General features: G+C 42.8%; 1 protein-coding gene across 2 annotated transcripts; it reads right to left on the reverse strand.

The window, feature by feature from the left end:
- Positions 1-11515: 11515 nt before the first annotated feature.
- Positions 11516-109091, reverse strand: MC5R (melanocortin 5 receptor). 2 transcript variants are annotated; one of them, XM_073631283.1, is made up of 2 exons: positions 108757-109091; positions 11516-14984 (listed from the first exon to the last, which is right to left on the reverse strand). In XM_073631283.1, the coding sequence occupies exon 2, from the start codon at positions 14896-14898 to the stop codon at positions 13921-13923; it is 978 nt and encodes a 325-aa protein (XP_073487384.1). In that variant the 5' UTR covers positions 14899-14984; positions 108757-109091; the 3' UTR covers positions 11516-13920. The 2 variants fall into 2 exon arrangements, with proteins under 2 accessions (XP_073487384.1, XP_073487383.1); XM_073631282.1 differs by lacking the exon at positions 108757-109091 and adding an exon at positions 23104-23591.
- Between the last annotated feature and the right edge of the window lie 35088 nt (positions 109092-144179).

Consider the following 144179-nt stretch of genomic DNA (forward strand, 5'->3'; position numbering starts at 1 on the left):
TACCCCCTTACTATTTCACACAGGGGGGAGGGCCAGGATCTGGGGGTCCCCTTGTTTAAGGGGGCTTCCAGATTCTGATAAGCCCCCTGCCCTCAGACCCCCACAACCACCGGGCCAGGGTTGTGGGGATGAGGCCCTTGTCCTCATCAACATGGGGACAAGGTGCTTTGGGGGGCTCGGATAAGGGACTGGTATGGATTTTTGGGGGTACCCCACGCCATTTTTTAAAAAAACATTTTGGCGCGGGGTTCCCCTTAAAATCCATACCAGACCTGAATGGTCTGGTATAGATTTTTTTAGGGGGACCCACGCCAATTTTTTGTTTTAATTTTGGCCGGGGTTCCCCTTAATATCCAAACCAGACCTGAAGGGTCCCCACGTCATTTTTTTTTTTTTTATTTTGGTTCGGGGTTCCCCTGTGGGGAATTCCCATGCCGTTTTTATCAATGAACTTTTATGTGTATTGTCGGGCCGGCAATTCAGTATAGCCGCGAGTAGTTTTAAATGACTTTTTTCCTTTGAAATGTCATTTTGCTATCAGACTGTTCTAAACACGGGAAACATGCGCCCCTTTACAGGCATACTATAGACACCCCCCAGGTATGAAATTTAAAGGAATATTACACTTTTATTATTTGACTTTAAGCATTATTAAAATCACTGCTCCCGAAAAAAAACGGCAGTTTTTAAAACCTTTTTTTTGCATTGATACATGTCCCCTGGTGCAGGACCCGGGTCCCCAAACACTTTTTAGGACAATACCATGCAAATTAACCTTTAAAATGAGCACTTTTGATTTAGAACATTCAAGTCCCATAGACTTCAATGGGGTTCTAACGTTCCTGCGAAGTTTTGGTCTGTTCGCAAGTTCTGGTGCGAACCGAACCGGGGGGGTGTTCGGCTCATCCTTACTCTTCAGGGACAATGGTTGGGAGAGCAGGCCAACTGTGTGCAGTCATTTGAGGAGAAACTAGGTGCTATCTCGGCTATGTTATCCTCTTTGTCTACAGCACATACGTCCAGTCCTGCTGCATCTAGTAACCTAGGGACTGGGGCTAGGGAACCTGTTGTTGTGTCTAACCCCCGGGTTCTCCCGCTCCTAAAATACCTCTCCCTGAGAGGTATGATGGTAACCCCTCTGATTGCAGGGGATTTCTCAACCACTGCCGGTTGCATTTTAGAAATTAACCTTCTGTGTTTGTCTCTGCTGAAGCCAAGGTGACTTTTTATAATTTCCTTGCTGAAGGGCAGAGCTTTGTCCTAGGTGTCACCTCTTCTTGAGAAAGTCTCCTGTACTTACTGATTACCCCACTTTCATGAAGACTTTTGAGACAATATTTGACGTTCCAGACAGAGTGTCTGCAGCCGAGTCCAGTATTCTCGATTTACATCAGGATAAACGCACAGTAGCATCCTATGCCATAGAATTTCGCACACTAGCGGCAGAGACCACGTGGGATAATTGTACCCTTAAGGCTTCATTCCGCAGAGGACTAACGGAAGGATGAATTGAGTCACCGTGAGGTCCCAGTGGGTCTGTATTATATTAACTTGTGTATCCTGGTGGACTCTCGCTTCTCTGAACGTCAATTAGAGAGAGAGAGTGCCAAGGGCATTATAATCCTCTCAGACTTGGTTGTAAATCTCCTCTTTGGGGATCACTAACCCCTACTGCCTCTTCCGGTTGGGCCTGAGAAAGTACCCATGGATGTAGGGGCTGTGCGTTTGTCTAATAGTGAACGTACCAAACGCAGGACCCTAGGCCTCTGTCTATACTGTGGGTCATGTCCTGCGTTTTCGTCTTGTTTAGCCGGAAAAACTTCCGGGCTTAATGGGTGATTTAGGAGCCCATTTAGGTCATGCAGCCTGGAATCCTCCGCAGGAGAGACTCTTAGTTCCAATTTCCTTGTCCTGGAATGATCAGTGCTATTCCACAGTAGTGTTTTTAGATTCTGGTGCTGGTGATGTGTTTCTATTTGCAGCGCTGGTTAAAAGACTTCAGATACCTACTGTTTCTAAAAACCTTCGGTTCTGTGTAACTACTCTCTTGGTGATAGACTTATTACTCATGAATCTAAGTCTCTCTCTGTCTGGGTGCTCTGCATCTAGAAGTTTTATCATTTGACATCATCCCGTCTCCTAAACACCCAGTAATTCTTGGGTTCCCTTGGTTATGTAATCATAAACCATCTATTGACTGGTTCTCTGATCAAATTTCTGCCTGGAGCACCTCCTGTCATGTCCACTGTCTCCAAAAGATAGTACGTAATGAAGTATCCATTCATAAGGTGTCTATGGACCCTGAATTACCTGATGCCTTTGCTGAGTTTGCTGATGTATTTTCTGAAAGAAGCAGAGGGGCTCCCTCCACACCACCCTTACGACTGTGCTATTAAATTGCTTCCCGGTTCCCCCCTTCCTAAGGGGAGAACCTATCCTCTTAACCTTGCGGAGATAAAGGCAATAGAGGAATACATTGAAGACAGTCTAAAGAAGGGTTTCATCCAGCCTTCCTCCTCTCCTGTGGGAGCAGGGTTCTTTTTTCTGGAGAAAAAAGATGGAGGACTTAGACCCTGCATTGACTAAAAATCTCTCAACCGTAATACTGTTAAAAATCACTATCCGCTCCCTTTAATTACTGAGCTGTTTGACCGTGTCCAGGGATCAAAGATCTTTACCAAATTGGACCTTCATTCTGCATATAATCTCATTGGAATCAAAGCAGGAGATGAATGGAAGACAGCTTTTAATACTAGAAAGGGCATTATGAGTGTTGTGTGATGCCATTTGCAATGCCCCCACCGTATTCCAGGAATTTGTGAATGATATTTTCAGGAATCTACTTTTACTTTTGTTTACTTAGATGATATACTTATTCACTCTAAAGATTTAAAGCATCATCATTGCCACGTTTGCACTGTTCTCCAGTGTTTAAGAGATCATAGGTTGCATGCCAAACTTTCCAAGTGCTCCTTTGAACAATTGGAAATACCTTTCTTAGGTTATATAATTTTGTCAGAAGGATTCCAGATGGATTCCAAGAAACTCAATGCCATCTTACAATTGCATAGACCTTCCACTTTAAGGGAAATGCAGTGTTTCATTGGATTTTGTAACTACTATCGAAAATTTATCAAGAATTTTTCCACGATTCTGGCTCCCATCACTGCCCTCACTAAAAAAGAGACCAAATGCTCTCAGTGGTCTCCTGAAGCTTTGGAAGCTTTTGATCACCTAAAGTCTGCCTTTTGCGTTGCTCCTATTCTCCACCATCCTAAGCCATCAGCTTAAAATTTCTTGAAGGTTGATGCCTCCGAAGTAGGTGCTGGAGCAGCGTTATTCCAACGAGCACCTACTTCAAACAAGTTACATCCGGTCGCCTTTTTCTCCAAGAAATTCTCTGTTGCAAAACAAAACTATGACATAGGGAATAGAGAACCTTTATCTATAAAACTAGCATTCTCCGAATGGAGACATCTATTAGAAGGTACGGAACTTCCTGTTGTGGTTCAAACTGACCATGAGAATTTGATCTACTTGAAGAAAGCCCAAAGACTGAATTCCAGACAAGCCCGCTGGCCATTATTCTTCACTCGGTTTAACTTTGTTGTAACGTACATTCCGGGTACTAATAACACCAAGGCCCTGTCTCGGCAATTCCCTTGCGAGAATCTTCAAGCTCCTCTGGATCATATTGTTCCTCGAACTAATTATTGCTCAACTGGATACTACAGTATCTTACAAAGGAACTTGTTGGCTGCTCAATCTCTGGCACCTTCTAATCTTTCGATTCCATCTAATACGTTGTATGTTCCTCCAGAATTACGTAAAGAAGTTTTTTGCAATGGGCCCATGGACAGATGATATCCGGACATCCTGGTACCAAACAGACCTCCTTATGCCTGAAATACCTGGTTTGGTGCCCTACCCTAAGGAAGGACGTATTAGCCTTTGCTAAAGCTTGTACTGTTTGAGGCCATCAAAATGCCTCGATCTGTTCCCCAAGGTCTTCTGCAACCGTTACCTGTTCCTAGTGCTCCCTGGACCCATATTAGTATGGATTTTATTGTGGACTTGCCTGCCTCCAGAGGGAATACTGTCATCTGGGTTGTAGTAGACAGATTTTCAAAGTTAGCACACTTCATTCCTTTGCCTGCCCTAGCTCCTGCCCCAAGCTTGGCTCTATGCTTTATTGAACATGTCATCCGGTATTCCTGTCGATATTGTTAGTGACAGAGGTCCTGGAAGGCTATTTGCAAAGATCTGGGTATAAATCTAGGTATCCCTGTCATCTGGATACCACCCCCAGTCTAATGGCCAAACAGAAAGGGTGAATCAAGATTTAGAGACCTATCTAAGGGCTTATGTTAATGCAGAACATGACTACTGGAATGTGATGCTACCTCTAGCTAAATTAGAGCACAATTCACAATGACACTCCTTTCTCTACCTCAGGTAGAGGTACCTGCGGCAGCCAACATGGTGACCAGGTTAACTAAACACTGGAGAGACATAAGAAAAGTTCTGCTTCAGTCTGTTCACAGATACAAAGTGTATGCGGACCGTCGCAGAAGACCTGCACCCCGTTATCGTCTCAATCAACTTGTTTGGTTATCCACTAAGAACATCAAACTGTGACAACCCTCTCCCAACATAGGTCCTAGATATATTGGACCCTTTCGCATTCTTTGTCAAGTTAACCCAGTGGCCTATAAACTTAGTTTGCACCCAACACCTTCGGATTCCCAATACGTTTCATATATCCTTGCTAAAGCCCTTTTACAAAAACAGGTTTTCTCTACCCTCTAGACATCCTTCCCCCATCTCGGTTGAGAATACGAAATTAGTAAAATTCTGAATTCTCGACGTAAGGGTAGACAATTACAGTATCTGGTGGACTGTAAAGGCTGCTCTATTGCTGAAAGGACTTGGGAATAGGCTTGTGATGTTCATGCCCCACAGCTAGTTCCACGTTAAGCATCCATCCAAACCCAAATAGGTCAGGGGGCATCTTTGTGTGGGGGGTACTATCACACCATGTCCGGAACTCGATCTTGGGACCTGTGGTTCTTTAGACGGTTTCCTATTGCCTGTGCCACCAGGGAACTTCCTTTAAGGTAGAATCCTTGTTATGTTCTGCTCCTTGAGTTTAGATGCTGGCTCCACCTTGTGACCAGCTGTAGGCAGTCACCTGATCTAGTGACCCTGAAAATCTTCACTTCCCCTTCCTGCCTTCGCCCTAGTATAGGTTCCTGTTACTGCTTGTTGGTGTATGATATTTTTTTGCTGGTTTCTGACTTCCGCTTGTTCCTGACTCTGCTTCTTGGATTACCCCTTTGGACTTCACTGATCACTATTGCCGACTCTGTCTGTTCCTGACCTTGCCTCTTGCACTACCCCTTTGGGTTCGCTGACTTCACTCTCTTCCATCTGTGAGTTGTTTGTTTAGTGTTCCTTAAATTTGTCTGTTTGTACTTCCCTTTGTGGTCCTGTATTTCTGGCTGCAGGATCTCAACCGCCCTTCCACCTGATACTGGGATAACAAGACTACCGGTCAGGAAATTGGTGGGATGGTTAGAGTCTCCTGGCAAACCTGACAGGAATAGTACAGACCAATCTCCCTGCAATGAATATAGAAGTATCATTACCAAAACCTAAGAGTTTTATACCCATAGTATTCTAAAGAAGGCTTTTAATAGAGCTAAAGCTCATGTACGTGACACTTTGATCTATAAGAAGAAAATTAAACCAGCGTCTCAGTGAGAATAATTACCTCTTAAACAAAACAACATAAACAAGTGAGACAAGTCATAAACAAATATTGGCCACTATTACTGGCTGATCCCATAGTAAGTAAATATGTGAAAAAAAAAACACAAATCACATATAGACGAGCAAAATCCTTAAAGGACCGCTTGGTCCAAAGCCACTATAAAGTCCCTGTACCATCTATTATGACCCCTGATTCATTGTCATGTGGAAGATGTCACCGTTGTCAATATATGTTGAATAGTGATGAGATAGTACTGCTTAACAATCTAATTCATAGAATTAGACAGAGTAACTTGCCAGACCCTTGGAATTGTATATTTAATGAAATGTACACTTAATTGTATTAATGTTGGAAAAACAAAATGCCCCTTTCTGAAGCGAATCAAGGATCATGTTTCCCTTATTAAAAAACGTAAAATGGAAACCCCAATTGGTCGCCATGTTGGTTTATTTCATGGTTTTAGTTTGCACACCATAAAATTTATGGCATTGGAACATATTCCCACTGATGTTAGAGGAGGAAGCTATGATCAAAAACTTTTACAGTTAGAATCTCGTTGGATTCATTGTTTAAAAGCCACAACCTTTCCTGGACTAAATTAAATGTTAAGCTATAAATCCTTTCTGTAAAGAGATATCTTTGTCTGAAGAGTATTTTTTTTCCCCCTTGTCTTAATTCCTTTCCCCTATCCTTTCTATTACTTTCCCACCCCCCCACTCCCCCCACTCCCCCTTTTCTCTCTCCTCTCTCTCCCCTCTCTTTTTCCTCCTCCCTTTGGTCAATATTCCCTCTACATCTAGGTACACCTTGTGTACCCCCTCTCTCTCCCTCCCCTGAACTTTAGTCTTTGAATCCGCTTAATGAATTTGCTTATAAAATTAAAACTTCAGACAGTATATTATTTTGTGTTGAAAATGCTGTTGTTATACAGTGAGTACTGTGTATATATGATTTCTAATGTTACTATATAAATTACTGTCTGTTTATGATGATTTTTTAGTGGATTATTTTGTAAATACATTTGCGCCTTTTCCCTGACGATATCCTTTTGGATGCCTTTTTTGTGTCCCCCCCCCTCCCCCCCAATTGCTTTTTTTTCCCCCTTTTGATCTATGTAGTTGGTTTGTATGGGATGGTCTGCATATTGTCCAGCTTCTCTTTGAGGACCTGGGGTGTCCATACGGACGCCCGGGGCATCTGACCAAAGAAACTCCCCTGGACAGCACCCGTTTCACCGTGCCGTTCGAGCGCTTCTTGTCTCTCCCCCCTCCTTGTTTGCCCCTTGCTTCCTGCATCTGATCATGGCCCTTGGAGTGATTGCCCCCCCCTCCGTCCACCAGAGGGAGTCCATGTCCTTCTGCGGGCTAAAGTTAGGACCCAGCAGTAACTGGAAGAGCGGCAAATATGACGCAAATCGCGCATGTGCGGTGCGGTCATATCGTCAGCATCCGGCCTGGCTGGCCAGATAGGGGGTATTTAAGGCCGCTTGTTCTGCCCATTGGATGCTGCTGGAACCACAGGGACACACATGCCACTGCAGGATATCAGGTACTTGTGTTATGATAGCTTCTATACCCTTGCATATTTTGCATTGAATAGAGCATCTTAATGTTTCTTGTTGCTGTCTGGAAGTGTTTTTTTTAATTTCGATTGAATGTTTCATGTCCGTGATTATGCTTTTTCTCTCACTGCATATATCTGAAGCCTCCCTTTTTCTGTTTGTCTCTTTAAGTTCTAGACACAAGTATCCTGTCTTGGAGAGTCTATGTCCCTGTTTGTTGAGCTTTCTTTCAAACTTTGTTTGTAAGTTGACCCCTTTCTCATTTATTTTTTGTTTTTTTGGAGATTAATTCCCATTTTTGATATATAATCTGATTATATTACCATCTATGTAATTTTTATCTGGTCCTTGAATGTCCCCTATGGTCACCTGTAGTTCTTGGTTTTCTGTGACGGCTGCAGACCCCCTGAATTTTTATTGATTGTAGTATACATTGCCTTAAAAGACCAGGATGAGTAAGGATTGTCATGGCTATGCAATAGAATTTTCTCTGTCAGCTTACCTGTCTCCATGTGTTCATCTCTAAAGACCAGCTGCCTCTCACCTGACTGGTTTTATAACCTCTCCTCTAAGCATGGCCCCACCCTAGGCCCTATCAGGGAACCCTATATTAACCTGTGCACTGCAATCCAGCAGTGCTGATCAACCATTGGGTGTTAGCCTCCGTGTGTACTTGCTGTGTTTCCTACGTCTGATTCCTGTTACTGACTTTGGCCTGTTCTCGACTCTCCCTGTCTGCTTGTTACCCTGACCTTTGGCGTGTTATGTTTATCCTTGTCTGCTAGTCGCCCTGACCTTTGGCTTATCCCTTACTTCCCTGTCATTCCAGCCTGCTGCCTCCTTCCTCTTCTCCTGCGTGAGCTGTGAGACCCTGGGGGCCGCGACCTGGAGCCAGACTGCAGTGCAGTCCATCCTCCCCACTAGAGGCTCTGGTGAACACCCACTGGCTCTTAGACTCCGCACCCTGGGGAATCTATGCTCTAGCTCCCACTGGGATCCATGTTAGTTATTCTGTAGACCTGCTTCCTGAACCTTCCAGGGTTCAATCCGCAGCAGTCAGTCCTAGGGTCCACTACCTTAGCGGTGCACTTCTGACTCCTACAGAGTGCATCTGTCACCTGGTCCCAGGTGACCTGACAAGGATGTTCTCAGGTTGAATGTGCACATGTATGTTAATATTTATCTTTTTGAAAATTAACTTTCAATGTCTAAATAAATGTGTTTTTTTTTTTTTTTTTTTTTTTTTTTTCTTATATAATTATGAGTTCTGACACTGTTTTATTTATATATATATATATATATATATATATATATATATATATATATTTCTCTTTATTAGAAGGCTTGTACCCCAAATGGACAGCATTCCCTGAGGAAGCCCAGGATGTGGGCAAAATGTTGGGAACTCCATCTAAAGTGCTGTATTCATAAAAAAAAACTATGCTCTATGTATTTGCCATAATTGTTTTTAGACATTTTTTTTATCTCTGTTTAAATTAAATATTTGTTTAATATTTTTTTAGATCACTGTATCTTACTTGCACCTTAAAAATCCCACAAACTCCTCTGTGGTTATGGTACAAGATTTTTTTCTTTTATCATGAATATAGTAAATGTAAAAGTAAATATTAAAAAATTAAATACAGAGAAATGAATTGTAAGGAATGTACAATTTAATATATACCTTATATAGTATAAGAAATATATAAAAACAAGTGAAAAATTTAAATAGATTGATGTCATATGAATATAGTTTAGTCATGTTGCAATAAGAAAGTTTTTGGTATAATAAACTCTATATATTGAGCAAAAGTATATAATTTGATGCGTTGTAAGTTTATTTGTAAATATAGCAAAAAAATAAACAAGATAAACAAAATGAAAGGGCAAAAAGAAAAAAACTTAATAAAATAAATTTATAAAGGGGGGAAAAAAAGGAGAGAGTAAGGGAAATTAATGGCTAGGTAAAGTGGAATTTTGTTTTCCTGAGAGTAATGTGTAATCAAGGTTGAGGGTACTATTGTATACCTCCCCTGATGAAGTCACGTGTGGTGTGACGTCACGCGTAGGGACGGGACAGGCTTTACATGCTGTTAGAGGTATACGAGCTCGCCGCTCGTTGGAGATAGGCAATCTTTTATTGTTGTTTATGTGAGTACCCTTTATTTCACTTAATAAAAGCTGCTATTTAAACGTTATTATGCTACTGGGATCCTCCCTGTTTTTGTCATCTTCTACACTCCCCCCCCTAAACATCTGAGGGAATCATCCCCTGGGACTAGGACCATGAGGCTAGCACTTGCATCTATAGGAGGATACCCCTAAAGTTTCTGGTCACATGCGTTTACCCTATTACCCTAAGGTAAGGGGCCACTACCCACCTGTGTGTCTAAACACGAAGATGTGCATTTATTTTGAGCACTACACTGCAACTGATGCATGTCAGGACATTGCTGTCACATTATAAAAGATGTTTCCGAGATAGCTCGCTATCGATGGAAGAGATAGCAGCACTCCTTTATCAAGCATGATAAAGGAGTGCCGCTATCTCTTCCATCGATAGCGAGCTATCTCGGAAACGCGTCGCACAGGAGTGACGTCACAGCTCGGCGCCACTGTGTTCTGCGATCCAAGCCTCGTTCTGGCTCCGATCACAGGGCCGTGCTTCACTTCCACCACAGATGCCGGACGAGAGCCTGGGATGCACCGCTACACATGTGAGGACCAGCTTGGACGCCCTCACCTTCCTTCCTCTGGAACCCACACCACCCTTGACGGCTCCTCTGCTTTCCTGTACTTGGTGTGCTATTGGACTACAACATTGGCTTACTGCAGCTCATCTTCAGCTCATGAGAGGTGATGTTAGTGCATCTGGACTTGTTGCCACCAGTAGTCCTCCGCTCCTTCTCATGCATGAGATGTACCTGAAATCTACACTTCAGTCCTACATATGAGTGGTTATTGTTCTTATTAATAAATATATTTTGATACATACTCAGTGGCGCCCCTTTTCCTTGTTTTTCTGTAAGTGGGATATGGAGTGACATTAATGGTGGAGCATTTAGTAGAGTCCCACAATGTGAGGGATAATTGTAATATTGGATCAATTAGAGGGCAAAGTTTTGGGGGAAGCCAGATTAGATTATATATCAGTACTGGAGAACGGTTCAAAATGTCAAGATGAGTCCAAATTGACAAGGGTGTTATTTGAGCTACTAGGTAGTATTTAAAAAAATTAGGTACATTAAAACCACCTAATGATTTTTTCCGATACAATAAATGAGATGTGATACGTGGTTTTTGGCTCCCCAAATTAATGTCAACATTTTACGTTGCTCAATGTGGAGGATAAATACAGGTATAGAAACAGACAAGACCCTAAAAAAAAAAATGTAGGAAGCGCAAATCTTATCAAATCAAGACAAGGTGTGTATATGCTAGGAAGATAAAAAAATATTTAAGTTCTTTAAATAAAGCAGGATAATTAGCTTTATACATGTTGTCAAGAGATAGTGAGATATGGATTACCAAGTAAGGTACAGTGGAGGGCCAAGAAAAATAATTGTTTTTAATCTGAGAACAAGTATGAGATTGCTAATTATCCTGCTTTATTTAAAGAATGTAACTATTTTTTTTTTTTTATTATTATCTTCCTAGCATATATACATGCATTGGATCTGATGACAATTGCTAAAGGTTCCATGGCCAGTATAAAGAGAATTGGATATAAGGGGCAGCATTTTTGGGTGCCCTGAAGAACGTTAAAAGAAGGAGATGACAAGCCTGCATATTTAATGGAGGCAGTAGGTTTATCATATAAAGCATGTATCCATGCTGGAAACGAATTTCCAAACCCCCATCTGTGTAGTACATAGAATAATTAAGGCCAAGAGAACAAATCAAATGCCTTCCTAACATCCAGTGATAAGAGCATTGTTTAAAGAGACCTAGATTCATCTAAATTAATTAATTGAAAGTTGGAAGGTATGGAAGGTAAATGTTAACAAAATAATTGACAGAGAGATCTGCTAATGCAACGACCATACACATGAGCCACCTGAGCTTTAACTAAACCTGAAATCAATGTAAACTACAAACATTTCAAAGGGAGAAAAACCTTTATTGAAAGTTCAACTACTGTAGACACAGTAATCAAAAAATTATTATAATCACCTTTCACCACCATTTAAAAAGAAATTGTTGCCTACATAAAGCTACTCTTGAGCACGCTCCATGCTTCCATTATTCTTGCTAAAACTTATTTGAGTTATATCACTTTGGAGAAGATAAGGATTTTTAATCTGGATGGATGGTATATCCCATGCCAGGCTGCCGTATTACGCTGTTTATGCTGATTGATTTGCACACTGCTATTAGTTGCAATCAAGTGTATGGAGAAATGTGGTTTTCACATCCATTGTGACATTAATGGTCATTACAGTATAGCACTGTGATTTTACCCATGGGGTTATTGTCTGGGAGTTTTTATATACAGTCCCTTAGTGTTAACAAAATATGCTAATCAGCATTCATTCTTGTCAGGAGCATGTAAACACCTTGGTTCTTTGACAGCTGCCGGTCTCATTGCAGCATCCTGGTTTTGGTTGTGATACATTCCCTCTGCCTTTCCACCTGCAAGGTGATTGTTGTGGTCAGTCTCAAGGTGGAGACGAAACCTAATTTAAGCCAGCCAAGCCTGCAGTCTCATGCCTGTCTGTCTGACTATTCTCTGAACTCTGCCTGCCTTTTGACTATGAACCTTGCCTGCCTTGCACCTGGACTGTCATTGAACCACTTTACCTGTCTGCCAAATGCAAGTACCCATTTGCTTTGTTTAGTTCGCACCTGTCCCGGCATGGTGGCCAGGCACTATAGTATTGTGTATGACCTGGGGGCAACTGAGTCCCTGTAGACCTGCTTGCCTTATAGGAAAGGGAGCTGCTATAGGTGAAGAACACAGAAGCTAGCTAAAGTGTCTGACCACCTTTGTTAGGGGTAAGTGGGACATTTCTATAATATGGGATGTGCACGTGACATCTAGACGTACCTTTTTGTACTAAGACAACATTATCTTTTTAATGGTGGTGGAAGGTGGTGGTTATTTTTTTGATTACTGTGTCTACACAGACATTTTTAAACAAACAAACCATTGGTTGAACTTTTGTACACAGATACTCTAGTAGATATTGAATTCTAATACAATACAAAAACAAACAATAATAAGCTACAGTATATTCTTACAAAATGTTTTGCCCTGGCTGGTAAGTATAACTGTTCTCAGAAGCTCAGAAGTACAATGTCTTAGAGAAAGCAGTCCTTAAGAGACCAATAGCATTTTATGTTTAACCAGGGCTTTTTTTCTCAGCGAATAGTTGCAGGAACTTATCCATACCCCCTCCTTTCCACTGAACCACAGCTTAATAACTTAATGGGGCATTAAATACCAGGAGTGCCTTTTGTGTAGAGTTCAGGAGTGCGCTACATGCAGAGTGCAGGGTTCAGGGGTGCGCTAAATACAGAGTACAGGATTTAGTTGTGCACCATGTACAGAGTACAAGATTCAGTGGTGTACTGTGTACAGAGCAAAGGATTCAGGGGTGCACTACATACAGGGAGCAGAGTTCAGGAGTGTGCTACGTACAAAGTGCAGCGTTCAGGAGTGGACTATACACAGAGTGCAGGATTCAGGAGTGCACTATATACAGAGTATGGGGTTCAGGGGTGAGCTTTGTGCTGAGCTCAGCTCTTTTTCACAGGCCCTTACATCTGCACCCTCCTCTCAGCTCTGACCTCTGCACCACTATACCCATTCCACACCTCTGCACATACCCCCCTCCACTGCCCTCATCATATCCCCATCCCCTCCAGTGCCCTCATCCCTTCCTCATCCCCTGCCTCTGCATATAACTGCCCTCAACTCCTCCACCTAATCCAAACCTCTGTACACATACTTCCTTTCTTTCCTTCAAAGCTTCAACACATCTTACCTTGTCAATAAACACCTGCCTAGCTCTAGTGCCTCACTGTACTGTAGGTGGCTCTTCACCTGTGGTCATCTGCATCCATGCACCTGGGAACAGATGACAAATGGTGATCACAGAGGGTGTAGCTTTCCTTGTGAAGCAACCACCTGCCCATGACCATACTGGACTAACACCTATGTCTCCCTTGTCCAAGCCCTGAGTGCAGAGCAGGGAGGGATCTGTAAAACCACTGGGAGAAGCAAGATGTCCTTGTAAGCACAGAAACCAGGCGAGAGTCAGAGGTGGTGGGATGGAGTTCTGCCAAGTTACAGCTGAAAAAAAGCCCTGTGTTCATCTCATCACCATCAGTAAAATAATTAAGGTGTTTCATGTGTACTGTAAGCACCTAAAGTGACTATGGAACAGACTGGACATTTGAAAAATTTGATTTGTTGCTGGTAGCTGAGGACTGGAGTTAGTCTGACTTTTCAATAACTTCCAAAAGTAGATTTTTTGTATGGGTCTTTTTAACATTCATACAAGTGATAAAAACTTGCAACAATTCATGAAAATAGAAGACTAATGCAAAATACCTGAACTGCGTGAATTTACAATGGATTTTATTAATATTTTCTAGGTAATTCACAAGTAATTCTCATATTGCAGCAACAAATGATTTCCTTGAAGGTCTTTCGCATTTCCTGACTGCGAAAGGCATATATCAACGGATCAATGACAGAGTTGCACATGATAAGAATGAGATACATATTAAAATGGGACATAAAACAGACACAATACAGGTTCTGTGGACATGAAATCATCAGAATAAGATGGAGAAAGAACGGAGCCCAGCAAACAATAAAAATTCCTATCAATATGGTTAGAGTGATGGCTCCTTTCATACTTGTTCTCTGGTGGACTGAGTTATAGCCTGGCAGAGCAGCTATCCTCTTGACATGCGTACGCGCCAGCAAGAACATATGGATGTATAAAGATACCATGAGGAAAAGCATGGTGAAAAACATACTAATGAGACATATTATTACATACGTTGATTCGTAGTAAAGAATAAATATAATCCCACACCCAGTGCAGAATGTCCATATACAAGCAATAATGGCTCCAGCTCTTTTTACAGTCATGATGTTGTGGTACCGAAGAGCATAGAAAATGGTGATATAGCGGTCTATCGCTATAGCAAGTAAACTGCACATAGAAGCCACCACTGATATGCAGATCATGGAATCAAAAACATTATCTATATGACGTACAAATGCATCTTCCATAACAAGATGTTTATTATTTATGAGGTTTATTGCGATTGTTTCCCATGCATTAGACACACTAACCAACATATCAGCTACTGCTAAGCTACATACAAAGAAATACATAGGGGAATGCAAATTCTTGTTCTTGATAATGGCAAAAATCACAAGAATGTTTTCAAGGAGGCTTAGAATACCAAGTGTTAAAAACACTTCCGCAGCTATTACCACTTGATCACATGAAGACAGCTTAGTCTTGCTTGTTGGCATTGTATTATTGCCATCTATGTTGCTTATATTAAGTTCCAGGATACGGTGCTGTACGGATATGTTCATAATTACAAGAATGTGATTGTTCTTTCCCAAGGCCGTTATTCTCCAATTTTGTACTTTGGTCCCATTGTCCGGAAAGATAAGATATACTGTCAAAAATAAATAAAAACAGATTTTAACATAATTCACTTATGGCATCCTATTACAAAAGAATGTGTAACATTATGATTTTTTTTTTTTTTTTGTTTTGTTTTGTTTTTTTGTTATAGTGATCAGAGGTTGCATTTCAATACAAAAGTTGGGAGGTACATTTCAACATGCAAAATCATATGAATCACATGGCTAATGAGCCTAATTATACCTGGCCATACACAAAGGTATCTGATCATTCAAGTCAGACATGTAGGCAACTGTTTCATGCAGCATGCATTCCCACTATATATTGCATCTTGGGCGATCTCCCAATAACTGTAACTAGCAATAAAGGTCTGCACACCACTATTATCTGCACTGTTTTGCAACAAACAATAAAAGATTTTTGGGGTGTCTAAACCCTAACAAAATGTATCAACCTGTTAGTGCAATCATTTTAAATATACTGAGTAAGCACACCGTAATAACAAGAATGCTTTTGCAATGAAGTTGTTTTGAGCATATAAACACAATTATTCAATAGGTACAATATCCAGGTATGTCATATCACATCAAGCATAATGCAGTATTTACTGCACTGTTAATTCATCTCTAGATCCAAAAAGAATACATGCATGTACATGGGTAGAGTGAGCACCACTTAGTCAAATAACAGCTGATGTTCAGAAATACTTACAGGAATTCAGTGAAGAATGAAGAGGAAAGTCCTGGTAAAAAGAGAAAGGGGGAGGAAAAACCCAACCAGATAGCTGCCTGTGACGTCTTAAAACCAGGAAATAATGCTCTTCAAGTCTTCAATATTACTGCTCCCTCTCAGTATGTATAAAGAATAATATCAAGTGTTCCAAAATTGATTATACAACATTCTTGGTCAACGTATGACTGCCCTATGTTAGATTAGAAATGGGCCGAACACCACCCTGTTCGATTTGCAGAAGAACTCCCAAACAAGGGAAAAATTCTAACCCAAATGGCAAACCCCCTTGAAGTCTTTGGGAGCCGAAAAGGAAAAATTCAAAGTACCCATATTGAAGTCTTATATGCAAGTATTTGCCCATTAAAGGGGTATGGGGATCCGGGTACTGCCCTGGGGGGCATGTATCAATACAAATCTTTTTTAAAAAGACGATTGTTTTTTCAGGAGCGACAATAAAAATGAAAAATTCCTTTAAATGTAGTGCCTGCCCCCTCCCCCAGTCTGCCTGTAAAGTGGCACATTTGTAGCATATACAGAACATGCTGCATCAAAAATGACATTTCTAAAGGAAAAAAACTTGTCAAATAACATTTAAAATGACTCGCGGTTATAATTGCCAAAACCCGGCTATTGAATAAAAAAAGAAAAAAAACAGTATGGGGTCCCCCCAAAATCCATACAAATCCCCTCCCTCCTAAACTATACCAGGCCACATGCCCTCAACATGGAGGGGGTTGGAGGGGGTGGGTGGGCTCAGCTTCCCCACCCCAAAGCACCTTGTCCCCATGTTGATGGGGACAAGGGTCTCATCCCCACAACCGTGGCTGGTGGTTGTGGGAGTCTGCAGGCGGGGGGGTTATCAGAATCTGGAAGCCCCCTTCAGCTAAAAAGTGTACAAGAAAGATAAAAACAGGAGACAAGTTTTTAACAAATCCTTTATTAAAAAATAGGGTCCCTCAATGTAAATCCATCTTCAATCAAGCCGCCCGCCTTGAGGTTTTGTCAAAAACTTGTCCCCTGTTTTTATTTTTTTTTTGTACAATTTTTTGGTAAATGGGTAGGGGTTCTATGTACCCAATACTCTTTCACATGGGGGGGTGGGATCTAGAGGCCCCCTTGTTAAAGATGGCTTCCAGATTCCGAAATACCCCCTGCCTGCAGTCCCTCACAACCACTGGCCATGGTTGTAGGGACGAGGCCCTTGTCCCCATCAACATGTTGAGGGCACGTGGCCTGGTATGGTTCAGGAGGAGGGGCGCTCGTTTGCCCCACCTCCTTTCCTGACCTGCCAGGCTTAATGCCCGGATAAGGGTTTGGTATGGATTTTTTTAACCGCCACTTTTTTCAAATTCAGCTGTTAGCAGGGAAACCCATTGACAGCTGATGACTCATCAGTTGTTAAGGACGCCGCGAACGGCTTTCCGGCCCCACTCCTTAACAACCAGCTTACACTGCACCCTGATTGGGCAAAGCTTTGCCCAATCAGGGTGCAGAATGCACTGTGCAGCGCTCAGTGCATTGCAGGGTGTTCAGTGGGGCGAACACCCGACAAAAACCCTGCAAATTCAGTTGGTTGGGGAATGGCTCGACAGGCAAATGTTCGGCCCGAACTCATGCTCGGGCCAAACCATTCACACAACACTAGGTTAGATCACTGTTTCTCAATCCAGGTCTCAGGGTCTGCTACCAGATTTTGTTTTGCAGATCTCTTCACACAGTCACAGGTGAAATAATTTGTTAAATACACAAATAAGGCTGTTTTACCTGCCAAAGGTTTTTTTTCTATCTATCCAATCCTGAGATGTACAGAAGCCAACACACAGCATAGCCAGGTAGATGACACAACTTATAATTAGGTGATGAAGTGGTGTTGCCTCTGCACACTAATGCCCTGTACACACGATAGGATTTTACGATGGAAAATGTGTGATAGGACCTTGTTGTTGGAAATTCTGATCGTGTGTAGGCTCCATCACACATTTTCCATAGGAATTTCCGACACACAAAGTTTGAGAGCTTGCTATAAAATTTTCCGACAACAAAATCCGTTGTCAGAATTTCCGATCGTGTGTACACAAATCCGACACACAAAGTGCCATGCATGCTCAGAATAAATTAAGAGACTAAAGCTATTGGCTACTGACCCGTTTATAGTCCCGACGTACGTGTTTTACGTCATCACGTTCAGAACGATCGGATTTTCCGACAACTTTGTCCGACCGTGTGTATGCAAGACAAATGTGTGAGCCAACATCCGTCGGAAAAAATCCATGGATTTTGTTGTCGGAATGTCCGATCAATGTTCGACCGTGTGTACAGGGCATAAGCCTGCTGACTGTACAGTGACATAACAGCAGCAGACTAATGAGATCATCCTTCTGCTCACTCCCATCTTTCCTATCAGCATATTCCTGGTCAGCACATTTTCATGCAGAACACTTGGCTGGCTCACAGTCCTGCCTCCTCTCTTCCACTTTAAGTGCTTCTTTATAGGGGCAATATTTATTCGAAGGCTAGTTTCACACGGGTTGTCCAATCTAGCCCGCCTGTCAGTTTTTCAGGCAGACCTGATCGGACCATTGTTCTCTATGGGCCGGCAGATGTCAGCAGACCGCTGACACCCTAAGTCAAATACTTTTACTAGTTTCATGAAAAAAAATAAAATGATTAATGAATACAAAGTTGCATTAACGTCTATATTTTTTTTATCTAATTATGCAATAAATGAGAAAAGAATTTCAAAATGTGTAACATCAAAATTAACTTTTCCTTTACTGTACACTGATTTTTCTTTAAAGCGCAATGTATAAATAAATACATTGATACTAGAAACTAGGGATGAGCTTCGTGTTTGAGTCGAACCCATGTTCGACTCGAACATCGTCTGTTCACCCGTTCGCCGAATTGTGAACGATATGGGCCGTTTGCGCCAAATTCGTGGCGTGTCACGGCCCATAATTCACTGCGGCATCGCAGTGCATTGCTGGCTGATGATTGGCCAAGCATGCACTATGACCCGCATGCTTGGTCAATCACAGCACCGTCAGTAGAGAGAGCTGTAATTGGCCAAAGCCAGGGTGGCTTTGGCCAATTATGGCTCAGGGGGTTTAGAACACGCCCCACAGTATATAAGGCCACCTACACGGCGGCCCTGTGTAGTGTGTTCCGGCGTGCTTAGAGAGAGAGAGACAGTGTCATTTCATTTGAGTTAGCTAGATTAGGCAGGACAGTCAGTGAGTTAGCTGCCCTTACAGTTAATTGTGTATATATATGCATCCCAGGTGTTGTGTGTGTGTGTGTGTATATATATATATATATATATATATATATATATATATATATATACACACTGTATTCAGTTTAGCTAGATCCGTTCCTGTTATCTTCCTACTGACAGGCAGGCTTGTCTTGTTACAGTATTTACAACTACCTGAAGAAAATTGCTGGTGTTCTTTTGATCCTATTAGTACCACAGTCAGGCAGCTAGACTATTTACAGTTAGTGTAGTGCGTCCTCCTCACAGTGTTCAGTTAAAGCTACAAGTTAGTTTAGTGTGACCTCTGCACAGTGTTCAGCTGAAACTACAAGTTAGTGTAGTGCGTCCTCCTCACAGTGTTCAGCTAAATCTACAAGTTAGTTTAGTGTGACCTCTGCACAGTGTTCAGCTAAAGCTACAAGTTAGGGTAGTGCGTCCTCCTCACAGTGTTCAGCTAAAGCTACAAGTTAGTGTAGTGCGTCCTCTGAACAGTGTTCAGCTAAAACTACAAGTTAGTGTAGTGCGACCTCTGCACAGTGTTCAGCTAAAGCTACAAGTTAGTGTAGTGCGTCTTCTGAACAGTGTTCAGCTAAAACTACAAGTTAGTGTAGTGCGACCTCTGCACAGTGTTCAGCTAAAGCTGAAAGTTAGTGTAGTGCGTCCTCTGAACAGTGTTCAGCTAAAACTACAAGTTAGTGTAGTGCGACCTCTGCACAGTGTTCAGCTAAAGCTACAAGTTAGTGTAGTGCGTCCTCCTCACAGTGTTCAGCTAAAACTACAAGTTAGTGTAGTGCGACCTCTGCACAGTGTTCAGCTAAAGCTACAAGTTAGTGTAGTGCGTCCTCCTCACAGTGTTCAGCTAAAACTACAAGTTAGTGTAGTGCGACCTCTGCACAGTGTTCAGCTAAAGCTACAAGTTCGTGTAGCGTGTCCTCTGAACAGTGTTCAGCTAAAACTACAAGTTAGTGTAGTGCGACCTCTGCACAGTGTTTAGCTAAAGCTACAAGTTAGTGTAGTACGTCCTCCTCACAGTGTTCAGCTAAAACTACAAGTTAGTGTAGTGCGACCTCTGCACAGTGTTCAGCTAAAGCTACAAGTTCGTGTAGCGCGTCCTCTGAACAGTGTTCAGCTAAAACTACAAGTTAGTGTAGTGCGACCTCTGCACAGTGTTCAGCTAAAGCTACAAGTTAGTGTAGTGCGTCCTCCTCACAGTGTTCAGCTAAAGCTACAAGTTAGTGTAGTGCGTCCTCCTCACAATGTTCAGCTAAAACTACAAGTTAGTTTTTTGCGAGCTCTGCACAGTGTTCAGCTAACGCTACCTGTAGAAGGTTGGTGGTGTTTTCCTGATCCTATCACTACCGCAGGCAGCTAAATAAGCTACAAGTTATTTGTTTGCAAGCTCTGCACAGTGTTCACCTAAAGCTACCTGTAGAAGGTTGGTGGTGTTTTCCTGATTCTATCACTACCGCAGGCAGATAAATAAGCTACAAGTTAGTCTTTTGCGAGCTCTGCACAGTGTTCAGCTAAAGCTACCTGTAGAAGGTTGGTGGTGTTCTCATACTACAGGCAGGCAGTTGATTTTGCTAGCTGCAGTATCAGTGTATATATATATATATCTATATATATATATATCTATATATATAGATATATAGATATATATATATATCTATATATCTATATATATAGATATATATATATATCCCAGCTTAGTGCAGCTACAGGCCATTCGTATGTCTGGAAAGCCAACAAGGAGAGGCAGACAGTCACAAGCCAATAAAAGAGGGCAAGCAGGCTCTGTGTCTAGAGGCAACAGTGCTGGTCGTGGAGACGGTGCATCCTCATCAGCACGTGGCCGCGGGACACGCTTGGCCTTTTTTTCGGCAGCTGGCCGTGTTGAGCCGCAACATGCGGAAGACTTGGTCGAGTGGATGACCAAGCCGTCCTCATCCTCCTCATCCTCTCTCACCCATGCTCAGGGTACTTTGTCTGGCAAAGCAGCTGCCAACGCGGCCTCTTCCCTCGGCTCAATGGCATCAGTGACTCCTTCCCTAGCCCCACCATGTCCTCCTGAGGAGTCCCTCGAACTGTTTGTCCACAGTGTTGGGTACATGCTCCAGGAGGATGCCCAGCGTTTAGAAGGCTCTGATGATGATACTGAGCTAGATGAAGGCAGTAACGTGAGCACGGACAGAGGGGGGTGCCCAAGAAGGACAGCAATCTGGCAGTCATGCTCCCCTGCTGCAGCATACTGCCAGGTTTGCTCCAGTGATGAGGAGGGAGGGGATGATGAGGTCACTGACTCAACGTGGGTGCCTGATAGGAGTGAGGAGGAGGAGGAGGAGGCACATCACCAACGAGGCAAGATGCCCTCCAGGGGCCAGCCTATGGGCAGCACACTGACTGCATCACACCCCAAAGCCCTGCATGTGCAGGGCGCTGCTGTCTCTGCGCATTATTCCAAAAGTTCTTTGGTGTGGGCCTTTTTTGAGACAAGTTTCACCGCTGCTATTTGCAACATATGTCTCAAGCGTATCTCGCGTGGCCAAAACATCTCCCGCTTGGGCACCACATGCTTGACCAGACATATGTTCACCTGCCATGCAGTTCGTTGGCAAGCGTATCTAAAAGACCCACACCAAAGAACAAAGAGGACCTCTCCTTGCTCCTCATCAGCTGAGATCTCTAACCCTACTATACCTTCAGTCCTCTCTGAGACCTGCACTGAGAGGAATGAAGGTGTAGAATTAGGTGTGTCACAGCCAAGTACTTGTGGGCAATCTGCTTTCAGTACACCGACGTCAGATTGTAACAGGCAAATTTCCCTGCCCCAGCTGCTGCACCGCCGAAAGAAGTTTGCTCCCAGCCATCCAGATGCCCAGCGGTTGAATGCTAGCTTGGCAAAATTGCTAGCACTTCAACTGCTGCCTTTTCAGTTGGTAGACTCTGCCCCCTTCCGTGAGTTTGTGGAATGTGCGGTTCCTCAGTGGCAGGTACTCAAACGCCACTTTTTCTCATGGAAGGCGATTCCGGCTCTCTATCGGCATGTGGAAGGCAATGTCAATGCCTCACTGGACAAGGTGGTCAGCGGTAAGGTGCATATTACCACTGACTCATGGTCCAGCAGGCATGGACAGGGACATTACCTAAGTTTCACCGTGCATTGGGTGACTCTGCTGGCAGCTGGGAAGGATGCAGGACAAGGTGCAGTAGTGTTGGAGGTTGTTCCGCCACCACGCCTCCAAAATGCCACTACTAATGATTGTGACACACCTCTCTCCTCCACCCCCTCCTCTTCTTCTTCCTCCATGGCCTCTTCCTGTGCTTTGTCCTCGGAACCAGCGGTGCTCCGTAGCCATTCAAGGGGCTACGCTACAGGGACTGCGTCATTGGATTGACAGCAGTGGGAGACCATGGCTGCGCTGCTATCAATCTATCCAATCAGGACAAGAGACACCAGGTAGAACTGGTGTGTTCGTTCTCGGCTGGAGAAAGATGGGGGTCAGATAAGTAAAAAGGGGGCTGGGGGGGCTGCAGTACCACAGAAGGTTTTTCACCTTAATCCTCTTTAAGAACTGGGGTGTGTAAACTTTTGATCAGGGTCATTTGGATAGTTTCTGTTGCCATTATGATTTAAAAAGAGTAAACACAGTTGATTGATAATAAATGGCTTCAGCCAAACACTAACCATAAGTGAAAGAAAAGTTTTTGTGTTATCATTCATATTCTCTGAAAATGGTCAAGAAATCATAAATTCTGCCAGGTTATGTAAACTTAGACAGGAAGTGAAGGGGTAATTCCCAGATGGGGACACTGCCAGCAAAGTAAAAACAGAAGTTCTTACACTTTGCCCTTCTATGCAAAACAAAAAAAAATCTTGGCTGGAGTTGAGCTTTAAAACAGTGGTCCCCAACCTTTTTGGCACCGGGGTTCGGCTGCGTGGAAGAGAATTGTGCCAAGGCCCGACAAGGGGGGGCGGGGGGGAAATGTACGCGCACGCGGGGGGGGGTAAGCAAATTTCGTGGGCAATTTATCGGGGCGATAGCTGGTGTTCTGCTGTTGGTACTTCAATCATCACGGCACCATGGTTGGTATGGTGTCAGAATGAATGAAGCGCATTATTTCTTATATTACATTGTAATATAAATGAAATAGTTCAACTCACCATAATGCAGAATCAGTTGGAGCCCTGAATGTGTCACTTTCCACATCGCCTGCCACCAGATGAGGAATGCCACTTGCCACGCTTGCCTGCCACCAGTTGAGGAATGCCACTTTCCACATCACCTGCCTGTACCACCAGATGAGGAATGCCACTTGCCACCAAATGAGGAATGCCACTTGCCACGCTTGCCTGCCACCAGTTGAGGAATGCCACTTGCCACGTCACCTGCCTGTGCCACCAGATGAGGAATGCCACTTGCCACATCAACTGCCAGTGCCACCAGATGAGGAATTCCACTTGCCACATCACCTGCCAGTGCCACCAGATGAGGAATGCCACTTGCCACATCACCTGCCAGTGCCACCAGATGAGGATTTTCACTGCATTGGTGACACTGGTTTAGTGATCATTCTTGAGTGAGGGCAGGAGAGCAGAGATGCGGGGCGGGCAGTGAGAGATGATGTCATCTCTCTGCTCCCCGCCGCACCTCCAACATTCTGTATGCTGTGAGGGCAGAAGAGCGGTAATGTTAGGCGGCAGGGAGAGATGATGTCATCTCTCTGCTCCCTGCCGCACTGCCGACATTCCTCACGCTGTGAGGGCGGAAGAGTGGTGATGCTAGGTGGGTAGAGAGAGATGTCATCTCTGCTCGCCAGCCAGCTTTCCTCACGGCGACTCAAAATTTCATGCCGCCTGCATAGACGCCACGGCCTGGTAGAGGGCCGCGGCCCGGGGGTTGACGACCCCTGCTTTAAAATATATTGCAATAATGTTGGTGCCCTAGTAGCCATCATAAAGAGCAACAGTATCTGTAGACTATGGTAATTACAAAACATGACTGATTCTTAATATGTATGAATACCTAATACATTTTTACATGGTAACAAATGCGTATTATTATAAATACACATCTCTTTTTTTTATATGTCCTGTTCAGTTTCACAAGTAAATAGCATATCTTTCTTTAACATTTATAGCCATATTAAAAGTTAGCTTCTACATATTAATGAATACTTTCTTCCCGGAGGTTATTTTATTTGCCTTCTAATAAATGCATATTTTCTTAGCTGCATATGGAAATCAGGCTTCACGCTTGAATTAAAATAATGAAGCATAGCATATTCCAATGATAAAAACCTGCATGAACTCATATTTTAATTTGCCATAATACTCAAGAAATTGCAGTTGCTGCACGTATATTGTATCCACATCTTTTTCAAAATGACATCTAGGCTGTTTGTACTAACTGAGGCATATCAGTTAGTTATGTCATGCCATTTTATGGTGATTATCTTCTTATCTCTTTACATGTAACCATTATTTAGCAGTAGAGATAATTAATTCCTTCTTGGATCGGTGGATTTTAGTGCCCAGCAATAGGAATAATCAAGTTAAAGCTGGTAAACTTCAAAAGTAAGGTGACAGCATCAAGCAAGCTGTTATGTAGATCACAGCCCTTATACTCATCAAGGTCCATTTATCCTGGAATCGCATTCCATTTGCAAAGCAAAGATGAATATTGTTAAATGGATAATATATAGGGTATAGGTGGAAAGTGAAACGGAAATTTAAAAATTCTCTTTGTTGTCTTTTGGGCTTGGATGCTAAAGAGACCCTGCCTCAACATCAATCCATAAAACAAGATATTTCCTATTGTAAACTACGTATATCCACTTATCATTTAACCACTTGCCTACCAGGCACTTCATCCCCTTCCTGCCCAAGCCATTTTTCAGCTTTCTGTGCTGTCACACTTTGAATGACAATTGCGCGGTCATGCTACACTGTACCCTAACAATTTTTTTTCCATTTTCTTCACACAAATAAAGCTTTCTTTTGGTGGTATTTAATCACTGCTGGGTTTTTTATTTTTTTACACAAAAAAAGGACCAAAAATTTTGAAAACAAAATATTTTTTACTTTTTTTCTGTCAGTACATTTTGTAACTAAGTAATTTTTCGCCTTCACTGATGTGCGCTGATGAGGCGGCACTGATAGGCTGAACTGGCATTGATGAGGTGGCACTTATGGACACTGATGAGGCGGCACTTATGGGCACTGATAAGGTGGCACTGATGAGGAGGCACTAATATGCCACACTTTTGGGCACTGATAGGTGGCACTGATATGTGGTACTGATGGGCACTGTTGGGTGGCACTGATGGGCACTAATAGGTGGCACTGGTGGGCACTAAGTGGCACTGGTGGGCACTGATAGGCGGCACTGATAGGCGGTACAGATGGGCATTGATGGGTGGCACTGATGGGTGACACTGATGGGCATTGATCGACAACAGTGATGGGCATTGATGGGCAGCATTGATAGGCGGCACTGATTGCTAGCACTGACTGGCATCGCTAATAGGCACTGATTGGTGGCAGTGGTGGGCACTGATTGCTGCCACTGGTGGGCACTGTATGCTGGCATTGGTGGGCAATGGTGCGCACTGTTTTGTGACATTGTATTTATTGGAAAAGAGAGATTAAATTGCGCAAACCTATACAATAAAGTTCTAATAAAAACAACCTGTATGCGATAAAATGCTAATACACTCAAAATGTGCTGACATTCAAGTCGATATAGTTTGTGAAAAGTAGTGTTTTCAAACAAAACTGGTGATATCATCAGACTGTATTGACATTCAAGTCCATATAGTGTTTCAAAAATAAAATAAAACAAAACTGATGATGTCAGGCATTCACGTTGAAATTTAAGACTTGCTATTCAATGTTGACTGATAAGGGGGGGGGGGGCGCTTACCGGATAAGGTGGATCTACATTAATAGAGATCAAATGGGCTCAGTGATATAGATATTCCTTCCAAGGCACCTCCGGAACCGATGTTACACTCGCTCAGGGATGGGTAGGTCCGACCGTGGATATTCCTCCTAATACACCTCCTGAACCCATATTCCTCCCGATGCAGCGGACTGCTATTACATGCAATGTTTCCACACGGTATTAACCGATCCTCCTATATGTCTTCCAAACTCAGATTCATTTACCAGGTAAAGAGAAGAAGAAGAGACTTCATGGTGCAGTATTTCCGTTAAAAGAATTTATTGCAAAGACTTCCATAGAACACTGACATCCAAAGGCAATGAAACAGTTTTCAAACAACCGCGGCTCAAGCCAGCCAGCTGATGCGTGGTGATGTCAGAGACTAGTGGAGGCCTCCGTTCCCAGTAGGGTGGAGCACTAGTCAACATGAATGCCAGACATCACCAGTTTTATTTTATTTTTGAGACACTATATGGACTTGAATGTCAACACAGTCTGATGATATCACCAGTTTTGCTTGAAAACACTACTTTGACACACTATATGGACTTGAATGTCAACACATTTTGAGTGTATTAGAATTTTATTGCATACAGGTTGATTGTATTAGAACTTTATTGTATAGGTTTGCACAATTTAATCTTTCTTTTCCATTACTTATGAGCTGTATATTCAGGCTAATTAACCTGCAGCACCTATACCTAATCACATTATCTTCACGGTTAAGGAATTAACCCTATCTTCTCTCCCCCTTGTTTCAGCACCTTAATTGTTGTTGTTTTCTTCACTTAATATTAAATAATAGGAGGCAACACCCGTGGGTGCCTGAATAAACAATGACTGCATACGATAGGACGTGCCAGCAGACAATCTTCCACCTGTCCAGCTTAAAAGGGGATTTCCTCTCACTTGGAGAGATTTCATATTACTTTCTGTTGTACATTTAGTAAGGAAGGGAAGTGTTTGCAATGGGACACCAACATCAGACACATGGGACATCAACATCAAACACATGGTACACCGACATCAAACAAGCAAAAGAAACTGCCAGGGATTAAACCCTTCTCTACTCTAACAAAATCTACAAAAAGGTTTGCCTTTACATGTATTCATACTTTAATTTATTGAAGCAGTTCATACCTTTGGAGGTATACCACTATTTTTGTGTGATAGCAAGCATAAGACCCCTTTCACACTGACGCGGTTTTCAGGTACTTTAGGGCTAGAAATACCCTTTGAAAACCACCTGAAAAGCGTCTCCCATTCATTGTAGTGTGACTTTTCACACTGGGGTGGTGCACTTGCGGGACGTTACGAAAAGTCATGCAAGCAGCATCTTTGGGGCGGTTTGGGAGCACTGTAAATATCGCTCCCAAAACACCCTGCCCATTGAAATGAATGGGCAAAGCGTCTTAAAAGCGGTTTGAAATGCCGCAAAACTGGACTTTCTACCCGCTGGTGGCCGAAAAGCGCTGCAAAAACAATCGGCGCTTTAGCGCTAATGGCACAGGCACTCAGCTTGAAAGGAGTCTAATTTTTAGCTTCAGTTTCCTCATTGACTGTAAGCACATCTAAACAAGAGGCTTTGCACTGTCCTTATTAAAACAGCTAGGAGCAGCCTGGCACAGGTTGAACTTCTATGATCTCTTATCAGCTGCTCACATGGGATCTTAAAGAGGAACTGCAGTCTGCTCACATAATTTGTAATAAAAACATCTTTGTCATTATGAAGCTTCCCTCCAACCACTTTGCATATTTTATATATACTATGATTCTGTACTTGCCAAATAGGGATGAGCTTCGTGTTCGAGTCGAACCCATGCTCGACTCGAACATCGGCTGTTCGATCGTTCGCCGAATTGCGAACGTTATGGGCCGTTCGCGCTAAATTCGTGTGGCGCGTCACGGCCCATAATTCACTGCGGCATCGCAGTGCATTGCTGGCTGATGATTGGCCAAGCATGCACTATGACCCGCATGCTTGGCCAATCACAGCGCCGTCAGTAGAGAGAGCTGTAATTGGCCAAAGCCAGGGTGGCTTTGGCCAATTATGGCTCAGGGGATTTAGTACACACCCCACACTATATAAGGCCGCCTGCACGGCGGCCCTGTGTAGTGTGTGTTCCGGTGTGCTGAGAGATAGAGAGAGAGAGAGACAGTGTCATTTGATTTGAGTTAGATAGATTAGGCAGAACAGTCAGTCAGTTAGCTGCACTTACAGTGTATTGTGTATATATATGCATCCCAGGTGTTGCATATATATATATACACTGTATTCAGTTTAGCTAGATCCGTTCCTGTTATCTTCTATCTAGACTATTTACATTTAATGCAGTGCGTCCTGCTCACAGTGTTCAGCTAGATCCGTTCCTGCTATTTACATTTAGTGCAGTGCGTCCTGCTCACAGTGTTCAGCTAGATCCGTTCCTGTTATCTTCTAGACTATTTACATTTAGTGCAGTGCGTCCTGCTCACAGTGTTCAGCTAGATCCGTTCCTGTTATCTTCTAGACTATTTACATTTAGTGCAGTGCGTCCTGCTCACAGTGTTCAGCTAGATCCGTTCCTGTTAAATTCCTACTGACAGGCAGGCTTGTCTGGTTACAGTATATAAAGCTACCTGAAGAAAATTACAGGTGTTCTATTTGATCCTATTAGTACCACGGTCAGGCAGCTAGACTATTTACATTTAGTACAGTGCGTCCTGCTCACAGTGTTCAGCTAGATCCGTTCCTGTTATCTTCCTACTGACAGGCAGGCTTGTCTGGTTACAGTATATAAAGCTACCTGAAGAAAATTACAGGTGTTCTATTTGATCCTATTAGTACCACGGTCAGGCAGCTAGACTATTTACCTTTAGTACAGTGCGTCCTGCTCACAGTGTTCAGCTAGATCCGTTCCTGTTATCTTCCTACTGACAGGCAGGCTTGTCTGGTTACAGTATATAAAGCTACCTGAAGAAAATTACAGGTGTTCTATGTGATTCTATTAGTACCACGGTCAGGCAGCTAGACTATTTACATTTAGTACAGTGCGTCCTGCTCACAGTGTACAGCTAGATCCGTTCCTGTTATCTTCCTACTGACAGGCAGGCTTGTCTGGTTACAGTATATAAAGCTACCTGAAGAAAATTACAGGTGTTCTATTTGATCCTATTAGTACCACGGTCAGGCAGCTAGACTATTTACATTTAGTACAGTGCGTCCTGCTCACAGTGTTCAGCTAGATCCGTTCCTGTTATCTTCCTACTGACAGGCAGGCTTGTCTGGTTACAGTATATAAAGCTACCTGAAGAAAATTACAGGTGTTCTATTTGATCCTATTAGTACCACGGTCAGGCAGCTAGACTATTTACATTTAGTACAGTGCGTCCTGCTCACAGTGTTCAGCTAGATCCGTTCCTGTTATCTTCCTACTGACAGGCAGGCTTGTCTGGTTACAGTATATAAAGCTACCTGAAGAAAATTACAGGTGTTCTATTTGATCCTATTAGTACCACGGTCAGGCAGCTAGACTATTTACATTTAGTACAGTGCGTCCTGCTCACAGTGTACAGCTAGATCCGTTCCTGTTATCTTCCTACTGACAGGCAGGCTTGTCTGGTTACAGTATATAAAGCTACCTGAAGAAAATTACAGGTGTTCTATTTGATCCTATTAGTACCACGGTCAGGCAGCTAGACTATTTACATTTAGTACAGTGCGTCCTGCTCACAGTGTTCAGCTAGATCCATTCCTGTTATCTTCCTACTGACAGGCAGGCTTGTCTGGTTACAGTATATAAAGCTACTTGAAGAAAATTACAGGTGTTCTATCCCAGCTTAGTGCAGCTACAGGCCATTAGTATGTCTGGAAGGCCAAGAAGGAGAGGCAGACAGTCACAAGCCAATAAGAGAGGGCAAGCAGGCTCTGTGTCTAGTGCTGGTCGTGGAGACGGTGCATCCTCATCAGCACGTGGCCATGGGACATGCTTGGCCTTTTTTTCGGCAGCTGGCCGTGTTGAGCCGCAACATGCGGAAGACTTGGTCGAGTGGATGACCAAGCCGTCCTCATCCTCCTCATCCTCTCTCACCCATGCCCAGGGTGCTTTGTCTGGCAAAGCAGCGGCCTCTTCCCTCAGCTCAATGTCATCAGTGACTCCTTCCCTAGCTCCACCATGTCCTCATGAGGATTCCCTCGAACTGTTTGACCACAGTGTTGGGTACATGCTCCAGGAGGATGCCCAGCGTTTGGAAGGCTCTGATGACGATACTGAGCTCGATGAAGGCAGTAACATGAGCACGGACAGAGGGGGTGCCCAAGAAGGACAGCAATCTGGCAGTCATGCTCCCCCTGCTGCAGCATACTGCCAGGTTTGCTCCAGTGATGAGGAGGGAGGGGATGATGAGGTCACTGACTCAACGTGGGTGCCTGATAGGAGAGAGGAGGAGGAGGAGGAGGAGGCGGCGGCACATCACCAACGAGGCAGGATGCCCTCCAGGGGCCAGCCTAAGGGCAGCACATTGACTGCATCACACCCCAAAGCTCCACATGTGCAGGGCGCTGCAGTCTCTGCGCGTTATTCAAAAAGTTCTTTGGTGTGGGCCTTTTTTGAGACGAGTGCATCAGATCGCACCGCTGCTATTTGCAACATATGTCTCAAGCGTATCTCGCGTGGCCAAAACATCTCCCGCTTGGGTACCACATGCTTGACCAGACATATGTTGACCTGCCATGCAGTTCGTTGGCAAGCGTATCTAAAAGACCCACACCAAAGAACAAAGAGGATCTCTCCTTGCTCCTCATCAGCTGAGATTTCCAACCCCACTAGACCTTCAGTCCTCTCTGAGACCTGCAGTGAGAGGAATGAAGGTGTAGAATTAGGTGTGTCACAGCCAAGTACTTGTGGGCAATCTGCTTTTGGTACACCGACGTCAGATTGTACCAGGCAAATTTCCCTGCCCCAGCTGCTGCACCGCCGAAAGAAGTTTGCTCCCAGCCATCCACATGCCCAGCGGTTGAATGCTAGCTTGGCAAAATTGCTAGCACTTCAACTGCTGCCTTTTCAGTTGGTAGACTCTGCCCCCTTCCGTGAGTTTGTGGAATGTGCGGTTCCTCAGTGGCAGGTACCCAAACGCCACTTTTTCTCACGGAAGGCGATTCCGGCTCTCTACCGGCATGTGGAAGGCAATGTCCATGCCTCGCTGGACAGGGCGGTCAGCGGTAAGGTGCATATTACCGCTGACTCATGGTCCAGCAGGCATGGACAGGGACGTTACCTAAGTTTCACGGCGCATTGGGTGACTCTGCTGGCAGCTGGGAAGGATGCAGGACAAGGTGCAGTAGTGTTGGAGGTTGTTCCGCCACCACGCCTCCAAAATGCTGATTGTGACACACCTCTCTCCTCCACCCCCTCCTCTTCTTCTTCCTCCATGGCCTCTTCCTCGGAACCAGCGGTGCTCCGTAGGTGTTCAAGGGGCTACGCAAGTACGCAGGCCAAAAGATGCCATGCGGTGCTTGAGCTGGTGTGCTTGGGGGACAGGAGCCACACTGGGGCAGAGGTTTTGTCAGCTCTGCAGGGGCAGGTTCAGAGGTGGTTGACGCCACGCCAACTTAAGGCAGGAATGGTGGTTTGCGACAATGGCACCAACCTCCTCTCTGCCCTCCGACAGGGACAAATGACCCATGTGCCCTGTTTGGCTCACGTCCTTAACTTGGTGGTGCAGCGGTTCTTGGGCAGGTACCCGGGCTTACAGGATGTCCTGAGGCAGGCCAGGAAAGTCTGTGTGCATTTCCGCCGGTCATATAATGCCAGTGCTCGGCTGACGGACCTCCAAAAGGAGTTTAACCTGCCCAAGAACCGCCTAATCTGTGACATGCCCACCAGGTGGAACTCAACGTTGGCCATGCTGCAGCAGCTGCACACGCAGCAGAGGGCCATCAATGAGTACCTGTGCGACTATGGCACCAGGACAGGGTCAGGGGAGCTTGGTTTTTTTTCCCCACGCCAGTGGGCCATGATCAGGGATGCATGCACTGTCCTGTCACCATTCGAGGAGGCCACGAGGATGGTGAGCAGTGACAGTGCATGCATCAGTGACACTGTCCCCCTTGTCCACCTGTTGGAGCACACGCTCTGCGTGGAATAATGGACAGGGCACTTGAGGCAGAACAGAGGCAGGAAGAGGAGGACTTCCTTAGCTCTCAAGGCCCCCTTTATCCAGACAGTGTTCCTGCGTGCCCGCCGATCACACAGGAAGAGGACGAGGAGGAAGAGGAGGAGGAGGAAGATTGTGTCAGTATGGAGGTGGAGCCTGGCACTCAGCATCAGCAGCAGTCTTTAAGGGATCAGTCCCAAGAAACACATGGACTTGTACGTGGCTGGGAGGAGGTGGCTGCGGACCATGTCGTTCTTAGTGACCCAGAGGACTCCGGACCGAATGCCTCAGCAAACCTACGCTGCATGGCCTCCCTGATCCTGCAAAGCCTGCGTAAGGATCCTCGTATTCGTGGTATCAAGGAGAAGGACCAATACTGGCTGGCAACCCTCCTTGATCCACGTTACAAGGGTAAGGTTGCGGACCTTATCTTGCCATCGCAGAGGGAGCAGAGGATGAAACATCTTCGGGAGGCCTTGCAGAAAGGTCTGTGCAACGCGTTCCCAGAGACTGGGAGGTTACAAACTCCTGTTTCTGGACAACGTGTTGCTGAGGCTTCGGTCAGTCAAAGAAGGAGCGGTGGAGAAGGTGGCCATCTGACCGATGCGTTCAGACAATTTTTTGGTCCGCAGCCCCAAGGTATGATCGGTTCCAGCAACCATCGCCAGCGTCTGTTTTACATGGTGCAGGAATACCTAGGGGCAAGATCAGACTTGGACACCTTTCCCACCGAAAATCTTCTGGGTTACTGGGTCTTGAGGATGGATCACTGGCCAGAGCTTGCACAGTATGCAATTGAGCTACTGGCCTGTCCTGCATCCAGCGTTCTTTCGGAACGCACATTCAGTGCTGCTGGAGGCGTGGTAACCGATCACAGGGTGCGTCTGTCCACCGACTCGGTCGATCGGCTGACCTTCATAAAAATGAATGAGTCTTGGATCACCACCAGCTACCAAGCACCTGATGCTGATGTAACCGAATAATTTTTTTTGAAATCTCAGATCCCTTCAAAGACTGCCTATGCTGATGCTGAGTGACTATCCCTAAGTAATTATCCTCTTCCTCCTCAATCATCACGCTGATAGCTTGTAAGAACATTTTTGGTTCTGGGCGCCACCACCAGTGCCTAAGGCACAATTTTTCAGCCCCTGTTTAACAGGGGCGTGTAATTACAATTTTTGATGTAATACTTTGCAGCAGGGCTCGTTCCCGCATTCCAACTAGAGTGTCTGTGAGGGGTTGCAGTGTTGTGGCACCAGCACCAGTGCCTAAGGCCCAATTTTTCTGCCCCTATCTAACAGGGGCGTGTAATTACAATTTTTGATGCAATACTTTGCAGCAGGGCTCGTTCCTGCGTTCCAACTAGAGTGTCTGTGAGGGGTTGCAGTGTTGTGGCACCAGCACCAGTGCCTAAGGCCCAATTTTTCTGCCCCTGTCTAACAGGGGCGTGTAATTACAATTTTTGATGCAATACTTTGCAGCAGGGCTCGTTCCTGCGTTCCAACTAGAGTGTCTGTGAGGGGTTGCAGTGTTGTGGCACCAGCACCAGTGCCTAAGGCCTAATTTTTCAGCTCCTGTTCAACAGGGGCATGTAATTACAATTCTTGATCTAATATTTCACAGCAGGGCCCTGTGAGGGCTTACAGTGTTGTGGCCACAGCAACACCTAAGGCCCAAATTTCTGCTGAGTATATAGGGCAGGACCCTACTTTCAAACATCTAACTTACAAACGACTCCTACTTGCAAACGGAAGGAGACAACAGGAAGTGAGATGAAATCTACCCCTAGGAAGGGAAATTCTTTCCTGTAAGAGTTAATATGGGAAAACAATTTCTCCTTTCCACTGATGCTTTCCAATCCTTGTTCCACAAAAAAACCCAAATTTTCAAAAAACATTTTTCATTGGGACAAAAAAGTGAGGTGAAATCTTCTGAAGAGGAGGAAAGACAGCAAAACAAATGTCACAGGGGTGATAACCCTTCCCTATGTTTTCCAAAAAGCTTAGAAAAGATTTTTTGGCTGGAGCTAAACACGTTAAAAATGTTCAAAATTACAAACAGATTCTACTTAACAACAAACCTACAGTCCCTGTCTTGTTTGCACCGCCTGTATACTGCTGTTCAGAGTATATAGGGCCTGGTGGCCCCACACCTTTCCTTATTTTAATTTGGGTGCGGGGTTCCCCTTAATATCCATACAAGACCCAAAGGGCCTGGTAATGGACTGGGGGGTACCCATGCCGTTTGTCTCACTGATTTTCATCCATATTGCCATGACCCGACATGACATTAAACCCGCAAGCAGTTTTAAATGAGATTTTTTTCCTTTAAAAATGACATTTGGTGCAGGGACTGTTCTAAACATGGGAAACACGCGTCAGATTACAGGCATACTATAGACACCCCCCAGGTACGATATTTAAAGGAATATTTCACTTTTTTTTTTTTACTTTAAGCATCATTAAAATCACTGCTCCCGAAAAAACGGCCGTTTTTAAAAGTTTTTTTTGCATTGATACATGTCCCCTGGGGTAGGACCCGGGTCCCCAAACCCTTTTTAGGACAATACCATGCAAATTAGCCTTTAAAATGAGCACTTTTGATTTCGAACGTTCGAGTCCCATAGACGTCAATGGGGTTCTAACGTTCGTGCGAACTTTCGGTCCGTTCGCGGGTTCTGGTGCGAACCGAACCGGGGGGTGTTCGGCTCATCCCTATTGCCAAATATGCTGCAGAAAATCTCCCTCCACTGAGTCTGGCTGCAGCCATTTTAACTGTGGGCAGCTGAAGCTGCTGCCTGTTCACTTCCTAGATTTACACAGACACACAGAGGCACACCTCCAGCTCTGCAGCCCTGCAGCTCTCATTGGCCCGCTTATGACTCATCCCCCCTCCCTTCCTGGCAAACTCTTACAAGAGTGACAAAGAGAGCTGTGCATGATGTCATAAGCGTAGGCTTATTACAGTGCCTTGCAAAAGTATTCACCCCTTCGCATTTTTCGTGTTTTGTTGCCTCACAACCTGGAATTAACATGGATTGTTTGAGGATTTGCATCATTTAATTTAAAGAACATGTCCACAACTTTGAAGATTTTTTTTATTATTATTGTGAAGCAAACAACAAATAGGACAAAATAACAGAAAAAGTAAATGTGCATAACTATTCGTACTCTATATAAATAGAGTAGAATAGAAAAGAATATAACCAAAAATAAAAGAACAGAACATAATAGAGTAAAACAGAACAACAAAAAATAAATAAATAAATTAAAAGAATAGAATGGAATAGAATAGCAAGGAATACAATAGAATAAAAAAAATAATAGAATTAAATAGATTATAACCATCTTCTGAAATTCGAATAGAATAGAAAAGAAAAGAATTAAAAAACAATATAATAGAAATAATATAACAATTTTCCAAAATCAAATAGAATACAAAATAACACAATAGTATAGAAAAGAACCAACAGAATAGAATATAATGAATATAACCATCTTCCTATTCTAATCTATTCTTTTCTATTATATTAAGATTCAAATTGATTCTATTTGAATTTTGGAAAATGGTTATATTCTTTCTATTTTATTCTATTCTATTTTTTTTATTCTTTTTCTATTTGTTTGTTCTATTCTATTATTTTCTATTCTATTTTATTTTATTTTCTATTCAAATTCAATTCTATTCGAATTTCAGAAGATGGTTATATTCTTTCTATTCTATTGTTTTTTTTTTTCTATACTATTCTGTTATTTTCTATTCTATTCAAATTCAAATTGATTCTACTTGAATTTTGGGAAATGGTTATTTTCTTTGTATTCTATTCCATTGTTTTTTTTTTTTTTTAATCTATTATATTATAGCCTATTCCATTCTTTTTTTTTCTATAATTTTTTTTTCTATTCTATTTTTTTCTTATGTATTCAAATTTATTCTATTTGAAATTCGAATTTCAGAAGATGGTTATATTCTATGTTATTCTATTCTATTTGTTTCTATTATATTCTAGTCTATTCTGTTCACTTATTTTCTATTCTAGTCTATTTTGTTTTGTTTTACTCTATTATATTCTATTCTTTTATTTTGTTATATTCTTTTCTATTCTATTATTTTTTCTATTCTATTCCTTTATTTTCTATTCTATTTTATTATCTTTGGAAACTGGAAAACTATTCAAAAACTTTTCAAATTCGAATTTGAAAATTATTCTAATTAGAAAAGTATTCGAAAAGTATTAGAAAACGATTTGAGTTTGAATTTCGTCCGAATTTTTTTTTTTCGTTATTTCGGATTTGTTTAAATTCGGTACTATCATAATTCAGAAATTCATATACATCCGAATTTTCAAAAAACAAAAATCCATCCGAATTTCAATTCGGAACGAAACAAATCGCACATGTCTACTCATAACGGAGCTCTGCCTACGTAAACAAGGCAGCGTTCTGTTCTGACAGAAAGCAAAAGCAGGAACTAAAATCCATCTCTTCCCTTAGTAAAAGCAGCACACATAGAAAACACAAACACTGGCCAGGCATACAGTTAACACTTTGATCGCCCTAGATATTTAACCCCTTCCCAGACAGTGTCATTCGTACAGTGACGTGCATATTTTTAGCATTAATGTCACTGATTCCTGCAAAGTGTCAAACATGTCAGTTAGTGTCTGACTTTCCACCACAATATCGCAGACCTGCTATAAGTTGATGATAGCTGTCATTACTAGTATAAAAAAATCCCAACCCTGCGCTGCCCTCTTACTTCTGGATAGGCCCTCACACAGCCTGGCAGCCATATGCCCCCGGGGTAGCCTAGCAGCCCGGGGAAGACGATACACGTCTACCCAGACGGCAGTCCGGGTGACACAGAACCTAGATCACCTGACTCCACCTGAATATATAGGTTCTCCCAGCAGGCTAAGGGATTCAAGAAAACCCCTGCCTATTGGCTGAGATATCCCATATACCCATAACTTGACCTTGAAATGTCCTTCTCACATCTAATGCCACCAAGTGCCCAGCCACCTATTAGTAGAAGAGAAAAGTACAACAAGGCCAAACTTAGGGAGAAATCAATGGATCTCTAACAACTATCTACAGTAGCTACACCTGACAAGGAATTTGGTGAGGAGCTCCCTGACTAAACCCCAGGGCACTACATCTATTTACCCTACAATTTATTATCTTGATGCAGCGGTCATATGTTTATTATACAATGTATCATTTATTGTTTCTATATACTATGTTTGTTACATGTTGTCATTGTGGAATGAATTTTCTTACATGTTATGCAATTATTATTTAGCAATAAACATTGTGTTTTATATTGACTGTGTTTCTTTGCCGCACATACCTCATACCTCATATACCTCAAGCCCCACCCCAGTTCTCTTTTGTGGGTACGGTATTACCTTAGGCAAGAAGAACATACTAGACTTCACACCATTTTGTAAAAACAAAACCAGCTTCTTTGCACCCCACATCGTGATGTCTACAAATATACCACCTTGTTGGACATTCCACTAAAATGGTTCCTTGTAACCTTCCGTGAAGATGGAAAGTCCACTCTATTAACCTCTTCCGGACTGCCCAGCGCATATATACTGCATCAGGGTGGCCTCGGCTGCGCAAAATCACATACCTGTACGTGACTTTGTGCACACAGTGTAGGGGGCGCGCGCACCGCCAGAGTGCCACTCCCACTGTGATTGGACACATCGTTCTATGTAGAGACGGAGCAGCGGTGTGCCTACATAAACAAGGCAAAATGCTGATCTGTCAGAGAGGAAAAGAGAAATCTTGTGTTTCCGCTAAGCTGAAACACTATCTCTATTTTCCTCCAGTGTATCCGTCCCCCACACAGTTATGCCCTGTACACACGATAGGATTTTCAGATAACAAAACCGTGGATTTTTTTCAGACAGATGTTGGTTGGCTCAAACTTGTCTTGCATACACACAGTCACACAAATGTTGTCAGAAATTCCGAACGTCAAGAACGCGGTGACGTACAACTTGTACGACAAGCCGAGAAAAATGAAGTTCAATAGCCAGTGCTGCTCTTCTGCTTGATTCCGAGCATGTGTGGAATTTTGTGCGTCGGAATTGTGTACACACGATCGGAATTTCCGTCAACGGATTTTGTTGTCGGAAAATTTGAGATCCAGATCACAAATTTTGTTTGTCGGAAATTCCGACGGAAAATGTCCAATGGAGCCTACACACGGTTGGAATTTCCGACAATAAGCTCCCATCGAACATTTGTTGTCAGAAAATCCTATCGTGTATACAGGGCACAAGAAAGCACCTCCCAGGCACACACTTAACCCTTTGATTTCCCCTGGTGTTAACCCCTTCCCTGCCAGTGTCATTTATACTATGACAGTGCATTTATTTTAGCACTGATCACAGTATTAATGTCACTGGTCCCCAAAAAGTGTCACTTAGTGTCCAATTTGTCCACTGCAATGTCACATTCCCACTAAAAATCACTGATCATCACCATTACTAGTAAAAACAATAAAAACAAAAAGAAAAAGTCCCTAAATATATCCCATAGTTTTTGGAAGCTATATCTTTTGCGCAAACCAATCAATATACGCTTATTGGGATTTTTTTTACCAAAAATATGTAACAGAAAAGAAAGCTCTATTTATGGGAAAAAAAGACATCAATTTTATTTGGGTACAGCATCGTACTACTGCACAATTGTCAGTTAAAGCAACGCAGTACCGTATCGCAAAAAAATGGCCTGGTCAGGAAGTGGGTAACACCTTCAAGAGCTGAAGTGGCTAAAAAGCCCCCCTCCTTAAAGTCAGATTGACTACAAGCGCTACACTAACCACTCCCAATGCATCTTATCAGCAGCACTCCCTATGTTTTCCCTATCACAGCTGAATCACTTTGCCACGTATGGCTCCTTTTGACCACACTCTTTTATAGTGAGGGTGCTGACTTATCCAAAAGCCCCATTTATTCACAGTGCATCAAGTTACAACTAATTTTAGTCTGGTGAATGCTCACATTAGTTTTCTGGGTTTGCAATTCTCACATACACAGGATTAGCTGTGAATCCATGGAAAATGTGAACCCAAACCTTAGCTCAAATCTTTAATTATAAATGTCTTGTTCAGTATTTTGTATTTGTATGAATCAAGAACCATGCCTTGCTGTGTAGGCTGGCTGGATTATTTTCTTTATGGATACTGTGCATTGCCCCTTTTATTTTATGTATGATGTCTAAAGATGTCTATAGACAGATTGATATCTGTCCGGTCCAACAGGGATAGGATGAATTTTGATCTGTGCGTGACCATCTCCGTTCCGCAAAAGCTGATCGTTGGATTGACTTATGCCGAACAAACAAGCTGGAAAACGTTCATGGATCATCATTGTATTCTGACAGCAGAGAGCAGTGGCTTAGCTAGGGGGTGGCTTTTGGTGCTATAGCCCCGAATCTGGGGCCCATAGCCCCGAGTCTCTGCAGGGGTCCCCAAGGGGAGGGGAGGCTCTCTGGGGACCCTGATGTAAGTGGGGGGGGCTCTCTGGGGACCCTAATGCAAGGGGGAGGCTCTCTGGGGACCCTAATTTTAAGGGGGAGGCTCTCTGGGGACCCTAATGTAAGGGGGGCTCTCTGGGGACCCTGATGCAAGGGGGAGGCTCTCTGGGGACCCTGATTTTTAGGGGGAGGCTCTCTGGGGACCCTGATTTTAAGGGGGAGGCTCTCTGGGGACCCTAATGTAAGGGGGGCTCTCTGGGAACCCTGATGCAAGGGGGAGGCTCTCTGGGGACTCTGATGTAAGGAGGAGGCTCTCTGGGGACCCTGATGTAAGGGGGGATCTCTGGGGACCATGATGTAAGAGGGGGCTCTCTGGGGACCCTGATGTCAGTGGGGGGCTCTCTGGGGATATGTACACACACACGTATATTACTGTATATACATGTGTATGCCCGCCCAAGCGTATGACTTTATTTACTACGCTGCTATGGGCTCTAGCCCCAGATCTCTTGTAGACCTAGCAATGCCCTTGGCGGAGAATACTGCTGTCAGAATACAGTGCCTTGGTGGGGAAAAATTCTCCACCTACCTATTATGTGTGGATGGAGGAATTTTTTCTTTTTTCCATTCAGCCTGCTAGCTGAACAAAAAAAAGAACCATGTATGGCCAGTTTAAGGGTGCATTCACACTGTGCACAACTGAAACAAACCATGCCTGGGTTTAATTGCCCCTTACACCTCAGCTAGTCTGCACTCACACTGGACACACTTACATCATCACTTCTGCCAACCAGATCACAGTAACCCCTGCTTCTGTGCTCAGTGATCTATGGAGAGTTATCTGCTCAGGCACCATTTGCATTCACACTGAATCAAACTGTACGGGACCACAAGTGAACCATGCCTGGCACCACTGTTTCAAAGTGCTACAGAACATGGTATTCTTAATCATTCCTGGACATTGGGCTGAACCATGTTTAGGTATGATTAAAGTGTGCACCCTAAAATTGTCAGTATCTGTTCTGGTTCCACATGTGTTAATGCTGCCCAGTACCACTTACTTTGCCCTGTATGATGGATGCATAGTTGCCAACCGTCACAAAAAATTGATAGGGACACTTTTTTTGTCTGTAGGCGGAGTCTTATTATAATTAAGGAGCAGGGCATTTATTTATAGGTGTGTTATAGCGGGGGTGAAAAAATGCAGCGTGCCGCAATGAAAGGGAGCATGGTCTAAACCAAGTATTGGGCATGGCTTAAAGGGGGTGTGGTTAGAGTCTGAGATGAAAGAGGGATGGAGAGAGAAGGACGAGAGGGATGGATGAAGAAAGAGAAAGAGATAGGGAGAGAAGGAGAGAGAAGGAAAGAAAGAGGGATGGAGGGACAGCAGGCCCAGATCCTAAACCACAATAGCAATATGTGAATTCCAGAAAGTTTAACAATCAGCAGATAAAAATACTCCAAACACCTGGTGTTGGCACTTCAATCATCACAGCACCATAGTTGTTATGGTGTCAGGATAATTGAAGTGCATTATTTCTTATATTTAAATTAAATTAAACTGTCCTCTGTTGCATCTGTGGCTCTCCGGCTCCCTGGGCACGCACCGCAGTCTGTCCCATGACCTAAGTGCTCCTCTTTTCCCTTTCTTTTCTCCTCCTCGGTCCCAAGTGGCACCAGGCAGGCGACTTTCTTGTCCCACTGATACACACTGCTATCAGAAGAAGGAGCAGCAGCAGCACTTACCTCTAACCCTCAAGTGCTCCAACAACTGCGCTCTGAGTCTAGCCACGCCCCGCTTGCTATACTTGCCAAATTGCAGAGGCAGATCTCAGAGCATGTGTCTTCCCTGGCCAATAGAAGATAAGTTGTCTTCTATTGGCCAGGAGGACAAACTGAGACAGTGGGAGGATACTCTGAATGCTGTTTATCCAGAAATGGTGGCCGGTGCCGCTTTTAAAGTCCAGATGCCTGGGACAAAAGCAAGATATCGGGATTTTTAACAGGACGTGTTCAGACCAGGACCAGGGTCTAATTTCCAGGATTATAAGATGAAACAATCAGCGCCACAAGTAAAAAATATTGTGATGTTTAAATAAGTTAACCTAATAATAAATATGCACAGCTGCTAAACATTGGTACACCACACTAATTTCAAAATGGATTGTAAATAAATAAATGTAGCGCTATGTGTAAAATTATAAATGTAAAGTGCAAATCTCTAAAATAAATAAATCCTACATATAAATGAATAGTCCATAAAATGAAAAAATTAAGAAATAAAACATGAAAAACTCTTCTTGTGATCAGTGTATCCACACAATTCCACCACAGCGATTATTCATCCTCAAAAGGAGTGCACACCACCACCAGTAAAAATGCGTGCTCAATTCCCAGATGAGTCATAACTCATATGCGGATCTCCCCACAAGCTCTTTGCTCTCACTTCCTCTTCCCGATCAATGGTGGGTAATCCAGATGTCTCTTTTCTTAATGGTAACAGTTCATTAATATCCAAAGAAATGGATCATCTCCCAGCTTGGCTCAAGATTCCATGAGTTCAGGACATGTAAATAATAGGTATAGAGACCATAGTGTTCTCCATATACAAATTTAATCAAAGCCCCCAAACAGACAAGTTGCACTAACAAAACTTTTAAAATCACATAAAAACCTCCAGAGTACACAGTGCCTGGCTGAACGTGACTATCAGCTCCTCCCTTCTAGATGCGTATCGGCCAATCACAGGCCTTCCTCAGGCCATGGTTGTCCCGGGAAAATCTGCACTGTCGGCAAGTATGTGGATGTAACTCTCTGTATTTCTTCTATATTTATAGACACTACACAGGAGAGCTTTGCCTGCCCCCTCCTGTGTGTGATTCTAAGTATCTCTTTTTATCCTAGATGTATCGAAGCTTTAGAGCAGTATCATTTATGGAGCCTGTTCCTAATCTTTAAGTATAGACACTGTATAGAACTGTCCTAATTCTCATTTTCACCAATGATTTTCTATGTATGAATGTTGCACAGTTCTCATCCTTTTGTTGTGTGCTGGACAGAAATTAGCCAAATTTCCATGGATTCTGTTTCAGCAGGGTTCAGCAATCTTCAAACAAGTTCAGATGCCGCAACTGAACCCCATTAAAATCAAATTTGATTTGACACACAAATGTGTCAAATCAAAAATGCCCATTTACTGACCAATAGGCAAAGGGTTTCTAAAAATAGCATGGGGGTGGGTATTGTCCTGGGGAATAATACAATATTTGAGGGAAATTGTGAGAAGTCTATGTGCTGTTTTGTTTTTTAAGAATTCAGCAGTGAAATGTTATTTGCCAGCAATTTAAACTATATATTGGATTCACTTTGTAAATGTCACTTTGCTGTAGCACATGCTATAGCAAGAACTAGTAGAGCCCCTAGGATGCATCATTCAGGCTTTACATGGGAACCTTGACTTTTTTTTCCCATGTCCCATGTCCCATGTGGCATGTTAAAGACAAAGAGGTTTGAATTGAAAACTAACAGAGATACTTAAAAACACCACTGAACTTCAGCAATGTATGTTTTTTAGCCTGGGTTCACACTGATGTGATGCAGACACTGCACTGTGCGGTGCAATTTCAGCCATATAATGTATTTTGTATGGTTGAAATTGCATCATATCCGCACCAAAATGGTGCAGGACCCTTTTTTTCCCCTACACCTGAATCGCATCGTATTGGTGGTCACACTCATGTGATGCAATTCTGGCAATCGCACTGCATTTTGCAATCTGGTTTGGCGTGTCATTCAGATAACATTGACACAAGCAGCAGATCACATGGATGCTGTGCGATTGCTTAGAGTGCGATGCAGGGAAATGCATGGAGTCTTGTGCGTTTCCCGCATCGCATAAGTGTGAACCAGGAGTCAAAGTTCATTTTAAAACAATACTATACAATGTGCTTTTATTTTTCTGCATAAAGATATTTCACATGCAGGGTGGGATAAAACCATGTAGATCGCAGATACAGTAAGAGATAGTGTGAGACAGAACAACAGAAACCAAGATGATTCCACAGCATAAGACCTGGTTTATATAGAGAAAAGTGATGATCAGTAGTTTCATAAAAATGCTATTATAGTTCTTTAAAAGAAAGTAGAAGGAAATGATTTCTGCAGTATTATCCACTCCATATCTGTAAGATAAAAACCTTAAATGTTCTGCAGCAACAATTTACACAATGTGCATCATTTATTACCAGACTTGTGCTGAGTGAGGATTTCCTGCCAATGTAAAAGGAATTGTGGTAAAGATGACATGGGTTGCAGGAAAGAAATTTGCTCAATTCCCCCATTAATACGGATAGTATTGATGCAGGAATCCCTCCTGCCTGGCCATTGTCTTCTACCTGCAGGTGGAGGAAACAGTGATTATTGCTAGAGGCTATAGCATGCGCTAGCGATAATTTCAGGTAAAACCCAGCATGCTGGTTGTACCCAAGTTGATCGATTAATCAACTTGGTACATTCAGCCTGAACCGGCAGAGATCAGAGCCGTGTATGGCCTGCCTTACTTTGTGATCAGTCTACTGTTCTCTCCAACTGCATAACTCATTATTTGGCTTTTCCAAAAGACAGCAGTCCTTTTTATTTCCTTTTTTATATAAGAGCCCTTTCTATCGGGAAGCTCTCTCTAACCTGATTCTCTTCTCCAGCTTTTGGTGGGGAGGTTCTTGGACCACAGATTAAGGGTACTTTCACCAGTGGCGGCCAGTGATAAAATTTTATTTTTTGGGGGTGGGGTGGCAAACAGTACCACCCCCTGGTCGGTTGGGTGGATCTGGTACACTTACCCCATCTATGGTGGGCAGTGCTTCTCCCGGGCTTCACCGGTGGCTTCCCTTGCTCACCTGAGCACCAACTGTGAACCCCCCACTGTTTTTTGCATACCTGTGAACTGTGGTCAAGTGGTGGAGTATGGTCAATAATGGGGCTTGGAAAATGTGTCTGCCCCCTCCCTATAAAAGTCAACTTTCCAATCAGCCTTTTGCATACCTCCCAACTTTTTGAGATGGGAACGAGGGACACCTGCTGGCAAAGTTATGTAGGTATAGGACACCCCCCTACCATGCCACCTTAAAGAAGAATCATACAAAAAATAATTAGTTAAACCCACAAGTGCTTTTTTTACCACTATTATTCCTTTATACTGCCTTTTTAAATGTACAAATGCAGCAATTAAGAAACTGTATGAAAGGTTTAGCACTGTAAAACACTTTTTGAAAGATAAATAGCGTATTTTATATACAACTTTATAGATCAGACCAAAATGAGGGACAAATGAGGAGGAAAGGGGGCCAGAGGGACTTTGTTCCAAATCAAGGACAGTCCCTCGAAATCAGGGACAGTTGGGAGCTGTGCTTTTGTCAGTGTGTGTTGGAGTCGGAATAGTGAGGGACAGCTGACAGTTATTTCAGGGAGAGATATTTATGTTAGTCTTACTATACAGTGCTAGTGTACTACTTACAGAGCTATACAGTGTTGTATATTGCCACTGCATCATTAAGGTGAACTGCAGTGTTGGGGGGCTACAGAGAGTGAAGTGTACCTCCCCCCCTCACGCTGTTCAGTGCTCCTTTATTGTGAATTGGATTGCTGTGTGTGCCCACCATTGAATTCACAGCAAATACTGTTGACCCAACAGCACTTTGTTGGACTACCTTTTCTTTGTTTTCTGGGGGGTTTTCTTGAATGGGGGTTGTTATAATCTTTTTTCTTTCTTTCTTCTAAATTACATTTTTTATTTTCTACAAACTGGGGTTTCACTTGAATTTTTTTGGAGGGAGGAAAAATGTATAGATATATATTTTTTTTTATAGGGTCTTTTTTTTTATTCTTTTGGGGGGCAGCAGCATGACCTTGTTGGTGACACTGGCAACGTATTGTGACAGCTGCAGTGTTCCTAGTGTAGGTACTCAGAAAAACACTTCTGAAATATAGTCAAACAATAATAACAGTGGAGAACAGCGCTTGCCAAAAAAAAAAAAAAAAAGTAAAATGAAGGTGTGCATAGAGACCAGAAGTATAATCAACAGTGGGAAATATGCTAAAACAGACCTGGAAAATAAGACTGAATTTTACCTGACTAAAGCCACTACATACAGTTATCACATCTATACAACACAACTACAGGATACAACGCTATCACAAGTTAGTCAGCAGGCTGTCAGAACCACTGACACAGAGGGGTTGATTTACTAAAGACAAAAAGACTGTGCACTCTGCAAGCTTAAAGAGAAGTATGGGAATTCAATTTTTTTAGAATCATACTTACCTAGGTGGATGAAGCATCGGTCCCCCGCTGGCTCTAAGACAACTGAGTGGTCAAATACCGCTGATTGCTCAGTTCTCGGGGCTCACTGGAGCGCTGGGCTGTGGAGGGGGCAGGAGTGGCCGGCTTAAGCTCTCAGCAGCTCACTGAGAGGCTGAGTAGGGTGCAAGTGTTCTATCAAATCGCTACTCATCAGATTCAATGGAAAAACGAGTCCAACGAACGGTCCAACGAGAAAAACTTACTGCGCATGCGTGATGTGTGCCACCATGCATCCCACACACTTTATTATCTGACGAGTAGCGGTATTCTGATAGAACACCCATGTGGACATCTTACTACACCCAGGTACATCTTGAATTTCAGAGTAATTTTAGCAATAAAGTGAGCGTATATAAATAAATTTAGTATATTGACATCTGTGATGCTATTAGGATATTTAATTTTGAAAGGCTAAAGATTAAAGTTTTAGCGTTGAGCAGTGCAGGGTGTACCAACATGGCCTCCACCACCTTCCTGCTGCTGATGTCCAGCTTCTGTAAGGATATTTTAGATTGCTGTCCACCATTTTAAAAGACTGTATCCATTTTAGAATAATATGTATATGTGACGTTTATGAGAAGTTAAGTTTCAATTTCTTATAAATTGCCTCACTTCTTTTAAATGATGTGCTAGCCCCTTTCCTGTTAGCCTTTTCCGGTTATTAGTTTCTATATGAGTTATTAATATTCTATTTTTGCTTGTTTTAAAACATCCTGTATGTCCGTATCTTTACCATATATTAATGAAAGGGTTGGACTTTTGTTGTGATGTCATTTTGGTTATATAAGTGGAAACACGGAAATAAATTGGCAGACCATTCTGAGAGCTGCATGTCTTATATGCGTGTCATAACTTTCATCAGAATGGTCTCCAGATCTGAATGGGTTTGAAGGAACACTCCAGGCAGGATATCATACGAGGGTTCACTTGCTTTTAGAACATCCCTACACCCCATCAGCTTCTTTCAAACTTTCAAAACAGCATCACCTTGAATGTGAGGATTAGGAAATCAATTAATTTTCTTTTGTTCCAACCATTAGTTGAGCAAAAGAAAATTAATCTTGTATGGCTTGCCTTAGATGTGGATTTGTAGATGACAAGCTGCATGTATCGTGTCCTTTTCTATTGCATCCTAATTCAACTGATTCAAAGCTGACTGTGCAATATCTCTGCTTTTGTATCTCTGACATAAACCATTTTTATTTCTGGATAAAAAATGCATCGTCCATCACTCCAAAAATGTGGCCCACAAAAAAGGCTTGCATGCATCTGTGTAACATTTCTGCTTTGTGTCTCTGACATAATACACCGTGTGATGGGAGGGCCCGTGGAACTCAGAATCCCTTGGAAAGTAAGGGATGCCCTTGTTTCAGCTCCCCATACACCTCTTATGTCTAAGTCACCCTGTGCTATCCTGGCACAGAGTGAGTGAGAAAATATATCTTGGACTACTTAAAATGGGACAGTAATATTTGTCCACAATATCTCCCAGGATGTATGTAGAGACTATTATTGGTTTGTTTGATTCTGAACTCAACCTGTTAATTGAGTGAGCTGATCACATTAGCCTCCAGGACTGGCTAGGAGACGAACAGTCTAGTCTGGCTTACCACAGGTTCTAAGGGTATTCCACACATTGTTGTTTGTTCTAATTAACCCTGTGTTGATGTTTATGGTAATGTGTATTGAATAGTCACCTAGTCTGGGTAAATGATTTAGTAAACTAGCTCATGTTAATTAGGTTACAGTTCTATTGTTAGAGGAGGCTCCAACGGCATATAAAGTAGTGAATAAAATAGTCCATGTTAGCATCTAAGCAACTCTCGTCTTATTTTATGCTTGGGAGCGGTTGGAATATCTGATATCTGTATTCAGACTGGGAGGAAGTGGTATACTGACAGAAGCACTCAAGCGGAGTGAGGGACGTTCCGTGACATTAAAACTGCCACAGGTGTGGGGCACACCGTAATTGTTATTTATAGATTAAAGAAATGCATTGTTTCTCCTTTTTTAAATGCAGTATACTAAAAAGGCTCACATGATGTGCTGCATAGCTCTGTAATATTTCTGCTTTTACTCTCTGACATAATCCACAGAAATTTTGTATTTCTGGATAAACCATGCACAAATGCAGCCTAATAAATAAGCTTCCATGTGTTGGTGCAATATTCCTGCTTCATGTCTCTGACACAATCCAATGTCGTTTTTATTTTTGGATTAAAAATACCTTGTTTTTCCCTCTTAGAATGCAGCCTACTAAACGAGCTTAAATTATGTGTAGCATATCTCTGCATACTCCCCAGCCACTGCGGTATATGACAGACCATTTTTGCTGAAATATGGCTCTGTAATTTTTATTTCTTTCTAAAAAGTGCTTTTTATCTTGAATGTGAGGTTGTGGTTTCTTTAGGTATTTTTGTGCACTCTGTGTTGACATGTTATTAAACTATGTAGGGAATACAGTTTGGTACTGCACTAAAAGGGGATCACATTTTAAGCTAGAAGTACTATATGTTTCACCACCGCATAACAATTTTTAGGAAGATGGTTGATTTAGCTTTATTTTAATTCAAAGGGTAAAGCTTTGGATAGATTTTAGATCTCTTCTGTTGACTACTTCAGCAGCTCAGTTCTGGTCTATTACAGCTAGATTTAAAAAAAAGCGTCATATCAAAAACTACCCAAAATTTAGATTTTTTTTTTAAATTAGCTTACAGTTAACCATATTGGGGTGCTGCTGCTTTACATAAGCCAAGGAATAATTTACAATTAAGAAAATTTATTTTGCATTCAAGTTATGTGATGCCTGAATATGGTGCTGTTGATTATCGTATTGTTCTGTAAACCCACGTATAGCTTAAAGTGGTATTAAACCCAAAAAACAAAAATGGAATATATTGCAGCTTACCAATTCCTAGATGTCGTGGTTGCATTCCCTAAAGGGAAACAATTGTTTGCTGTGATTGCTTATAAAGTGTTAGCTGGAATTTAGTTTCCATTTGTTAATCAAATCTGCTAGTCTATCATTACCCTCCCCCTAGACTGACAATGCTGCTGTCCAGGTAAAATAAAGAGAAAAAATAAAAAAATAAAAATAAGAAAACAAATGCAGCCACCACGTCCAAGAATTGGTAAACTGCAACATGTTACATTTTTGTTTTTGGGTTTAATACCATTTTGAAGCAGGTCATTTGAAGAACTTATGTTTTTTCTACGTTGACTTAGTTGTATAAAAATGTATATGCACAAGTCATATAAAATGGAAGGCCCTCTGCCTGCCACTTGGTATTATTATTATGTTTTTTTTTTGCATTGATACATGCTCCACTTGTCAGTGCAGAGATCCCCATGCCCTTTGTTTATCAATTCCTTGACTATTAGCCTTATTATTGACTATTAGGCTATGTTTCCACTAGTGCGTCCCCAAAGTCGCGCGATTTTGCCGCGATTTTTTACCGCGATTTTACCGCGACTTTTTACCGCGATTTGAAGCAATGCCTGTATCTATGGACCTCAAGTCGCATCAAAGTGGGACCAAAGTAGTGCAGGGACTACTTTGAAGTCGCTGCGACTTGAAGTCGCACAGATATGAACGGTACTCATTGGAAATCATGGGAAACAATTTGTCATGCGACTTTTCAGTCCCAAGTCGCATGAAAAGTCGCACTAGTGGAAACAGAGCCTTAGCCTTAAAAAGTACCTGATTTTTAAGATGTGTCTCCCATTGACTTCTGTAGGTTTTTCGGTGGTTCTTCGCCCTGTTTGAAAAAAAATTAAAAGTCAGCAGCTACAAATACTGTAGCTAATGACTTTTAATAAAAAGTTACCTGTCCAGGGATCCAGTGCCGTTCTCACCCGAACCGATTCTTCGCCGGGCTTTAGGTCCCTGATGCCAGCATGTTTACTGTGGACAGCTGCCTGTGATTCCTTGTGGATTCCCAGTCAGCTGGCCATTGCGTGTGCAAGCTGCGCTGTGCTTTTGTGAATGGTCCCACAGCCTTCTGGGACCTGTGACATGTCTTGGGCTACACTAGCCTTACACATGGTGCCTTTACGCTGGACAGACAATTAAACTCGATTAGACTCTCATAATGTACTAAACATCCCCACAGTTACTTGAGCATTTAGGAAGCTACAAGAAGAGCCTTTCCCCTCTCCATCTGCCCAGACCAGCATATCACTACTACCTCATTCCCAGTAACTGTATGGAGCCGTGCACCCAGCACTGACTCAATGTGTGCACTTAACTTAACTCTTTCTCTTTTGCACCTGTGTATAAGATGAGAGCCTCGGCAGTGCAGATCGTCTCCCTTTCCTATTGGAGACAGATTTCAGCCGAAGCAGTGCCAACAACACACAAGGAGAATTAGCGCAAAACACAAGCGCTGTTGTGAGCTCGTAAGCCCCGATGGGACAATAGTAAACACGGTGTATCAAAATCAACACAATGGTGAAAATTCAATAACCTAGTCCATAATGTCCTTACTTTAATTATAATTGGAAGGCAGCTCTTTGGAAAGCAAGAAGCAGCTCTGGAAACAACTGGAGAGGAAACACAAGCGCCAATCTGAGTGTAGCATGTATGGTAATTTAATACAGATAAAAAGACTTGTACTCACAATGATAAAACATCAAAAGCATAAAGCACTAAGGTACAGCAGCATCAAAGGAACGGGTCATCGGGATGACTTCTACAGTGTGGACATTCGGAAGGATGGTCCTGGTGGATTCTGACGATTCCTGGAACCGTGGAACGCACAGGGAGCCGATGATGACATCGCTTTCAGGACGTGATGCAAGGTAAAAGCGACGTGTTTGCGGAGCATGCGCTCCTTCTTCATGCCTTGCTAGTGCCATTTGGGTGAGGGCTTTTAAGAGTGCAGTCAGGGCCGCAGGATCTTAAAGTCCTGTGGCTATCAAAACAATAAGATCACTATAGAAATTGGACTGGTTCGTATATGAATAAAGGATTACAGCTTATACCTGCACAAGGTCTCCACCGTTACAACAAAAGTAAGTACCCTTATTTATATATAAAAGGACAGTTATCGCATAATACAAATAATACAAATAATACAAATACAATACATAATTTTTATTAATTTTTTACTTCTTATTTTATTTTTTATTTTAGTATTATTTTTTATAACATGTTTTAATTCTTTCCTTTTAATAATTGTATGATTGTATAGAACATTTTATAGCTGTGAATTTACACTGTGCAGGTATAATCCTTTATCCATATACAAACCAGTACAATTTCTATAGTGATCTTATTGTTTTGATAGCCACATGGCTTTAAGGCCCTGCAGTCGTAGCTGCCCTCATCCAAAATGGCACTGGCAAAGCAAACGCGTCGCCTTTACCTTGCAACACGTTCTGGAAGTGACGTCATCATTGGCTCCCTGTGCGTTCCACGCCTCCAGGAAGCATCGGGATCCACTGGCGCCATCCTTCCAAGTGTCCACACCGCAGAGGCCATCCTGATGACCTGTTCCTTTGATGCTGCTGCACCTTTTTATCCTTGTAAATACAAGTCTTTTTATCTGTATTAAATTACCATATGTAGCAATAACTCTCGTGGAGCTGCTGGTTTAAGCGGGTCTGTTACCTTCACTCTGCTTCCCTCTGTTTCACCGGCACCGGGTCTAAGGTTCTGTTGAGTTTACCTCTGGACGATACACGCACCAACACTGGAGTACGTTTTCAATGCTTTATTAAACACTTGACTTAGGAAATAGCAGGAAAGAGACAAAAGGGAAACTGCAGAAGAAACTCAAACATCTTCCTTTAGGGTTCTTTTAACAAATATTCGGGTAGAATTTAGATATTGTATGGAATGCGCTCCCCTCATGGGTCACACTCCTTGCTTGTCTGGATAGGCATCTCTCACCAGCCTAGCAGCCAGTACGCAGCATGAATCAAAGTCTCTGCCACAGACTTGCTTGGGAACAAAATCCATACGATCCTCTGCCACAGGATGTATCAGATTTTCTGTAATGAATGTCAGTCCGTGGACTGTTTTTGACTGTTCTCACCATCCTTCGCCTTTCCCTCTCCAATATTTTATGTGGCCTGTCACTTCTGGCCTTAACAAGAACTGTACCTGTGGTCTTCCATTTCCTCACTATGTTCCTCACAGTGGACACTGACAGCTTATATCTCTGCGTTAACTTTTTTTTGCCTTCCCCTAAACCATAATATAGAACAATCTTTGTTTACAGGTCACTTGAGAGTTGTTTTGAGGTCCCCATGTTGCCACTCTTCAGAGAAGAGTCAAAGAGAACAACTTGCAATTGGCCACCTTAAATATCTTCTCTCATGATTGGATGCACCTGAAGTTCAAGGCTTAATGAGCTCACCAAAGCAATTGTGTGTTCCAATTAATCAGTGCTAAGTAGTTACAGGTATTCAAATCAACAAAATGACAAGGGTGTCCAAATTTATGCACCTGTCTAATTTTGTTTTGATGCATACTGCGCATTTTCTGTTAATCCAATAAACCTCATTTCACTACTGAAATATTACTGTGTCCTTCAGTTATTTGATAGATCAAAATGAAATTGCTGATCCAAACACCCAAATATTTATAAATGACAATCATGAAAATTGTCAGGGGTTCCTAAACTTTTGCATACAACTGTATTTGAGTGCGTTACTGCATGTTTAACGCAGTACATATCAGTGCGTTATTGCACGTGTAGCGCAGTATCTTTCAGTGCATTACTGCACATTTAACGCAGCATATATCAGTCCGTTACTGCACGTTTAATGTAGTATATTTGAGTGCATTACTGCATGTTCAAGGCAGTATATTTCAGTGCATTAGTGCACATTTACCAAAGTATATTGCGGTGCATCAGTGTAGTTTTACTGCAGTATATTGTAGTGTGTCAGTGGGGTTTGTCTGTGTAGTGAGTACTCGAGTTAAAGTTCACCAGACACCACGTTCCACTGATTAAAGTGCATCCAGGTACACATTTCCACATCTTTATTGCATTTTGTTAATAAGCACCACTCCCCCCCGTCATGTCTGGGAGAAGCAGACATTCCCATGGCACTGTGAGGGGGCCAGCAGCGTATTTGTCCACAGGCAAAGGTGGACATGGTCCTCAGGCAGGGCATCTTTTCCTTTGCTTAGTGATGTTTTCCATGCCATCCAGCCACAGCAAGCAGAGGAGGTGGTGGACTGGCTTACTAAACCATCATCATCCTCCTCATCCTCCATCACCTAAGCAGAGACTATTGCGCCGTCCACTGCAGCTGCCAGAGTGGGTTATTCTGCCTCCTTGCCTGCAGCTACTCTTGCCAAAGCCCCAGCATCAGGTATGGAGGAATCAGCTGAGATATTTGAACACAGCGTCAGCCACTTGCTCCTTGACGATGCACAGCCATTACTTGATTCCAATCTTCGTTCTGAGGTTGAGGAAGGTAGGAACATGAGCCTATAGAGAGGGGATAACACTGGTAAACAACAAATTGGCAGTCATGTTCCCCCAGCCACAGCGTATTGCCAAGTTTTTTTTTTTTTTTTTTTAAAGCCAGTGGTGTGCAAAACACACCCACAAACTTCCACCCAGTGCCAAAAAAAATGTGCACACACATAAAGAGTAAAACACAAAAAAGAGCAAACGGGTGCCATTCCCTGAATCCCCGGGGCGTTAGGCTCCAGACGGGGACAAGGATACTTACAATTGGTCCATCTGGCTGAAACCAGACGGACCCCGTTCTCTGGAGGTCCTGCCGAAACAGACCCACCCAAGTACTAGGTGAGGCTCCCCCGAAGCAGCATCTTCATCATATGGTGGGAGATTATCTAGGGACGAAAACAGATATGGATAGCTTTCCAATTGATCCACTGGGTTACTGGGTCATGAGAATAGACCACTGGCCAGAACTTGCTCAGTATGCAATAGAACTGCTGGGCTGCCCTGCAACAAGCATGCTTTCTGAAGGGCATTCAGTGCTGCCGGAGGTTTTGTGAGAGATAAGAGAGCGTGTCCATCCACAGACTCCGTAGACTGGCTGACATTTATCAAAATTAATCAGTCCTGCATTAGCAGCAGCTATCAAGCCCCTGATGCTGATGTCGCTGATTGAGTGCTTTCTGTATCTCAAATCTCTGAAAGACTGTCTAGGCCGCTCTAGCTTTGTGGGTGTTGATTTCCTCTGGAAGAAAGTTTTGGTATAGGTTTCATGGGCACAATTGACGCCCAAGGACCAGTTTTTCTACACCTGTTTGACAGGTGCATATCATTGCAATTTTTGACAGCAAGGCTAATTCTTGCTTTTATCAAGAGTACCTCTATAGGGTTACAGTGTGAAGGCACCACCGACACCCAAAGACCAATTTTTTCGCACCTGTTTGACAGGTGCATATTATTTAAATTTTTGACAGCAAGGCCAATTCTTGCTTTCATCAAGAGTACCTTTATAGGGTTACGGTGTGACACCCAAGAACAACTTTTCTGCAACTGTTACTTCTATCCAAAGTCTGCGAAAGAGACACCAGAATTTATCCAAAAAATCTCGAATCTTGTTCCGAGTGCACTAAATTGTGGCCTTATCATACAGACTGGCTCCCCATGCAGTTGTTTATAAAATAAAGAAAACTTGAATGGAAAATGTCATTTTTTGGCTTTATAAATGTCATTATTGCTGCAGCAGGCTCTATACATGGTTCAGATGTGCCACATTACAGGCAGACTAAGGGGACCCCCCAGGCACTATATTTAAAGGAATTTTTCATTTACATTGTTATTTCTCATTTTGATGGTTTCACTTTAAGCATCAGTAAATCACTGCTCATTTAAAAATTATGTTTTTTACAAACTTTTTTTTCAATGATACAGTACATGTCCCCCAGGGCAGTACCCAGACCTGTATAACCATTGTAACGCAAATTACTTGCATATAAGCCTTCACATAGACTTTAATGGGGTTCGTTATTCGGTTCCGAACGTTTGTGATGTTCCAAAGTTCTGCCGCAAACCGAACAGAGAGTTGTTCAACCCGTATCTAATGGTCAGCCATAATATCTGGTTCCTATGTCCAGACTGGAGGAAGCTGCATACTGACTGAAGAACCCAAGCTGGGTACTGGATGGTTCCGTCACAGTGTTGGATGCCATATCCAACGGCAGAAAGAGAAAATTAGAGCTGCCACCCATCTTATTTTAGGGGTTGATTCACTTTTAAAGTTTTTTTTTTTTTTTTTTTTAAGCAACAGGGTTATGGTAAACAAACACCTTTTGCTTCTGGCATAATTTCATTAAATACCCTGTTTCCCCGAAAATAAGACCTAGCATGATTGTCGGTGATGGCTGCAATATAAGCCCTACCCCCCAAATAAGCCCCAGTTAAAGTCCTTGTAGGTCTTATTTTCAGGGTAGGGCTTATTTTCGGGGAAACAGGGTAGGACTTATTCGGGGGGTAGGGCTTATATTGCAGCCATCACCGACAATCACGCTAGGTCTTATTTTCGGGGAAACAGGGTAAGACTCACATCAGATGAGTAATTGTAAGATTGCAGTTATCTTTTATCTGATCCTTACCTTTCAGAGCCTAAAAAGACACTGACGCCTGCATATTAAGGGCAAAGTAACAATCTTTGTTGATAAAACAACAATGTTTGTCACGCTAGGCACTCCCAGGTATGAGCAGGGACACTAATATAAAAAAGTCAACATTTAGCCATACACAATAGTGAAATTGTTGGAAATGTTAAGCAGCATTAAACCGATATATGGTATGAATAAGGAATGGGGGATGATGTTGTTGGTTTAATAAATTAAATTAAAATTAACATTGAGATTAGTTAACGTAGGTAGTCCAAAGGTGAAAGTCCATGTATCCTGGGTAGTAACCTCAGGAATATGATGATCTGGAGATTAACACTGGAAAGGCAGCACGTGGAAGAGCAGAAGTGACTCTGGTAATGAAACATAAGAACAAAAGAGCAGTGCCAATCTAAGTGTAGTCATTTAAAAAGACAAGGTTTAATCACAAAATGTTGCACTCACTAGACGGTAGTGGTTTATAGACACATCGATATCAGCAACCATAGTGTTTCAGGAGTTCAGGGCAGCTTCAGTACAGCGCGGTCTCATCAAACTCGGAAGCGCCGGTGGCTTCTGGTGTCCAGGGCTGGATGTGGAGGGCGCATGATGAAATCGTCAGCAGGACGTCACTGGTGTCAGATGGTTACTGGTGAGCGGCTACAGGATAATGCACGCTTTCGGAGCATGCATGCTCCTTCCACAACCCCCAGCAAGTTACAGGCACACATTCAGGCTCCCTAACAACCTCACCACCTCCCCAGTTCTCCAGAGTGACATGATAAGTATTCTAAGTATGGGGGAGCATGTAACTTTATTCTTAAGTGATCTCGCAGCGCTTAATATTATTGAACAATTCCACCCTTGTGCATCAGATAATTAAACCTCAAAGTGCATTTACAAAGGGTTAGTTCATTTGTTAAGTCACTGTTGTGAAGGATTCTACTAAGTCCCCTGCATAGAATCTGTAATATATGCCCAAGGAAAGTGACGCAACAAATACCTGGATCTCTTTTCCTCACCCTTGTCAATCATAGAACTGGGACTGCAAGCTATCTGGCTTTGGCTTCCTGTGAAGAGGGTTGAGATGTTACCATAGAAATAGGGGATAGCCCGGAAACTGAGTTGTCAATGCAGCAGTATACAGATATACAGATAAGCCCCAGAGCCTAGGAACTAAGTGGAGGGGCCGCATGACTGGGGGGGCGCTGTTGTTAGTGCAACAGGAAGCTGGGTAGGAAGGGAAGTTGTGGGCTGAGGGACGAAAGGGCGGTATTAAAATTTATTTAACACGAGGAGGGGGCGGGGCTTGTGCAGTCAGAGCAGCAGGACGAGAGGTAACACATAAGACAGTTTTTCTGTGTTGCCTCTCCAGCTTGTATTTCAGCCATATGGGATTTATTCCCTGACTATCCCTTAATATACAAATCTATCCTTGAAATACAGTTTAGTAATACCCAAGGCTTGACGTTTTGCCTACTGACGTGTACTGTTAAATCAAAACACAGATATAAATGGAACAGCACACCTGTTTTTAACCCCTGAAGAAGGAAATATACATGTCCTAGAAAAAATCCCTCTTTTGCTTTCTGAAACATGTTGGGTATCTTGGCACACACACCTTACCAGTCTGACCCTTTGTCTTGATCTGCGGTGTGGTCCAAATTCAGCGGCTGTTTTCATCTCAAATGTCAGGTGTTTCATTTTATTGTTTTTAGGTGATTTTTTGTATATTTCTATTGTATTGTATATAATTATTTGTACCAATAAAGTTGATATATATTTTTTACATCATTTTGGGTGTACCCGCATTGTACTTTTCTCTGTGTCCGCAATATCCTTGGGGCCAAACCTTTCTTTCCATATGTTCGTTTCTAGGATGTGACACAGAGTGCAGTGTTCCCCATACACCCCTGGTTGGTTTCTACTTCTTTTTCTTTTGCTCCATGGAGAACTTGGACAAGATTTTAGCGCAGTTTCGCTCTGCTGCCATGATCCACGGGCCCTAGTGGTTTGCTGCTCAACTGGCTCAACTACTGCCGGAGTCTGGGGGAGGTAGGTCGGATCCACCATCCCCTCGCCCCCCTCCCCCTTCCACACCACGCGCACGGAGGTCAAGGCCTCCGGCACGTTTTAGTCCAGATACAGCGCCTAGACTGAACCGGCAAACAAGGAGCCCAATCCCGGACCCTCCACCACCCTGGGCCAAGTGCCATGCCCCGGCCCCAGCCACAGGGGATGGGAGGAATCCCCAACACAGACGGAGAGAGGAGTCTCCATCCCCATCAAGGCACGCAGGGACAGGGGAGCAAGAACAGGCGGCGGCACGTGCGGGGCAGCCCGGAGGGGGAGAAATGCCCATCTAAGTCGGTGGCTGGGGGTTAGGCATCTCGGACGTGGTTATGGGGGTTGATTCGGTGATGTTGCTCATCCTTCTGGTGCGCTACTATCATCAAAAACTAAAACAAATAAATTCAATAAACAAATAACTGTGAATGTGTATTGCACAACCCTAGTGATTAAATAATGTCCTGAGAAGAATCAATCAGTCCTAGAAAGACAAAAAATCAGTGCAAATTTCTATGTGTAGTCCTTCCTTCTGTAGATAAAAGACATCTCCTTGGCCGAAGCAAGAACGGCAGAGCGGAGGAAGAGAGGGGGGGGGGGGCGCTTACCGGATATGATGGACCCCTATTACGGGGGTCTTACGAGCCCACAGGTACCAGATCAGGCAAGCCGGAACAGCTGATGTTATCAGAGGTTTGCGGTCCGTCCTCGGTCCCACCCAGGCAATAGAAGTGGAGCGGAAAGATCAGTGATTCCGTGGGATCCTCGTTGCATAGGAGAGATCAAACAAACAGGAGATCCTCCATAGTGTAGTATTAAAACTTCTTTATTTCAAGGTATATTGCGTTGCTGACATCATAGGTTGAGCAGAAAGTTAGACAGATGAACAGCCCAGCCGTGCTGAAGCCGGCCAGATAATTGTGTGGTGACGTCAGATCTCGTGACTCCTGTCCAACGCGACATTTCTCCATAAGAAGCTTCTGCTGGGAAAGGAGCCTCCTTTCATAAGAGATATAAAATGGGATTTCCTTCGTCTCTGGGTGCTCTTCCCGGACACAATAATTGCCTGGTCAGATATGGTTGGACGGGTGGCTTGGCGGGGGGGCACGGTCAGTTGAACGTGTAAATAAAGCCAGGATGAGAGCTAATAAGGCGGTGGCAAAGTTTGTAGTTCGCAATGGGGGGCTGGTGGTGCACCATTGTGAGTTGGAAAAAGACGTTGGCCTTTATCTAAGGGGGGATGGGGGTACATCTTTCCACAGTAGGAATAGATATGTTGGTTCTGGGGCTCCAGGACTACAATGGGCCTCACGGCTTTGGCGTTGGTGGGTCACCCACGCGTAAGGAGTCACTGGTGGGTGGCTGTGGCAGGGGTCTTATATATATATAGCTATATATATGTAATATATGGAATGGTAAGGGTTGGGATCTATCTTGGTATAGGGACCTTCCCTATATGGTAAGATGAACTATCAGTCATTGAGCTGAAGGTGCATGAAGGTAGTAAACATTTGTTGCTGAGCTGTATCCTTTGGGGCTAGTGGCCAGGATGCTGTAGTGGTGGTGGTGGTAAGCCGATGAGATAGTGGTACCTTCTTTCAGGAACCACAGACGTAGCTGTAACATGTTTACTGGTTTTATATATATATATATTTATTATATATATATGTAGGAAGGCCAGTATGGTGGCCTGAATTTATGGGAGGAGCCCGGGGGGTATTTAAGCAGCCCGCTCACCTGTGGTGCTTGTCGGTTTCCTGTGCGCGATATACCTCAATAGGCCGACGCTTCGAATACCAGCGTCCGCAAGTTCTTGTCTCGCAAATTCCCGAATTCGCAATTTCGTGCTCGAGAGTTTCGAAGTCGTGCTACCGGTTCGTAGTTTCCTACCACACGTCTGGCACGGCTGTCGCAGGTAGGTTCTCGGCTAACTTTGTTTTTCACGCATTGTTAGATATCATGTCACTAAACCGTGATATCAAACCTACGAAACACTCGCACATTTCACAACGCAACCACTTGCACCATCATTATGTTACCGTTTCTCGTTATTAATAAACCACAGCGACATAGACGTTGCTTCATTCAGGCATGTCTAACAAATGGTTGCCATGCGTCAGTAGACAATCATTGTGATTCGCAAAATTCGCTATTTTCTTATCGACTCATGTCAGTTCGATACCAAGTCATTTCTCATTTCAGAAACATTTCTAAACATTTCAAACATTTCAAACCATTTCAAATCATTTCATTCATTTCAGTCACGTACCGCGCTCCGATCCGAATCCAGTCGCATCTATAGATGCACCGTTTCGCCCCGGTGTGCCCCAGTTGTTTTCGGCCTCATTTCAGTGCATGGTCCAGAGTCACATTCATTGTCAGTCGCTCGTCACGACTCACTGATTCGTACCTCTGTCATGACCATCATTTCACTGTCACGTATCATGCCCCGATACGAATTCATTCGCATTAGATGCACCGATTCGTCTCGGCATGCCCCAGGAATTTACCATATTTCGGTACATGCTCCAGAGTCCGATTCGTAGTCAGCCGCAACAGCGCCATGATCGATTCGCGCCTCTGTCATGGTAAACAAACTGTTACACTTACCGCGCTCCGGTTCGAATCCAGTCGCATCTACGATGCACCGATTCGTTACGGCGTGCCCCAGGGCTCGGCCTCATTTCAGGACATGCTCCAGAGTCCGGATCGTAGTTAGTCGCAGACAGCGGGCGACCGATCCGCATCTCTGTCATGGGAATTATTACCATTCATTTCACTCCCACATATCACATCACCGTTTCGAAACCAGTCGCATCCGAGATGCACCGATTCGTCATGGAATGCCCCAGTTGTTTCGGCCATATCCATACCTATACCAGAGCTTGGTTCGTTGCCGGTCGCAAATGTGGCACAACCAATTCGAGCCTCGGTCAATGTAAAAACTTTCTGTCATTTCGTTGTTTCATACTGCGCTCCGATTCGAATCCACATGCATCCAAAGATGCACCGATACGTTCCGGTGTGCACCAATGTTTCTGTTGCCTCATTTCAGTACATGCTCCAGAGCCCAGTTCGTGGTCAGTCGCAGCCGCGGCATGACCGAGCCGGAGCTCCGTCATGGTAAGAGATTTCATCCATTTCATGATCAAGGCAAACATTTCAAATCATTTCGTTTTCACTATATCACAACCGGCAGGCCCCAGTTGGCTTGGCCTCATTGGCGCAGTCACGGCACACCAATTCGTGCCTCTGTCATGGCATAGACATTTCACCCATTCTATTTAATGTCATGCATCTGTCACTTAAACACATTTCAAGTCACTTTTCAAGTCAGGTAGTCAAACCCTTCATTGGTTGTCATCTGTCATTTCCTCCAGGTCAGTCAAAGTTCAAAAAAAGCCACACCCCGTCTTCCTTCGAAGTTCAGTCATGGTCCCAATTCATTGGTTCAAACCTGCGCCTCACTTCTATCCCCCCTTATAGTCACACAATCTGATTTATGTTGGTATCATTTCATACACCTTACAAACTGATTTGTATCAGGATTCATTGTATACAACATACAAAGATTTGTATTGGTTTAATTTCATACACGCTACAGCTTCAATTCAAATCTAGTCGCGTCGGTGGCACAGCGATTCACATCGGATCCAGATTCATACTCTTTACGATCCAATTTTACATTGGATTAATTTTCATACGCTCTACAATCGGTTCTTATCAGAATGATTTCATATGACCGATTCGTATCAGATTCATTCATACACCTTACAACCAGTTCATATCGGACTAAATTTCATACACAAAAAAAAAAAAAAAAAAAAGCACAACGTCTTGCAATCATTGCAAGCACGCATCCAAGCACAACTCCCCGGAATCCTTGCAAGCACGCATCTAAGCATAAACTTGTTTCATTTGTTGCAAGCACACGTCGAAACATAACTTCTTGCAATCATGGCAAGCGCGCATCCAAGCACAACTTCTTGCAATCGTTGCAAGTATGCACCCAAACATAACTTCTTGCAATCATTGCAAGCACACCCAAGCACAATTTCTTGCAATCATTTCAAACACGCAACCAATCATAAACTTTTCGCAAACATTGCGAGCAGGCATTCAAGCATAACTTCTTGCAATCATTGCAAGTACGCATCCAATTACAGCTTGCCACACATGCCAGTGTTGCCAACCTATTATATTGAAATTTACTGACACAACACCCAACATTTCCTGGCACAACCAAGTTTTTACTGGCATTGCCAAAAGTTACAAAATTACAGTTTTAAGTGCAAATTTTAGTATTTAGGCTACAAACAAGTACACTATACAATTATCAATGTCATTTAAGGTAGATATTAGGGCAAAAAATATATTTCTTATTTTATTTTCGATATAGTAAGTAAGTAGCTCAGGGAAAGGACTCAGGAGGGCAAGAAATTAGAATAGGAAGGCACACACACATGAAGTTGGTCCCTTTATCCCACTCCAGTCTAAACAGCACTGACAGTCCAGTCCCACTCCCGACCTGCCCTGCTCCTGTCCTGCAGACTCACACACGAGGCTCTGGCCACTCTGCTTGGCTCCCTTGCACCATGACATTACACGACACGCTCGGACACCGCCTCCACCAGAGCTGCCGAACACACTGTAGCAGGGACTCGGATGGTCTCGGCCAGCTCTGGACCAAGCCGAATATCACAACCATATTTTTTACTGGCAACTTTTTTCTTTTTACTGGCATTTACTGGCAGCAGAAAATTGCCTGTTTTTTACTGGCTGCCAGTAAAAATACTGACGGTTCACAACACTGACACATGCAATCATAACTCTTGCAGTCTTTGCAAGCACGTGCAGTAACACGTACTATTCACAGTCACCACAAACACATCTTCAGCGACATAAACTCCCTTGCAACTGTTGCAAGCACACATTTAAACACAACTCTTACAATCATTACAAGACACGCATCTTAGCATAACTAAGCAAAGCATACATCCAAGCATAACTTCTTGCAAACATTGCAAGCATACACCCAAGCATAACTTTCTGCAATCATTGCAAGCATGCATCTAGTCACAACCTCTTGCAGTTGTTGAAAGCACACATCTAAGCATAACTTCTTGCAATCATTGCAAGCACGTATCCAAACATAACTTCTCGCAATCATTGCGAACACGTATCCAAGCATAACTCCTGGCAGTCCGTGCAAGCACATGCAGTAATACAGACTTCTCACAGTCACTGCGAATACTTCTCTATTGACACAAACTCCCTTGCAATCGTTGCAAGCACGTATCTAAGCACAACTCTTGCAATCATTGCAGGCCTCGCATCTTAGCATGACTTCTTGCAATCAGTACAAACACATTCCTTAATTGGCCAGTTGTCTCCAGTGGCATCTTCATACGATCCATCCGTCATTTCTGTATCATTTCTCGCTTAGGTCAGTTGAGTTCAGGTTCCGTCCCGCACCAGGTATCGTATTGCCACACACAGCTGGCTCCTTCTCATAACACTATCAGGCTATACCTAGCCAGCATCCAGCATTTCCTGTCCTTACAGGACCCCAGAGACCTGTCTGTGTCTACGGCCCATACAGTAAGATCTCTTCTACGTGGCATCCAGAAGCATCAGCCCATAACTAACGGCAACACTTGCCCATCACAACTGCCATCTTTACGGACATGTCTAGTCATCCAAGCAGCCATCTACCTGGCCTTCTGTGGTTTTCTACGGCCTAACAAATTCACTTTTACTGGCACTAGCAGCCAGGTACTACGTAGACACCACTTGACTCGCTGATAAAACCATTACGTCCTTTCAGCTTGCGGTCTCCAAAACTCAACAACCGGAACCGAGGTCTACAAAAACCTCTTTTGAACTAACAACTCCACGCAGGCCAGCCTCCCCCTTGACAAGCTGACCCGCATCAGGCCAGTTCCCCGAGACTTTACCCATACACGGGTGTGTACTAAGAAGCAGCTTCAGTCTTTCCCGGGAATGCTCAATTTTGCAATACAGGTCATTTCCCCAGGATCGATCTTCTGTGTCTTCCTCTCCCACACACAGGACCCCTTGCAGATCCTTAACTTAGACGCCGCGGACCTATCAATGCCGGAAAGTCCCGTACTACGTGGATCGGTATATTAATGTTTATACCATCTATGTCGCCCTTATCACCCCAGGTAGTGACAGATGCCACAGCCTCCACAGGCTTCACTGCAAATTTTGGCCACCATTGGTTTACAAGAACATGGCCTCCAGAGACACTCCTAAACCCCGTGTTTACACGGACTTCCTCCCTCTTCAAGCTATACCCAGTCATGGCAGCCGCTCAACTCTAGGGTCATATCTGGACAGGACAGGCCGTGGCTAGGGGTGAGCTTCGAGTTCGAGTCGAACTCATGTTCGACTCGAACATTGGCTGTTCGCAAGTTCGCCGAACAGCGAACAATTTGGGGTGTTCGCGGCAAATTCGAATGCCGCGGAACACCCTTTAAAAGTCTATGGGAGAAATCAAAAGTGCTAATTTTAAAGGCTAATATGCAAGTTATTGTCATAAAAAGTGTTTGGGGACCCAGGTCCTGCCCCAGGGGACATGGATCAATGCAAAAAAAAGTTTTAAAAACGGACGTTTTTTCAGGAGCAGTGATTTTAATAATGCTTAAAGTCAAACAATAAAAGTGTAATATCCCTTTAAATTTCGTATCTGGGGGGTGTCTATAGTATGCCTGTAAAGGGGCGCATGTTTCCTGTGTTTAGAACAGTCTGACAGCAAAATGACATTTTGAAGGAAAAAACTCCTTTAAAACTACCCGCGGCTATTGCATTGCCGACAATACACATAGAAGTTCATTGATAAAAACGGCATGGGAATTCCCCAAAGGGGAACCCCGAACCAAAATTAAAAAAAAAAAACGACGTGGGAGTCCCCCTAAATTCCATACCAGGCCCTTCAGGTCTGATATGGATATTAAGGGGAACCCCGGCCAAAATTTAAAAAAAAAAATTACGTGGGGTTCCCCCTAAATTCCATACCAGACCCTTCAGGTCTGGTATGGATTTTAAGGGGAACCCCGCGCAAAAAAAAAAAAAAAAAACGGCGTGGGGTCCCCCCAAAAATCCATACCAGACCCTTATCTGAGCACGCAACCTGGCAGGCCGCAGGAAAAGAGGGGGGGACGAGAGTGCGGCCCCCCCTGAACCGTACCAGGCCACATGCCCTCAACATTGGGAGGGTGCTTTGGGGTAGCCCCCCAAAACACCTTGTCCCCATGTTGATGAGGACAAGGGCCTCATCCCCACAACCCTGGCCGGTGGTTGTGGGGGTCTGCGGGCGGGGGGCTTATCGGAATCTGGAAGCCCCCTTTAACAAGGGGACCCCCAGATCCCGGCCCCCCCCTGTGTGAAATGGTAAGGGGGTACAAAAGTACCCCTACCATTTCACTAAAAAACTGTCAAAGATGTTAAAAATGACAAGAGACAGTTTTTGACAATTCTTTTATTTAAATACTTCTTCTTTCTTCTATCTTCCTTCATCTTCTGGTTCTTCTGGTTCTTCTGGCTCTTCTAGTTCTTCCTCCGGCGTTCTCGTCCAGCATCTCCTCCGCGGTGTCTTCTATCTTCTTCTCCTCGGGCCGCTCCGCACCCATGGCATGGGGGGAGGCTCCCGCTCTTCTCTTCTTCTTCATCTTCTTCTCTTCTTCTCTTCTTCTTTTCTTCTCTTCTTCATTTGTTTCTCCGGGCCGCTCCGCACCCATGCTGGCATGGAGGGAGGCTCCCGCTGTGTGACGGCGCTCCTCGTCTGACAGTTCTTAAATAACGGGGGGCAGGGCCACCCGGTGACCCCGCCCCCCTCTGATGCACGGTGACTTGACGGGACTTCCCTGTGACGTCACGGGGAATGCCACAGGGAAGTCCCATCATGTCCCGTGCATCAGAGGGACATGATGGGACTTATGAACTGTCAGACGAGGAGCGCCGTCACACAGCGGGAGCCTCCCTCATGCCAGCATGGGTGCGGAGCGGCCCAGAGAAGAAAATGAAGAAGAGAAGAAGAGAAGAAAAGAAGAAGAGAAGAAGATGAAGAAGATGAAGAGAAGAGCGGGAGCCTCCCCCCCATGCCATGGGTGCGGAGCGGCCCGAGGAGAAGAAGATAGAAGATGCCGCGGACGAGAACGCCGGAGGAAGAACCAGAAGAGCCAGAAGAACCAGAAGATGAAGGAAGATAGAAGAAAGAAGAAGTATTTAAATAAAGGAATTGTCAAAAACTGTCTCTTGTCATTTTTAACATTTTTGACAGTTTTTTAGTGAAATGGTAGGGGTACCCCCTTGCCATTTCACACAGGGGGGGGGCCGGGATCTGGGGGTCCCCTTGTTAAAGGGGGCTTCCAGATTCCGATAAGCCCCCCGCCCGCAGACCCCCACAACCACCGGCCAGGGTTGTGGGGATGAGGCCCTTGTCCTCATCAACATGGGGACAAGGTGTTTTGGGGGGCTACCCCAAAGCACCCTACCAATGTTGAGGGCATGTGGCCTGGTACGGTTCAGGAGGGGGGGGCCGCACTCTCGTCCCCCCCTCTTTTCCTGCGGCCTGCCAGGTTGCGTGCTCGGATAAGGGTCTGGTATGGATTTTTGGGGGGACCCCACGCCGTTTTTTTTTTTTTTTTTTTTGGCGCGGGGTTCCCCTTAAAATCCATACCAGACCCTTCAGGTCTGGTATGGAATTTAGGGGGAACCCCACGTCATTTTTTTTTTAATTTTGGCCGGGGTTCCCCTTAATATCCATACCAGACCTGAAGGGCCTGGTATGGAATTTAGGGGGACTCCCATGTCATTTTTTTTTTTAATTTTGGTTCGGAGTTCCCCTTTGGGGAATTCCCATGCCGTTTTTATCAATGAACTTCTATGTTTATTGTCGGCAATGCAATAGCCGCGGGTAGTTTTAAATGAGTTTTTTCCTTCAAAATGTCATTTTGCTGTCAGACTGTTCTAAACACAGGAAACATGCGCCCCTTTACAGGCATACTATAGACACCCCCCAGGTACGAAATTTAAAGGGATATTACACTTTTATTGTTTGACTTAGCATTAATAAAATCACTGCTCCTGAAAAAACGTCCGTTTTTAAAACTTTTTTTTGCATTGATCCATGTCCCCTGGGGCAGGACCCAGGTCCCCAAACACTTTTTATGACAATAACTTGCATATTAGCCTTTAAAATTAGCACTTTTGATTATTCATGTTCGTGTCCCATAGACTTTAACGGTGTTCGCGAGTACGAACGAACTTTTTTCCTGTTCGCATGTTCTGGTGCGAACCGAACAGGGGGGTGTTAGGCTCATCCCTAGCCGTGGCTTTCGCCACCGACAACTGGTTCGAGGCGATCTTGATGAAACCAGGTCCGCATCGCTCTGTTATGTCCTTCCTGCTCAGGCTGGTGCAATTATCTTGGCAACACCAGTTTAATGTCAACTGTACGTTAATTCCAGGCTGCCATCTTCTGGGACATATCTACTATCTTAACTAGTTCGCCATTTGGCCTTCTCCCCAGTTTGCTCATACAAGCAGCAATTTACTTAGCCTACTACGGGTTCTGGCGGCCCAGCGAGTTCACCCACAGCAATCCCGCAGGCCAAGTTCTGTGTAGTTGGTTCACTACCAACACCATTTCATCCCCCACCTTGCAGTGTCTAAAACCCAGCAATCAAGCTCCAGGATAGACATCTGTTTCTATAAAATAAACAACGTCCGGTGTCCAGTAACCATACTCGACCGCCTACTGTCACTCCTACCGGAACACTCAAACTCCAGTCCCCTATTACCTTTTCGGGCAAACCCTTGAGTGCCTGCCAGTTCATCAAACACCTGGGGGTTCTTCTACGCAGTTTACACCTCGACCCCAGTCAGTACTCAGGTCACTCTTTAGTATCGGGGCAGCCTCGGCAGCATTTCGGCATGGGTCCCAGACCACGTCATTAAGAGACTTAACAGGGGAAACTCTGCCTACCTCGCCCGGTACATCCCCACTCCTTAGGTGGAAATGGCACAAGCATTCACCAAACTTGCTCAATAAACAAAGATTAAACGAATAAAACTACACCCCTTCCTGAATGTTTTTGCCCCCTTATTTTGGCATACCGGCCATCAGACCAAGGCACACTTTCAGGTCCATTTCATAGGGTAAGTCCACACTTCCAGGTCTATTTCCGATGGTAAGTCTTATGTTAACTATAAATGTTATCTATGTCCATATCGGACATAGGGCTCCAACCATAAGTAGAAAGGCCAGTATGGTGGCCTGAATTATGGGAGGAGCCCGGGGGGTATTTAAGCAGCCCGCTCACCTGTGGTGCTTGTCGGTTTCCTGTGCGCGATACCCACCCTCCCATCCCCATTTCAGAAACATTTCTCAACTATTCATTTCTCTTTACAGAATAATCATTTCTTAAACTAGGGTATGCCCCCTTATTTTGGCATACCGGCCATCAGACCAAGGCACACTTTCAGGTCCATTTCATAGGGTAAGTCCACACTTCCAGGTCTATTTCCAATGGTAAGTCTTATGTTAACTATAAATGTTATCTATGTCCATATCGGACATAGGGCTCCAACCATAAATATATATATTTATTTAAAGAAAAATTTTATACAATGCTGTGTTTGGATTTAATAAAGGGGCCTTTGGTGGCCATTTAATCCAGACAGTGTGTTGTGTTTCATTGGTAAGGTAAGAATATTTATAGTGGTTGGTTTGTGGGGGTCATTAGGTTTAAGGCAGCTAACGTATCAGCATTACACCAGTCAAGATAAGCCCCGGAGCCTAGGAACTAAGTGGAGGGGCCGCATGACTGGGGGGACGCTGTTGTTAGTGCAACAGGAAGCTAGGTAGGAAGGGAAGTTGTAGGCTGAGGGACGAAAGGGCGGTATTAAAGTTTATTTAACACCAGAAGGGGGCGGGGCTTGTGCAGTCAGAGCAGCAGGACGAGAGGTAACACATAACACAGTTTTTCCCTCCTTCCCTCCCTATAGATGCAACTTGTGATTGTGAATGAGTTTGTTGAGTTTGTGCGTTGTTCTTCGTTGTTTGTTTTCTTTTTATTTCAGGTGCTGGTGGCAGGGGTCTCTGGTTCCTGAAGGTCGGAATGGTGGTGGTATATATATATATATATATATATATATATATATATATATATAGCTATATATATATGTAATATATGGTGTGGTAAGGGTTGTGACCTATCTTGGTATGGGGACCTTCCCTATATGGTAAGATGGACTATCGGTCATCGAGCTGAAGGTGCATGAAGGTGGTAAGCATTTGTCGCTGAGCTGTATCCTTCACTGCTAGTGGCCAGGATGCTGTAGTGGTGGTGGTGATCAGCTGATGAGATAGTGGTACCTTCTTTCAGGAACCTCAGACATAGCTGTAACATGTTTTGGTTTATAACTAGGTTTTATGTATATATTTATGTTATATATATTTAAAGAAAAAGTTTTATACAATGTTGTGTTTGGATTTAATAAAGGGGCCTTTGGTAGTAATCCAGACAGTGTGTCGTGTTTCATTGGTAAGGTAAGAATATTTATGGTGGTTGGTTTCTGGGGGTCATTAGGTTTAAGGCAGCTAACGTATCAGCATTACACCAGTCATGGGATGCTGTATGATTTTGTTTAATATTATGTTTTTTTCTAGATGACTCTGAGAATATTACTGTACATTGAGGGCTCCTAAAGAAGTGGATAATGTCAATGAAACGTGCCAGGGCGTAAAGTCCCGGTATTACACGATTTATATGTATTGTTCAATTTGAGGTTGATTTTAATGTCTGTACTTGGACACTTTACACGACTATGTACAGTACAATGGAAAATATTTTATTTATATTGTCAATGAATAAAGAAATAGTATTTTAGTGTAACATGGTATGCCTCCTAAGTCACATGTGTTTGATTTTTTGTTTCTTTATTTCTTTTTTTTTTTAGTTCTCTTTTAAAGAGGTTAAAACCCTTACATATAACCAGACCAGTGAAGTGATTAGCCTCAGGTGATACACAGAGATTAAACAAATCCTCCCACATAAGTTGTATCTTTTAAACTGCAGCCATGTGTCTTGTACAGCCTTCTACAACACACAGAATTTACACAGAATTTGTCAGCACCTCTCAGCAGCACGAAGCAAGTGCTGTGGATCTGAATTCATACACTGCATAGCTAAAGGAGAAGAGTACCGAGCCTGATTGGGGGGAAAGGACACACCCCCTCCTCACTCTAGAAGAACAAGCACAGCTGTGGCTGTCAATTACATGCTGTGTGCTGTAGCTCTCCTCCACCACCACTATTTTTCTCTCCAGGAAAAGGTGTCAGAAGTGAATCATGCAGATAACAGAGGATTGGAACGAGGCAGCAGAGACAAAACACACTCAGAGCTTTGGATAGAGACAAATACATAGTATACTGTAGAAGGATGTGCTTTGTTCAGATTTTATGTTTGTTTACATTTACTTTGTACAGAGCTCAAATATCATCATGATATGGTACCGCAAAGGAAAATCATCTATATATTAAACAACTCTGTAGTATACTAGGCATCTGAGTGCAAGTAAGGTTCTTTAAATGCTGTTCTGTGTCTATTATGTGTGCATTAGCAATATTATTGAGAATCAGGCTTTTTACTAGGAGTGGATGTAAGTAACAGCAAGAATATGGACTTCTTTTCTATTTTCACTATTTAGTACATAAATACTGAAGTTTTATTGTCTGTATTGCAGTAAAAATATGTACAGTATAGCCCACATATAGCATAAAATCTCCATTAATGTACTTTTAAGTATGAAGGTTTATTACTTTTATTATCTTTGATCATTTACTTTTTTTTATTCTTACTAATATAGTTTTTTTCTGTTAAAGAGCCATAATTAAAGTGTATATATACCCAAAACATTTTTTTTTTTGAGAAGCGTAGAGAAGAGTTAAGGGTTTTTATATTTTTTGCACCATTGGGCAAATTTCTGTTCACTTCCTGTCTCAGAGGTGCAGTAGAAAGTTAGAGGATACACCCCAAAGTGAGGGGAATTCCCCTCTTAGGCAGTTGTCCTTGGAACAGGTGTCCCTATTACTAGATTTCACCTCTTCCACCACTTGTTCTGGGGACAAATTTAACATTTTGGATTTCCCCTCACTTTCTTTCTGGAAGACAATGGTCACCAGTAAAAATAGAGGGGCACATCTTCTTAAAAGGGGCACAGACAGCAATAAAAACTTGGCAGAAGGTCTGATCCTTCCCTCCTCTATTCAAAACAAAAAAAAGAACAGATATACCTCTACATAAATATATCTTGTTTGGTTTCTGTTTACTTCTTCCTTTCCATCCTTCTCTCTTCCTAAACAAAGCGCCCCTGCAAAATGTATACACCATCAATCACTCTTCAGACAGTAAGCTTACTTTATGCTCTTGGGCAAGTAGAAGCCAAAACATCCTTTTTCAAAATGAACACTAAAGGCAACTGCACTTCAATAGAACATTAAGAGATTCGGAGCAGGCAAGCAAGCAAATAAACCACACTTATCACTACATTTCTAACTATATATTTGTCCTACATACAAGTTTATGAGGAAATGTCTGATACTAGAAGAGAAATCAATCACAGAACCTAGGACTAGACCATACTAGGACCTAAAGAAAGCAGAACGGAGGATTATTAGCATAGTCATGAGAGTAACTTAATTTAGGTTTTAACCCTCCCTTACTCTATAAAAAAAAATGTATAAAAAAGTATTAGCTTTAGATATACTTTACCTATGGGCTTATTTATCAAGATAACCACAAAGTACATTGACTGTATACACAGTATCCCAGGGCGACTGATCAGATTCCACACACTTAATTTAAAGGTAAACGCCAGCCAGAAATAAAAGGCATGCATTAGTGTAACTCTGTATTCATCACTACACACCTAAAAAACAATCAAATGCAAGCAGTGTAAATATCTACTGTAAATTTGACTTGGTATCAGCCTCTCAGTCTCTATACAGCAGTGCTTAGCCTGGGGGAGGAAGGAGCAGCACAAGGATCCAAACAGTGGTGATGCTATGCAGAGAGCATGTTGATTGGAGGAGAGAAGAGAGTAAGATAGCGATGAGCTCTTCAATCATCTTCTGCTTCTACTTTCACTGTAAATTCACAATGTAGAAGCGGGGAGCAGACCCATGGGTGTTAATAAACTGTAGCAGATAAATGCAAGGCCTCTTCATCTGTCAGGCAGTGTTGTTTGGTATAACGGAGCTGTATAAATCTCAGAATTAGATGGGCAGCATAGAAATCCTTTACTTACATCTATTTTACCTGTGTATTTATCTGTTTGCCAAGATTTTAGCTTTGAAGTGTATCTAACCCAAGAGTAAAAATGTAAAATATTGCAGTATAGTGCAGCTTATCAGTCCTTAGATGTGGTTGCTGCACTAGTTTTCATTTTCAGGTTTTTTTGTTATATTTTCACCCGGGAAAGGTGAAAATCACTCTTGGACAGGAAGTGTTTTAACACTATGGGGTTAATTTACTAAAGGCAAATAGACTGTGCACTTTGCAAAGTGCAGTTGCTCTCTGCAAGTGCAGTTGCTCCAGAGCTTAGTAAATGAGGTAAGGCTTCACTTTGCAGAGTACCCAATCACATGCAAGGAAAATTTAAAAAAACTGCATTTTTGCTTGAACGTGATTGGATGATGGACGTCAGCAGAGCTTCTGCTCATTTACTAAGCTTTGGAGCAAGTGCACTTGCAGAGTGCAACTGCACTTTGCAAAGTGCACAGTCTTTTTGCCTTTAGTAAATCAACCCCTATGGAACACACCCATTCACCTCTTCTCCATTACATAGTGGAAGGTGTTCTGTAGTCCACAGAAAGAACTGTGTACAATGACAATGTAAAAACAGTCAGCATAGGGAGAGTTTGCAAGAAGTCAGCCAACAATATTTCTAGATTAACAGGAAATGTTTGAGAAATATCAAACAAATATAACAAAACACTTTCAACTGTACATTTAACAGTCCAAAGGAGAGTAAATATATTAATTATTAGGGTTTAGATACATTTTAAGGCTGATTGGTTTCCATTAGAGTTGGGCAAACAGTTCAAGCTGAGCAAAAGTTCGGCCCGAACATCGCCTGTTTGCCCATTTGGCGAACACCCAAATTTGCAGGGCGTTTGGTGGGATGTTTGCCCGCCGAGAGCTGCACAGTGCATTCTAGGGTCCTAATTGGATGAAGCCTTGCATCTGACTGTTGGTCAGGTGCAACACTTTGTCAATTAGGACACAGAGCACTGTCAGAGTCCTGATTGAACAAAGTGATGATGAACTTTGTCCAATCATGGCTCAGTGCTCATAGTCCCATCCCACACAATTATTAGAACACAGCGTCAGCCACTTGCTTCTTGAGGATGCACAGACATAACTTGATTGATTCTGATGTTGGTCCTGAGGTAGTGGAAGGGAATAACATGAGCCTACAGAGAGGGAAGAACACTGATAAACAACACATTGGCAGTCATGTTCCCCCAGCCACAGTTTTTAAGCAAGGCCAGTTCTTGCTTTCATCAAAAGTACATCTATAAAGTTATGGTGTGAAGGCACCACCTACACCCAAAAAACTATTTTTCCGCACCTGTTCGACCGGGGCATCAATTTGTTTTTTTTACAGCAAGGCCAATTGTTGCTTTCATCAAGAGTACCTCTATAGGGTTATGGTGTTAAGGCAGCACCAACATCCAAAGACCAATTTTTCCGCACCTGTTACTTCTATCCAAAGTCTGCGAAAGAGACACCAGACTTTATCTAAAAAAAATGGTATTCTTGGCCTGAGTGTATTATAATTTGACTTCTTCACATAAGGCTTGCCCACTGTGGTGCAAAACTTTGTTATTTTCATCCAAAGTCTGCCAAAGAGACTTTTCATCCAAAGTCTACCAGAATCCAAAAGACATCAGAATCCAAAAAATTTCTAATCTTGTTCCGACTGCATTAAATTGTGGCCTCATCATACAGACTGGCTCCCCAAGCCATTGTTTACTTAACAAAGAAAGCTTGCAGGGAAAATCAATATCAGTGTCATTTTTTTTGTAAAAATGTCAGTTTTGCTGCTGTAGGTTCTTTACAAGGTGCAGATCTGCCACTTTACAGGCAGACTAAGGGGACTCCCCAGGCACTATATTTAAATACATTTTTAATTGTTATTGTCTCGCGGCTGTAATGAATTGTCGGGTCTCGGCAATATAGATAAAACTCATTGAAAAAAAGAGCATGGGTTCCCCCCCAGTTCATTACCAGGCCCTTTGGGTCTGGAATGGAAATTAAGGGGAACCCTGCGCCAATTTTTTTTAAAAAATGGCGTAGGGGTCCCCCCAAAATCCATACCAGACCCTTATCTGAGCACGCACCCTGGTAGACTGCAGGAAAAGAGGGGGGAGAGAGAGCACCCCCCCTTCTGAACCATACCAGACCACATACCCTCAACATGGGGAGGGTGCTTCGGGGTCTGTCCCCAAAGCACCTTAACCCCATGTTGATGGGGACAAGGGCCTCATCCCCACAACCCTTGCCCGGTGGTTGTATAAGTTATTTAAGAACTGTTACAGCGAAGATGCATCAGTCGGCGGGAGCCTCCCATGGAGGCGGATCGATTGCAGCTTTTTTTTTTTTCTTTTTCGGTCCGTCAGGCGGCGTGAACTTACATTGAGGGACATTTTTATTTTTTTATTTTTAATAAAGGACTTGTCCCAAGCTGTCTCTTGTCTTTTTTACCATTTTAGACCATTTTTTTGTGAAATGGTAGGGGTACAGTGTACCCCATTACCATTTTGCACAGGGGATGTGGGGGTCCCCTTGTTAAAGGGGGCTTCCAGATTCCGATAAGCCCCCCGCCCGCATACCCCCACAACCACCGGGCAAGGGTTGTGGGGATGAGACCCTTGTCCCCATTAACATGGGGACAAGGTGCTTTGGGGTCAGACCCCAAAGCACCCTCCCCATGTTTAGGGCATGTGGCCTGGTATGGTTCAGGAATGGAGTGCTCTCTCACCCCCCCCTCCTTTCCTGCGGCCTGCCAGGTTGCCTGCCCGGATAAGGGTCTGGTATGGATTTGGGGGGGACCCTTACGCCATTTTTTTTTCATTGTGGCGCAGGGTTCCCCTCAAAATCCATACCAGACCTGAAGGGTCTGGTATGGATTTTGGGGGGGACCCCTACACCATTTTTTTTTTAATTTGGCGAAGGGTTCCCCTTAATTTTCATTCCAGACCTGAAGGTCCTGGTATGGATTTTAGCGGGACCCCCACGCAATTTTTTTTTAAAATTTTGGTTGGGGTTCCCCTTAAGGGCCTGTTAATGGACTGGGGGGGGACCCATGCTATTTTTTTCAATTAGTTTTATCTATATTGCTGAGACCCGACAATTCATTACAGCCGCGATCAATTTTAAATGACAATTTTTCCTTTAGAAATTTCATTTTGCTGTGGTACTGTACTAAACACGGGAAAACTGTGCCACTTTACAGGCATATTATAGACACCCCCCAGACACGATATTTAAGGAATATTTCATTTTTATTGTTTCACTTTAAGCATTAAAAAAATCACTGCTTCCGAAAAAACGTCAGTTTTTTAAAAAAAAAAATTGCATTGATACCCAGGTCCCCAAACACTTTTTGTGACAATAACTTGCATATAAGCCTTTAAAATGAGCACTTTTGATTTTTCATGTTAGTGTCCCATAGACTTTAAAGGTGTTCTGGCGGCTTTCGAATTTGCAGCGAACAGCGCATATTGTTCGCTGTTCAGCGAACAGGCGAACGCTGGATGTTCGAGTCGAACTTACGTTCAACTCGAACATCGGGCTCATCCCTAATACAAATAAATCTCTAGAAGTGACCAAATGCATTAGTAAAATAGTAAATAGTAAATAAGTACAAGCAAATAAGAAACAAAAATTAGAAAAGCTAAACAAGATCAATAAACTGCATCAGTAAGTAGTCAACAACACAGCTACATCTAGCTCAATGATTTTTCATAGTGTCATAATAGGAGCAGAATTATTCCCTCTTTACATGTAGGTGATACCCGAAAAAATAGAATATTGTGCAAAAGTTCATTTATTTCACTAATGCAACTTAAAAGGTGAAACTAATATATGAGATAGTCTCATTACATGCAAAGCAAGATAGTTCAAGTCGTGATTTGTCATAACTGTGATGATTAAGGCTTACAGCTCATGAAAACCCCAAATCCACAATCTCAGAAAATTAGAATATTGTGAAAAGGTGCAATATTCTAGGCTCAAAGTGTCCCACTCTAATCAGCTAATTAAGTCATAACCTTTAAATGGTCTCTCAGTCTGGTTCAGTAGGAATCACAATCATGGGAAAGACTGCTGACCTGACAGTTGTGCAGAAAACCATCATTGACACCCTCCATAAGGAGGGAAAGCCTCAGAAGGTAATTGCAAAAGAAGTTGGATGTTCGCAAAGTGCTGTATTAAAGCACATTAATAGAAAGTTACGTGGAAGGGAAAAGTGTGGATGAAAGAAGGTGCACAAGCAGCAGGGAATGGCTGCAGCCTGGATAGGATTGTCAGGCAAAGGCTATTCAAAAGTGTTGGGGACATTCACAAGGATTGGACTGAGGCTGGAGTCAGTGCATCAAGAGCCACCATGCACAGACGGATCCTGGACATGGGCTTCAAATGTCTTATTCCTCTTGTCAAGTCACTCGTGAACAACAAACAACGTCAGAAGCGTCTTACCTGGGCTAAAGAAAAACAGACCAGGTCTGTTGCTCAGTGGTCCAAAGTCCTCTTTTTGCATCTCATTTGGAAACCAAGTCCCCAGAGTATGGAGGAAGAATGGAGAGGCACTAGGGGTGCAACGGATCAAAAAACTCATGGTTCGGATTGTTCCTCGGATCAGGAGTCACGGTTCGTATCATTTTCGGATCAACAAATAAAAAATCTCCCCCACTGTAATATCCACAATCTCCCTACTGGCAGGGTGTGGCAGAGTATTGGCAGGGTATGACAGAGTATGGCGGAGTATTGCAGAGTATTGTCAGGGCATTGCAGAGTATTGTCAGGGCATTGCAGCAGGGTATTGCAGAGAATTGGCAGGGTATTGCAGAGTATTGGCAGGGTATTGCAGCAGGACATTGCAGGGTATTGGCAGGGCATTGCAGAGTATTGGCAGGGCATTGCAGATTATTGGCAGGGTATTGCAGCAGAGCATTGCAGAGTATTGGCAGGGCATTGCAGAGTATTGGCAGGGCATTGCAGAGTATTGGCACTGCTGCCATCCGATCTCTCACCTCCACTGTACAGATCAGTATACAGAGGGGAGAGAGGAACCGGCGTCATGACATGACGCCAGTTTGTTACAAGTGATCACTCCGTCATATGACGGAGCGATCACGTGCTAAATAGCCACCGGGTGTACCAAGAAGGCCGCCGCTCCGGAGCTAGGCCGAAGCCGCGGCCTTTCCTATGGCCGAGGCCACAGAGCGCTCCACGGATCGCGGGTGTCCCGTACAGATCAACCTCCGCGGATCGGATCACGGATCGATGACGATCCATTGCACCCCTAAGAGGCACACACTGCAAGATGCTTGAAGTCCAGTGTGAAGTTTCCACAGTCTGTGTTGATTTGGGGAGCCATGTCACCTGCTGGTGTTGGTCCACTGTGCTTCATTAAGTCCAGGGTCAACGCAGCCGTCTACCCAGGGCCGATCCTAGGGTCACAGACGCCTGGGTGCAGAAATATTTCTGGTGCCCCCACGTGGGTGTGGTCATCTTACCAACTCCTCCCCTTTACAAATGTTGCGCTCAGGTGTAATGTGAGGTCAATTACTGCAGTCTGATAAATACCCGGCAAGCCCTCACATGCTTGCCTTGGTGTCTCTCTCCCTGCGCCCTGACCTTGCTACCTGTTATCTTGACTAGGGATGAGCCGAAAACACCCCCTTGTTTGGTTCACACCAGAACATGCGAACAGGCAAAAAATTTGTTCGAACACGCGAACACTTTTAAAGTATATGAGACACGAACATGAATAATCAAAAGTGCTAATTTTACAGGCTTATATGCAAGTTATTGTCATAAAAAGTGTTTGGGGACCTGGGTCCTGCCCCAGGGGACATGGATCAATGCAAAAAAAAGTTTTAAAAACGGCTGTTTTTTTGGGAGCAGTGATTTTAATAATGCTTAAAGTGAAACAATAAAAATGTAATATTCCTTTAAATTTGGTACCTGGGGGGTGTCTATAGTATGCCTGTAAAGGGGCGCATGTTTCCCGTGTTTAGAACAGTCTGACAGCAAAATGACATTTCAAAGGAAAAAAAGTCATTTAAAACTACTTGCGGCTTTTAATGAATTGCCGGTCCGACAATACACATAAAAGTTCATTGATAAAAACGGCATGGGAATTCCCCACAGGGGAACCCCAAACCAAAATTTAAAAAAAAATGACGTGGGGGTCCCCCTAAATTCCATACCAGGCCCTTCAGGTCTGGTATGGATATTAAGGGGAACCCCAGCCAAAATGTAAAAAAAAAATGGCGTGGGGTCCCCCTCAAAATCTATACCAGACCCTTAAGGTCTGGTATGGATTTTAAGGGGAACCCCGTGCCAAATTTTTTTTTAAAAATGGCGTGGGGTCCCCCCAAATATCCATACCAGACCCTTATCCGAGCACACAACCTGGCAGGCCGCAGGAAAAGAGGAGGGGCGCTCTCTCGTACCAGGCCACATGCCCTCAACATTGGGAGGGTGCTTTGGGATAGCCCCCCAAAACACCTTGTCCCCATGTTGATGGGGACAAGGGCCTCATCCCCACAACCCTTGCCCGGTGGTTGTGGGGGTCTGCGGGTGGGGGGCTTATCAGAATCTGGAAGCCCCCTTTAACAAGGGGACCCCCAGATTCCGCCCCCCCGTGTGAAATGGTAAGGGGGTACAAAAGTATCCCTACCATTTCACAAAAAAAGTGTCAAAAATGTTAAAAATGACAAGAGACAGTTTTTGACAATTCCTTTATTTAAATGCTTCTTCTTTCTTCTATCTTCTTTCTTCTATCTTCTATCTTCCTTCAGTTTCTTCCTCCATCTTCTTCTTCTTCTGGTTCTTCTGGTTCTTCCTCCGGTGTTCTCGTCTGGCATCTTCCTCTGCGGTGCCGGTGTCTTCTTCCCTTCTTCTTCTCGGGCCGCTCTGCATCCACCATGATGGGAGGCTCCCTCTGTGTGACGCTTCTCCTCTTCTGACGGCTCTTAAATAACGGAGGGTGGGGCCACCCGGTGACCCCGCCCCCCTCTGACGCAGGATGACTTCCCTGTCCGCCCCCTCTGACATCACGGGGAATGCCACAGGGAAGTCCCCGTCAAGGCCCCAGGCGTCAGAGGGGGGCGGGGTCACTGGGTGGCCCCACCCTCCTTTATTTAAGAACTGTCAGAAGAGGAGAAGCATCACACAGTGAGAGCCTCCCATCATGGTGGATGCGGAGCGGCCCGAGAAGAAGAAGGGAAGAAGATGCCGGCACCGCAGAGGAAGATGCCAGACGAGAACACCGGAGGAACAACCAGAAGAACCAGAAGAAGAAGAAGATGGAGGAAGAAACTGAAGGAAGATAGAAGATAGAAGAAAGAAGATAGAAGAAAGAAGAAGCATTTAAATAAAGGAATTGTCAAAAACTGTCTCTTGTCATTTTTAACATTTTTGACACTTTTTTTGTGAAATGGTAGGGGTACTTTTGTACCCCCTTACCATTTCCCACAGGGGGGAGGGCCAGGATTGGGGGGTCCCCTTGTTAAAGAGGGCTTCCAGATTCCGATAAGCCCCCCCACCCGCAGACCCCCACAACCACCGGGCAAGGGTTGTGGGGATGAGGCCCTTGTCCCCATCAACATGGGGACAAGGTGTTTTGGGGGCTACCCCAAAGCACCTTCCCAATGTTGAGGGCATGTGGCCTGGTACGGTGCAGGAGGGGGGGGCGCTCTCTTGTCCCCCCCTCTTTTCCTGCGGCCTGCCAGGTTGTGTGCTCGGATAAGGGTCTGGTATGGATTTTTGGGGAGACCCCACGTCATTTTTTTTTTACATTTTGGTTTGGGGTTCCCCTGTGGGGAATTCCCATGCCGTTTTTATCAATGAACTTTTATGTGTATTGTCGGACCGGCAATTCATTAATAGCCGCGAGTAGTTTTAAATGACTTTTTATCCTTTGAAATGTCATTTTGCTGTCAGACTGTTCTAAACACGGGAAACATGCGCCCCTTTACAGGCATACTATAGACACCCCCCAGGTACCAAATTTAAAGGAATATTACATTTTTATTGTTTCACTTTAAGCATTATTAAAATCACTGCTCCCAAAAAAACGTCCGTTTTTAAAACTTTTTTTTGCATTGATCCATGTCCCCTGGGGCGGAACCAGGTCCCCAAACACTTTTTATGACAATAACTTGCATATAAGCCTTTAAAATTAGCACTTTTGATTTCTCCCATAGACTTTTAAAGGGTGTTCCGCAGCTTTTGAACACCCCAAATTGTTCGCTGTTCAGCGAACTGGCGAACAGCCGATGTTCAAGTCGAACATGAGTTCAACTCGAACTTGAAGCTCATCCCTAATCTTGACCTTGAGCCTGCATCTGTCCTGACCTGATCCGATCCCTATCCTGAGCCCATCCTGGACTTGTCCCTCCTGTTTCCTGATTTCCCTGGATCCCTGCCCTGCAACCTATCCATCCATCCTCTCCCTGTCCTGTTGGTTTCCAGTCCCTACCCATCTGCTGACCTCCCTGTGTATGACCTCGGCCTGGCTTTGTTTACGATTCTGGTATCTCCATTTATTTGTATATACTATTTGTTGTTTGTGGGTCTGTGGTTGGTTTTGCACTGTTTATATTCACTGACTTGTCACCTATTTAAATAAACACCATTATTATTCACTTATTTGTGTTTCTGGTTTCCTCTGTGCAGTCCACACAGTCTGGTCTACTAAATTCCCTGACAGGATCACTTCAAGGTGGAGAGCGGTGGAAGGCACTGGTAAGTATGTCATATTTACCGTTCCCTTCTTTTCCTGAATAAACACAGTGAGTGATCGATACTGATTACTCACTGTGTTCATTTATAACAGAAGCATAGTAAACTGTGGTTACTATGCTTCAGTTTATGAATGAACAGGAACCTCTGTAGAGAGTGATTCCTGTTCATTCATCTACTGTGCAGCTGAGGATGCAGATAAAGGATTAGTGATCTGTGTCCCCAGTCGCTTTTCTCTCTGAAAAGTGAGATGTCCCGGGTCTGTTTAGACTCCTGATATTTCACCCAAGCCCCCCAACACCATTGTGAAAAAAAATTGTAAAACATAGTTTAAAAATGTTAAAAAAATAAATAAATTGTATTATATAAAAAAAAGGGAGGGGGGCTTGTCAGGTAGGCTGTATGAGGCCCTGTGATTTCTAACAGCAGCCCTGATTTTATTTATTAATTTTAAATGAACACATGTAAACTGATATATAAAAATATACCCACACTATTATTGACCAATGTTAATGTACAATGTATATGTAAAGCACTGAGTAAATTGACGGCACTATATAAGTACCTTAAATAAATAATAGATATTATTTTAAGTATTGTTACATTGGTCCAGGGGGGGTTATTTACTAAAGGCAAATCCACTTTGCACTTACAGTGCACTTGCAGTTCACTGAAAGTGCAGTCGCTGTAGATCTGAGGGGGACATGCAAGTAAAATAAAAAACAGCATTTTAGCTTGCACATGATTGGATGCTAAAATCAGCAGAGCTTCCCCTCAGATCTACAGCAACTGCACTTACAGGTGCACTTCCAAGTGCACTTTCAATGCACGTATAGTGCAAAGTGGATTTGCCTTTAGTAAATCAACCCCATTGACAATTACCATAGCATTCCCTAGGTATGGGGAAAATGTATTTGTAGAACCACTTACATATTAGTTGTGAAAAGGACTTCTAGCATACAAGTACTATGATTACCATCTGGAATGTCAACTACTCCATCTGTCTAAAAAAGCCAATAATGTTTTAAAGGCCACACACAGCTTTATGCACATCAAAAATGTTCTTTGGATCCCATCCCCTTTCTTTCACTAGATATCATGTGTAATTAGTGCAAGTAGAAGAAATAAGGACATTGATAAGTTGTAAATCAGTGGGTGTTCACAAAACAATACAACACAATTACAAAACCATACACATGGAGCACCATCTGCTGTTCTGGTATATAATAACTACACAGCCAGTGACCTCTATCTAAATCCTTACTATGTGATACATATTGGTGATATGCTGCAATTTACAATTTTAAGTTAGAATAATTGTAATTTGAACTACAGTTTGAAATGCTACTCAGATATGGATCTACATCTCTCAGTTTTGCATTATTTGCACTGCTTATCACCTCTGTCAGTCACATTGGCAAATGTAGGTACCTGAACCAAAATGATTGTTCTAAATAAATATATATACCATTCAGTGTTGACTTTCTTAGATGTAGCCAGATATATTGGCAGAACTACAAGTCTATATAACATCAGTTGTGCAGCAGTGTTAATTATGGCAGCAAATTTCGACTAAAATATTCAGTACATTTTAGTCGACTAAAACTCATTTTAGTCATCTAAAATCTAATGGGTGTAATTAAATTGTAATGCATTAGTTAACATTTCTCTACAGTTTCCAAACTCATTATATACTGCTGGAGTGAAAAATCTCATATATTATTTAAGGTATTGAGGTATGAACATGCACTACAGACCAGTGTTAATTTTGAAGTCAAATTTCAATTTAGTTTTAGTCTTAGTCTTTTGACTAAAATGCCATTTTAGTTTAAGTCCCATTTTAGTCTTTTGACTAAAATGCCATTTTAGTTTTAGTTATATTTTAGCCATCTCAATTGTTTTAGTTTTAGTTGTATTTTAGTAGACTAAAATAGTATTCATTTAGTCGACTAAAATGTTTTCATCATTTTAGTTGACAAAATTAACACTGTTGTGCAGTATGCATTCACATTTTCTTCCTGTGACTGATATTGTTAAGTTAAAAATGCATAAGGGATGATAAATGAAATACCAGCATTTGACCTCTATTGAAATACTTTAGGGCAAGCAAAGAATGAAACATATAGTGCAGGGAAGGTACTCTAACCATCCATTACTACAACATGCTAAATACAGCAATGATTATAAACAGAAGAAAATAATACTACCATGGGAACAGTAGGACAAAGGCATAAATTGGCTCCCCATATTTCTAAAATGTATTAACCTGTATATATATTATACTATACTACCCTGAGAACTTTCCTCTTCAGAGAAGCCTATCCTGCCTCCATCTAACAACTGCACTATTTTCTCCATTAGCTCATCCCCCACAGCTATTGCCCTTTTGAATAACTTGACCCTCCCTCCTAGATTGTAAGCTCTAACGAGCAGGGCCCTCTGATTCCTCCTGTATTGAATTGTATTGTACTTGTATTGTCTGCCCTACTGTCTGCCCTAATGTTGTAAAGCGCTGCATAAACTGTCGGCGCTATATAAATCCTGTATAATAATAATAATAATACTATATACTATATATTATACTATACTATAATTAAGACAGACAATAGCTAATTTGTTGTATTATTTATTTCATATAGAGATGATGGCACTTGTTCAATCAAATATGGTATGAAGTTAAGTGGTAATAAATAAAATAAAAAATGGGCCACCTGCAGGTCTATGTAATAACGTACTTGTATACACTGCATACTAGCACATTTTGACAGGTTTATCTTTCAAAATGAGTCCTCCAGTGCTGAGCTGTCAGCGCTCCTGTTGCTTCCCCCCCTTTGCCCTGTCCTTCCTCCAGGTTTGCGCTATCCAGCCATTTTAATGGCTGAGCCATGATGATATCTCTCCTGCACATATACACAGGAATACCCATCTTGGCTTGGCATTCCCTGCAATCACAGCCCACTCAGTGTTTCATGAATGCAGAGAGTATTGCGCATGCACCAATGATGTCATCCTCTGGAGCTGATGTTAATAGCTACTAAACAGCACAGGTTCAGGCTGTTTCCAAGGCACCTACAGTTAAGACTTTTTATAGGCTTTTTATAGGCTTACCTATATGAAAAAGTTAAACATTGAACTTCAATACCACTTTTCCATAAATAAAAGTAATTTTTTAGGTGTGTAGTACGTGACTGAGCCAATGGGGGGTGGCCTTTATGGGCCTTTCTAGGCTTCCTAGAGGAGTCCTGCCCTGTAAATGCACCTAACAACTTATGAACCAGCAATGGCAACAGACAGGCATGCTAGAGTACTTTCAATGCTCTTTTTGCAGTTTATTGTGCAGTATTCCCTGCCGAAGGAGGGCCTCATGGACCCTTCTAGGCTATCTAGAGGTGTCCTGCCCTGTAACTGCACCTAACACGAACCACCAGTGGCAATAGACAGGCATTCTACAGTATTTTCAATGCTCTTTTTGCAGTTTATTGGCTCAATTATCATTAGTTCCAACTATCAGCTATCTATTACTTTAGTCCTAACTATCTTCCAGTTTCATAGGCCTCTGCCACAGGCCAGCTATGGATTATTTAGGTCTCCACCACAGACCAGCTTGGATTTTTTAGGCCCAGACAGGAAGCTACCTTTCTGGTTCTGACTCCCTCCCAAAGTCAAAGGGCCTGGGGGGCAAGGGACCCCTCAGAGCTGCAAACTTCCCAGGCAGCAACTTGGGAGGGAAATCTTGGGTGGCAGGGACTCTTCTAAAATATTGTTTTAAACATTTATCCTCTTTCTCAGCCCATATTACTGGAAAACAAACAAAGTGACTGCCCAAAGTAGAATACATTTTCCTAACCCAATACATTGTAATTTCTCCATCTAGCTACTGTCAAACACTCAACATCAACAGGCAGAAACAATCAATGTCCTTAGCTTAGGACAAAACAAACAAAACCAACTAATACAGATAACACAAACCAAGCTAGTACAATGACAATGAAATGTAGCCATGGACATTCCGGTTGTGAAGAGGTCCCTGGGGGTGAATTAAAATCATATTTATGATAAGAATATTTTTTTGCTTTGATACAAGCCATTGTCCTTTTTAGTGATCTACTTTCTTTGAAGTTGGGTACAAATTGAACCCATGAAACCCATGACCTCTGCTGTAGCCTGTGGAGCCCACTGGGGACATTTCCCCCCATTTCCTGTCAAGACATGAAGTGATGGAAAATATATATAGTTGGGAGGCAGACTGTGACAAACAACTTTGTTTTTCAGTAAACCAGAAAGGGGCTAGAAACCTCTGTCAAATTAATCACTGTCTGAATCTTCTTGTTGCAATGAGAAATGCTTCCCTCATTTCTTGTCTTGCTGTCATAGGTGCAGGAACTGTGTTGAAATGCCCCTAACAGGTTCAAGAGCAGTAATACAAACTAGGCATAAGAATTTAATCCATATACATCCATTCAAAACAAAGAAACATTCAAGGCTGAAGTTGGGCTTTAAAAGTCTTCAAATCATGTTTATGCTTTATTAGCAAAGACTTGCAGAGTAAAGACAGTTATTAATAAAAAAAATCCCAAGAAATTCTTTAAGTATATCAACAGTAAAAAAGGGGAAGACAGATCATATTGGCCCCATAAAGAATAAAGAAGGACATCTGGTTACAAAGAATGGGGAGATGGCGAACGTATTGAATTTATTCTTCTCCTTAGTCTTCACGAGGAAATCAGGGGGCTTCAGTAACCAAAACTACAGTGTTTGTCCTCATGACACATCACAGGAAGTACCCTCATGGCTAACAGAGGACAGAATTAGAAATAGACTTGGGAAACTTAACAATAAGAAATCACCGGGACCAGATGGCTTGGGTACTTAGGGAACTCAGTCAAGTAATTGCCAGACCATTGTTCCAAATTTTTACTGACAGTCTACTGACTGGAATGGTACCAGCTGATTGGAAAAAAGCCAATGTAGCACCAATATTTAAAAAAGGGCCAAAATACATCCCTGGGAATTACAGACCAGTTAGCCTAACATCAATAGTATGCAAGCTCTTGGAGGCGATGATAAGGGACTATATTCAAGATTTTAGTAATGAAAAGGATATCATTAGCAGTAATCAGCATGGATTCATGAAGAATTGTTCTTGCCAAACCAATCTATTAACCTTCTATGAGGAGGTGAGCTGCAATCTAGATAAAGGAAGGCCCATAGACGTGGTGTATCTGGATTTTGCAAAAGCATTTGACACAGTTCCCCATGAACGTTTACTGTACAAAGTAAGGTCCGTTGGCATGGACCATAGGGCGAGTACATCAATTGAAAACTGGCTACAAGGGCGAGTTCAGAGGGTGGTGATAAATGGGGAATACTCGGAATGGTCAGGGGTGGGACGTGGGGTCCCCAAAGGGTTCTGTGCTGGGACCGATCCTATTTAATTTGTTCATAAACGACCTGACGGATGGGGTAAACAGTTAAATCTCAGTATTTGCGGATGACACTAAGCTAAGCAGGGCAATAACTTCTCTGCAGAATGTGGAAACCTTGCAAGAAGTTCTGAACAAATTAATGGGGTGGGCAACTACATGGCAAATGAGGATTAATGTAGAAAAATGTAAACTTACTCCACTAAACTTTTTTCTAATGCCCACCTAACCTCCTGCCCCCTGGACCCTGTTCCTTCTCAAATACTACGGTCACCATATGGCTCTATCCTACACTCTTTAACTCATTTCTTCAACCTCTCCTTCTCTACTGGCATCTTCCCCAACCCTCCAAAAAATGCGGTAGTCACTCCCATACCAAAAAAGGCCTCACTGGACCCCACCAATCTTAACAATCTAAGACCCATCTCTTTACTCCCTTTTGCCTCCAAACTCCTTGAACGTTTAGTCTACAACCGATTGAGCGACCACCTTATTGAGAATAACCTTCTTGATCCCCTTCAGTCTGGATTTCGTCCACAGCACTCCACAGAAACTGCCCTCCTAAAACTCACAAACGATATACTAACAGCCAAAACCAACAGTCATTATTCCATACTCTTACTCTTGGACCTTTCTGCTGCCTTTAAAACAGTTGACCACCCCCTCCTCAAAAAACTCAACTTGCTTGGTCTCCATGCCTGGGTTCTCTGTTGTTTTGAATCTTACCTATCTCACTGCACCTTGAGTGTCACTTACAACTTCACTTGGGGTCCTCCAAGGTTCTGTCCTTGAACCTCTAATATTCTCGATCTACACGTCCCCCCTGGGTCAGCTGATAGCCTACCATGGCTTCCACTTCCATTTTTTTGATTGTTTAGTTATAGATTTTTGCAGAATTTACAAAAGAATGTAGAAAATGAAACATTTCAGACATTTCAAATATACACTGTCATATAAACGTGAAAACGTGAGAACAATGAGTATCAAAAGTATGGTATGAACCAACATTGAAGTATATCTCGGTTCGGATTCAATTATGCGAATATGTCACACCATACAATCATGTAGAAAAAATGAAAAGGGTTTGCACCAAAGAATGTAATATACACAACTGTCATCATCACTGAAGCCATTAAAAAAAAAAGAAAGAAGAAAAAGGATTGCCTGCAGTCTATGAACCTATTGTATAGAGCTTTTTACCTCAGGGCAATATTCAGAATCGTCCCACACCTGCCATATTTTAGAAATTTTTTGTAGTGAGCCATCTATTAATGCAGTCAGATGCAGTGGCGGCTGGTGCTCAAAATTTTTGGGGGGTGCAAACAAACTGAAAAATTCTGAAAAATACTTAAAAGAAAACATCAATTGCAGCCTCACGGTGCCTATCAAATTCAGCCACTTTGCCCAGCAAATGCAGCCACTGTGCCATCAATTACAGCCACTGTGCCCAGCAAATGCAGCCACTGTGCCATTAATTGCAGCCATTGTGCCCAGCAAATGCAGCCACTGTGCCATCAAATGCTACCACTTTGCCCATCAAATACAGCCACTATGCCCATCAAATGCAGCCACTGTGCCCATCAAATGCAGTCACTGTGCCCATCATATGCAGCCACTGTGCCTATCAAATGCAGCCACTGTGCCCATCAAATGCAGCCACTCTGTCCATCAAATGCAGCCACTGTGCCCATCATGTGCAGCCACTGTGCCCACCAAATACAGCCACTGTTCCCATCATGTGCAGCCACTGTGCCCACCAAATACAGCCACTGTGTCCAGCATATGCAGCCACTGTGCCCAGCATATGCAGCCACTGTGCCCACCAAATACAGCCACTGTGCCCATCAAATGCAGCCACTTGTGCCCATCATATGCAGCCATTTGTGCCTGTCAAATACAGCGACTTGTGCCCAGTATATGCAGCCACTTGTGTTCATCATATGCAGCCACTGTGCCCCCCGACCCCCCCCACTTGCAGGGCTCGTGGTTCTGGCAGCACCCCCAACTTACCACGGTGCCAGGCAGCAGCTCCTCTACAAGATAGTGCACCAGAGCGGTGGCGACCTCCGCTGCAGCGTGTGTCTCCTCCACTCCTCTTCCTAAGCGCCAGCAATCCAATAGGGTGGCCTGACACTTTGGCCAATCAGGAAACATTCCTCCTGATTGGCAGGGAGGAAGGTTAGTGTGAAAATAGCAAAAATTAATTCACTATCATCACACAATTGGGTGGGATCAGGGCGCACCGAGCCCACCCTATTTTGATGCCTATTAGAGGCTCTGGCTCTAATCAGGTGCATCAAAATATACCACCCCCTTCTGCCCCCCGCCACAGGAATCCATGCGTCTGGTGTCCTGAAAGGGGCCAGGTGCATTGTTTGGGGGGTTGGTGCCCGTGCGCCCACAGTGCACAGGTCGCCACTGGTCAGATGTTCCATCTTGCATATATCTACCAAAGTAGCTAAAAATTGTGGAAACGTAGGGGGTGAGGTGGATAACCAATGTCTGGGGATAACCCGTTTAGCTGCCAGTAATATAAAGGACGTCAACCTCCCTTTAGGCCTAGAGATGCCTGGGAAAGGGAGACCCAGCAAATAATGTATAGGGTTCAAAGGAATTGAAGTCTCAAACAGTGTTTGCAAAAGGATTTGAATCTGGGTCCAAAATTGTCTAATAGAGGGACACTCCCAGAAAATATATAAATGGGTACCCACAGCATCATTACATCTCCAGCATTGCCCAGGGGCTGCTGGGTTACAGGCGTGTAAGATATCTGGAGTCCTGTACCAGAATAAAAGGATCTTGGATGCGGTTTCTTTGTGGGGCACACATTAGAAGATTTTGGATGAGGACTCCCAAATTTTCCCACAGTCTACCAAGGTAATAGGTTAATGTAGGACCCAAGACCATTTCTTCATATAATTGTGACTACTCCCAGTTAGGGGAACGGCTTCATTTAGAATTTTATATATAGAAGAAATATATTGGGGTTCATATGGGCCCCTTGCACATAACATTTCAAAATCAGTTGGTCTATCTAGTGAGATCTAGTAGAAAAAATGTTTAAATCATAAGTAGGAATAGAAAAGCATTTTAGTAATCTGGTGTATCTTTTGTAGATCATTAAAGATCATAAAATTACGTGTCACTGCGTTTACAAGTTGGTGTAACTGGAAAATTCCTGCTTGAGTCCAGGGTAGCATTCGATCATAGAACAGACTATCTGGGATATCCGGATTGAAAAGCATATTTAGAAGAGGGGGCATGAAGAAAAGAGAGTATCGCTCGGAGCATCGTCTCCAGATCGATAAAGTAAATAACATCGGAGCTAAACATATTCCTTAAATGAGGCATATGTTTGCTGGAGAAAGGCCATAGCATATAGCAAGGGTGTACCGGTGAAGTGACTCTCATCTCAATCTCAGACCAACTATTTGGGGCTTTCCTGGAAGTCCAGGAGGTCAATACCCATAAATGTGAGGCAAAATAATATTTTATAAAGTCTGGGGCATCTAGACCACCTCTATTTTTCCGAGCCAGGACCACCGATCCTGCAATCCGATGGGAAGTATTGTTCCAAACAAAGCAAAGACATCTCCTCTGAAGAGCTTTCAGTTGCGACAGTGGAATCAACACTGGGAGCGTCTCAAATAGAAAAAGTAGTTTGGGGAGTATTGACATTACGAACATAAGAACATTGATTCTTCCAAGGAGGAAGAGAGGGAGGAAGAGAGGGAGGGTGGTCCAATGGGTCAATAAACGATTCATTTCCGTGAACAGAGGGGGAAAGTTAGCCTGATATAGAGTGGAATAAGAAGGTGTGAGCTGAACTTCCAGATATTTGATTGCATGGGGACATCAGTGATAATCAAAGTTTTGTTGAAGAGATGTAAGATAGGTTGGAGAAATATTAATAGGTGATGCTTCTGCTTTGGAGAAGTTTATCTTGAACCCTGAAATAGCACTAAAAGAGGTTAGAATGTTGTGTGAAGAGGGAAGAGATGTGTGTGGATGTGTGAGCGTCAATAGAATGCCATCAGCAAAAAGAGACAATTTATACTCTCACTGTCGCAAGTGCATCCCACGAATGTCAGGATGGCATCTAATAGCTGTGGCAAGGAGCTCTAAACTGAGGAGGAGCTCCATGCCCTCCTCTGCAGAATTGTCCTATGAACATCAGGTACCCCTAAGCATTCAAGGGGCTATTCCCAGAGTCAGGCTAAAAGCAGCCATGCAGTGCTTCAGCTGGTGTGTTTAGGGAACAGGAACCACACCAGAGCATAGATTCTTGCAGCTCTGCAGGGACAGGCCCAGAGGTGGTTCACACCATTCCAGCTGGAGCCAGGAATTGTGGTGTCCAATAATGGCTCAAACCTCCTGTCTGTCCTTACATGGAAAGTTGACACATGTGCCATGCCTGGCACATGTCCTCAATTTGGCGGTGCAGTGTATCCTAAGTACGTACTCAGGGTTGCAAGATGTACTAAAACAGGCCAGAAGAGTCTGTAGCCATTGTAGGCAGTCATACTCAGCCAGTGCTCGGTTGGCTGAAATTCAACGGGAATTCCACCTGCCCGTAAACCACCTGATTTGTGACATGCCCACCAGGTGGAACTCGAGTTTGGGAATGCTGCAGCGGCTATACATTCAGCAGAGGGCCGTCAATGAGTACCTGTGCCAGTATGGCACGATGACAGGCTCAGGCCGCCTCAGCTTTTTTCCCCCACGCCAATGGCTGATCATTAAGGATGCATTCACTGTATTGTCACCATTAGAGGAGGCCACAAGGATGGTGAACAGTGACAGTGCATGCATCAGAGACACAATCCCTGTTGTGTTCCTGCTGGAGCAGACTCTGCGTGGCATTATGGACAGGTCACTGGAGGCAGAGCATCAGGAGGAAGAGGAGGACTTCCTTTCCTCTCAAGGCCCACTTTATCCAGAGACCATCATTCCTATGTCACAGAACACACAGGAGGAGAGAGGGGAGGAGAATGAGGAGGAGGATTCTGGCACTTTCAAAGACATGCGTCAATCTGTAAGTTATGGCTTTCCAACCCCAGGACCTTTGGGAGTAGTACGTGGCTGGGAGGAGGAAGTTCCAGATGCTATCATCCTGAGTGACCCCGAGGAGTCTGCTTCTCAAGCCTCTGCAAATTTGAGGCGCATGGGCAACGTCATGCTTCAAAGCCTGCGAAAGAACCCAAGAATATGTGGCATAAAGGAGAAGGATGATTACTGGTTGGCAACCCTCCTTGACCACCGTTATAAGGGGAAGGTCTCAGAACTCATCCCATCCCCACAGAAAGTTCAGAAAATAAAATCCCTTGAGGACACGTTAAAGAGGATTTTATTGAACGTTTTTCCTGACTCCAGTAGGTTACAGTGTGGTGGAAAACGTCATTTTGAGTCTTCTGTTGGTCAAGAGAGGAGCGTTGGAGAAGGCATCCGCCTAAGTGAGGCATTTTGGAAATTTTTTAGTCCTCGCCGCCCAGGGCTGTCAGCTTCCACATCCCATCGGCAACGTCTGCATCACATGGTGGACGATTACCTTGAGGCCAAAACAGAGATGGAGAGCTTTCCAGCTGAAGATCCACTGACTTACTGGGTCATGAGAATAGACCACTGGGCAGAACTTGCCCAGTATGCTATTGAGTTGTTTGGCTGCCCTGTATCCAGCGTGCTTTCTGAATGGGCATTCAGTTCTGCAGGAGGTTTCGTTACTGATCATAGAACGCATCTGTCCACAGACTACGTGGACCGTTTGACTTTTATAAAAATGAATCAGTTCTGGATTACCAGCTATGAAGCCCCTGATGCCGATGTCACTGGTTAAGTCTTTTTGGGATGTGGAATCTCTGCCGGACTTCAAGGCTGCCTAGCTTTGAGGGTGTTCAATCATTTCATCTGGAAGAATGTTTTTGGTATAGGTTTCATGGGCACAATTAACACCCAAAGACCAATTATTCTGCACCTGTTTGACAGGTGCACATCATTGCAATTTTTTATAGCAAGACCAATTCTTGCTTTCATCAAGAACCAAATTTCAGACAGTACAGACACAACTTGTGTGCTTTTATCCATTCCCAGTCTCCCATTGTGTGTGCTTACATCACCAGACTTCACCCATATATTGACAGGGTGACTTTCAGATATCAAATTAATGCAAACTTATATTTTATGGCATATGCCTTACAATGAACATATATTTGACATACAGTATATCTGCCCCACATAAAAATGTTCCCTTTAAGTTTCTGATGCTTTTCATTAAATCGTTTTATTGTTTTTTCACAACACTTAAGCCTTACACATGGGCCGAATATCGAGGGACATTGGCAGGTTCAATAAAAACTGGCCGACATTTGGCCCATGTGTATGACAGCCTGTCCAACAGAAGTCGGCCGTTTGGCTGGCTTCTGTTGGACAAGCATATTGGAAAACCAGCAGCCGACCTGCCCCTGATCAGCGCTCTCAGCCAATGGCCACCTGTCATAACAAAACAGCTAAGCGGGGGGGGTGGCTGTAGTAACGTCTGATCATTGAGCAAAAAAAAAATAGTAGTGTGTACTAGGCATTTTTCTATATTGAACCCACATGCACAAACAAATTCACATACTTTACACATATCACTCTTCATCCACACTGTGAAAGAAATTGTGGTCAATTAAGCCTCACCAATACATGAGAAGATAATCAAGCTGGGACAAACCATGGAAAATGAGAATTAGCATTTGCTATTGTGGAATGTCATAAGATCAAGTTTCTGTACTGAATGATGATACAAATTTAAGTGGTTAACATGGGCCAACAATGAGTAAAGAGATGCTTCCTGGCCAGCGCTATATATTTTATCTGACCCTCATGGACCCACTGAAACCCATCCATGGACCATTTAGGGGTTCATGGACCCCAGGTCAAGAACCCCTGGGCTAGAGTTCAAGCAGAACCACTGATTGTCTAGTTCTATTTGAACAGCCAAACGTATTCTGCTGAGGCTTTCTAAAAAGAAGCATGGGCTCAAGTAGAAGAATGAGTAAATAATGATGTTGCTCTGTTCACCCTTTAGAAAATAATATGGATCACTAGATTCAAATGCTGTGCAAGGTAAAAATAAACAAAAATAAACACAGAAGTGTATATCTATGCAATCATAAACTGAAACACAAATTCCTGAGTTCTAAAGTACAAAGTGGAAGGATTGTAAAGTGCAGCAAACATAGTAATTAACACATAGTGATAATGATATCCGATAGACGATAAAAACAAATTGCAAATGGTAAGCATATAGAAACGTGAAAATGTTGCTGAAGTGCAGTCTTGAAATAAAGGTAACTTAATAACTTATGGTGATAATGAACATATACACAAATGAAATGTGCAGTGAGCCACCCTGGGCTCAAATATCATAAAATTTGTAAAACAGTCCAAAAAACACTGTGACCTATGAGAGACCAAGGCAAAATGGCCGACACAATGTATTTCAATGGCGGACTACAGGAAAATGGCTGCCGGTAGTCAATTACAACATACTATTTAAAGACAGCAATGATACCTGATGAAGTCACGTGATGTGACGATACGCGTCGGGATTGGACCAATAGGTGGAAACCGGAAGTGACGGAAGTATACAAGCTTGGCGCTCGTCCTCATTGGTCCCTGCTGTCTTCTGGGACACACGGGTCCCAAAAGACAGCAGGGACCAATGAGGACGCGCAGCGAGACTCACGCATGCGTAGTAGGGAACCAGGTTGTGAAGCCGCAAGGCTTCACTTCCTGATTCCCTTAGCGAAGATGGAGGCACCTCCACCCGATGGCCGAGGGACAGATCGGCTTCGGGTGAAGACATTGCGGGCGCCCTGGACAGGTAAGTGTTCATATTTTAAAAGTCAGCAGCTGCAGTTAAGTTAACCTTTATTTCAAGACTGCACTTCAGCAACATTTTCACTTTTCTATATACTTACCATTTTCAATTAGTTTTTATCGTCTAGTGGTTATCATTATTACTACGTGCTGATTACTATGTTTGCTGCACTTTACAATCCTTCCACTTTGCACTTTAGCACTCAGGAATTTGTGTTTCAGTTCACGATTACATAGATATATACTTCTGTGTTTATTTTTGTTTATTTATTTTTGCCTTGCACCAGCACTTTAATCTAGTGATCCATATTATTTTCTAAAGGGTTCACAGCGCAACATCATTATTTACTCATTCACCTCTCTATCTACTAAGGATCAGCTAACCAGGTGTCTGCTGCAGTGTACCCTTAGTTTGTAACTGTGACAGCGCGGGAGTACTATATATATTCAAGTAGAAGAATGCATTTGTCAAAGACAGCCTTTTTCATTTGAATGCAGCAATTCTCAAACACACGCCTTCAAATGGAAAACACAACATTTGATATGAAAAGTCTTAATAGCCTCAAAAGGGCAAGCTGTGTCCATAGATATACAATGCATCGCAAGTCAAACTACACCAATGTTTCTCAACTCCAGTCTTCAAGTACCCCCAACAGGTCATGTTTTCAGGCTTACCATTATTTTGCACAGGTGATTTGATCAGGTTTCACTGCCTTAGTATATACCACAGCTGTTTCATCTGAGTGAAATCTTGAAAATATGAGCTGTTGGGGGTACTTGAAGACTGGAGTTGAGAAATATTGATCTAAACTAAGGATGAGCTCCGGCGTGTTCGCACACTCCACGTGCAGAGCCCGCCAGGAAGTCGGCACTGCGCTGCTCTAATCACAGACAGTGAGACATTTTTCCAGTGTTTGGCTGCAGAGATGGGGAAATGTCTCATCTCACTGCCTGTGATTAGCGCTCCGCAATGCCGATTTCCTGGCGGGCTCTGCACATGGAGTGTGCGAACACACCGGAGCTCACCCTTAATCTACACTACTCTGTTGAAGTTAATGGAAATCTGATGACCTGCGTTTGACACACGTGAGCATACATGTGAGACTACAGTATATGAGCTGTCTCAAATTCTACTCCTAATTAGATTAATGCAGTTAGGTGTTTACATAGTTTTGCTCACCCTTTGTACATGCCTGCATGTCAGAGAAAATAAGTATTCATGAATAGTAATTAGAGCACAATTATAGTACTTAATTATAGTACTATACACACTAAAAAATAAAAAATGGTATGCATTGTCCTTGAAAATGATATTTTGATATCAACAGTTGCAGCTTTTTACTAATTGCCTTTGAATGATTGCTTAAGATTGGTGTCAGATGAAACTCTGCCTCTCATTAATAGCTAAATAGTGCCCAAGGCTTCCATGCCATAAAGGAGTGGGGGAACCGAATTATAGCTAATTTGGATAAAAATAGCAAATCTGAAACTAATTTATGTTGATATATTTATACTGAAGTTAAGCTATGGTATTAATGATACATTCCTAGAAGTACACAAGTATTTGTGAACCCTTACCTTGTAAAACAATTCATGCAGTTTAAAATATAAATGAAAGGCAAACATTTGTGTGTATATACTGTATAATTAACAACCCCCCCCCCATTCCATACCAAGCCCTTCTGGTCTGGTATAGATTTTAAGGGGAACCCCATGGCAAAAAAAAAAAACAGTGTTGGGTCCCCCCAAAGTCCATACCAGACCCTTATCTGATCATGCAGCCTGGCAGGCCAGGAAAGAGGGGGCGAGCCCCCCCCTCTCCTGTACCATACCAGGCCCCATGCCCTCAACATGGGGGGGTGCTTTGGGGCACCACTTTTTTGGTGAATGCGTAGGCGTACTATGCAACACATACTCATACTCATGGGGGGGCAGGATCTGGGGGCCCCCTTGTTGAGGGGGGCTTCCAGATTCTGACAAGCCCCCCCGCCCGCAAACCCCCACAACCACCACCCAGGGTTGCGGGGAAGAGGTCCTTGTCCTCATCAACATGGGGACAAGATGCTTTGTGGTGGAGGGGCATCTTGCCCCAAAGCCCCCCAATGTTGAGGGCATGTGGCCTAGTATGGTTCAGGGGGGCAATCGCTTGTCCCCTCCCTTTCCTGACCTGCCGACATGTTCGGATAAGAGTCTGGTTTGGATTTGGGGGGGACCCCACCCGTTTTTTAAAAGAAATTTTGGCGTGGGGTTCCCCTTACATACCATACCACGCTGTTTTTTTTTTCAGAATTTTCTATTGCTGACATTCTTTTGTTTATATTTCAGCTTTCATAAAGCTTAATGGCAAGTTTTCAGCTTTATACATGCCATTAGCACATCTATATTCCATCTACTTCCTTGACAAGCATTGTAAAACCAATTTCTATCACTCTCATGGTTCATTATCTAAACACTGCATTTCATTCATATTTTTCACCACCAGCTGAGCTGCTAGCTCTTCATAGCTTTCAATGTACATCACATCTCTCACTGCTGTCACTCAATCAATTGAATCCACTCCTCTATCATTCGCTTGCTACTAGTATCCCTTCAAGAGTTATATTAATACAGATGATGGCCTTAAGCCTTACCATAATTGCCACTGCCAATATATCTCATGCTCTAACTAGCTATTCTTTGGAAGAACTTTGAATGCATTGCTTCTACTGTATACTGTATAATATTGATGTAAGAAAAACACAACTAGTTTTCCTACATTCCTTCTTTATTTATCAATCAATGTTTTCTGAAACAAATCAATTCTGGCACAGATTTGGGATATTGATCCAAACGTTATATAGTTTAAATAAACTATGTATCTGTAAATAACTTCTTCTGGTTCTATTTACACTGGTAATCCTCTGGGAAATCTTAATCCAAGCAGTTAAATTTAATACAGTATTCATTCTAGTATGCAACTGTTGCCATGGTGATGGACTGCCAAAAATGGCTATCACCAATATATGTAGCCAGCTTGGCTTGTCACAGAGAAACATAAATAGTAAAGAAGACATTATAAAAAGAAAATGCTGACTTTAATGGGTTTATTTATTAAGGCAGAGTAGTGTGCAAATTGCAGTAGCCTATAGCAATCAGCAATAATTTATCTTTCCCTGTACTATAGTAGAGTGTAGAGTATATGGGCTGTAATACACACGTAAATCCCAGCTCTTTGGAAAAGCACATCACTTACCATAACAACACTTTGGCATATACTCATACAAAAGTAGTCTATTTTGCAGAGCCCAAAAAGGGCACACCCTATTATAACTGAATAGTGTTAAGGAATTAAAATTTTTATTTCTAGCAGTTTTTCATTTTAATATGTATTAGGGAAATTTCTGTTGACATGACTAGATCATAACATATGGATTTTTACACGAAGTTGTAAAAAGAATACCTTTAGTTTAATGGGAATGTTTAGTGATTTAGTATATTTTTTCTGTTTTATATTTATTATGGTATTCTCTAACTTTTATTTTATCCTTTTAAGCAAACATTTGCCTTACCTGTGTAGGGCAAAGCAATGGGTTTGATTAACCTTTCTGGGCGTTATGATTATTTCATATGTTTGATGCTGAAATCGGTACAATTATTTTGCATGGAAATTTGGCTTTTTATATTGTAGGCCTGTAATTCTTAGGAATAACTCACTTAAATCTTTCCAAACAAGAGTCTAGTAGACATCTCGGATATGATAAAGTTTGAAACACAAAATCATAAATTATAATATAATAAATAACTATAAATAATTATACGAAATAATAATATAATAATAATAAAAATTATTCAATAATGTAATCAAATCAAAAACACTGAAATTTGCTCAGTTGCAGAATTGTCACTGTCATTACTTTTCAGTGTTTGATGACGGATCTCCCCACAAATCACTATCGCTCAATTCTGTTAGTGATTCTCATTTATTATCGCTGTTTTCTAGGTGGTCTAAAACCACTTTTGATGTAAAGGGATGGTTTTGGTTGCTATGGACAATCTCCAGTTTCCAGGCAGAAAGAACAGTTTTTATAATATAAAACTGCATGCAGGTCACTGGAAAAACCACTAGGGACAAAAGTGATGTGAAATAATTTCATACAGTAATGTAATCTGTAAGATTACAGTGTACTGTATGTATTGTGTGTGTTTCACTTTTTGAATTTGGCGCCGTTCTCCGTCCCCATGCATCGCAACACTCACAGTGAACGGTGATCGGCTTTGTGATGAATCGAGCGGAGGACCAGCCGCTCACACTGCAGGGAGACATCGCAGGATCCAGGGGACAAAGTAAGTAAGCTCTTCCTGGATCCTACGATGCAATCCCGAGTTTGGCTCAGGGTTAACGCTTTTGGTTCTGAAATTCCACCCCGAGCCAGACTCGGGAATACTGCCAGGGAGGTTAAGACCCCTTTCACACTGGGACCATGGCAGCCTTATCGCTAAAGCTCATTTTAGCGGTGCTTCATCGCTGTTTAAGCAGCACGTTTTGGCCGCTAGCAGGGCGCTTTTAACCCCAAAGAAGGGGTTAAAAATGCCTGTGTTGCAGTTCTTTTAAAGCACTATTCAGGCACATTCATTTCAATGGGCAAGGCGTTTTGGGATGGCTGTATGAAGCGCTACCAAACCACCCCAAAGATGCTGCTTACAGGAATTTTCCTAATGTCCCACAAGCGCACCGCCCCAGTGTGAAAAGGCACACTGAAAAGAATGGGAGGCGGTTTTCAGGCGCTATTTAGAGGCTGTTTTTAGTGCTAAAATGCCTGAAAACTGCCTCAGTGTGAAAGTGATCTTAATGTTCTCCTCCCAAGCAACACAGCTTCACATATTCACCTTTCCTTCACTGCCCTGACATTCCGCTCGACTACTAAGAGTGAAGAAAATATAGGGTGCTCCAAGGTATAGAGGAGCATGTGACAAGGCTGGGCTAATGACAAAGCGACAGCATTGTCACATAGGGAAAGTCCACAGATATGCGTAAGTAATTAATTGAGCACTTTGTAGCTTACACAGGGTGGCTTCTCCTGCTTCTGGCAGCTGAACAGAATGGTGGGCGAGCAAAGAAAGAATGAAATTGTGCTTCTGTGTAAAGGGGATTAAAGTCAACCTATTACTTTTCTTTGTATGGGAACAACACATATCCACTTTAAATAAAATCTCTCACTTATTTATTTATATGTATTACAGGTATATAGCGCCATCAGTTTACTCAAATGCTTTACATATATATTATACATTCACATCAGTCCCTGCCCTCAAGGAGTTTACAATCTAAGGTCCCTAGACAGGGGCCAATTAACTTACCAGCATGTCTTTGGAATATGGAGGGAAATTGGAGTACCTGGAGGAAACCCATGCAGGCATAGGGAGAACATGCAAACTCAGGTAGTGCCACTTCATTTTTTTTTTGTCTCAGATTCTCATGTGCTTAGTAAGCCTGGCTATGAGGTCAGTCAGGGTGCCCTCCTTCTGACAGTGCAGCTAGCAAGAAGATGTAGCTAGCAAGTCCAGATTGCCGGACTCCCATCCTGCTGTATTACTCTCACTGCTACTTGTCTTGGACAAATGCGCGGAGCTGAAACAAGCAGCAGTTATCAAGCATCAGTGTCCTTGCCAGTTATATTGTTGGTTAATCGTGCGGGGTGCACCCTATCTGACCTTGGCTTACAAGGCACATAGGATATACTACTGCATTGTACTACATGGATTTTGTCCCCTGGGGGACAGAACACTGAAAAAATTTGAAGTGAGAATTTTTAAGTCATATATAAAGTAAATATGAAATGTTAATAATTTATATTCTTCTTTTCAGCCAGCAGATGGAACTTTGGATTGCTTTCATTTGTTTTGCATTGGCACCTTGCCATTCTGGTGATTCAGAAGCAGGTAAAAAAAAAAACCCTTATAAAAGCAAAGTCTACTTTGATTTAATAGGCAAAAAATGACTTCCTGATCCCTGGAGGCAAATACACCCTGGATCAATACCCTGCAATGTTATTTCTTTAAGTGTTAATAGTTATTTATTTTGGGGACATTTAAAAACATGCACGACCATTTTTAAAGCAATCTACTAAGTTGGCTAGAACTAGCTTTTAGGGAAAATGATTCCACATTTTCACAGCTTTAACAGTAAAGAACCCTTTTTCCCAGGCACAACACATTCCCTTGGTGTTTATTTACAAATAGACTGTGCACTTTACAAATGCAGTTTTCAAGGGCATTTGCTCCATAACTTAGTAAATAAGGTGACACTTCATTTTGCAAATAATACCCAATCACATGCAAGGAAAATTAAAAAAAAACATATTTTTTGCTTGCACATGATTGGCTGATGGAAGTCAGCAGAGTTTCCCCTCATTTACTAAACTCTGGAGCATATACTCTTGCAGAGTGCAACTGCGCTTGCAAATTGCACAGTCTATTTCCCTTTAGTAAATCAGCCCCCTTGTGTCTTTTAGGGTGACCTAAAAGTTTACTTTTGCAGTCAAATTAGAGAAACCTACAGTGCTTGTTTATTTTGTGTTCACATTCACACAACCCCAACCTCTCTTTGTCCCACAATTTTGCCTGCGCTTGCGCAATTTTCCGTATTGTTCCACGCACCAACGTCACACACCAGAAATGAACCAGTATAATAAGGCATGGTCGGGGATACAAACACAGGCAGCTTGTCCCTCCACTATGTATTTCTGGTGGAAAGATGTCCATGTACTTTTGCACAGGATACATAGGGAGGATTTTGGAACCATTAGGGTGGGTGCTAGCACATTTAATGACTTAGAATGTATGATCTTTTCAATAGATATCACGGTGTTTCTATTTCTTAGCCTAATTTACTTCATATGCCATCTCTATCCCTAGGGATCTGCACCCAGTCACATAATTCCAGGAAAGAACAGGTTACTAGCTTCATTCAATTGTTTGTTAGTTCATAGATTTCCTGGCATGTTTTTTTGGAATGACCAAGATAATGTAGCAAAGCACCTTCTTGTGAATGAGTGTATATGCCTGTATTTAGTGCATTATACAAATAGATACCCACTAAATACTATGATTGATAACTATGATGTATATACAGTACAGTAAAACCTTGGATTGAGAAGCATAATTCGTTCCAGAAACATGCTTGTAATCCAAAGCACTTGTATATCAAAGTGAATTTCCCCATAAGAAATAATGGAAACTCAAATGATTTGTTCCACAACCATTTATTCATAGGTTCTTTAGTGATGGGTTGTGATGGGTTGTGTAACCATAAAATGTCCATTCACAAATGGCAGCCTCCACAAGGGGATTAGAAGCAAAATCCAACAGGAGCTACAGAGTATAAAAGAGAAGAGAGGCGCCCCTAAGTGTAGCAATATGTTGCTAAATGTTGTACCTTCATTAAATGTAACCATATTGCTACACTTAGAGGCACCTCTCTTCTCTTTTATACTCAGTTGTGACATGACGCTACTTGTATATCAAGACATTATTTATTAAAAATTTTGCTTGTCTTGCAAAACTCTCTCAAACCAAGTTACTCTCAAACCAAGGATTTACTGTATTTGATTTCTGTAACCTTCCTAGGATGCTCTTGAAGAAACGTAATCCTCTATGGTATACTTCCATAACAGAGCAAGAATAGACAAGAGAGTATAGAAAAAGAATACTAGTCGTTCTCTGTGGCTTTTGTTTAAGGTTATGCCCATAAGTGCAGTGCCATATTGTATGCTTTCTGTAAGTTTTTTCTGTGATATGAACACTATCAATGATGTATGAACAATAATAAGTTTTGGTATAACATACTTTTGTATAATTGGAGATCATTATTCCTATTTCTATCTAAAGAAGCAGAGGTCATCTGTGAAACCTATTTCAGTTATAACTACAGCCACCATCCATCTAAAAACCCTGTGGTGTATATTCTGTCATAGATAGTCATTTGATGTGTATCCTAGAATATTAGTTACCAATAGCTGAATGGTTGATGACATGTATAGATAAATAGTTTCTCTTTAAAGATAACAAATGTTCTTTTTCCCTTTTATGAAAATATTTGGCTTCTTTGAAAGCCTTTTTAATGAGAAACCTTTTTATATAAATAATATAAATAAAAGAAATGCTATATACTACCGATGGATGGTTGATGGCATATGTAAAGGGAATAGTTTCTCTCTGAATATAACAACTGTTCTCTTTCTCTTTTAAAAAAAACATTTGGCATTTTTAAGCCAAAAAAAAAGGCTTTTAACCATTACAGCCCTGGAAGAATTGGCTGCTGAATGGCCAGGCCATTTTTTGCGATTCGGCACTGCGTCGCTTCAAGTGACAAATGAGCAGACGTGCGACGTTGTACCCAAACAAAATCGACTTCCTTTTTTTACCACAAATAGAGCTTTCTTTTAGTGGTATTTGATCATCTCTGCGGTTTTTATTTTTTGCGCCATAAACAAAAAAATTGCCACAATTTAAAAAAAAAAACACAATATTATGTACTTTTTGCTTTAATAAATAGCCCCAATTTTTAAAAAAAAAAACAATTTTTTTCCTCAGTTTAGGCCGATATGTATTCTTCTACATATTTTTGGTAATAAAAATCGCAAAAAACGTATATTGATTGGTTTGCGCAAAAGTTATAGCGTCTACAAAATAGGGGATAGATTTATGGCATTTCTATTATTATTATTATTTTTTTTTTAATAGTAATGGTGGCGATCTGCGATTTTTATCAAGACTGCTACACATTATGGCAGACACATCAGACATATTTGACACATTTTTGGGTCGATTGACAATTAGACAGCGATCAGTGCTATAAAAATGCACTGATTTCTGTATAAATGTCACTGGCAGGTAAGGGGTTAACACTAGGGGGCGATCAAGAGGTTAACTGTGTTCCCTAGGTTTGTGTTCTAACTGTGGAGGATGGGAGTGACTATAGGAGCTGAGAGATCGTGGTTCCTAGCTCTTAGGAACTCACAATCTCTCTCTCCTCTCTTCACAGAACTGTTTTGCCTCTCGTACCCACGATCGCTCGTGGCTGGCGGTCTTTGTGACCGCCGATCACGAGCATCAGCATGTTTGACCATTCTTCCAGAAGCGCATTTGTGAGGTCAGGCACTCATGTGGACGAGAAGGCCTGGCTTGCAGTCTCCGCTCTAATTCATCCCAAAGGTGTTTTATCAGGTTGAGGCCAGGACTTTGTGCAGTCCAGTCAAGTTCCTCCACCCCAAACTCTCTCATTCATGTCTTTATGGACCTTGCTTTGTGCACAGATCCTAATCATTTGATGGATGGGGGGTTAGGGTGTGGTTGTTTTTCAGGTTTTGAGCTTGGCCCCTTAGTTTCAGTGAAGGGAACTCTTAAGGTGTCAGCATACCAAGACATTTTGGACAATTTCATGCTCCCAACTTTGTGGGAACAGTTTGGGGGTGGCTTCTTCCTGTTCCAACATGACTGCGCACCAGTGCACAAAGCATGGTCCATAAAGACATGGATGAGCAAGTTTGGGGTGGAGGAAATTGACTGGCCTGCACAGAGTCCTGTCCTCATCCCCATAGAAAATCTTTGGGATGAATTAGAATGGAGACTGGGAGCCAGGCCTTCTCGTCCAACATCAATGCCTGACCTCACAAATGCGCTTCTGGAAGAACAGTCAAACATTCCCATAGACCAGTGATGGTGAACCTTGGCACCCCAGATGTTTTGGAACTACATTTCCCATGATGCTCCTGCAATCTGCAGTGTAGTTGAGCATCATGGGAAACATAGTTGCAAAACATCCGGGGTGCCAAGGTTCGCCATCACTGCCATGGACACACTCCTAAACCTTGTGGACAGCCTTCCCGGAAGAGTTTAAGCTGTTATAGCTGCAAAGGGTGGACCAACTCAATATTGAACCCTACAGACTAATGCCCTGTACACACGGTCGGATTTTCCGACAGAAAATGTGTGATTGGACCTTGTTGTCAGAAATTCCGACCGTGTGTCGGCTCCATCACACATTTTCCATCGGAATTTCCGACACACAAAGTTTGAGAGCTTGCTATAAAATTTTCCAACAACAAAATCCGTTGTCGGAAATTCCGATCGTGTGTACACAAATCCGATGCACAAAGTGCCACGCATGCTCAGAATAAATTAAGAGACGAAAGCTATTGGCTACTGCCCTGTTTATAGTCCCAACGTACGTGTTTTACGTCACCGCATTCAGACGATCGGATTTTCTGACAACTTTGTGTGACCGTGTGTATGCAAGACAAGTTTGAGCCAACATCCGTCGGAAAAAAATCCATGGATTTTGTTGTCAGAATGTCCGATCAATGTCCGACCGTGTGTACAGGGCATAAGATTGAGATGCCATTAAAGTTCATGTGCGTGTAAAGGCAGGTGTCCCAATACTTTTGACAATATAGTGTATCTTCCCATTTCATAACATATCTAGAATTAAAAAAATATATATTCCTTACCTGATGTTTCCCAGGAGAAGAGCTCACGGCTGACTGCAAGGTTTTCTAAACAATGTCGGAGTGAGTCTGTGCTGGTTGAGTTTCCTAACATACACTGCAAGAAGCCCAGCTTCTATACCTTGTGCCCTTTGATAGAACAACAGTGTTCAAATCTAGTTTACAACTGATAATGACCTCTGCCTACACAGTACATACAGGGTTAATTATAGAAAAAACAGTTGCCCAGTTATCCAAATTTACCATTTAAAATCACTCGCTTTTCAAAAAAAAAAAAAGGAAGAGCTCCCAAAATCATTTGCTTTTCAAACAAGAAAATGGGGAAGCACGACAAAAAACACTCACTTTTCAAAAAAAAGAAATGCAAAAAATAAAAAAAAACTTCTGTTTTGCATTACCCATTTTTGTTTTTTTTGGGGGCGTTCTTCCTTTATTTCCTTTTTTTTTTTTTTTTTTTTAAATGCGAGTGATTTTGGATGTTCTTCCCTTTTTGCATATGCATATTGGAGATTGCACCTGCTGCTCCATCGAGGAGAATAGAGGGTCCAATTGGGTCAGCCTGAAAAACAGACAGGCAGATCCAATTGGACTGCTTATGTAAAAGGAAGTGGTGGGACAAATCTAGATATGGGGGGCGTCCGATGGAAGGAAGAGGTGTCTGATCTTAGTCTTGCCTAGGGCAGTACAAAACAAAAATACACCACTGGGGTTGGGTGGGGCAACTGGTAGCCAGTAACCCTTCAGGCCTGGCTAGTAGCTCAAATTTTGAGCCCTGCACTATTATTATAGGTATATTTTTACATGTACATTTCAACTGAAGTCTCTCATGCCTCTTATTCAGGGCTTTTTTTCTCAGAGAATAGGTGCATGAACTCAACCATGCCTGCCACACACATACCTGCCAAATGGCATTAAATAGTGCTTACAACCCCTCCCTTCACTGCCCTCATCTTCTCCCCCCTCCTCAAAAGCTCCACCATCTGTCATACTTCTTACCTTTGTTACAATATTAAGCTGAAGCATCTATCCGGCTGTAGTACCTCCCAGCATATTACACTATACTACAGTCACTTGCAAGGGAGATCATGCAGTAGGAGCATCAACAACTGGTCACCAGGGAAAAAATGGAGACCACAGAGGGTGCAGCCTACCATGCACCCTCTCCTGCCCATGACTGCACTGAACCCTGGGCACCTGTTCTGTATCTCCCTTGTCCCTGTCCGGCACTCAGTGGGATCTGCGCAGGAGATCTGACCTGTGGGAGCTACTGGGAGATATGCTATCACTTGTAAACGCAGAAGCTGGACTTCAGTGTTACCAAGTGATAGTGGTGAGCAGGGAGCAGAAGACCGGAGCCAGAGGTGGTGGAACTGAGTTCCCCCTAGTTCCTGCTGAAAAAAAGCCCTGCTCTTATTAGTTCAGTTGCCCTTTTCCCCCCTCTCCCTCTGCAAAGCTCCATCAAAGTCTTCAAGGAAAGACAGCATCACCTGAAAGAAAATAATTTCTGCTCTTCATATTGTTAATCAGCTGTGCTCTGGGAATCCTTCATTATGTAATGTTTATTTGTAAAAAAATTAAGCCAGGTTCACTCTATTCTGATTTCCCGGTGGCCGCTTTTGTGCAGGCCCAGAAGAACATTCATATGAATGGGTTGCTGTACCTATGGAAATGAGGGAAAAGATCCCCGTACCCTTTCCAAAATCGCAGCTGCAGGTAAACAGCATAGTGCTATGGAGATCCCAGCACAGGAAAACATGCTGCAGTTTCCAGTGTGTAGGGGGTGCCATTAAAAATTAGTGGCATCCCCTGAGTCTGCTAACAACAATGCGTTTTTGATGCAGGTGCAGGAAAGTTTGCAATTACACATAATCTGGCACCTGCATATAATGTGAACCTAGCCTTATATTATATGTAGTAAAAAATATGTTTAAAAACACACAGCGAGAGATTTACTAAAACAAGCACACAGAATCTGGTGAAGCTGTGCAAAGTAATCAACTTCTAGTTTTAATTTTGTTTTGATTTTTTGTGTTTTTAAATAAAAATCTATAAATGAAAGCTATGCATTGGGGGGTTATTTACTAAAGCTGGAGAGTGCAAAATCAGTCTCACTTCTGCAGAGAAATCAGCTTCTAACCTCAGCTTGTTCAATTAAGCTTTCGCAATAACACCTGAAAGCTGATTGGTTTCTATGCAGAAGTGAGACTGATTTTGCACTCTCCAGCTTTAGTAAATAAAACCCACAGTGTCATGGTTCCCATGACGTAATTTAAAAAAAAATCTTGTATTCTATCACAGGTGATAGGTTCACTTTAAACTAAACAGAGAAAGGGAAATAAATGAACTGCAATAAATGAATGACAATTGCTCTAGCTACTGTTTTGTGGTGAATACTAAGACAGTTCTAAAGATGTGATATTATTAATATTATTTTATTTATGGTATTATTAACGTTATTTTTAGTGTATCTTTTTTTTGCTGGATTAAAAAACTCACAAACGAGTGAAGTGGGCAACAGTTTCCTAATACAAAGCCTGAAATAAAAAGGTTTACATTATTTTAATTGATTGCTTTTCATACTTAAAGCGGAGTTCCGCACAAAAATGGAACTTCCGCTTTTCGGAACCCTCCCCCCCTCCGGTGTCACATTTGGTACCTTTCATGGGGGAGGGGGGTGCAGATACCTGTCTAAGACAGGTATTTGCACCCACTTCCGTCATAGTCTCCCATGGGAGTCTATGCCTCTTCCCGTCCCGACCGCGCTGTCTGCTGGGAACACACAGCTCCCAGGAGAGAGCGGGGACCACTAGGGACGCGCAGCGCGACTCGCGCATGCGCAGTAGGGAACCGGGAAGTGAAGCCGCAACGCTTCACTTCCTGATTCCCTCACCTAGGATGGCGGTGGCAGCTGCCGAGAACCGAGCGGGTTCTCGGCGTCCCCTGCCGACATCGCTGGACCCTGGGACAGGTAAGTGGCCATGTATTAAAAGTCAGCAGCTGCAGTATTTGTAGCTGCTGGCTTTTAATATTTTTTTTTTTTTTGGCGGTGTGGGTGAACCCCCGCTTTAAAAGGAAAAAGATAATGTGCAAATAGCTGTAGTGACCAACCAGAACTAATCTCTCAATGCACTAACATTGTTCTTTTTGGTTTGCTGCACGTCATTATTGCTCTTTGCACTGCCTTGTTACACTCATTTGATTGCGATACAGAAGCTGATGTGAGTTAAGAACCTCTTTTTTAGAGACTCGATCCACCCAAAAGTGATACCTCTATTACAGGTGGAGTTTTCTGTGCTGTTTATACCTTTTGAGAACTCCATCAGTGAGAGCCTTCTACAACATTCCTTTGCTTTGTCCTACCTTCATTTGGAGTCTTAAGTGTTTCTGCTCACCCTGGAATGCTGCCAGATCCTCCTGTTGTATTCTTTATAATATAAAATATATTATATATCCAACAGAGGGATTGGGACCCTTTTTTATAGCATCCTAGGACTTCAGTAACATAGGTCTCCCCACAGTAGTTGCCGAACAATACGAAGAACCATTAGGAGGTATGAGTCTCCAACCTCCACCTAAAACTGATATATCCATTTTGGTTGGTCTGACCATTTAAACAGATAAAGAACCTTTAAATGGCCATTTTAAAAAGAGTAAATAGGCAGACTGTTAAATTTGTCATAAATAAACCAATTAATAAAATACAAATTTTACAGTTTGTGATTTCTTATCTTTTAAACAGGATCTGACCTTTATTATTTATTATAATGAAACTTATGGGAACCTGACTTCCTTTCCCTTTCCTGTTTTATTTTAAACCAGAGAGATGGTACAGATATGTGGGATTAAGTAAATAACCATCTGCAACTAATGGAAATATTTCAGTGGGAAATTGCCGTTATTGCCTTTGGCATGTCTCATTCTACATTGATAAAATATACTCTGCAGGCAATAGTTCTTGATTGTTAGCATTTCATAAGGTACAACTAAACACATCCTTGTAGACCAAGATAATAATATAAATGAAACATTACTAAATTAAATCAGTGTTTTAAAAAGTATTTGCAAATCTTCTTAAAGTACAGCAGAAGTAATCTAATATATGCATAATAAAAACGCTATTTAAGAAGTGACTATAAATATGCGTCTAGCTGTCAGAGTACGCAGACACAATTCTTTTTTTTAAATAATATTATGATTAGTGCAAATAACATGATTTCTTAATTTAATAAAAGATAATAAATTATTATTATTAATAATAAAAATATTAATCTGTAAATAATTAAATAATTAAATTAAACTGGAAATAATGTAAGGCGGATAGGGGCGATTTACAGGTCAGGTGTATCTAACATCCCGGAAAATGCTAGTTTAGCTGGAAAGTACAGTATATAAAAGTATAAGAGAAGTCCCTTATCTCCCTCTTTACCTGCAGATGTTCAGGAATCTTCACAAGGTTTGCTGATGATTGCTATAATCCCAATCTTGTCCTTGCACAGTCTCACTTTCTGCTTCTTGATCCATCATCCAAAGGAATCACGCTAGCTGGAGATGGTTTGCCTATGGTACATTTTAAATCCACAGAATACTGAGTATCAATATATCAGTAGCTGTGCAGCAGACTGTTTTATACCTTCTTGTCTATAACGACACTGGTGTAGAGCATTGACTCCTCCTTTTCTGTCTGTCATCCCATTGACAGCACCGCCAGAGGGCTCAGAGCAGAATAGCCAGAGAACTGTATTGCTACTGTAACACGTGAGGAAAGTACCAAGTGATTTCTCTGTATATCTGAGCCAGGAACAAGAGTGCTGAATGATACAGCCTAAACAGCATCTGTTATTGTGCCTTATCAAAGGAATCAGAAAATGATGAACAATATTGCATGTGTCACAAATAGAATAAGTGAGCAGTCCCAAAGAGAAGGAAAAGACATACATAAACTTTATTTTGATGTATTTAGAAAAAAAAAGTATATATATATATATATATATATATATATATATATATATATATTGAAAAGGCTTTAGGCTGGCGCGAAAAAATGCTGTAAATTAAGAATGCTTTCAGGAATAGAAGTGTTAATAGTTTATTTTTTATCAATTAAAGTGATTATCAATGCTTTTCTTTATTTTTTTCTTAAATCAAACAGGTTTATACTTACCTGCTCTGTTGCACAGAGTGCGCCCCAACTTCTTATTCTCGGGTCCCCCGTCATTGCTCCTGGCTCCTCCTCTCAGGTGAGTGCTTCCATAGAAATCTGTTTTCTATGAGGGCACTCGTACAGGCTCACTGTCTGCTTCTACAGACACAGACAGCGGGGCTCCCCCCCCCCACACTTTCTTGTCACTGGCTTTGATTGACAGAGGTGGGAATCAATGGCTCCTACTTCCTCAGCAAAGTCAAAGAGATCGGAAAGTGGGGGAGAGAAGAGCTGCAGATGGGCACAGTGCTGGATCGAATGTAGGCACAGGTAAGTAAAGGGGGGCTACTGATGCCTAAATATTTTTTACCTTAATGCAAGAAATGTATTAAGGTAAAAAATATTTAAGTTGTATAACCACTTTAACAAAAGGAAAAGTGAATGAACAGAAGAGAAATCCAAATCATATCAATATTTGGTGTGACTGTCCTTTGCCTTCAAAACAGCATCAACTCTTCCAGGTACACTTGCACAGAGTTTTTGAAGGAACTTGGCAGGTAGGTTGGTCCAAACATTTTGGAGAACTAACTACAGATCTTCTGTGGATGTAGGCTGCCTCAAATCCTTCTGCCTCTTCATGTAATCCCAGGCATACTCGATGATGTTAAGATCAGGTCTCTGTGGGGGTTGTTAATGACATTGACTGTATGTTTGGGGTCATTGTCCTGCTACAGAATACATTTGAGTTCAATCACATGCCTCCCTGATGGTATGGCATGACAGATAAGTATCTGCCTACATTTTTCAGCATTGGGGACACCATTGATCCTGACCAAGTCTCCAACTCTCAGATACTCATTATTGTACTGCTCTCTAACCCTTCAGTGAACAAACTGCCTCCTGCTACAGCTAAATATTTCAAACATTGACTCATCAGTCCAGAGCACCTGCTGCCATTTTTCTGCACCCCAGTTCCTATGTTTCCATGCATAGCTGAGCAGCTTAGCCTTGTTTCCAAATCAGAGGTAGGGATGAGCTTGATAATTGAGTCGAACGTAAACTTGACTCGAACGTCATGACTCGAACGTCAATATTCGCCGAACAACGAATATTATGGGGCATTTGTGTGAAATTCAAGCGCCGTGGAATGACCCATAATGCACTGTGATGTCGCAGTGCATTGCTGTATGATGATTGGCCAAAGCATGTACGTCACCTGCATTCATTGGCCAATCACAGCGCGTTCTGCTGATAGAGCCATAATTGTCAAAAGGCTGGGTGCCTTTGGCCAATCATGGCTTAGGGGGACTAAGTCCACGCCCTACACTATATAAGGCTGCTTACATAGCGGCCGTGTATAGCGTGTGGGCAGAGATAGATTAAGCTAGATTAGGCAGGCAGGTTAGTTAGTGGTGCGCAGGTAGTATATTTAATATATATATATATGGACCTGACTGTATATATATATATATATATATATATATATATATAAAATATATATACAGTCTAATATATATATATATATATATATATATATATATATATATATATATATATATATATATATATACAGTCAGGTCCATAAATATTGGGACATTGACACAATTCTAATCTTTTTGACTATACACCACAATGGATTTGAAATGAAACGAACAAGATGTGCTTTAACTGCAGGCTTTCAGCTTTAATTTGAGGGTATTTACATCCAAATCAGGTGAACGGTGTAGGAATTACAACAGTTTCTATATGTGCCTCCCACTTTTTAAGGGACCAAAAGTAATGGGACAATGTCCCAATATTTATGGACCTGACTATATATATTTAGTGTATAGTGTGTATATATATATATATATATATATATATATATATACTCTGCATTTAGTGTAGATTAGATATTCAGTGTAGACTCTATATTCAGTCAGTGTAGGCAGTGTAGTTTATATAACACAGTGTATTGAAGTGATTAAGGGGAAACCTGCACCAAAATAAAAAAAAACAGCGTGGGGGTCCCGCCCAAAATCCATACCAGGCCCTTCAGGTCTGGTATGGATTTTAAGGGTTTTAAGGGGAACTCCGCGCCAAAATAAAAAAAAATGGTGTGGGGCTCCCCCCCAAAATCCATACCAGACCCTTTTCCAAGCACGCAACCTGGAAGCCCGCAGGAAAAGGGGGAGGGCGAGAGAACACCCCCCCGAACCATACCAGGCCACATGCCCACAACCCTTGCCTGGTGATTCTGGGGTCTTGTGGGGGTCTTGCAGGTGGGGGGCTTATCGGAATCTGGAAGCCCCATTTAACAAGAGGGCCCCCAGATCCCGGCCTTCCCCATGTGAATGGGTATCGGGTACATTCACTATAAAAGTGTCAAAAAAGTAAAAACGACAGGAGACAGTTTTTGACAAATCTTTTATTAAAAAAAAATTGTCCCACGATGTCCATCCATCTTCAATCACGGCGCCGACGGACTCGAAAAATAATTTTTTAAAAAAGCTTTTTTGCATTGACAGCTGTTATATGGGCAAGGGCGGGGCCACCCGGTGATGTAACTGGATGACCCCGCCCTCTTCTGACATCATGTGACATCATGTAATGTACGAGGGGGAAGGGTCACCCATTTACGTCACCGTGCGGCCCCACCCTTGCCTATATAACAGCCGTCAAAGTGAAAAGACAGCAGTCGGCGGGGAAGCCTTCCATGGAGTTTGAATGTTTCTGTGTTGTTTTTTTGGGACCGTCGGGCCCCTGTGATTAACAATGGATTTACATAGCGGGACACTTTTTTTTTTTAATAAAGGAATTGTCAAAAACTGTCTCCTGTTGTTTTTACTTTTTTGACACTTTTTTGGTGAATGGGTAGGGGTACAATATACCCGATACCAATTCACATAGGAGGGCTGGGATCTGGGGCCCCTCTATTAATGGGGGCTTCCAGATTCCGATAAGCCCCGCCAGCAGACCCCCATAACCACTGGGCAAGGGTTGTGGGGATGAGGCCCTTGTCCCCATCATTATGGGGACAAGGTGCTTTGGGGGGACCCCAAAGCACCCTCTCCATGTTGAGGGCATGTGGCCTGGTACAGTTCAGGAGGGGGGCGCTCTCTCGTCCCCCCTTTTCCTGTGGCCTGCCAGGTTGCGGGTTCAGATAAGGGTCTTGTATGGATTTTGGGGGAGACTCCAATGCCATTTTATTTTTTAATTTGGTGCGGGGTTCCCCTTAAAATCAATACCAGACCTGAAGGGCCTGGTATGAATTTTGGGGGGGACCCCACACCATAAAAAAAAAAAAAAGGACTGGGGAGCAACCCACGCCATTTTTTTTAACAATTTTTTATGTATATTGCTGGGATCCGGGAGCAGATCCAGGATACAGCCGCAAGCAAGTTTAACCACTTACCCACTGGGCACTTAAACCCCCTTCCTAACCAGACCAATTTTGAGCTTTCGGTGCTCTCACATTTTGAATGACAATTACTCAGTCATATAAATATGGATGAATGAATGTACTATATGAAACACCAATTAACCCATCAAAGCAGCGCTATTTTCAGTCCTCAATGCTGACTGATAAAACAAAGTCTTTGTAAATGCAAGCAAAACACATGCAGGCAGGCAAATTCCAACAAAGACACAGCGGTTGGAGCTCGGTCTGGATTCCCTTATATGGATAGTAGATCTGATGAGTGCACCTTTCACCATCTATTGGGACACCTTGTGCTGCACACACCCCGTAGGGGTTCAAACTCACCGGAGCCAAGAGGTTAACAAGCCTTGGATCAAATCCTCTCTCTGGTTACTCCCGAAGTCCTCCAGGGTTGATAATCAGATAACAGCAACAATGTCCACATGTAAAAAAGAGACCCCGAATAGTCCAGTACTGTTTTGATAATTTATTGTAAATCACAAATAAGAGAAAAAAACAAATAAAGTAAATACACTGTAAAAATCAGTGGGCGCAGTTCCTTACAAAGGATAGCCTTCTAGCTTTCAGTTGGTTGGTAATAGTGGATAACTCAAACTGCTTCTCTCAAAGCACAAGGGTACTGGTTGCAGACTGGATGGATGATACACACTCACAGCTGATCAGTCCTTCATTCCACTAGTATACAACTACAAGCTTGGAGCGCACTGCGTGTCAACCAGGCACAGCTGATCCGCACTTACTCCCTCTCGTGTCTGAAGCTTCAGGCTAGAAGCACACTGCGTCCTCACGTGATAACGGTTGCCGTGGTATCATGCTAGATACCGAATATCCTTTAGCGCTGAGATAGGAGGATTGGAGTAGGGCTTATTGTCTCCTTTTTTTTGTAAATTACTCAGTCATGCAACAAGTGTACCCATATGAAATGTTTGTATTTTTTTGTATTTTTCTTCACACAAATAGAGCTTTCTTTTGGTGGTATTTAATCACTGCTGGGTTTTTTATTTTTTGCGCTATAAAAGAAAAAATTCAGGTAAAAAAATGCATTTTTCTTCGTTTCTGTTATAAAATTAAGCAAATTAGTAATTTTTCTTCATAAATCTTGGCCAAAATTTATACTGCTACATATCTTTGGTAAAAATAACCTAAATTGGTGTATATTATTTGGTCTATATGAAAGTTATAGAGTCCACTATGGCTATGGTGCCAATCTCTGAAAACTTATCACACCTAAAGTACTGACGGCCTATCTCATTTCTTTGAGACCCTAAGAAGCCAGGAAAGTACAAATACCCCCCAAATGACCCCTCTTTGGAAAGTAGACATTCCAAGGTATTTAGTAAGAGGCATGGTGAGTTTTTTGAAGTTTTTTCCCACAATTCTTTGCAAAATCAAAATTTTTTTTCTTTACTTTTTTTTTACACAAAATTATCATATTAGCAGGTTCTTTCTGACACAAAGCATGTGCATACCACAAATTACACCCCAAAGCACATTCTACTACTCCTCCTGAGTATGGCGATACCACGTGTGAGACTTTTACACAGCGTGGCCACATACAGAGGCCCAACATGCAGGGAGCACCATCAGGCATTCTAGGAGCATAAATTACACATAAAATTTCTTGAGTACCTCTTTGAAGGCCCTAGAGCACCAGGACAATGGAAACACCCCAACGTATAATCTATGAGGCATAATGAGTCTTTTGAACAAGTCATTTTTTTCTACAACTTTTTGGAAAATGTGGAAAGAAAAAGAAAACGCATTGTTTTTTTACACAAAGTTGTCCATTTATACAATATTTCTAACACATAGCATGTACATACCAAAAATTACACCCCAAAATAGATTTTCCTACTTCTCCTGAGTATGGCGATACCACCTGTGGGAGACTTTTACACAGCCTGGCCACATGGTTGAGCCATAAATGTGGATGGCTGAGTATGGCTGAGTATGGCTGAGTACGGCTGAGTATGGATGGGATGACTGAGCATGAATGAGTGTGGCTGGGTATGGCTGAATATGGCTGGGTATGGCTGAGTATGGCTGGGTATGGCTGGGTATGGCTGAGTATGGCTGAGTATGGATGGCATGGCTGAGTATGGCTGAGTATGGCTGAGTACGGCTGGGTATGGCTGAGTATGGATGGGATGGCTGAGAATGGCTAAGTATGGCTGGGTATGGCTGAGTACGGCTGGGTATGGCTGAGTATGGCTGGGTATGGCTGAGTATGGCTGGTTATAGCTGAGTATTGCTTGGTATGGCTGAGTATTACTGGGGATGGATGGAATGGTTGAGTATGGCTGGGTATGGCTGGGTATAGCTGAGTATGGCTGAGTTTGGCTGGGTATAGCTGAGTATGGCTGGGTATGGCTGAGTATGGCTGGGTATGGCTGAGTATGGCTGGGTATGGCTGGGTATGGTTGAGTATGGCTGGGTATGGCTGAGTATGGCTTGGTATAGCTGAGTATGGCTGGGTATAGCTGGGTATGGCTGAGTATGGCTTAGTTTTTCTGAGTAAGGCTTAGTATTGCTGAGTATGGCTGAGTATGATTGGGTATGGATGGGGGTGGATAGGATGGCTGAGCATAGATGGATGGATGAGTGCTGCAATGAGCACAGAGCAGCGCTGCCAGCACTACAGATCCAGCCCACAGTGCTGCTGCACCCGATCTCTCCCCTCTCCGCTCACACTGTACCAATCAGTACAGAGAGGGGAGAGAGGAACCGGCATGACGCCGGTTTGTTTACAAGTGATCCCTCCTCATTTGACGGAGCGATCACATGGTAACCACCTGCTGTCAGCGGCCATTTACAGTGATCCATGATGCGCCAGGTTCCCCGGACCCGGCGGTCACGCATACTCCCATTAGGGAACCCCAGGGGGCACGCGGGAGCATGATTCTAGGACCACATCATATTTCCCCCTTCCAGAGTTATCGAGCCATGCTGTAGCCGTCATTCGGCTATAGCGTGGTTGTTAAGTGGTTAAGTGACATTTTTTCCTTTAGAAATCTAATTTTTCTGCGGTACTGTTATAAACATGGGAAAGTTGCGCTACTTTACAGGCAGACTAAGGGGACCCCCTAGGCACAATATTTAAAGGAATATTTCATTTTTATTGTTTTACTTTAAAGCATTTTTAAAATCACTGCTCCTGAAAAAACATCCGTTTTAAAAAAAAATTTGCATTGATACATGTCCCCTGGGGTAGTACCCAGGTCCCCATACACTTTTGATGGCAATAACTTGCATAAAGGCTTTAAAATGAACACTTTTGATTGTTCACGTTCGTGTCCCATAGACTTTAACGGTGTTCGGATGTTCGAACAAATTTTTTGTCTGTTCCCTTGTTCTGGTGCTCATCCCTAATCAGAGGTATGGCTTTTGGCTGTGATTGTTCCAAGAAGACCACTTCTGGCCAGACATCTCTGGACAGTAGATGGGTGTACCTCGGTCCCACTGGTTTCTGCCAGTTCTGTGCTGATGGCACTGCTGGACATCTTCTGATGTCAAAGAGAAGTAAGCATAATGCGTCTTTCATTTACTGCCTTAAATTTCCTTGGATGACCACTGCATCTATGGTCCTCAACGTTGTTCGTTTCTTTGTGCTTCTTCAAAAGAGCTTGAACAGCACATCTCAAAACTCCAGTCTGCTTTGAAATATTTGCCTGGGAAATACCTTGCTCTTGCAATATAACTACCTTGTGTCTTGTTGCTGTGCTCAGTCTTGCCATGGTGTATGACCTGCGACATGAAACTGTCTTCCACAACCTCACCTTTGTAGCAGAGTTTGGCTGTTCCTCCCCCAGTTTTAAGCCTCTTACACAGCTGTTTCAGTAAATGACTCTATTTCAGGCCGGGTTCACACTGGCACCGTTTTTTTCGGCGTGGAGGTTCCCCTTAAAATCCATACTAGACCGCAGGGCCCGGTATGCTCTTGGCGGGGAAACCTGTGCTGTTTTTTTTTTACATTTTGCTTGGAGTTCCACCTAAAGATTCAAAGCAGACACAGTGCCTGGTATTGTCGGGGATCAAAGTCGGATCCCTGTTCACTGAAGTTGGATGCATGTTGGACTTCAAGTCGCAGGGCAAATTCGATCCACAGTCATACAACTGTTGTTTCGTACCAGTGAGAACCCGGCCTGAAACACAGTCATTAACTGAAACAGAAACAGCTGTGTAAGAGGCTTAAAACTGGGGGAGGAAAGCCAAACTCTGCTACAAAGGTTTTTAGAAGTGTAATTTTTCTGCGTTTCTGTTATAAACATGGGAAAGTTGCGCTACTTTACAGACAGACTAAGGGGACCCCCCCCCCCCCACAATATTTAAAGGAATATTTCATTTTTATTGTTTCACTTTAAAGCATTATTAAAATCACTGCTCCTGAAAAAATGGCCGTTTGGATGGAGTTTAAGGGGAACCCCCACACCGAAAAAATGGCGCGAGGATCCCCCCATCCATCCATACCATGCCCTTACCTGAGCACGCAGCCCGGCAGGTGAGGAAAGGGGGCGGGGACAAGCAAGCGACCCCCCTTCCGAACCATGCCAGGCCTCATGCCCTCAACATGGGGGATGGGTGCTTTGGGGCAGGGGGGCTTTGCGCCCCCCGCCCCAAAGCACCTTGTCCCCGTGTTGGTGGGGACAAGGGCCTCCTCCCGACAACCCTGGCCGTTGGTTGTTGGGGTCTGCCGGCGGGGAGCTTATCGTAATCTGGAAGCCCCCTTATACAAGGGGGCCCCCAGATCCTGGCCCCCCACCCTATGTGAATGAGTATGGGGTACATTGTACCCCTACCTATTCACCTCCAAAAAAAGTGTCAAAAATAAAATTCAGTACACAGATTTTTAAAGTAATTTATTAAGGCGGCTCCGTTGTCTCTTCTGATTTCCGCTCCCCTCTCCGGCTATTCTCCCTCTTCTGGCGATGTCTTCTGCCTCTGCGGGGTCTTCTAGCCCTCTCCAGTTCTTCTCCCTCTGTCCGCTGTCTTCTGCCTCTGCGGGGTCTTCTCCACTATCTTCTCGCTCTTTTGGTGGGTCTTCTCCGCTATCTTCTGCCTCTGTTCTTCTTCTGATGTTGACTCAACGCTCTCTCCTGCTATAATGCTGGTTGCATGGTGTGCCACAACTTATATTGGCATGGGGCGGGGTCACCGAATGATGTCCTCAGGAAGCCCTGGCCCTTATGACCTAGGGCAGGGCCTCTGGATGACATCACCCCGGTGACCCCACCCCATGCCAATATAAGTAGTGGCACACCGTGCACCCAGCATTAGAGCAGGAGAGAGCGTTGAGTCAACATCCGAAGAAGAACAGAGGGAGAAGACAGCGGAGAAGACCCGGCAAAAGAGCGAGAAGACAGCGGACAAGACCCGGCAGAGGCAGAAGACAAAAGAACTGGAGAGGGCTAGAAGAACCCGCAGAGGCAGAATACGTCGCCAAAAGAGGGAGAAGAGCCGGAGAGGGGAGAGGAAGTTGGAAGAGACGCCAGAGCTGTCTTAATAAATTACTTTAAAAACCTGTGTACTGCGTTTTATTTTTGACACTTTTTTTTAGGTGAATGGGTAGGGATACAATGTGCCCCATACTCATTCACATAGGGTGGGGGGCCAGGATCTGGGGGCTCCCTTGTTAAAGAGGGCTTCCAGATTCCGATAAGCCCCGCGCCCGAAGACCCCGACAATCAATGGCCAGGGTTGTCAGGAAGAGGCCCTTGTCCTCATCAACATGGGGACAAAAGGCTTTGGAGTGGGGGGGGCGCAGGGCCCTCCTGCCCGAAAGCACCCACCCCCCCATGTTGAGGGCATGCAGCCTGCTATGGTTCAGGATGGGGGGCACTCGATCGTCCCCCCCTCTCTCCTGACCTGCCAAGCTGCGTGCTCAGTTAAGGGTCTGGTATGAATTATGGGGGGGGCCCCCACACCGTTTTTTTTGGCGTGGGGGTTCCTCTTAAAATCCATACCAGACCTAAGGGCCTGGTATGCTCTTTGAGGGGAACCCATGGCGTTTTATTTTTTTATTTTGGTGTAGAGTTCGCATTAGAGAAGTCGCATGCCAAAGTCGGATCAGTTAAGACAGCAATCTGACTTTGATTTGACTTCAGTGATAGTCAATGGGCTGAAGTAAGATTAAAGTCGGACCAAAGTAGTGCAGGGAGCATTTTCAAAGTTGGACCGACTTGTGTCGGACCAGTTAAGATGGCTGCCATAGGGAAACATTGATTTTTTCACACGTCATACGACATGAGCTCCCAATGTCAGAGCGTTTGTCGTACAAGTGTGAACCCGGCCTCACTCTACATATGAAATTTAGGATCATTAGCACCTGCTTGGTATAGTTGGTTAATTATACACCTGACTCTAAGCCTACAAAATCCCTAAATTTGTGCAAGTGTAGAAAGTGTGAGAATCGATGCTGGTTTCAAGCCAAAGAGTAGCCACACCAAGTATTGGTTTGATTTAGATTTTTCTTCTGTTCGCTCACTTTGCATTTTTTAAATTGATAAAAATAAACAATTAAATATATATTTTTGGATATTTTTCTTCACACCTGCCTAAAACTTTTGCACAGTACTGTATATGCACATGAAATCCAAAATATATGCCAGCTTTTTCATATCACAACTATAATATTTTTGCAGTGGCATAATAGCATATTGCTGCAACAAGTATCTTACTTACCTTTTGGGGTAACCTTTGTACCTAGGTGACTTAGCACTGGGTACCTCTCTGAGAGGAGGTCTGAAAGTATGTTCAGAGTGTGAGGGTAAGAAATAAAGCTCTGACTGCTGCACACCCAGTGCCCCCTGCAGTATTTTTTCCCCTAGATAATTAGAGTACAGTTCAGTGCAAACACTGCACTGCAGTTATCTAAGGGCAAAATACATTGATTGTTTGCATGCAGTGTCCCCATTGCAGTGTAATGTATAAAAATCACAATTACATAGAGCAGAATACTGCTCTCTCTACTATTACTGCAGCATTATTTTTTAAAACTGGCAACAGAAGAAAAGGTAAACCTAGCAGCAGGGTATTGTATTGACTGCTATGTGTCAGTGCAGTGCTAAGTGTGTCCATAACAGTAATGTTTCCGCTTGTCATCGTGGTACTGATTGTGTTTTTAGGTGCAAAAATAGAACTGGTGAGTGTTTGACAGGTAAACAACTGGGGAGTACATAAGGTCAAATTAGCATCAAAAGAATAAACTTGAAACTTGTCAATAAACCTATTACCTATTTACAGGAATTCCTGTCTGATATGTGAATGTAAACAAAGCAGTAAGGATTGTGTTAAAAAAAAAAAAGTTTGCCATCTACCCCGCTGCTCCCCCCTCCAAAAAAAAAAAGAAATCACACTAGACCCTTCAGGCCTGGTACAGGCAGTCCTCGGGTTACAAACAAGGTTCTGTAGGTTTGCTTTTAAGTTGAATTTATATGTAAGTTGGAACAGGTACATTTTTTAAGTGTAACTCCAGCCAAAAAATGTTTTACTTTTTTTGGATAGCACTGGGAATGGTTAACACCCCTGTAACATTTGTTTTGTTGTCTGTGCCCCTGTTCAGAAGATTTCACCTCACTTTCTGTCCCTGTGACTATGGATTTTAAAAATTTTGGGTTGTTGTCAGGGCCGGATTTCCCACAAGGCCACCGAGGCCAGGCCTTGGGGCAGCAGTGGTGCAGGAGTGGCGCCGCTCCTGCGGCAACTTCTCGGCTTTTAGCGGCCGACTCCCCCCCCCCACACTAACATAGCAGCATGGCAGGTGAGGCAGGTCTGTGCCTTCTCTAATATCACTGCACTGCCCCCTCCCCACACTGCCTGTCTTAGTCTCTAATATCACTGCACTGCCCCCTCCTCACGTTGCCTGTCTTAGTCTCTAATATCACTGCACTGCCCCCTCCCCATACTGCCTGTCTTAGTCACACAAAACATGAAGCGTGGCTGCTCTAGACAAAGGGCAGGGCTTTTTAAGTTAAGAAGTGGGTGATTGGTTGCTAGGCAGTGGGGCGGTCCCAGCAATAAATCACCCACTTTTAACGTGAAAAGTCCCGCCCCTTGTCCAGAGCGGCCAGGCTCCATGTCTTGTGTGAATAAGGTAGGGTTCTTTGGGGAGGGGGGAGTGCTGTGCTGTAAAGCAGTTTGATATTGAGAGAGGACTGTGACGGGGGCTCAGTCTGTGATTGGGGGGTCAGTCTGTGATTTGGGGGGTCAGTCTGTGACGGGGATCTGTGATGGGGAGTCTGTGATGGGTCAGGACCAGTTTGTGATGGGGGGTCAGTCTGTGATGGGGGGTCAGTCTATGATGGGGGGTCTGCTATGGGTCAGGTCAATCTGTAATGGGGGTCTGTGATGGGGGTCAGTCAGTAATGAGGGGTCTGTGATTTGGGTTGTCAGTCTGTGATGGGAGGGTCTGTGATGGGTCAGTCTGTGATGGGGGGTCAGTCTGTGATGGGTCAGTCTGTAATGGGGGGTCTGTGATGGGGGTTTGTGATGAGGCAGGGGGGATGTGACATAAGGGGGGGGCTAAGGACGCTGATGTAAAAGGGAGTCGTAATGTAAAAGGGGGACTGAGTACACTGATGTAAAAGGGGGTCTGTGATGTGAAGGGGGGGACTGAAGACACTGATGTAAAAGGGGGTCTGTGATTTCTGCACTAGCAAAACACAGGTCTCTGCAAGGGCAATAGAAAACAATTGTTTTCTATGTGTCCTGTTCACACTGCAACAGTGCCACTGCATGCTGAGCAGTGTGGTGTAAAATGCATACTGTTTCTATGCACTGCAACTGAGCTGTGGTGCATAAAAATGAATTAAATATATTTGCATAAAGATTTATTTACGATCATCTTTGGGTCAAGAAAGACTGAACAGTTTAGCTTTACTTGCCATTGAGTCAGAACTTTTAAATACTTTGTCCTATGAAGATATTATCGATGAGTTTGCCAAAAGAAAAGTTAGAACCAAAAAATTGTAGGGAGTTTCTTACTGCTATAATCTTTAAAAGGCATTTTCTGCATTACAGAGTATTTTCAGTCTGTACAATTAAAGCCTGTTATTTTCAGTGTTCTCGTGTGTGGAAATATGTTTTTAATTGATCTATTGTAGCAGTCATCGATAAAGGACGAGAATAGTGGTGTGTGTGTGTGTGTGTGTGTGAGTGTGTGTGTGAGGGGGGGGGCGGCATTGAAGGACAAGGCCTTGGGGCAGCAAAGGGAGTAAATCCAGGCCTAGTTGTTGTGGAAACAAGGATTGGTGATAAAGCTTCAGTGGAGGTACCTTTTTTTCCCATGAATTTCCCTTCCTAGGGGTAGATTTCCTCTCACTTCCTGTTGTCTCCCTTAATTTGTAAGTATCAGTTGTATTTAAGTTGGATGTATGTAACTCGGGGAAAAGCCTGTGTACAAGTTTAAGGGGGACTCCATGAAAGAAATGGCACAGGTACCCCAAAAATTCCATACCAGAGCCTTGATTTTAAGGTGAAGTCCTATGCAAAACAAACAAAACAAGAAAAAAAATCATGGAGTGCCTTCCAAAATCTATACCAGACCAGCTCTCTGAGAGCTGATGAGGACGCTGCCGCCATCTTGGAGATTCCCCTTGCCTGTGGAACTATAGAGCCCAGCAGAACTTTAAAACACACAAAAATGAAAGGAAATGACACACTTACAGGAGTGGAGACAGCTTTCATGGGCTAATTTTCCTGGATGTATAACCACCCGTATGGAGAAAACCCCTCATCATTAAAGCCTGGATGACTCCAGATTTCCATCATCGTGGTTCTCTAAGGCTCTCCTTCCATTGCTGGTGGCAATACAAGCACATTTGACTCATAGAACGTATGTTCTTTTGGGTCCACATTTTCTGGTAAGCCTGCAATTCACTCTGGTGGTGGGATTATCACGAATTGCCTTCCATTTACTATATTGGCTACTCACAAGGTGAACAGGACTGTTCCATCGCAGTATGGACTGTGAATGATCACTATACACTAGTGACCTTGGAGATTATTAGAGACTTTTTATTTCAACAATTTTTTACTTTTTTTGATATATGTACAACTCTCACGGTTTGTGTATTATGGCTATCTAATCTGATACAATAGAGCTACACTTTGATACACCTTACCTGAAAATGAAGGCAGCTTCCATCTTCACTCTTCTTCCTTCCGGGTCCGCTGACTCCAGCTGTGTGGCTGGCCAGGGCCACGATGACGTCACTCCCTTATTTAAGGCACAGGACTCTGAAGGAACCACCCAGGTGGCCGTTCCTTCAGAGCACATGCGTTGATTACGTCATTGGCTGCATATACAGTAAATATCTCCTAAATGGTGCAGGTTTAGTATATATTTGCATTCCTTATAGGTAAGCCTTATTATAGGCTTACCTATAGGTACAATTACAAGACTGAGGTTTACCTCCACGTTAAGTGATGTGCCGGGCTCCTATAATATGGTTGGCATTGTTGCCTCTATGGTTAGTTTACCCCTATGAGGCTTAAAGCTGTTGTAAACTGCTGGACTTTTTTTTTTTACCCTTTTTATTTACTCTGCAAGGTAAAGCATGCCAGTACATTATGTTAAACTTACCTTAAAACGAAGCCCCCTCTGCACCGAGGTGTCAGAGCTGGAGGCCGCTTTGATCTTCACTCGTCTTGTCTCCGGCTCTGTGACTGGAGGGAGCCACAATGACGTCACTCCAGCGCATGCACACAGGAGCCGCCGTTCACGGCACAGGGCTCTGAAGGAATGGCACAGGTGATGTCACTGGCTGCATGTACAGTAAATATCTCCTAAACAGTGAACGTTTAGGAGATATTTACACTACCTATAGGTAAGCCTTATTATAGGCTTACCTATAGGTAAAAGTCAGTGATAGGAAGTTAACTTCCACTTTAATGCTAGCCTAGTTTACAAAAACATGGCCACCGCTAATCACATGCAACTAGTTCCAAAGCCACCTGTATACAGTTTGTCTTCTATATACAGTATCTCAAAAAAGTGAGTTCACCCCGCGCATTTTTGTAAATATTTTATTATATCTTTTCATGCGATAACACTGACGAAATTACACTTTACTACAATGTAAAGTAGTGATTGTACAGCTTGTATAACAGTGTAAATTTGTTGTCCCCTCAAAAAAACTCAGCAAACGGACAATAATGTCTAAACCACTGGCAACAAAAGTGAGTACACCCCTAAGTGAAAATGTCCAAATTATGCCCAATTAGCCATTTTCCCTCCCCAGTGTCATGTGACTCTGTTAGTGTTACAAGGTCTCAGGTGTGAATGGGAAGCAGGTGTGTTAAATTTGATGTTATCACTCTTACTCTCTCATACTGATCACTGGAAGTTCAACATGACTGAATGTAAAGTCTACACTGAATATATAGGCTACACTGAATGCAGAGTATATATATTTGCTAGAATATATATCTATATAGATATAGCTAGATATAGATATCTAGCTATATCTATATAGATATAGATATCTATATAGATATAGCTAGATATATATATCTATATAGATATAGATATCTATATGTATATATCTATATACATATAGATATAGATATCTATATATATATATATATATACAGTATATCTGTCTATCTATCTATCTATCTATCTATCTATCTATCTATCTATCTATCTATCTATCTATCTATCTATCTATCTATCTATCTATCTAATGCACTGCCTGCACTGAGTGAATAGAGTCTACTCTGAATATCTAGTTTATGCTAAATGCAGAGTATACAGTTGTGCTCAAAAGTTTGCATACCCTGGCAGAAATTGTTAAATTTTGACATTAATATTGAAAATATGACTGATCATGACAAAAAACTGTCTTTTATTTAAGGATAGCAATCACATGGAGCCACTTATTATCACATAGTTTTTTGGATCCTTTTTAAATCATAATGATAACAGAACCCAAATGGCCCTGATAAAAAGTTTACATACCCTGGAATTTTTAGCCATGGTACAGATACAGAAGTTGGCACACACAGGTTAAAATGGCAATTAAAGGTTAATCTCCCACATTTATGGCTTTTTAAATCACAATTAGTGTCTGTGCATAAATAGTCAATGAGTTTGTTAGCTCTCACATAGATGCAACAAGTAGACATGTGCGGTTCGTTTCGTACGAATGAACGAAGCATCTGAAAAACGTGATTGGTGTTGACCAATCAGAGGTTTTCTTCTGCTGCTGAGTGAGGGTTGGGAAAATTACCTTTTTTAATATGGGAGTGAGAGACTGGTACTGGTAGTCAATGGGAGATTCAGAATCGGACAAAATAAGAATAAGAATAATGAGCACAGCAGGGGTACAGCCCCAGGAGGAAGTCAGCACAGCACAGGGATGGTGGGAGCCCCTCATAATGAGCACAGCAGGGGTACAGCCCCAGGAGGAAGTCAGCACAGGACAGGGATGTTGGGAGCCCCTCTTAATGAGCATAATGAGTCTGACGACTGCCATATTGAGAAAGGTATTTTTTTTGCTTTTTAAATTCATCATAACGAACGTTCGTAATTGTTACGAAAAGATAACGAACCTAACGAAAATTCGTATTTCGTACAAATCCAAATTGAATTTTGGACACGAATTACGAAATCAACGGCTAATACGAAACAGAACGGAATGAAACAAAACAAATTTATTGACGGCGCACATGTCTAGCACCAAGCAGGAACAGTCAAAACACCTGTGTAACAAGGTATCGAAACTTTACAAAGATGGAAAAGGATATAAAAAGATACCCAAAGCCTTGAATATGCCAGTCAGTATTGTTCAGTCTCTACAAATAACAATAAATATTGCTGTAAACAAGTTCTCTAAAACATGATAATATGACAAATTGAGTGGTGTATCAAAAAACAAATAGTCCATGTGATATAAAAAATAATTGAATAAAACCAAAAGTGAGTTTATCAAAAACAGAATATCCCAAAATGATCCTTCCAAATTTAAGAGATGCAAAAGTTCTTCACTTAATCTCGAAAAGCAGGACACATATTCAATTGAATCATCTGGAATACGGAGCATAAAATGCAAATACAAACTGCTTACCAGATCCGTTGGATCTCAAATGATAGAAATCAGAGATCTCCGTTCCCAGTGGATGCCTGTTAAGGGGAAACATGTCGGGTGGAGCATGAGCCTGTGACATCACCACGCTGAACAGCTGACTGGTAGACACTGCGGCTGATTCAAACCTGCTTTTCTTGCCTGCTTGAATTTATGGACTGTGTATGATTTGTTTTTTAAATAAATACCTTTGCTGGAACATACTGCACCATGAAGCCCTCTTGTATTCCTCCTTACATGAGAATATCCCGGAGAGTGAAGTTTTGTCCTTGCTGATTCCTGGATAAACAGGTGGGTTCCTCTCTGCTTTCAATCACTGTGAGTTCACCTGCTGGCAGGCTAATGCACAAGCGCTTCTGATCTCTATCATTTGAGATCCAACGGAACTGGTAAGCAGTTTGTATTTGCATTTTATGCTTCGTATTCCAGATAATTAGATTGAATATGTGTGATTTAAAAAGCCACAAATGTGGGGAATTAACCTTTAATTCCTGTTTTAACCTGTGTGTGCCACCTTCTGTGTCTATACCAAGGCCAAACATTCCAGGGTATGTAAACTTTTTATCAGGGCCATTTGGGTGATTTCTGTTATCATTATGGTTTTAAAAGGATCCAAAAAACTATGTGATAGTAAATGGCCTCATGTGATTGCTATACTTAATTAAAAGACAGTTTTTTGGCATTATCAGTCATATTTTCAATATTAATGCCAAAATTTTACAATTTCTGCTAGGATATGCAAACTTTTGAGCATGACTGTACAGTATACTCTGCATTTAGCGTAGACTCTATATCCAGTCAGTGCAGTCAGTGTATTTGATATATATATATATATATATATATATATATATATATATATATATATATATATATATATATATATATATATATATGTGCCTCTGCCTCTGGGTGTCATGCTTGTGGCTGTCAGAGTCTTGCTATGCCTCATGGGACTTGTAGTTCTGCAACAGCTGGAGGTCCGCAAATTGCATATCTCTGGTAGCCTATATATTCAGTGTAGACTCTATATTCAGTCAATGCAGGAAGTGTAGTTTATATAACACAGTGAGGGTTATTCACTAAGAAGAAGTCACTGCACCAGTTCATACATTAATTGGTGTGCTGGAAAAATCATTAATCGAACGTGCAAACGGGCCCACATTGAAGTGCAAATAGCGATAATAAATACCCGCATGGGCCGTGGCCTAGCACCGGACCGAGACAGCTGCTTGAACAGCATGCTCCGACATTCAGGGCTAACAAAGCAGCCCAGCTTCCATCAGCGAGACAGCTTTGATCCTCTCATGAGGAGATGGCCGGGAGAAGCAGCTCTGCTACCCGCTCCCAGCCGGACCAAACCACGCAGCTGAGCTGGACCATTCTGGCGATATTCCGCTCCCAGCAGGCAGACTCACAGGCCTCTACCCAGGCCTCCAGCTGCGGCCTGTCCAGTGTACCTAATCACAGGGGACTCCTGAACACCGCCAATTATGTTCCACAGCCGTCCCCGCTTCTCAGCATGGCAGACCTACAATTAGTGACTATGGACAAAAAAGGCACTCTGACTGCCGCAATCTCGGATCTGAAAGCGGATCTCAGAGCTGTGGCCTCATGCTAGGACTAGAAGATCTCTATCCTCACCCTTATAGCTCCTGTTTATTGAAGCTGCTTTGTATGTTTATTTTTCCTTACTTGTTGGCCCTGGTTTATCGATACTAATTATTAATCTGGTGTTAGACTACTACCTCACCTCAGAGTGGCAGGTTCCCCTTTGAAAACTTCCGGCTTTCCCTCCCCTTATCTGTTCCTGGTCTATTTTGGTGAAATAGCAGGCCTGTTTACACCTCCAGAAGTTACTTGGAGAGGTTTACCTCCTCGCTCTCTATAGGGAGCTCTCCCCCCCCCCTTTTTTTTTCTTTTCTTCTCTCTCTTCCGCTTTCTCTCTTTCCCTCTCCCCTCCCCTCTCCCCTGTCCCTCATTCCATCTCCCACTACCCCGCTCCACCCTTCTTATCTTCTCTCCTCCTCTTCCCTTTCTCTACAGTCCATCACGGCTCTGGTTGTCCATTTATAGGCCCACCCTAGTGTACTTACACTATAATATTTACCGTGTTGCTTAATCTGATATGCTCAGAGCCCCTCACTCGTATACTCTCTGAATGCTAAAGGGCTAAACATCCCTGAAAAATGCAGCAGTGTCATTGCAGAAGCACGCTGGCTTAAAGCTCAAATTCTTTTTATCCAAGAAACCCACTTTAAATCAGACTCAGCTCCACGCTTCCAAAATGATTATTATCCCATGGCTTATCATGACGCCTGCCCTGAATCTAAGACTAAGGGGGTATCCATTCTGCTCTCTAAAGGGCTATCCTTAGATGTCAAGGAACAACTGCTCGACCAGGAAGGTAGATTTATTTTCTTGAAGGGCCTGTGGGGAAATAAATCGGTAACATTGGCTAATGTGTACTGCCCCAACTCCAAACAAGTTACATTTTTGCGGGAAGTGTTTGCGAAACTCACGCTTTTTCAATCAGGGCTTTTCATTTTGGGGGGTGACTTCGACATACCTCTTGACCCCCTAATAGATACCTCTACTGGCACTTCTTCCCTCCCCTACTCTGCCCTTTGTCAAATTAAGCTCCAGCTTGCATCACTGGCGTTACACAACACCTGGAGGACGCTTTACCCCCGAGACAGAGACTACAGTTTTTTCTCTCCCCCGCACAACTGGTACTCAAGACTGGACTATCTCTTTATAACACAAGCAGACTTACCTTGTCTTCATAGTGCATCGATAGAGAGCATGACGATGTCTGATCATCACCCTATCACAATTACCCTGCTATTTCCAGAAATGGTTACCTCCACCAAACTTTGGAAATTAAACGTGTCTCTTCTTACGGACCCTGGGGACCTAGCGACACTTAGACAAGAGATAGGGGCATTCGTTGCCCATAATGATACACCAGAAGTCTCTCCCATTACATAATGGGAGGTCCACAAATGTGTCATTAGGGGCTGCTCCTGGCCCTGGTGCTCGCACTGTCCATATTATATGTATTTTGGAGGCTCATCACAAATGCAATTTGGCACTCAAAACATCGCAGGAGTTGGCAGAAACGCAAACACTTTTACTAGAAGAACTTTTCAAAAAAGCGCACCAGTGTAATATTTTATCCCAAAAACTTTTCTTTGAACAGGGTAACAAACCAGGTAGGTTATTGGCTAGAGCAACTCAACAGCGTAAATTAGCGGCCACGATTTATCGCATTATAGACTCCAAGGGCAGGACACACAGTAAAAAATGAAGATATAGCGCAGCAATTTCAGTGCTTTTACAGCAACCTACAGTGGGGACGGAAAGTATTCAGACCCCCTTAAATTTTTCACTCTTTGTTATATTGCAGCCATTTGCTAAAATCATTTAAGTTATTTTTTTTTCCTCATTAATGTACACACAGCACCCCATATTGACAGAAAACACAGAATTGTTGACATTTTTGCAGATTTATTAAAAAAAAAAAAAAAAAAAAAATGAAATATCACATGGTCCTAAGTATTCAGACCCTTTGCTGTGACACATATATTTAACTCAGGTGCTGTCCATTTCTTCTGATCATCCTTGAGATGGTTCTACATCTTCATGAGTCCAGCTGTGTTTGATTATGCTGATTGGACTCGATTAGGAAAGCCACACACCTGTCTATATAAGACCTTACATCTGACAGTGCATGTCAGAGCAAATGAGAATCATGAGCTCAAAGGAGCTGCCTGAAGAGCTCAGAGACAGAATTGTGGCAAGGCACAGATCTGGCCAAGGTTACAAAAAAAATTCTGCTGCACTTAAGATTCCTAAGAGCACAGTGGCCTCTATAATCCTTAAATGGAAGACGTTTGGGATGACCAGAACCCTTCCTAGAGATGGCCGTCCGGCCAAACTGAGCTATCGGGGAAGAAGAGCCTTGGTGAGAGAGGTAAAGAAGAACCCAAAGATCACTGTGGCTGAGCTTCAGAGATGCAGTCGGGAGATGGGAGAAAGTTGTAGAAAGTCAACCATCACTGCAGCCCTCCACCAGTCGGAGCTTTATGGCATAGTGGCCCGACGGAAGCCTCTCCTCAGTGCAAGACACATGAAAGCACGCATAGAGTTTGCTAAAAAACACCTGAAGCACTCCAAGATGGTGAGAAATAAGATTCTCTTGTCTTATGAGACCAATATAGAACTTTTTGGCCTTAATTCTAAGTGGTATGTGTGGAGAAAACCAGGCACTGCTCATCACCTGTCCAATACAGTCCCCACAGTAAAGCATGGTGGTAGCAGCATCATGCTGTGGGGTGTTTTTCAGCTGCAGGGACAGGACAACTGGTTGCAATTGAGGGAAAGATGAATGCAGCCAAGTACAGGGATATCCTGGATGAAAACCTTCTCCAGAGTGCTCAGGACCTCAGACTGGGCCGAAGGTTTACCTTCCAACAAGACAATGACCCTAAGAACACAGCTAAAATAACGAAGGAGTGGCTTCACAACAACTCCGTGACTGTTCTTGAATGGCCCAGGCAGAGCCCTGACTTAAACCCAATTGAGCATCTTTGGAGAGACCTAAAAATGGCTGCCCACCAACGTTTACCATGCAACCTGACAGAACTGGAGAGGATCTGCAAGGAGCGTTTAATTCACTATCCACGACCCCTGTAAATCAGAAAGATTGCTCAAAGCCTATATATCCGTTATTCCCAAAGAAGGGAAGGACCCTACCAATGTCGCCAGCTATCGTCCAATATCCCTGCTCAACATGGATATCAAGCTTTTTGCCAAAATTCTGGCAAATCGCCTGTCTCATCACGCACCTCACTGGGGATTGGACCCCACATGTGGGCCTGTATTCTTTCACTATACACTAACCCCAAAGCTAAGGTCAACGGCCATCTGTCAGACACCTTCTCCATCCATAATGGAACTAGGCAGGGATGCCCCCTTTCTCCCTTGCTTTATATACTTACGCTAGAACCTCTCCTCCGTTGTATCCAAGCTAACCCAGATGTTAAAGGCATAAAGATACGGGACCGAAAATTTAAGATTGCGGCCTTTGCGGGCGATATTCTACTGTTTCTTTCCTCACTGCTTACGTCCTTGCCTTAACTTTGTATGGAAAGCAGGAGCCATAACCTACCTGGGCATTCAACTTACTGCAGATCTAGCAGAGCTTTATAGCAGAAACTTCCAGACGGAATTACAGAATATACGCCAAGATCTCCAAAAATGGGATAAATCCACCATTTCCTGGTTTGGACTAGCGTCCATCATTAAGATGACAATCCTCCCCAGGCTGCTGCACAAACTTCAACCACTCCCTATATGCTTGCCACCCTTCTTTTTTGCACTCTACAAGTCCATATGTAGGACCTTCCTTTGGTGCAACAAACTCCCACGGATAAGCTGGACGAAGCTGGTGCTTTCTAAGGCATGCAGAGGAATAGGTCTCCCGGACCTGCAACGCTATTACTGGGCAGTTAATTTAGCGCGAATTGTAGACTGGAGGGTGCATGGCTGGCGTAAAGATTGGGTGACCCTAGAATACTTGACAACGAATTCTGACTTATGCCTTACCCCTTGGCTCTCTAAAACACACGTATCCCTAATTGCTTTAACTCATCCCTTAGTTGGAGCCACCCTTCAGGAATCTGACAGGGCCTGCGCTGCCCACACAGTCTCGGCTAAATTCTGCCCCATTACTCCAGTGAGAGGCAACCCGGACTTCCCAACAGGCTTATCCGGAGCCTTTCTGAAATCTGAATGGCCGCACGCTGAAATGCTGGCCAAACACTTTTTTCAGAGAGGCCGATTCATGCGGCAAACTGTACTTGCTGAGCATTCTGGCACAGGTTCATTCTAATTCTGGCACGGGTTCATTCCCTTTCTGGTCCTATATCCAGCTTAAACACTTCCTAGATGATCCGTCCTGCCAAAAGGGCTTTACAAAGGCCCCTACAACTATGGAGTCCCTTTGCTTTCGTTCGACCCCACAAAGTCATGTCATATCCATGCTCTATGCTTCCATGTTCGGGGAGTCCACTTCTACACTCCAAATGTTCCTATACACTTGTACATTCACAAAGGCTCCCTGAATGTCTCTGTCCAGGAAATTGGGTACAAACTGAAAACCCGTTGGTACAAAGCCACGGATATAGTCCATAAGTTCTCCCCTTCTGCCTCTGATCAGTGCTGGCGCTGTGGCAAAGCACAGGGCACATTCTTTCATATTTGGTGGGACTGTCCGACACTCCAATCTTTCTGGTATAAAGTGCACAATTTGACAACAATGTTGTCTCTACTCCCGCTGGAGTTTTCCCCAGTACAGTATCTTCTACATCTAACTAAAATTTCTAAAAAGCGGTACTTTAAGTTGGTTGCAATGCACATGATTAATGCTGCTCGAATGTGTATACCAGTTCATTGGTGGTCTTCATCCCCGCCCTCCATGGCTGAATGGGTTGCTCGAATTACCGTATTTATCGGCGTATAACACGCACTTTTTTCCCCTTAAAATCAGGGGAAAATCGTGGGTGCGTTTTATACGCTGATCCCCACTAATTGTGAGCTATCGGCGGCGGTCGCCGCCGACATTCACATAGCGAGTAGTTTTAAATATGGCGCCGCGGAGTTCGGAGGGACTCGGCGAAACTGAACGAGCGCCGCTGAAATCACAGAGCCGAGATACACATAGTCGAGTGTATTCGGCTCTTTCCTGCGCCACTCACAGTCACGCCCAGTCCCGCCATTGGACCTGTGTTATGTCCATCATAGGGCGGGACTGGGCGGGACTGTGAGCGGCAATGAGAAGAGCCGAATACACTCTACTATGTGTATCTCGGCGGCGTTCGTTCAGTTCCGCCGGCGCAGAGTCCATCAGAACTCCGCTGCGCCATATTTAAAACATGCAGCTATGTGTATGTCGGCGGCAATCAAGCATGGACACTGGGGGCAAGGCTGCACTGACCACTGGGGCAAAGCTGCACTGACAAGACTGCACTGGGGCAAAGCTGCACTGACAAGACTGCACTGGGGCAAAGCTGCACTGACAAGACTGCACTGAGGCAAAGCTGCACTGACAAGGCTGCACTGGGGCAAAGCTGCACTGGGGCAAGGCTGCACTGGAGAAAAGCTGCACTGACAAGGCTGCACTGACAAGCCTGCACTGACATGGATGCACTGACAAGGCTGCACTGGGGCAAGGCTGCACTGACAAGGCTGCACTGACACTGAAAAGGCTGCAATGACACTAACAAGGCTGCAGATGAACACTGATGAGGCTGCATTGATGGGCATTTAAATTTAAGTTTTTTTTCCTTAAACTTCCCTCCTAAAAGTTTTTTTCCTTAAAATTCTCTCCTAAACTTGGGGTGCGTGTTATACGCCGATAAATACATTAATCGGGTCGTTGAGATGGAAGAATTGATTTATACTGATGCAGATAACATTGCCAAATTCACTGCTACATGGGAAGCCTGGACAACCTTTAAAAGCTCTCAACCATACTGAGACCTTCTAGAAAATACAAACTAGTATCAAAATGGAGCCATCTTGCCCCAGATCTTAAATACAGATTTAGGCTAACGCTAATGGAGTGACGTACCTTAGTGGTTTAATCATTGGATGCTGGAGATGGTAGTTGGTGACTTATGCACCCCCTTTCCTCATTAAGCCTTGTCCTCTTCCTCACCCCCCCTCCTCCCTTCAACCCCCCCCTTTATCCCACCCTATTCACCCCCCCTTTTTCAGCCCCCTCCTTTCCCCCATTTATTCTATCTTTACCGTTTTTCTTTGTTTTGTTTTGTTTTGTCTCTCCTAGGATTAAAACACCTAAACACCATTACCCCATATATGACTCAACTAACTGTGTAGAGATGTTTCGGCATGCTATATATCCGCCTACCTGTATTTTTTCATCGGGCTCATGGAGTCACTTCTGCCTATGTTATGTGTAAAAAATGTTTTTTGTTCAATAAAGTCTTTATGGAGGAAAAAAATAAATACCCGCATATGTAAACTGCAACTGGCGCCAGGGTAACTACGGTTTTCTCGTTGATAATAGGGCACACCCAATACAATTGGTTCATTTCATCTAATTGGGTGTGTCTTGTTAGGCAATTAGTAGGTGTTCTCAGTTAATTTACCTTTTGAGGCTAATCTCATTCCCATTACTTCTAACATATCTTTGAAATTAGTTTTTTTCTTTTTTTACCCAAATTTTTCAATATATTACAAAGAACAAAGAAGATTTTCTAAACCCAATAAATTAATATATTCAGATCTTGATGTTTGATACACTGCAATCAGTTAGATCTTAAATAAATTAGATTTAGTGCAAGAGCCTGTTTGATTTCCTATAATTTGAATTAATTTGTTCAAGTGCGTCTGCCTATTACCTATTTTGCCTAAATATCGAGTACAGAGATTGGCCAATCAGATTGCATAGTGCATGACCATCTTAGGTGCCCAATTTTGGAATGTAGATGTGCCATGACCCACTTGAATTTTCCAAATGATATTTCTCGGGCATTATACAAGGCACATGAGAAAATACCTTTTTTCAAGACATACTAGAGTGATCAGGAATCTTTAAACTACGGCTCTCCAGCTGTTGTGGAACTACACATCCCATGAGGCATTGTAAAACTCTGATATTCACAGACATGACTAGGCATGATGTGAATTATAGTTCCTGCCAAGTTGCCATCCTAAGAAGGAACTAAGAGTCGTTAAGTGTGGGATTAATGTTGGTACAGCCCATTCCCTGGCATTGTTAATATCCTGGCATTATTCATTGGCCAAGATTATGTTTAACACTGAAGATCTGAAGACACAAGCTTTGCTTTGTGTCCTCGCTTTTTATGTGAGAAATCCAATCCTTTTTAACCCCTTGCACAAAAGAAGTATTGAAAGCTGTAATTACATGTAAATTAGATAAAAGTATGTGTAATCAGGAGGATAATTTAGTGGGACTTTATGGGTGGCGAGAAAATAGATTTCAACAGACATCAAGATAAAAAATAAAATATGTGTTGAAGGTGTAAGACCCCACTAGGGTAGTGAGCAGGGTGAGAACATGCTGTAATGAAGGAGTGATAATAGTTACAGCATGTTCTCATTACAGCATGTTCTCACCCTGCTCACTACCCTAGTGGGGTCTCACACCTTCAACACATATCCCCCTTCCTCACTTCAGTGGGGTCTCACATTTTCCACACATATGCCTCTTCCTCACCACCTTGCCTGCACCCACCTTCCCCCTCCTTTCCCTCCCCCTCCCTTTTTCCCCTCTCCCCCCCCCCCAGTCCTCCCGCTCTTCCTTTTCCTCCCCAACCCCTTTTTCCTTCCTAACCCTTTCCGTATATGGCAGCCACAGATCTCACGGCCTCTATCTGGGCCCACCCAGACTCAACCTCTTCAGTACAGAGCAAAGTCCGTTCTCCTACACCTGGCTTGACCTCTATAGCAGGTAACTATTCACCAGATGGCAGCCAAACAAATCAGCTTTGGACAACCGCTAATGCTTTCTTTTCTATAAATATATTTCTTTGTGAATACTTCTATGGCTTCTAATTGTATTCTATTTTATGCAGTTATATATCCACTTTGGTCCCTCAACATATCCCCTGAGGAAGCCCCATTGGGCGAAACATGTAGGGATTACAGTGCTGAGTGACTGTTTACTTCCAATTCAACCTGATATGTACTGCTGTATGTCATTTCATGTTATTATGTCTAGCCAGCATAATTTTTTACATTTTGTATATGTTGAATAAAATATGAATTTTATTTTATTTTTTATCTTGATGTCTGTTGAAATCTATTTTCTCGGCACCCATAAAGTCCCACTAAATTATCCTCCTGATTACACTTACTATTCCGGGATGGTGGTGCCCTCTCTTTGACATTGTCACCTATCCATATCTATTAATAGATAAAAGTATGTTTTTGCTTTATGGGAGTGGAAGTATATTGTAAAATTGTCTGCAGCTATAAACATTGTCCCCTTGTAAATAAAACCCCTTATTAGGAAAAAAAAATGTCCTTCTTCATTTACATGAATTGGACAGCTACTGCCTGGATTTCAGCAACCAGTTCATGCACTATGCATCTCCTCTTCCAATGTGTCCAGTGTAGAAGATGAGCAGTAGGAGGTCTCAGAATTTGTGCAAGAAGTTGGAATAAAGTGTTACTCTTTCCTTATTGCCCCACACCCAGTCTTTCTCCTTGCCCCTGCATGCTTTTAGGGATATGGCAAGTTGCTTTAGAAACAGTGCCAAGAATTACCTTGAGGATAAAAAGAAAATTCTATGTGACGTTTTCATAATAACTTTATTTTATAGTGCAGTGATTTTCTGATTGCTGATATAACTGCGACAGTGAGAACAATGAAACTTTTTAATTGAAATATGAAAAAATTGATTAATTTGTACAAATTCTTAAAGTACTAAAATAAAAACTACAGATAATGAATTATAGTTCCTGAACAACTGGAGGGCCGTAGTTTGAAGACCCCTGTGCCAGACCATTATTATGCCTCCAGAATTGGGAGTGTGCCATCTGCCCAACTTCTCTCTGCTGGTGGACACAAGAACCTACATCTATAGATATATCTATCTATCTATCTATCTATCTATCTATCTATCTATCTATCTATCTATCTATCTATCTATCTATCTATAGATATATCTATCTTAGGGCTGTTACTGATTAAAATTTTCGTGTTCCATTAATCGATTTTTTTTTAATCGATTAATCGATTAATCTACTAATTTCAATTAATTATAACGCACATACAGATCCAACTACTTTTAGCTGATGTCATGCGTAGCTCCTCCCCCGTACACGTTACGTTCAATCAGAACTTCTTCAGAACTTCCTCAGCTGGGCGGGGCTTTCATAGCCAAGTCCAGGATTTACATAGATGTTTATCTGAATACTTTGACCAGTGAGATCAATCAAATCGTTAGGATCTGTCTTCCTCAATTTATGATTTCACGTCACCTGACTCCTCCCCCTTCCCTTCGTTAGCAGATGGAGGCACTTGGAGAAGGGAGGAGGAGTCCGGTGACATCGATGTCCGTGATGTCACCGGATCTCCGACGAAACTCCCTGAAGACCCGGAAGCCCAGCCCTAATCTATATATATATATATATATATATATATATATATATATATATATATATATATATACCCTGTTTCCCCGAAAATAAGACCTAGTGTGATTGTCGGTGATAGCTGAAATATAAGCCCTACCTTCCAAATAAGCCCTAGTTAAAGTCCTTGTAGGTCTTATTTTCAGGGTAGGGCTTATTTTCGGGGAAACAGGGTAGGGCTTATTTGGGGGGTAGGGCTTATATTGCAGCCATCACTGACAATCACGCTAGGTCTTATTTTCGGGGAAACAGGGTAATTATATATATATATATATATACATATATATATATATATATATATATATATATATATATATATATATATATATATATATATATATATATATATATTTATATATATGTATGTATATATACACACACACACTGAAGCAGGAAGCAATATACATTGGCCCGGAAGTGAATCTGTACACAGGAAGTAGGTGTGTGTTTTGAGGCCAAATCATTTTGACATACACACATGACAAACACCACCCCATGTAAAAATAAATAAAAAATGATCTTAATTTGCAAATAAGGATCGTCTCTTTCTCAGAGAACAGTGAGCGGGGCATGGTGGTGGGAAGTAATTAGCAGCAGTACAAGCAAATTCCTGGAGGGGCGTGATGTCATTCCTGTGTGCTGGCCACCGCTTCTGGGAACCAGATATGTGTCACGGGACATGCATCTATGTGCAGGCCCATAACTTTATTGATGAATAATAGGAAAGCAGATGCAGATTTCCAGGACTGGACTAACAAATGTTTCTAGTGAAAGGTAACTGGTGTTTTCTCTTAAACAAAGTCTAAATGGGCCATTGACATGCATCACAGTTGAACTTAGGAATGTGTCTTTGCAAAGTTAAACTAAATGAAATGCTTCCTTTTTTTTGCTTGGGGATAGAGTGCAGAGGGATTTTAAGTCTTGTCAGTTTTTGGGGATGTCTGCACCCCTGATAGGGTGAAGACACCTCCCAAATTTTGCCAGATTCTCCTTCAAATTTATTCACTTCCTGTAACATAGCCAAACAGGAAGTGAGGGTAAACCCTACCAATGTCTTGCCTTGGGGACACACAGGTCAATATAACTAGTGTCCCCATTAGGCAAATTGCACTCTAGCACAATGTGTACACCCCAAATTATTAGGTATCTTGGACTTTGGGGTTTATTTACTAAAGGCAAATCCACTTTGAACTACAAGTGCACTTGGAAGTGAACTCGCTGGAGATCCGAGGGGGACATGCAAGGAAAATAAAAAACAGCATTTTTGCTTCTATATGATAGGATGATAAAATCAGCAGTGCTTCCCCTCAGATTTACAGAGAGTGCACTTGTAGTGCAGAGTGGATTTTCCTTTAGTAAATAAACCCCAAAGTCCAAAATACCTAATAATTTGGGGTGTTCACAGCAAAGTGCTAGAGTGCAATTTAATGGGGACAATAGTTAGATTGACCTGTGTGTCCCCAAGGAAAGACATTGGTAGTGTTTTACCCTCACTTCCTGTTTGGCTATGTGACAGGAAGTGAAGCCATTTTTCAGAAAAGGGACACAAAGCCCAACCTAAAAAGACAAGCAGGGGTTCTATCACTCACTTGGTTAACCTCAAATCCCCACAATTAGTTTAACCCCTTCCCGCCGACCGTACGCAGATATGCGTACTCGGCTTTCCGGGGTTATACCGGGATGATGCCCGCAGCTGCAGGCATCATCCCGGTACCGTTGTTTACAGCGGGCGATCGGCTATCCGAGTATAACAACCGATGCAGCTAAAAGCCGCTCGGCTGTTATACCAGAGGAGCGGGAGAGGACATCCCCCCTCCTGCCGCCGCTCTTACCGGGCCTCCCGTGCGATCGGGAGGCCCAGTGTCCAATCGGCTGCCTTCGGCGGCTGGGGGCGGGCTGGAACGAAGCAGTGGGTGGCTTCATTCCAGCCTTCTCATTGTAAACGTATTAGTGAATATACAGTATTCAGAATCGCCATTTTCGGCGATCTGAATACTTTGAAGTGCAAAGACCCCCGATCCCTCCATAAAGAGTACCTGTCACCACCTATTACTGTCACAAGGGATGTTTACATTCCTTGTGACAGCAATAAAAGTAAAAAAAAAAAAAAATGTAAACACAATTTATAAAGTATAAAAATAAATAAAATAAATAATAAAAAACTTTTTTAAAGTGCCCCCGTCCCCGCGAGCTCGTGCAGCGAAGAAAACGCATATGGAAGTCGCACCCACATATGTAAACGGTGTTCAAATCACACATGTGAGGTATCACGATCACCAGAGCGAGAGCAATAATTCTAGCCCTAGACCTCCTCTTTAACTCAAACCTGGTAACCGTAAAAAAAAAAATTTTATGGAAATTCATAGGTACCGTAGTTTGTCGCCATTCCACGAGTGCGTGCAATTATAAAGGGTGACATGTTTGGTATCTATTTTCTCGGCGTAACATCATCTTTCACATTATACAAAAAAATTGGGGTAACTTTACTGTTTGGATTTTTTAAAATTCATGAAAATATCCCTTTTCCAAAAATTTGCGTTTAAAACACCGCTGCACAAATACCGTGTGATATAAACTATTGCAACAATCTCCATTTTATTCTCTAGATTCTCTGCTAAAAAATATATATAATGTTTGGGAACTCTAAGTAATTTTCTAGCAAAAAATACGGATTTTAACTTGTAAACACCAAATTTCAAAAATAGACTTAGTGAAAGGGATAATAGGGTTGTCTTGAGCTAGATTTTAGCTCAGTGCTCTAAATTAGTGGTTCTCAACCCTGTCCTCAAGTACCCCCAACAGGCCATGTTTGCAGGTTTCCCTTCATCTTGCACAGGTGCTTTAAATCAGAGTCAAGGCCCCGGGAAAGTAGCTTTTAGACGAATCACACCTTTTTTTGTTTTGTCATGCCAATCAGCCTAGTTAAGCTGCAGCTGTGAAATCTGTTCCCTGAAAATTGTTTAGGAGGGAGTGTAAAATGCATTAATGCATTACTTGGATTGAGCATGCATCTGCAAAACAAATAATTAACAAAATACATAAAACATACAAATTTCCTACAAATTTTATTGGTCAACAAAGCAGAACTTTTGAGACACTAACAGAATATGGCTTTGAGGTTTGACCATTTTGCAGAGGAAACTAACATGAGTTAAAAAGACTGCGCCCACAAACGGACAGTCTCCTAAGGATTTAAACATTAGTTACAACATCTCGAGGAAGATTTTGCAAACTAATGCAGCACAGACAATTAAATCAAAGTGAAACTAACAACCTACAAACGACACACATTGCCAATATTAAAAATATTTCAGGGAAAAATATCCCCCCATAAAAATAAATACAAACAAAAGTAAATAATACTTGCTCTAAAACACTGTTTTGCAAAGACATAACAAACAAAATACAAACAGAAAATACATGTGTTACAAACTATATAAGGACGCCCAAATGTACTCTCTTGACACACACATCACAAAATAAGACACCTGCCTGTCCAAAATGAAGCACATCATCCAGCATGCTACAAAATTACAGAAGGGACAAACACCCCCCGGTTTGGGAGCAAATAAACAGCCTAACATGGGCAAAAGTTATACAACAAATACTATTGCAGTCTATGGAAACTGACCTGTTAATTTTGCTAGCCCCCATTTGGCTGGCTTATATTCTAGTTATTGGACTTAAAATGGGTGTGGGAGTCCAGGGACTTGGGGGGGGGGGGGGGCTTACTCTGCCTGTAAAGTGGAACATCTGTAGCATGTATCCAAGATGCTGCTTCAATCTACATTGCAGCTGCAAGATTTTAACCATAAAAAAAAAACAAAACAAAAATGGCCTGCCCCTCCAATACATACAAGGCCATTTGGGTCTGTTAAGGCTTAAAATGAGAACCCCCACGTGAAAAATAGCACCTCAAACTAAAAAAAGATTGTGCCTCTCCCAAACACTGACAAAAAAACCCCTAGCCAAACACATAGCAAGCCAGCCCATGAAAGGAGGGTGGGTGCTTGGGGGCATCACCCCATAATATTGGCACCTCCATCTTATGTTAATATTGAATTGGAGATGCCGTGCGCCATGTCCATAGAGGCGTACAGATTGGATTCTCCCATGAGCCAAGACCGCAATAGTAAATGGTGGATTCGAGCTCTGTTACCAGCGCACCATGTCGTAAATATGGAAATGTGCGTTGCGCCTCACCATGCGCCTCTGCTGACGGCAAACTGCTTTAGTGAATCAACCCCAGTGTATTGAAGTGGTTAAGGGGAACCCTGCGCCAAAATTTTTTAAAAAATGTCGTGGGGTTCCCCCCCAAAATCCATACCAGGCCTGGGAGGGGTGGATCTGCCTCTAGACTGGAGCTGAGAAAGGAGAGAAGCTGATGAGAGGGATCTCCATTACTCTTCAGACTCATCCGGGAGACATCTGGACAACAGGAGGCCTGAACAGCAGTCTTATCCAAAGCAGCAGGATTCAAGGGACACTGTGAGTACCTTTACATCCCTAGGGCCTAAAAGGGAGAAAGCTGCCAGAGGCAATGTCCAGCATGCTTTCAAGGGACAGTGTCATAGCTAACCTAAATCGCTTGCTCTGGGACACTTTTCAAAGCAGCCAGGTGGAATGGTATTTTCAGTGAAGGGGACATAGAGCTCCTGCAAGAATGGGACTTTGCTAATTCCACTAAGGGGCCATAGAGGTCCTACAAGAAGAATTGATTTTGTGCTGCCTATACAGGAGAGACTGATATTATTCTGGAGGGAATACAGCCCAAGAGACAAATCTTTTTGTGTATATAGTGAAGGAAGGTGTCCTCAAATTTTTTCCACCAAGTCAAGTTGGGCATTCCATAACCCCTCTTCCTCATCCAAGTTGTTTTCCCTTAATAAAACAACAAAAACAAGCCCATAGGCTGGTTATCGTCTCAGTTTGGAAGTTGGAAAATTATGGCTGAATGGTTGTGCAGGACATATAGGAACCCAGAAATCCAGTGGCCCTCTAGGGACTAGCGCTACATAGCTAATGACAGTTTGGGAAGCTATCATAGTGATGCTGTTGGGGTTCAGGCATCTGCTGTGAGTCATCTTTTTTTTTTCGGCAATGCAGATGATGTCTTTACAATGAGGGACTAGAGTTGGGCGAACGGTTTGGCCCAAGCTTGTGTTTGGACCGAACATTGGCTGTTCGCCCCTTCGACGAACACCTGATATAGCAGGGCATTTGACCCACTGATTGACTGCACTGGCACACAATGCATTGGAAGCCCTGATTGGCTGAAGCCATGAAAGCTGTGCACAATCAGGGCACATAGCACTGTCAAAGTCATGATTAGATGACTCTATCCAATCATTGATAGAAGCGGTGGACTAGGTAATGGGATTATTGCGGTGCCAAAAATACAGCAATACAAATAATTAAATTAATTCAATTTATTACAAAAATAATTTAAAAAAGTACATTTCATACAAAATATAAGTTACAGAATGGAGCATAGGCAGATGTTTACAATCAAATAGTCCCTACTAGTTTCGCCAGTACATTGGCTTCCTCAGGGGATATAACAGGTTGTAATTCTATGAAAAGAGAATCTCATATTAGTATAACATAGTATACAAATTGTAATAATAAACAGCGTTGTGCAGGCTACTAACACGGATGCAACCAATTAGATTATAGAAATAGTTTAATGATGAATAAATTAGATGATAATATATATCATTACTAGGGATGAGCTTTGTGTTCGAATCGAACCCATGTTCGACTCGAACATTGGCTGTTCGGTCATTCGCCGAATTCCGAACGTTATGGGCCATTCGCGCCAAATTCGTGTGGCGCGTCACGGCCCATAATTCACTGCGGCAGTGCATTGCTGGCTGATGATTGGCCAAGCATGCACTATGAATCGCATGCTTGGCCAATCACAGTGTCGTCGGTAGAGAGAGCTGTAATTGGCCAAAGCCAGGGTGGCTTTGGCCAATTATGGCTCAGGGGGTTTAGAACACGCCCCACACTAAAAAAGACCACCTACACGGTGGCCCTTTGTAGTGTGTGTTCCGGCGTTGAAAGAGAGATAGATAGAGAGAGAGACAGTGTCATTTCATTTGAGTTAGATAGATTAGGCAGGACAATCAGTGAGTTAGCTGAACTTACAGTTTATTGTGTATATATATGCATCCCAGGTGTTGCATATATATATCTATATACACTGTATTCAGTTTAGCTAGATCCGTTCCTGTTATCTTCTTACTGACAGGCAGGCTTGTCTTGTTACAGTATTTACAGCTACCTGAAGAAAAATGCTGGTGTTCTTTTGATCCTATTAGTACCACAGTCAGGCAGCTAGACTATTTACAGTTAGTGCAGTGCGTCCTGCTCACAGTGTTCAGCTAAAACTACAAGTTAGTGTAGTGAGACCTCTGCACAGTGTTCATCTAAAGCTACAAGTTAGTGCAGTGCGTCCTGCTCACAGTGTTCAGCTAAAACTACAAGTTAGCGCAGTGCGTCCTCCTCACAGTGTTCAGCTAAACCTACAAGTTTTTTTTTGCGAGCTCTGCACAGTGTTCATCTAAAGCTACAAGTTAGTGCAGTGCGTCCTGCTCACAGTGTTCAGCTAAAACTACAAGTTAGTGTGGTGCATCCTCCTCACAGTGTTCAGCTAAAACTACAAGTTAGTGCAGTGCGTCCTGCTCACAGTGTTCAGCTAAAACTACAAGTTAGTGTGGTGTGTCCTCCTCACAGTGTTCAGCTAAAACTACAAGTTAGTGCAGTGCGTCCTGCTCACAGTGTTCAGCTAAAACTACAAGTTAGTGTGGTGTGTCCTCCTCACAGTTTTCAGTTAAAGCTACAAGTTAGTGCAGTGCGTCCTGCTCACAGTGTTCAGCTAAAACTACAAGTTAGTGTGGTGTGTCCTCCTCACAGTTTTCAGCTAAAACTACAAGTTAGTGTAGTGAGAACTCTGCACAGTGTTCATCTAAAGCTACAAGTTAGTGCAGTGCGTCCTCCTCACAGTGTTCAGCTAA

The sequence above is a fragment of the Aquarana catesbeiana genome, linkage group LG05, assembly GCF_042186555.1.
Source record: "Aquarana catesbeiana isolate 2022-GZ linkage group LG05, ASM4218655v1, whole genome shotgun sequence".
NCBI lineage: Eukaryota > Metazoa > Chordata > Amphibia > Anura > Ranidae > Aquarana > Aquarana catesbeiana.

Excerpts from the sequence above, each read along its gene's own strand:
- MC5R (XM_073631282.1), bottom strand. The coding sequence starts at position 23,149 with ATGTGGAAAGTGACACATTCAGGGCTCCAACTGATTCTGCATTATG. Across the intron at positions 14,985-23,103 it reads CCAACTGATTCTGCATTATG|TATATCTTATCTTTCCGGAC; the intron begins GTGAGTTGAACT and ends TATTTTTGACAG.